The following is a 144,179-nucleotide window of genomic DNA, read 5'->3' on the forward strand; positions in this document are numbered from 1 at the left end:
GAGTTTAATTAATCTGCTGATTGAAAATGTCATCAATCTTAGTCAAGTGAATTTTAATTCAAAGATAATATCATTATGAGTATTATGCTCAAGTAATTTTATTTAATTAATCATAAAACTTGTCCTCACATATGCCTTTAGCCTCAATAAATCATAAAATAGCTGACAAATTTTCTTTCTAGGAGAAAATTTAAGACATCAGTTTGAAGCACTGTATATTATTTCTTGATGTGTTCTGAAAAGAAAATGCTGTGTTTCAAAAGATACCTTCTTGCCTTTTCTCTCTCCTTACATAATCATATAGGATGGCAATTCTTTTTTTTTAAATATTTTATTTATTTATTTGACACTGAGAGAGAGAGAGAGCACAAGCAGGGGGAATGGCAGGCAGAGGGAGAGGGAGAAGCAGGCTTCCTGCCGAGCAGGGAGAGCCCGATGCGGGGCTCCATCCCAGGACCCCGGGATCATCACCTGAGCCGAAGGCAGTCGCTTAACCAACTGAGCCACCCAGGCGCCCCAGGATGGCAATTCTTTTGTGAGCTTTCTTATATCCCTGAGTAAAATAAACGTCTCTAAGTTATTTTAAAGGAAAGGATGTGTTTTCTCAGGCTTGAGAAATATCTGAGCTTGTTTTTCTGAAAACTTGGCAGAAAAACAAGGACCAACTACTGAATAATCATTCAAATGACAAGTCTTCATTAGGTTGAATTACTGAAATGAAACTATTTCAGTAATTGTTATTCCTCCCTCATCCTATGTAGCAAGCTAAAATGAACAAAATACACTTCGGGTCTAGAAAGCAGATCCCCCAAAGCCAATTAATGCTCCCAAGCTAGTAGGATACTAATTAGCAATTATTTCTGCCCAATGATGCCCAGGCATCCTGGGTTGCTAAATGTTCCCCTTGTCCTAAACTGCCAGAGAACACTCATGGAATAGTGATAATTCTTTCTAGGGTGACTTACAGAATATCCGTCTGTACCCATACTAAATGCCCTCCTTCCTCATCCCTGAGAAAGACCAATGGGTGCAGACAAGGAAAAGCCAATACAGGTACAGGCTTAAGAGGGACATATTTGACAAAAGGAACTAAGTTGTGATTGGAGAGCCTGCGAAGGGTGACAAGTGATGAGAAGGAGGGATGCGGGTAGAAAGGAGGTGTGGTTTGGGAAGACAAGCAGGAGGAGGTGTGGGGAAGAGACAGGCAGAGAGAATGCCTCCTCCCCACCACCACTGTGAATCCAACTGCAGTTCATACAGTGGGACCTAATTAAACCAAAAGTCACTCTCCAAGAGCCCCAAAATCACTTGGTGATCCTACTGTCTTTAGTAATCACCGTGACCAGAGAGCATCAGTGGAGTGACGAAAGGTAAGCCCAATTTTGAGGAAATCCCAACGCGTTTTCAGGATACTTGGATTGTTGCCTTAACTCTATTTTCCTCCTCCAAGCACGACTTTCCTAGAATAAATAAAGAAATCTAATGATCTTTTTTTCCTCTCCAAAGGAAAAGTTTAAAATGTGAGGTGGGTTTAAAAATATCTTTTTCATTCATAGGCTACAAAGCCCTTTAACTTGGTGCATGAAAGAGCTCTAGGAGATTCACTGTTAAACAACGGTTCTCATGGCCAGCAGGTACTTCTAGAGAAAATTACATGCTTTTCACCTTTATTGAATTAAACCTAACAAATATTTATTGAGCATCCATTACATCCAAGGCAGTATGCTGTGAGTTATAAAAAAGTCACATATAAAATAGTGCCCACCTTCAAAAATTTTGCCATCAGAAGGATGAAAATGTAGAATAAAATAAGACAAGTAGACACGTTAACAAATAACTCTAAGGGAGGCAGAATAATGGACAGGCCATAAAAAGGTACAAACTGAAATGAGGTGTCAAGGAAACGTGTCTTATTCTGTTCAGTCTTCTATAACAGAATACTGTAGACAGGGTGCCTTCCAAACAAAAGACATCAATTTTCTCTCAGGTCCGGAGGAAGGAAGTCTGAGATCATGGCGCCAGCATGGTGGGGTTCTGGTGAGAGCCTTCGTCCAAGCTGCATACCAGCAGCTGCTTGTTTTATCCTCACAAGGTGGAGGAGAGCAGAGAGGGGAAGCAAGCTCTCTGGTGTCTCCTCCGACAAGGGCACAAATGCCACTCAGGAGGGCTCCACCCTCATGACTTCGTCAAATCCTACTTACCTTCCCCAGGCCCCGCCTCCTCATAGCATTACATTTGAGGGATAGAGTTCCAACCTCTGAATCTGGGGGGAAAAGCAAACATTCAGTCCATCATCAAAGGGAGAGATGATACCTGTTTTCTTTGGGGGGATTCATTCGTTCATTCAAAAAAATTGTGTCCTGTGCTCTGCCCACCACCTGCATCCTGTGCCAGGATTGGTACACAGTGAACAAAAGAAACAAAAAGGAAAAATAATAAAGCACCAGCTTGAACTTTAGGTATATTTTTCTTTCAATGGTTTATTGGGTATCTTTTTCCACATGCTCACCAATTCGTGAAAGTGTCAGACTTTATTTTTCCACATAGAAGTTAAGACATGTTGTTCCCTATTTTAATTTGCATTTTCCAAATAACTCGTAAAACGGAAAACTTTTCAAATGTTGTGTATTTACTGTTCATTCACATCTCTACTGTGACTTGCTTTTTATATCCTTTAACTTTTTTTTCTACATTCCGTTTGTCTTTTTCTTATTCATTTATAGGGATTTTTTAATTTATCCTAGACACTGATCTGTTCTCATGTACACAGAAAATATCCTCTCCTAGTCCATAGGTTGTTTTTAAACTTCATTTATGGAGCATTTTGCCTTGTGGAGTCAAATTTATCTAGCTTTTCCTTAACAGAATGTGCTTTTTGAACTTTTGAAAAAATTCCTTCTTCTCAAGTTCACATTTTTTCAATTATTTTCTGTGTTTTTTTCAACATATGTTTTTCCTGGTGGCTTCTTTTCATTTCCTAGAGTTTCATTTTTCACATTTTTTGTCTGGAATTTGTTTGGGTGTGGTGTGAAATAGTGATCGAATTCTCATTTGCTTTCCTTAAAGAAAGTCCGCTGTCTCAACATCATGTACTTTGTAAGGATAGCTTTCCCCCACTGGTGTGGATGTCCCCCCAGTAACAGATCAAGTGCTCTGCCTAAGTTATTTTCTGGGTTCTCTCTACCATGCCACTGATGTGCTTACAAATTCCTCTAGTGGGGGCACCTGGGTGGCTCAGCTGTTAAGCGTCTGCCTTCGGGTCAGGTCATGATCCCAGGGTCCTGGGATCGAGCCCCGCATCGGGCTCCCTGCTCGGCGGGAAGCCTGCTTCTCCCTCTCCCACTCCCCCTGCTTGTGTTCCCTCTCTCGCTGTGTCTCCCTCTGTCGAATAAATAAAATCTTTAAGAAAAAAAAAAAAAACAAATTCCTCTGGTGTTCTCTATTTGCTGTGTTTTCGCTTTCCTTCATGTATGCTCTTATCCTGGTTTCTGTGGATTAATCACATTTTCTTCATTTCCTTTATTTTCCTTTACTCATTTAGCATTTTAATCTGTGTTTGTTGCTTTAGTTGTTACACCTAAATTTTTCCTATATATGTATCGTTAATATATATATTTATTATATATAATATATATTTATAATATACATAAAGTTATACATATATAATTAAATTTAGTTTTTCTATTAAAGGCTAAAGTTCATACACATATCTGTCATCCTTCTAAACTAAAGTAGGACCTTGTATAATTTAACTCTTTTCAGGATCACGCCCCTGCTGTCGTGCTCTGTTTGTTTGTTTGATTTTTTGGATCATTTTGTTTTTAGCACGTATGATGAACAATGTTGTTATTATTCTCATTGATTTTAATGTCAATTCTCATTTAGATTTACCACCATAATTTATTTGTTCCCTTTGCTGCTTGCATTCTGCTTCTTCCTTCTGAACACATTTTTCTTCAAACTAAAGTCTGTCATTTAGCAATCTTTTTTAATGAGCGTGATCTATCCCGTGTTACTGGGGACAGTAACCCTTCTAAGTGCTAACAGGACTAAAATACCTTGTTCTTACTTTCACACCTCTATTTAATCTTTTAAATAGGTAAAATAAACACCTGACCCAAAACCAAAACACAGCACAAAATATCCTACTCATTATAAATTTTTAAATCCCCAATTATTTGCCTTTAGGACTTTGAAAATCTATTTCCCTGCCTATGACAGCTATCATTGCTAAGAAGTATGCTGCCCATCTTATTACTGGGGATTATGGTTTACCTTTGTCTTCTTCCCCTCCATCGGCTTTTAGGTTTTCTCATTATCCTTGATATTCTGCACTTGTACTACTGAGAGTCGAGGTGTGGAACTCATCCATCTATCCACATCTATCTGTCTGTCATTATTTTTCCTACTTCTTAGCCTCCCTGCTGGCTAATTTTACAGTTTCTCTGCTCAGGCATGGTGGGCTTGACCAGTCCCAAACCAGTGTTTAAGTGAGTTTGTGGTCTCAGAGTTCCTGTTCCACACAGGCGCCATGTCCACATGGGTGCCAGGTCCTGGCGTTGACCTGGTGAGATGGCTTCCACCCCTGGCCTGAGGCAGCAGCGTGTCTCAGGCCGCGATCCGTGTGGCGTGGGCAGTGATTATTTTTTTTTCCTTATAAGGAATTGAAGCACTTTTCCAGCCCAAAGCCTCAAATAGGGCGTTCAATTTCTGGGACCCCCAGCCCAACATGGGGTTTGTGGACTTAGCTCCATCCCCCAAGATGCTGCTCATGACATAGCCCCTCAAGTCTCCAGGTCTCCCTGAGCAACGTGGCTTTACTTCCTACTCACCACCCTGAGTTCCCTTTTTATTTTTAGCATTGGACGGCCCCATTGCTTTTAGTGTGCATTTTCACTTTTAATTTTTAAATGTTTTACCCAGCATTTTTATCAATTCAGATGGTGAAGCATATTTTATTTTAATCTGTTCTCCCATCCAGGACATTTCTTAGTACTTAATGTCATCCAGATGGGAAACCTGAAAAGCACACAGGATCCCTCCCTCTCGCTCAGTCAGTTAGTTACAAATCCCTACTGATTCTCTTCCTGAAGAGCTCTCAATGTCGTGTCCTCTTCTCTCAGTCACTTCTATTACTGCTGAAGCCACTTTCCTAGTTTAAGCTACCAGACTTCCTTACCTGGAAATTTTCTTTCTAGTAACAAACCTTGGGGGCGGGGGGTCCGAGTTATATTTTAACAACGAAGTTCTTTTTCCTTTTCATCTCCTTACTCCCTTCCAATCCAACCTGTACAAGGGCACCAAATTAATATATATATTTAAAATATTTTATTTCTGATTATAGTATTACTTTCTTATTCGATACATGGCATTAGGACATTGGTTAGCCTTCTGGAATAGAAAAAAGAAAAACCTTACATCCCAATACCATGCCATGTGCAAAAATACTGTATTATAGTCTGGAAATCATAAAAGCACCAAAAGAAAAAAGTAATTTAAAAATTAGTCTAGTGTGGAAAAATCTTTCCTAAGCAACGCACAATACCTAGAAGTCATAGAAAAATAAATGATCAGGACTTATTTCCTATAAATTTTAAATTTCCTTATATAAAAGTAAAAATAAACAAAGATAAAAGGTAAGTCCCAGATTGGAAGAAATTTTAAATATCACATATTAAAATGACAAAGGTTTAATATCCATATCACATAAAAAGATTCCACAAATTAATAAGATAAAAATGAGAGTCCCAATTTTTTAAGTGGGCAAAGGATTAAAACTATTTACAGAATAAGAAATACAAATAGAAAATGTACATATGAAAAAATCCTCAGCTTCATTAGTAATAAGAAAGACAGATATTTTTAAATGAAATTTTGGCCTCAGAAATTGGAAGAAATATAAAATATTGATAATTTCATTCACTGAAAAAAGTAGAATGAATCACTGGGGCCATTTTGGAAGTCACTTTTGACAGTATTTTTCACAATTTTAAATGCTATATACTCTTTGACCCAACAATTCTACTTATAAGAGTCTTGGGAAAACACTTGCACATGTGCACAAAAACTTATGTACAAAATACCCTTGAAGTGCTGCTTGTTATGGCAATTTCCTTCAATGAGGGAGTGGTTAACATCAATTAAATTACATCTATTCTATGCAATGCTATGAAATCATCATAAAGAATGAAATAACCCATGTGTGGAAAGAGTTGCAATGTGAAAATATAAGTGCCTGTCTTACAACTAACAAATTTGAGTCACACACATGTGTATATGAACACTTGTGTGTATGTGTGTGTGCGTACATGAGTATATTAATGTATGTGTGTACGCATGTACACATACACACAAATACATAGCAACTTAAACGAGGGACTGAAAGAATATACCAAACCTATTAGGAGAGGATATAAGTTGGTTGGGAAAGTGGTAAAAAAAGCCAGGATTCTCTCTGTATATGTCTGAGCTTCTTAATCCTTTTGATAAAAACACAGTCATGCAACACAAAAACTAAGCTGGCAGAGAATCTTGAAAATACAAAAGGACAAAGAAGAAAATTAAAATCACATATAATCCCATGGTGATCTCACTTAAATGAAAATCTGATCACTACGCATATACGTACAGATCAATGGCTTCCCCTTTCCTACGAGATCAACTGCAAATGCCTTAGTATATAACATTCTTATCCCTGTCTCCTTCCTAGCTTCACATCCTCTTCTCCCCCAACCAGTAACCTAACATCTGTCCAGGATGTCAAGTTTTCTGAATACTCCTGCTATGCCTTCTGCCTGAAATATACTCTCCCACCCTTGGCCGGCAAGTAGTTGTCGGTTCTGTATTCCCTTTGCTGCTTCAGATGATGGTACTTCCCTAAATGCTTTTCCTCTTCTAGCGTTGGTTTACCTCCTCTGCTAGACCATCAGGATTTGAGGGAAAGGATCCATCAAGGCCTGCCCCTACTCGTGTACCTACCCAGGGACTGGTATAGGCATTGGCTCCTGGTGGGCCACTCACTAGGTGATGAATGAGTGCACGCATAAACAGAGACGTGCAAGCACGGGAGAAACAAGACAAGAAAACAAGGATTACTGAGCAGAAGTGGAGACTTGGCTTGAACTGTATTACATTTTACCGCCTAGGATTCAAATCCATCATTTAACTCCGTTCCATCACTTTCTCAAGCGACACCTAACACCTGGAGAACAGAAATGGAGCAAAGGGGAGAGAGCATCAGGGAAAGTTGCTTAGAGATGCCATGACGACAAAGGAGCCGGCATCATTCTGGAGTGGTGCTGAGCACGTGGGTAAGGGACTGGCTATGGCTGGTGAGGAAGCAAGAGCTGGAGCTGAGGTGAAAGAATGGGGGTGATGTAAGTTGTGAGGTGGGGTTCAAGGCAAAGCATTCCAGAGTATTCTTTCCCAAAGTAGTGCCAAAGTATGTAAATGGTATGTAAATAAAAACTTATGCTGTGGGAAAGTCTTCCATGGCCAAGTGTTTGGGAAACACTGGATTAAGTAGAGACAATTCTCAGTAGCAGGATTTCTCAGAGACCTGACTTTAGTAAACTGCTTTACGAAACATCAACCTCAAAAGAAGGGTGCTGTACCAACGTTTACCAAATGTATTTGACATAGTGTATCAGTTTGCTAGGGCGGTTATAACAAAGCACCACAAACTGGTGGCTTCAACAACAGAAATTTATCACCTCACAGTTTTGGAAGCTGGAAGTCTGAGATCAAGGCGTGTGCGCAGGGTTGGTTCCTTGGAGTCTGTGAGGGAGAATCTGTTCCAAGACTCTTTTCTAGCCTCTATGGGTCTGCTGGCAATCTTTGACATTCCTTGGCTTGTAGAATCACCCTGACTTCTGACTTCACGTTCACGTGTCATTCTCCCTGCATGGGTGACTGCCTCCATATTTTCCTTTTCTATTAAGACGTTAGTCACATTGGATGAACGTTCCCCCTAATACGGTATGACCCCATCTTAACTTGATTAATTACATCTGCAACAACTCTATCTTCAAAGAGTCACATTCCGAGGTACTGCAGTTAAGATTTCAGCATTCAACTGAAACGACTCAACCAGTAGTGTTGCCGGGTGAACTGTGGAGTCCCCTGATCCTGAGGCCTTGACTCAGCCAGACTGGAAGGAATTGCTGAAGGTTCTCGGTCTTGTCACGAGAATGAATTTGAGGATAGACATGCAGCACAGCAGCTGAGTCACACAAGCAGGAAAATTTATTAAAAACGAAAAGTACACTCTCGAGATATGGGAAGGGTTGAGAGAGAGAGAGAGAGCTAGAGAGAGAGAGCCTGGGAGCACACACTGTATGCCCCGGGGATTAGATTTCTTATCTTTTCTTAATAGTTGTTAACAAGGGGGTGGAATATTTATTACCTGGGGCAGAAAGCAGGGTTTCCGAGGCTTTTCTTCCTAATTTAATCAGGGGTTTCCTGTCATGGCATCTGCCATCTTGGGTCAGTCTGGTTAGATCCAGCTTCTTGTGGAAAGCTGCCAGGACCAGCCTCTGATCTTCCCAATAGATGGCCATGACTTCCACGTTGCTTGCCTCCAGGTATCCTGCTTGAACCTAACTAACTGCCTACGCTAACGTTAGCATGCATTAACCTTTTGGCATGTAATGTGTAGCAAAACCACTGCCTCGCTGAACCCAGTTTTGGTAAGATCTGCTAGAATTGATTCTCTATCATAAGGTTCTTCCAAAAGAGAGCTAAAGATAGGGGCCCCCATTCACTGAGACTCTAGAATGCATCAGGCAAGCCAGGAAAGGTGATATGGCAATGACAATTTTACAAATGAGAAATTTACAAATGAGAAAACAGATTCTGATCACTAAAGATACCCACCGAAGGTGACTGAGCCGGGTTTCAAACTAAGGTCTGTCTCATTACCAGGCCACTTCTCTCTCCACTCCAGCTTGCTCTTTCCCAAATGAGTATGAGCATCATTAAAGTGAGATCCTTGCTGTGGAAATAATGGGGTTATTTTTCCACCCCCTCACTAATGCCTAATCCATACTGAAAAGTGGTTGAGATTTGAAACAAAGCAAAGGCAGTGAGGTTTCTTTCTCATCGTTGAAATAAATCTGTTTAATACGTGGGAAGCACTCCTGGTTAAATGTTTACCTTTTGAACCCTACACTGAAGGAAATGGTTTCCTGAAGCTTTGGCTAATCTTTTAGCAAACTGTCAAACTAAAAACTTGGGTGCTTCTTGATGAGGATTTTAACTGCACTATTGATTATAGTGCGGCTAGAAACCATTTTCAGACTTATCTTCATATGATTTAATTGACATTGAGAGGTATTTTAATTGAAACGTTAGACTTCCTCAGTAGTACTATCCTTTGTTTCTAGCAAGGCAATCTAGCTTTTATGCTTTTAATCGCCATCTGTTGTTCAATAAATGTCAAATCGTTCCTAATGGTCTCTCTAAGCATAGGGTTGGGTTTTTTTTTTTTTTAATTTGCTTTTGTACTCAGTGTTCGTTATGGGCAAATGAGTCCTTGCCGTAAAAAAGCACCATTTCTCATGGTGCTTCAGTCCCGTTAGAAAGAGAAAGTGATTAGAAATAAAGAGACAAGAGAAATGCTTCTTCTTCTTTTTTTTTTTTTAATTCTTCTCGGCAGTTGGGAGATTTAGAAAGTCTATAAAAATGTTTCCTCTCAGCACTGCTGGTGATTTTACTCCCATTCAAAGCATAAAAGGAACAGAGACCTCCAAAAATCTTTGAGTTGCTTAAATTGTCTGAAATGAAAGAAGCTAATATATTTAAAAAGGTGGATAAGGAAGAACATCCACTGGACTCAGCCTAAGTTCGAGATGTACCAAGGAGCTCTTGACTTCATAAGCCAATAGGGACTCTCTCTCCCTCTTTTTTTTTTTTTTTTTCTAACCTTGTAGGAATTCTGTAGAGATAAAGCAGAAGCCATACAAGGACTCCATTACCCAGGACCCCACAATGGATTCTGAACTGAACCAGCCTACTCTCCAGAGGTGGAGGAAGAGAATGGCCAGTGACTTCAAATGATGTTCAGCAATGAGAGAAGGGAAAGACCCTCCCTGGGGAGATGCAGAAAATTCTAACCAAAAAAAAAAGCAAGAATTTTTTTTTTGCTTTTCCTCGTTAGCTTCCTAACACCTGGCATCCTCCATGAAAGAGGTTTTCTTATCTTCCAAGGTTAGGAAACCAAATGACACTGGCTCTTTGGAGCGCCGGAGAGCCCTGGAGATACGCCTGCTGGGAAGGGGGAGCAGTCTTTCATTGAGACTTGTATGCACTGGGTCACAATCAGCTTGCAAACCAAGAAGTATGCTTGATTGCTTGGATAAGGGTTTGAAATATTCTCCAAGGGTTGTAAGAAGTATATTCTAAGAAGTAATTAGAATTGGTTGAAATACAGGGCTATAAATGGGGGACTGGCACAATTTTACAAGAAACAGATCATAACTCAACATTCTAATGACTTTTTCTTTGGAGAAGGTCAGCAAAGCTATTAACAAGGGAAGTGGGCATGCAGAGTTCTCCATCCCAGACTGTGACTGAGCTTTGAACAAAGTCCCTCCGTCAGGATTCTGACTCTAATTACCTGAGCCACTGCCTTTGCTCAGGAGCAAGTGCTGAGAGGGGCTAAATGGGCAGCCAGGCTTCTGACTGCCCTTCTGGGCGTCTTCTAGCCCTCTTCCCCCAAAGGGATAAGAAAAAAGATGCTGACAAGTTCATTTTTTCAGGCATTATGGCCAAAAATACCACGAATTATTACGAATATTAAAGTCCTCCAAACCCAAGTAGAATTTCCCACACATTAAAAAAAAAAAAAAAAAAAGGAGAGGAGTCTTGACAACAGTCCCTCTGTCACCCTGTCCTCTTGTCTGAGACACAGACACACATGCCAACATGGGCCATGTGGCCACAGAGGGATTTCGAAGGGGGACCCGTCCCCAGTGCTTCAGTTTGGAAACACAGCCTGGATAGTTTCAAAATGAACTCACTTGCCCCATGGTCGCTGTGTGTTGCTTACGTACACATGAACTATACTGCTCATTAGGTTTAAACTAAGGTTAGGGAATGTGTCTGTTTATTTTTGTTTCTCTGCTCCCCATCCTTCAGTACTCAAAACAGTACCTGGAATCGCAACACCTATTTATTAAATTAAAAAATAAGAATTACAAACTGGGAGTTTTCAGAGGAGCCTCAGAGCAGCTTTGAGCTCCTTCCAAATTACCCCCATCCTTCCCAGTGACCCCGGAATTTGGAGGGGGGGCAGTATTCCCTTCCTACATCCTTCCTGTAGGATGGATCTAAAAATCCAGCACCCCTCCTATTTTTTTGTTCCTCTCGGGGTTCATCACTGACTCAGGATGAACTTGACCCTAGGCCTCTCCTTTGCAAGGTCAGGACCAAATTAATCACCAGAGTCAGTGTCAGTAAAACTGTACGTCTAGCTGTAGCTCTACCCCACGTGGCCTCACTGAGTTAAAACATTTGACCACTGGACTCCAGAATCAAACTACTGTCTAGTCAAAATTGAGAGGAACAAGAGGGAAATATGTCTTCAAACGATCATACCTTCCTTGCAGATTATCTATCACTCCCTCAATCATAATGATTCCCGATGGCCTGTATTTATGTCTTATAATTGCCCTATGTATGGTTATATATGTCTTAAATTATTACATATGCCCAGAATGTCCTTTGCTTCTAACACTAGATAGTGTTACTTTTATGATCGACTTAACTCTTGTTGCTCTCAGCTTTAAAAAAATTGGAAAATTAATGGATGGCATCCTTTAACCCAGCTCCTCTAGATCTGCAGTGCTCCCAGCCATAGACTCCAGGCTCCTGGGCCTCCCCCTGTCCTTGCTTCAGCTCACCTGAAGTCTGTTCACTTTCTGACCCCTCTGTACTCTAAGCTTGGTTCTGTGGAACCAAGGTAACAATATGTTGCCTTAATTACTCTTCAAAGATGTTTATTGTGAGAGGACACCAGAACAGCTTTTCCAGCCCTCCTGCTGTTAAGAATTCTAAAGGTTAAGGCCTCCAGTAAACTGTGATTAGAAAAAAAATCAACGAGTAGCTGCATAATCACCGCTATATTTAGCAGGCTAGTGATTTTCAGAGAAACCTGGCATTTCTGCCTGCAGCCTCCTTCAACCCCTCAGGAAGTCTTCTGGGCAGAATCTGTGATGCTCTCCTGGCCCAGCACCTGGAGCAGGGCTACAGGCCTGAACTAGCTCAAAATATCTTAGCATCTCATATAATAAAAGGGAGTCCAACTCCAAAAGAAAAAGAAAGGAAAATGGCTTACCATAAAATGGTTGGGTGAGGTACTGCTGGTTAATAAAACAAAACTGTTGTGTAAAATTCTAATGAGTTTTTTGTTCCCTTAGGTTCTTATAAGGTACGGCCCCATTTCTTTCTTTTCTTTCTTCCTTCCTTCCTTTCTTTCTTTCTTTCTTTCTTTCTTCTTTCTTTCTTTCTTTCTTTTCTTTCTTTTCTTTCTTTCTTCCTTTCTTCCTTTCTTCCTTTCTTCCTTTCTTCCTTTCTTTCTTTCTTCCTTCCTTCCTTCCTTCCTTCCTTCCTTTCTTTCTTTCTTTTTTCTTTCTTTCTTTCTTTCTTTCTTTCTTTCTTTCTTTCTTTCTTTCTTTCTTTCTTTCTTTCTTTCTTTCTTTCTTCTTTCTTTCTTTCTAATCTCTACCTCCAACTTGGGGCTAGAATTCACAAAGCAGAGAACAAGAGTTGCATGCTCTACCAACTGAGCCAGCGAGGCGCCCAAACAGCCCCCTTTCTTCAATTGCTCAAGACCCCATAGTGACTGGTCCTGTATAGTTGTATTCAGGGGCTCATGTCTCCTACAGACTATGGGATTCCCTTTCTGTGGTTTTACTGCCCTCCATTAAACTTCTCTTCCTTCTGGTATTGCTCTCTGTTCTTCCTCCCCTCAAAAAAAAAAAGTCTACTTGTCCGAAAGTCTGTCATTTATACCCTAGGATATATTGGATTCACTTGTGGGAAGAGAGGAATGATTAAATAATAATGGCTAACACTTACTGAGCACTTACCATGTGCTAGGAACTGCTCTAGGTACATCATATATATTAATTCACTTAAGTCTCACAACCACCCAACAAGATAGTTTGCTATTATTTAATCCCCACCTTACAGATGAGAAAATTAAGGCACAGAGAGGTCAAGGAACTTCCCGGGTCACAGAGCTAGTAAGTAGAAGAGCTGGACTATGTACCCAGGCAGTCTGACTCCACAATCCATGTTCCCAACTTCTGAACTATTCTACCTTCCACATGCTTTTCAGCACCATCACCTCTCACCTCTCCAGTTTTTAGGGAAGAACGGAGCAGGATGAGTGTTAAGTCAGGCCCCTTAGCACTGCCCTTTGATTCTGCCTACACTCCAGCTATGCCTGTTTGTCACAGTGGCTTGCAGGCACCCAGATGATGAGACGAGTAGAGAGCAGAAGGGAGACAAGCTGGTCTTCAGAGCTATAAAAGGGAATGGAAAGCTGCTCACTGGGCCTTCAAACTGCTTTTCTCTCCCCCAGAGTGTCATCGTGGGAGAGGAGGCAGATCTCCGGGACCCCCAGCTTCCGCCAGAGCAGCTTCCCTTTCAGCTGCTCACACACAGGGATCTGGGATCTACACTAAACATAGAGATTCATGGCTCAAAAAGGTTTGGAAACCCCTGGGGATGGAGCAATCACCTAGGTGTCGGGTTCCTTAATTGCTAAGCCCTCCTCACGGCTGATTTACACAGCCCTGTACTCCCTAGAGAGGAAAGGCAGGAGGGTGTAGACCAGGGCACATGCCGGAGTCTGTCTGCCAGTAAAATCTCTGTGACTGTCTGCTGGCCTCGCCTAAAGAGCGGAGGGCATTCCTAGGGGAGGCCGACAACAAGGGAAGACTGTGACTTTATCTTCAGCCGGGATAGGCAAGCTTAAAAGAATGTTTAAGGGGAAATGGAAATAAGATGAACCTGTGAGCGCCCTCCAGCAAGCACAAAGTATTTGGAAATCCATTTCCTCCCTTGTCTTCAAAATTCCTTAATTCAGTTACGCAGTGTCCTCCTGGGGTCCTCCTCCTATTTCTCACTTGCCTGTCTATGCCCCACGAAATTCTTAAGAAGACCCACAAACAGCTGTGTGTGCACGCGTGTGTGTATGTGCATACACACACGCACACACATGCACACATGCACGCACATACACGCACACGCCTAGGGGATTGAAACCAGTCCAGCCCCAGGCCCCGGTTGGGTGACCTCCCGTGGGCATACTTCTCGTCAGGGCATCTGCAGATCAGAGAACCAGCATCCCGTTGCCAACCCATAACATAAATTTTATTCAGGGCACCCTCAGATTTCTGGCTCCAGGGAGGCCACAGAGCGCAGTGGTCAGGGGAACGCTGGAGTCAGAAGGCCAGGGCCGGGATCCCCGTTCTGTCACTCACAGGCTGTGGGATGTCAAGAGACTTCCTAACAGAGCCTCTCTGTCCCCCAGATTTATCCTCTGTAAAATGGGAATAACAATAGTGCCTGTTGGTAGGACCGTGGCTCGTGCCTGGCACGCGGCGAGTGTCGAATGGGCATCAGCTACCTATAGCTCCTGGAGCACCGAGCAGCCCCCGTGGCCGGTGCCTGTCAGCCCAGCCATTGGCCTCCGGCGCCGGCAAGGGCTGCTGGGGGCTGTTGCTGCAGAGCGCAGGTGGCCACAGCTCAACAGGAGAGGGTCAGCAGCCTTCCCTGTGGGAGACAGACAAGTGACGAGCTTCCTGGGGGAGGCTGGCACTTCGTTAGGCTGTCTTTGGAGAGAAACTTAAAAAAGCTGCCTGGAGTCTCCTGTGGTGGGAACAAATATTCTTCATTCGTCCACCACATATTTATTGAGCACATCTTTAAAACAACAGGCAGCTACATATGAACACTCCCGGTATAAATGCTGTGCTAAGGGCTTTCTCTCCACTTACAACAATGCCGGTGTAAGTGCTGTCGTTCTTTCCATTTTGTCTATGAGACTCAGAGACGTGAGGTAACTTGCCACCGGGCACACAGTATATGGCAGAACTAAAATTCCACCAGAGAGATGTAAATCAAAACCGCAAGGAGATATCAGCTCACACCTGTCAGAATGGCTAAAATCAAAAACACAGGGCTGCCTGGGTGGCTCAGTGGTTAAGCATCTGCTCAGGTCGTGATCCCAGGGTCCTGGGATCGAGCCCCGCATCAGGCTCCCTGCTCCGCGGGAAGCCTGCTTCTCCCTCTCCCACTCCCCCTGCTTGTGTTCCCTCTCTCGCTGTGTCTCTCTCTGTCAAATAAATAAATAAAATCTTTAAAAAAAAATCAAATCAAATCAAAAACACAAGAAACAACAGGTGTTGGCGAGGTTGTGGATGAAAAGGAACATTTGTGTGCTGCTGGTGGGAATGCAAACTGGTGTAGCCACTGTGGAAAACAGTATGGAGGTTCCTCAAAAAGTTAGAAATAGAACTGCCCTAGGATTCAGTAATTGCACTTTCAGTAAAGTAAAAGAACATTAATTCAAAAGAATACATGCACCCCTATGTTTATTGCAATGTTGTTTACAATAGCCAAATTATGGAAGCAGCCTGCATCTATTGATTGATGAATGGATAAAGAAATGGTGTGTATGTATATGTGTGTGTGTGTGTGTGTATAATGGAATCTTACTCAGCCATCATAAAGAACAAAATGTTGCCATTTGCAACAACATGGTTAGAGCTAGAGAGTATAATGCTAAGCGAAATAAGTCAGAGAAAGACAAATACCCTATGATCTCACTCATATGTGGAATTTAAGAAAAAAAAACAAATGAGCAAAGGGGGAAAAAAGGAGAGAGGCAAACCAACAAGCAGACTCTTAACTATGGAGAACCAACTGATGGTTACCAGAGGGGAGGTGGGAGGGGGGATGGGTGACATAGGTGATGGGGATTAAGGACGTATTACCATGATGAGCACTGAGTAACGTATGGAAGTGTTGAATCACTATATTGTACACCTGAAACTAATAAAACACTGTATGTAAACTACAATGGAATTAAAATAAAAAACTTAATAAACTTAAAAAATAAAATAAAATTCCCCCAGAGCCAGAGCCTACCTAGTTTTTGACCACTCTGCCACTTCTCTCCTGTCTGAAGAACTCAGCCCTCAAACCCACACAGACTGGCAAGGTGACTTGTCCTTTCTTCCTCCCCTTCCTCTAGCATCTGAAATGGGAAGCTGCAAATCTCAATTCCTTTCTCAAGAACTCATAGAAAAATCCTGAGGCTTCTGTCCACACGGCACACCAAAACCCGAAGAGAACAATGCTGGAGTAAGCATTGCTATTTAGTCACACAAAACCCAGGCTTCAGTTTAAACTTTTTACACAAACCCCCTCTAATCTCTCTGCCACTACATCAGACAGAAGGTGTGAAGAAAGGCTTCCTTGTTTGCAAACTATAGTAATGTCATTGTGATAAAAATTTCTTGGTATGCCAGTCTTAGCCATTAAAAAAAAAAGAAGAAGAATCCTAGTAGGTATTTTGGGCTGTTTTAAGAAGAGAATCTATAGAATTCTTTTTTTTTTCTTTTTTAGAGAAATGAAATCCTTTGTTTATGGTAATTAGCAGCAAGTATTTTGTCAACTGAACAATAACACTAGGCCCGAAGTACAGATAGTGTAATTACAGAGTATTCTAAAAGTCTCTAAAAATATTCATAGTTACATCAAGTCAAATCATGTCTACCCCTAGCCCCCCCTCCACACACACACAAAGAACTCAAGGACGCCTTGCTCCCTGATTTAGCTATACAATTTCCATTCAAAATGAAAGTCACATAGCTAAATCCATAAGGCAAATCCTGTGGTTAAGGGCATTTTTAGCCCAGAGGACCAGACAGCAGCTCCTGGAGGGGTCCCCTGGATACCATGTCATTCAGGCTCTAGGTCTTCTGTGCGCTCAGCAGTCGGGCAGAGGTTGGGGTAACCTTGGTTCACAGTAGTCCCTCTTGGCAGGAAAGATGCCCCCTTCCCCAGTGCAAAGAGCACAAGAGCATCCCTGGCCTCTGCCCTCTCCTGTCTGCTCAGACGCCAGGTTGCCACAGGAGGTGAAATTTTCTGGCCCTTTCCTGGGCAGCAATCCCTGCAGGCCTTGAGCCTTGGGGGAGCCCACGCTCCTCCAGTGTCTCCATCAGGACTGTAAGCCTCACCACACTCCGTGGCATGGCAAAGCCAAGGAGCATGCACACTGGGGACTGTTGGCGCTGGGGGCGTGGCTCTGCTTTCACCTGGATTTGAGACTTGGGGCCTGGTCCTGACCCTCTCTAAACCTCGCTTTCCTCATCAATTAGATAGTGACTAGTACTCACTTCATAGGGTAATTATGAGCTAGAAGTGTGCTCACCACAAATGATGATGATGATGATTAATAATAATAATAATAAAGGGGCAGAAGGAAACTTCGGAAGATTTTTATGGCCTTAGTAGTGGTGATAGTTTCACCGATGTATATGCATTCCCAAACTCATGAAGTTGTATATATTAAATATGTATAGCTTTTTAAATAAGTCATACTTCAATAAGGGAGTTTAAAAGAAAAAGAAATAAATAAAACATAAAAATACTTGGTAAATGCTCACTCAATTTCAGTATTCTTGGTTTCTTTCCCCTTTTATGTAGTTTTCCCTTCAATTTTCCTAATGGAATTAAGAATTGAAATGGTTGATTAACTATCTCGACTATAGTCTTTGGCAAAATCCTGGAAAAGGAAGCTAAAAGGATGGAAAGCTGCCTACAGAACATTAGGATTCTGCTGGCCTATACCTAGCAATGGAGAGGAAATCCACATGGGAGGAGGGAGGCCTGGGTCCTGAGGTTGGCCTTCTCCTTGGGGTCCTGGGGTGCTACCCACTGCCAGCCCCACTGTTCTCAGGGGCCTGTCCTTCCCCCTCGTCCTCCAGCCCAGACACTGTACCCTCCACCAGCCCCATTGTGACAAAGCAGACACCTGGCCATAGCTTTTTTTGGAAGATTACACTAATAGTGAAGGGATGAAAAAGATAAACCAACAGGGGCACCTGGGTGGCTTAGTCGGCTAAGCATCAGACTCTGGATTTCGGCTCAGGTCATGATCTCAGGGTCATGAGATCAAATCCTGAGTCAGGTTCCACACTGGGTGTGGAGCCTGCTTAGGATTCTCCCTTTCCCTCTCCCTCTGCCCCTCCCCCGTCTGCCTGCTTTTTCTCTCTCAAAAAATAAACAAACAAAAAATAACAAGGAATCAGATCATCTGGTTTACACAATGTAGTTTATCATCTTTAGTATGTAGCCTCAGTGGGAAGGCCTCCCTGCCTAGCTGCCCTCCTGCCTCCCTGTGGTGGAGGTCACATTTAGCATCTGCCATCCTAGAGGGATCCCATGAATCTCCACACCAGGAAAGGCCAGTTCACATCCTACATGCTGCATATCCTCCCTAGGCTATTCAGGACAAACATCACCAATCAATGACAGCACCCTTCCTTGCTGAGTGCAGACTTGGACTTAGCACGCTAGGTATCAACTACCAATCAGCCAAAGTTACACCAACTTGTGATCTCTGCTTTAGACCCCTTGAAGTCCTTATCAAAGAAAGCAGAGCCCTGAGAAAGCCAAAAAATTCCCCACCATGCCTGACTAAGGCCCCCTTCTAAGTTCTGGTTCCCTGTCTGAAGACTACCTAGTGTCCAAGTGAGTGATCTGCCAGGAATGACATTCGTCAGCGGAGTCCACACCTGCCCCTCTCTGCTCACCAACTCAAAACCACACATTCATATGAAAGTCATTAAGAGAAGGCTCCTCACAGGAGTCTCCTCTTATGCTTTCCACCTAACCCTCAAGCCCAGAATCAAAAACACCAGATACCACAGTATTGGCTGAAAATGGACATCTTCATCATGTTGTCATTACTCAAGCTACAGTTACCCTCACTGAGGACAGAGAAAAGTGCAAGCCACTAGCTGGTTAAAAGAATACTTGTGCCCCACGCTATGGTTTCTTCCCCGAAAGTAGGTGAATACCTACTAGGAATATGAAGATTCTTGTTCTGGGGGTGCAGTTACATCAGGGCCCAGGCAGTGTGAGGGAATGTGAAGAGCGCTCCCTCCTTTCCCTGAGCTTCCTCCTTCCCCACTTATTGGTTCTGGGGAGGACCAAAGGCACTGAGTGCCTACCAAGTACTTTACTTAGGTCATTAAATTTTCACACAAACTCTGCCAGTCATGTATTCTTGACGCCCATTTTACAGATGAGACAAATAAGGGTTAGAGGTTAAAAATATTTCCCAAGGTCACACAGCTTGAAACAGGAACTGTACAGCTTCCAATCTTTTGCTCTTCTTCTGCCGTCATGTGAAGCCCTGCAAGGCACAGTCGGAGGCCACACACAAACCCAGAATGGTCCCAACCCAGGGTCCTATCGCCATTGTCTTTGGCCTTAAAAGGTACAAGAAAAAGACTGACCCCCAAAGGAGGGCCTTGATAATATTGTTCACATAATAAAATATTGTGGGGCGGTTCCTCAGAAATAACTAGTGACGACCAAATGCTGTAATCTTTTGATGATTCAGGAATCCTAACTGCCTCTGTGGTCATCAACTTGATGCAGATAAATGAGAACAATGACTAATAACCATTCTTCCAGACCAAAGACTTTAACCAGGACCAACCCATTGCAAGTGCAGGCAGTCTTCCTCTGAAACAACCTCAAATCAGTCCACTTTTGCCTACCAGCACTCCCGCCACTCCGGTCCAAGTCGCTATCATGTCCTTGGGGAGCAAAGCAATAACTGCCCTCCCTGGGTCACTCTGTTCCAAACTCTTGTCCCCACAGCTGTCAAACTCCCTGCTTTTAGAAGCCAATAACTGCTCTTAGAATAGAATTCCGTCCCCCTATGATGGCCTCCACGCTCCTACCTTCTCTGACTCCTGCAGGCTCAACTCATTTCTTATTTATGTCCTTCGTTATCTGTCTTCCTACCCGTTTCCAGTAGAAAGTTTCTCGCGGGAAAGGAGACCTTTCTGTCTTGTTAAATATGTGAGTGAATGTTGAATATATGAATGAATGTTATCTGTGACAGGTAGAGGAATGCAAACTTGCCCCGAAAGGCTTGCTCAGTTTGTTGGTTTGAGGGACTAGAAAAGTGTAATGACCTAGAAACCAGAAGCCCTGGGTTGTCATTGCATTGTTACTTAGATTCACAGCATGAGTTTAAAAAAACCTCTTAACCCTCTTGGGCCTCAGTTTGCCTGTCTGCCTTTTGTTCACATAATAAAATATTGAACAGAACGGGATGATGCTCTTGAATCAGCGAACTTTATTGACTGACCCTTTGCAAAGCACTCTACTGGGTCCTGGCAATGCCAGGAGGAATAAGACACAGCACTAGCTAAGAAGGAACACATAGGTGACTCGGGGCCAAAGATGAGTACATAAATCATGTCTGATATCCTACTATGTGCTTTAACAGAAACCCAGTGAAGATACACTATGACACGAAAGACATCTGGTGTTGAGTGGAGACCACTCTTGAGGTGGGCTTTGATAACAGCCAGAGAATCAGAGTAGTGCACGGAGCATGTGCAGAGGCATGATGCGTCAGGCGCAGGGAACCGGAAGTGGTTCTAGATGCCCGGTTATGGAGAGTAGAGAGGAGCACAGGTGCAAAATGAGGTTGCACAGGTAAGCTGGAGCATGGAACATGGAGCTTCCATGCCAGGCTGAGGAGTTTCAATCTTACCCTGTACGCCAAATATTTTGAGCAGAGGCATGACCTAACTAAGTGTATTTTAGAAAGATTATTCTGACTGCAGCCTGGAGGGTGGATTAGGAAGGAAACACAGTGGAAGCAGGACTACGGAGAGCAAGCCGTGGTAGTAATCCAGGCAAGCAGGGCGCTGTAAGGAGTCGTGGAGAACTGGAGAAGAGGTAGCATAGGCATGAGCATTAAGAGACCCATTAACTCTCTAAAGCCTGGGAGAGTTGAAAGCTCCTAGCTTGGGTGATTTGTTGTTGCCTTTTCCCCAACAGGGCACACACGAGGAGGATCCAGTTTAGGAAGAAATGTACCAAGTCCTTTTTTGAACACATGGGTCCACTCCTACAGAAGCATATGAGCGCAGGGCGTTGTGGCCAAACTCTCGCTGTAGGGTGGCTGGAGGATCTGGGACTGTGACCCAGTCACTGCACTGTCCTCGCTTGGTCGCCCCTCTGGCAGGAGGAAGGCAAGTTATGATTGCCTCTTTCCTTATGGGGACATAGCCAGGCTTTGTTTCGCTGTTTCAGGGGCTGTGCCAGCCACTCCCTGGTGAAAGGAGCTCTGTTAGCAAGGAGCATGAGGAGACCAGGCACAAAGAAATGTCTGAAAGCCTGCCTGAAGGGTAGGAGACAGGCTTGCAGGGGGTTTGTTCTGGCTTCATAATGAGATTTAAAGATCCAGAGATGAAAATCAAAAGATACAGGCAGCAGAAGATATGGATTTGTTCTCTCTCCAGATGGACTAACATTTGGATTGTTTTTCCCAGATGTAAGTGGCCAGGATTAAAAACCTACCATGCTTCTCCCACAGGGGGACAGCGCAGGGAGGCAGACCCGGGGGGCTCCTAAAAAGACAGCTGTCAGCTCATCAGCTCAGTGTGGGGACCGCTCTGTGCAGAGCTGAGGAGGCTGGGACCAGTCAGGCTTCAGGCGTGAGATGCAGCCCTTCAGCAGCCAGGGAGCCGCCGTGGGTCCGTCTACCCTCACAAAGCCCAGATGCCTGGAGAAAATAAAAAGTTTGCTTGGTACTAAGCACCAGATGGCTCCCTTTCAGATAAGACTTTCAAAGTGTCCAGAGTATTCTTTCTTCTCAGCTCACCCCCGAAGCAGCACCTGCCCCCCATAAGCTGCTCCTCCCTGGGGCCTCTGTGAAAATGGGTCAGCTTTTGTGAGTTCTGGAAAAGCAACTTCTCCCCCCGCTTACCAGTTTCTGAGAGAAACCACATCTTCTTGCTGCAGGATTGGCTCCTTCACACTCACCCTTTCCCTCCCTCTCCCTCACTGCCGGGCCTCTAGCACTTGAGTCTTACCCATCCTTCAAGGCCCTGACAAACCACACCTCTCCCCAAAGCCTTCCTAGATTGCTTAGTAGGAGTTTCTCTCTCCTTGTTCTCCTGTTGCACTTTATTTGATATAATCCTGGGTGAAATCTACTTCCATTATACTTGCTGTGGTTTTAAGTTTCTCTCATGCTCTTGATTTTCAGCCCTTGGAGACCAGGGCTGTGTCAGGCTCACCCTCTTGGCCTCGGGGCCCGCCACATTGAAGCTGCTTAATCAATGTTTGCTGAGTTTGTTAGAATAGACGAGTAAAAGCTGCAAGTTGTACTGCTGCAGTGAGGAGAGGCAGGTGCTCCTAGAATGAGTCTGCTTGTGCTAGAGCTGCCTGGATCTCATAACCTGGCATTACTGCAGGGGCCTTAGGGATGTCTGGCAGGAGCCATGGCTATAGGTCTGGGAGCATCCACTGGTCAGGCCTGCCAGCAGTGAGGAGACACAACATCATGACCCTGGGAAGGGTCCTGGCTCAGATGCCGTGGGTTGAATCCTGGCTGCCTCTCCCAGTTTTGAGTTCTGGAATAATAGGCAAGTGTCTGCTCATGTTCAGATCCTTCATTTCTTCATCTGCAAAGTGATCAGAGTCATTCCTACCCTTGCATATAATTATAGGAAGATAACCGTAGGTGCAGGGTGCCTGGGACCTGACAGACGTGCCATGCATTCTCTGAGTCACTCATGCATTGATGGGGAATGTGAATGAAGAGGAGGCACAGCCTGGAGATGGGGAATCCACAGCCTATGAACGAGGGTGGTTCTTGGGATACAGCTTAGTGACAACGTCTAGGTGTGGATACATCTGTAATTCTGTCCTAAAAACTCTGGTCCCCACAGAATATGTCGAACAACTGAGCCTTGACCATCCTGGGTGAAAGCTGAGCTTCCCACCACCTCCAAGCGGTTACGGTAATAAATCACCCACAGGCTGCTGAGTCTTCTATGAAATGCAGACGTCTCACCCAGCCTGGCGCCCAGCCTGTAGTAAGCAAGCCATGAATAAGGGTTCCTGTTATGAAGATCTTTCTTTCCCTCTAAACTCTAAGCTCCATGGAGTCAGGAACTGTGTTTTGTTTCCCACGCTATACTCAGATCCTTCACACAGAACCTGATAGATGGGGGCGCAGGGGAGCTTAATGAATATTTACTGAAGATATGAATTAATACCCATCTGGCATTTTTTAACTCTAAAGCATGGGGGCTGTGATGATCCTTATTGTTTATTTCATTCTAAGGCATTCAATGATTTCCAGTCAGGGGGGGCGGGGGGACCACTTCCGGTCAGGAAGTATTTCAACTATTGAATCTTTGCATGATTGCATTGCTTCATGAATAAAAATAAATCAACATTTTTTCCTTTCTCAATCTAGTTATTATCTCTGTGCAATAATTGGAGATCGAAAGAAATTCTATGTTCCTTCTTTTTTCATGTTGACCAACAGACTTGTGAACTTGAATGCATGTTAGTAATTAGTATTGATTCATTTGATTTACAAGCTTGCACACAAAACTTACCCCGGAAATTCTGCAAATTTTCTTGACCACCGCCACAGATGGCCAGAGAACAATCTGAATCCAGGATCACTATGAGCTTCCTCTGGACCAAAGACCCACACTTCTGACCCTGCCCAAACTCATGGCTCCAGGAGTGGAAAGGAAGAGGGGAGCTACAGGTTTTCACGTGCCACGCTTTGTGCAAGGACTTTGCATTTCCCTAGCAGTATTTCGTGCTGGCCACCAAGAAGTATTTTAGGTCTTCTTCTGGGCACACTTCCCTTCTCCCTCGAAACTAGGTCTAGCCACATGTCCTGCTTTGGACAAAGACACGTGAGCAGAAGACATGCACATTCCTTCCGGGATGTAGTTTTAAGAGCCAGCATGCTATTCTGCACACTTGATTTCCCCCTGTCATGGCAATGTGCCACATGATGAAGCCTCCTTCAGCCTAGGACCCAGAGTGAGGATGACCTAGAAGAGAGCTCCCACTAACCCCTCTGAGTGGCATTAGCAAGAAGTACATCATTAGAAGTTTAAGACACTGAAACTTGGGAAGTCATTTGTTACTGCAACATAACCTGAACTCTCCTGACTGATATAACACGTTAGTTCATTTCATCCTCATAAAAAAGATCCGTGAGGTGGTGTTGGGAGATGATTCTTCATGGATCTCATGCATTTCTACATACATGTCTTACCAGCAAAGCTATGGATCCCTTTAGTCCAGGATATTTTCTCAAGAACACCTGTATAGGAAATGGCCTGGAAAGGTAGAGATAGTATCACCCTCCAGAGGAAAGGGCAGGCATACTTACTGCTCATTATAAATTCAGGATCCCTAAGCCTGGCGTCACTCTCCTAGGACACAGCTCACCGTGTGTGCAGGCGTCCATCTGAGCCATGTTCAAGGAGAAGTTATACAAATATGGTGCTGTTCATGCTTTGCTGTGCCATGAGTAATAAAGTCCATGTCTTCTGCCAATAAAGGGCAACAGGCTAACATGTTAGATGGAAGTAAGGCAAAATTTCAGACTTTTGACAGCAGGCGTTAACATCACCATTTTACACATGACAAAACAGGGCCTCAGAATCAGTTACTCAAAGTCATGCTACTAATCATTGGAAAATACCATTTTCCCCATTATTCTCCATTGTTTGCTATGAAAAAACAAAACTTAAGATACCATTCATTTATTCCTATATTCCTGAATTCATTCATTCACTTATTCGATTAGTGTCTATTAAACAAATGCTTAACTCTAGCATCCAAGCACTATGCTAGGATGCTATTTTCCAGAGTTCTTTAAAAATTAGCCTTGAATTATCCCGACATACCCAGTTTTGATACCTAAAGTAAGACATTTGAGACTGTCTTAATCTCGGCATACACTATACCCATTTTCAACTGCTTTCCCCCCAGCAAACAGATGACCAGGAGAGTGGAGTAAACTGTCAGATTCCCCATAATTTAATGCCAAGAGTACATTTTGCCCATTGATGCAGCGATAGGTCTGGGAGCTCTGGAGATCTCTGGAGGAAACACAGAGTTAAAGACCTTTGGGGCACCAAGGGCACTCAGACTCAAGCAGTGGCCTCACTGCACTTCCCTGCCCTCTTACAGATGCTGCAACAGGACAAAGAGGTGCCAGGGGCTCAGCACAACTAGCATAGCCAAGCTGCAGTGGAAGCATGCACATCCCCTACTGCAAAGCCCCAGGCTCCCAGATCCCAGGAAACCTGAGCCAGAGCCTCACATCCACCCTGCCCAAGTCATCCTTTCCTAGTGGGACATCACGGAAGGGACCTGGGCCCATAGATCTGGGTTCAAGTCTTAGCTCAAATTCCAATCTACTACGTCAGTGATTTGGGTGCAGGACTTTTAACCTCTCTGAGCTTCAGTTTTCTCATCATAAAGCAGGATAATAATATCTAATTTATAAGGTTTTTATGGAAATTAATGAATGAGATCCCTTAGGTAAAACCCAGGCGTCTGGCACATAGTAGTCTTTCAATAAACAGCAGCAACTCTTATTACCATCAACATTTTGCTTTGACTGAGTAGACAGAACATCCCTTCAAACAAAAAGAAAATTAGAAACTAGGTGCAGAGCCACTGGCTGAAAGCCAAAGGGGAAGATAAAGCGCTATAATTGCCTCTCCTGGGAAAAGCAATAAATCCAGGCAGCTGCGCTGCTCCCACCCTGTGGCAGCATGAGAGGGGGCTGTGTCGGAGAACTTCCGTCTCAGGACCTGAAGTGTCCACCATGTACCAGGCATTCTGTGGGGTGATGTAAGGGGTACAGAGAGGAGGTGAGCACTGTTCAGCCTCCCAGGAGTATTATCTACAGAGATTGGCACGAAGGGAGGATTCGATAAAAAGGGATCGATAATGAAGATAGGTAATCTTTATTATCTACCAAGATTTGGACAAGGGGAAGAGTAGAAAATATTGTATTACGGGGGAACTGAGAAAAGGGAAGTGATGTGCATAGGTGTTCATGGTGGGTGAGCTTTCATTCTAGTGATGGTGTGTTAAGACAGGTACTCGGGATGGGCACCAACAGATGAAATTTCAAGAGAGACATGGAACAAGGAGGGCAATTGAGCAAAAGGAAAATAATGAATCTGACAAGGATTGGGTCCTTTCAGGGAACAGAGAGTAATGACCTCGGCTGGAAAGTGTTAGGGGTAACCAGGAAACAGAGTCTACGCAACGGATGGCCTCAAGAGCACGCCTAATCTGATCCTCAGTGAAGAGCGGCAGCCTCAAAACTATGTCTAAGCAAGACTAATCTGGTGGCTCTGTGTAGGACAGACTGGAGGAGGAAGACTTTGGCAGCAGAGAGACCAAGTGGGTAAGTAAGCAGCACCCGAAGCATGAAGAATGGGAGTCCTGAACTGGGGGGAGCATCCGCAGGGAGAGAATCCAGGAAAGGTGAAGATTCTGGATTCAAGGAAGAGAAGCTTGAGGAGCCGCTTAGCACTACCTAAGCCATGTAGCAAGCATTCCCTGTGCTGGACCCAGACAGGTATCTGCAAAGCACCCCTGTGATGTGGTCACCACCCACAGACTGTGGAGAGACCTCTGCTTAATGGGACCAGACTGGTCAAGGATATAGAGGGTAAATTTAAGCAGTAACTTTCTAACATGTAAGGGGTATTATCCACACAGCAATAGACTAAGCAAAGAACCTATGGACTCAACAGTTCTGAAAGCTTTTCAAGACGGGCATGATGATGGATGCCATTCCCCTGGTCAGAAGACTGAATTAGGTCAGCTGAGCTTGCGAGGTCAGCTCAGGTTTGAGTAAGTCTCCAAACCAGAGAGAACTGAGGCTTCCCGAGGAGATTCCAAAGGACTTCAGAATCAGGGACATTTCCAATGGTCCTAATGTGCAGCCCAGGAAGAGAAGAGGACATTAACTTTCAATTGACTGAGGATGCTAAGTATTCGACTCCCCCAGCACAAAAACAGCCCGGGGGGAAATGTTGACATGTGCAGCTTTGGAGAATGAGCTTTACAAAGCAAAGCACTGCTTCTCCCTGCAAAGCAACTCGCAGTTTGAATCCAGATTCTGACATATGTTTATGTTTTGACCCAATAATTTTACTTCTAGGAATCTATCCGAAGAAAATGATCAAAAGTACAGACAAAGATTTATATGCCAAAATGTTTATAAAGGGAAAAGAAATGGGGAAAATAAACCGAATTGCAAAAATAGGGACATAGTTAAATAAATTATGGTATGTCTATTTATGAAATGCTTTGTAGACATTAAAAATCATGTGTTTGAAGAATAAGAGGAGATGTTCACAAAAGAATGCTAAATGGAAAAAGCAGCCTGCTAAATTATACACACTTTATGATACCATGATGATCCCACAGTGGGAAAGTAGCAAACTGAGGAATGAAATCGAGGCAACTTTCCTTCTTCATACATTTATGAACCTTCAGATATTTCTGTAAGTATTTATCACCAACAATAATAAGTCGCATTTGTTGAAGACTTACTGTGTGCCACATACGGTATCAGAAACTTTATACATATATCAATTCGCTTTATCCTCGTAACGACTCTACAAAATAGGCACAGTTATCAAACCCATATTATAGGTAAAGAAATAGAACCTTGGAGACGGGTTCTTCACTCAAAGTCATCCAGCCAGGACAGGGTAGAGGTGAAACGCAAAGTTAGGCCCCCATGGTCCCAATCTCCCAAACTTACTACATTAACTTGCCTCCATGATTCGTAAATATATAGGTGTGTGTAACACTCTTAATTTTAAAAATGTCCTTTTTTTTCCCCCTCCACCCTTTACTTTATAAGGGAATATAGGGTGTTTAGTGGAGGAAAGCATGGCCTTCAGGAACTGGACTCTGGTTTCATGCCAAGGTATTCACTGTTTATGCCAATGTCACCAAAACACTGATGACTGGAACTTCTTTTCTGGGGGAGGAACACGGATTATAAAAGGTCAAAGAAAATTCCTTTACATTGTTAGCAATTAAGTAAATTATGTTGAGTATTTAACACTAGAACTAGTCATTAGAGTTCACAAGTAGATTAAGAACGAATAGGAATGGGTTTTGTACTTGGGAATAAAATGAGATGGGAAAGAGATCCCCTGGGAACCCTAAGTGCATTCCTTCGCAGAAGCGCGCCTGCCCACCTGGGCCCCAGCCCCAGCCCCTTGTCAGCTGTGTGAGGACCTCGGGTGAGTCACTTACCTTTTCTGGGTCTCAATTTCCTATCTGTACGACAAAGGAGTCGGTCCAGATGATGTATTGGTTCATTTCTTGCTCTGATTGCCACTGCTTCTATTACAAAATTGTCACTGCTTCTGTGACAAATTCTATGACAGAGGATAAGCCTCTCTCTGAAAAAACTGGTAAGCTACCAGGCACAGGAATCCAGCATTTGCGTGACCTTTCTCCTCTTAGAAAGAGGACCCCTTCACTTCTCTGCAGCCCGGCAGCCCCAGCTGAGATCACAAGCCTTCATCCAAGCTTTTTGTGATAAAGCAGCCAAAGTGGGGGTGAGGCTAGGAGAAAAAGTGGGGATCAGGGAGGATGGAGAGCTTTTGGGTGCTGGAAGGATTTCTAGACCATATTCCCACCCATGCTTCCTTTCCTGGAACTGCCGAGAGAACTGCATTCTGTTTCCTTTGTTACTGTTGTTTTCTTTTTTTCCTTTTAAAGCACTATCTATGGGAATAAAGGCTCATAATCTCAGGGATCGCTGAGCTAATTTATAAAATGAGAAAAGGAAGTTATTTTCTGTGCACGTAGCATGATATTCCCCCTGACAATGCACACGCTGGGCTGCCAGGCCCTGGCTTGCTTCTCCTCCACACCACTTGATATTCTGCTCACAGCGCAGAACACAGGAGAGTCAAGGCCAAACACAGATGATGCACAATAGAAACAGGCCAAGAGCACGCTGTTTTCTGGGGACTGGATCCTGTTACCCTCTTATTGCTTGGGGACAACAGGAAAGCGAAAGAGGAGTGGGCCCTCAGCAGTGTCTGAGACAAACACCCATGCTAAATCTCTACAGCACCCACCTGCAGGAACCTCAAAGAACAAAAACCTATCTCCGAGCTGTGTGGCCCCTGGTCAGCCAGTAACAGCAACTACACCTCTAGCCAGCCAGGGGCCAGGCACCTGCAGGCCCCGTGGAGTATATGGAGTTAGGTGAGTTGAGGCAGAGCTAGACACTTCCAAGAAGGCATATGAGAACACTGAGTGAAAGATCGCCGATGGGCATGTACCGTTGCCAGGAGAGAGTACCATTTCCTCTTCTGCAAGGCTTCCCCGCTCAACTTAAAGGTTCTTAAAACTAGAGCTGGAATGAGGATGGAGAGAGACTGGTGACTACCATTTCTTGATTGATGCTTTGGGTCGGACCTGGTGCTATGGAATGGGAGGTATTTTACTAGTCAATCCTCACAGGTACTACACTTCACAGTTAAGGAGACTGAGACTCAGAAAGTTTAAGAAGCCTGACCAAGCTAGTAAATCATTGCGTGGGAGGGGACTGGAACCCAAACCAGATCTGGTCCCATGGTGGCACAGTCACCTCCCATCCGTATGTTGAGTGCCTGCTACATAGTAAACACTATGGATGTGTGTCTGTGTGTGTGTGTGTGTGAGAGAGAGAGAGAGAGACAGAGACAGAGACAGAGAGACAGAGAGATATTGCATGTTTGTGTGTTTGTATACAAATCTCCAAACACTCTGGGATCTGAACACAGGTCAGTCCAGCAGAGCAAACCACCCAAACCTCTCCTTGGCCATCTTTCCTGATTCCAAGAATCCTCGCCTGTGAAGGCAGCCAGGCCGAGTTACTAGCCTTTACTAAATAGAAGCCGGTGTCACTGTGACCTAACCCCCCCAATCCGGTGTCTCACGTGCTACCCCTACCACACAGCCACCTCTTCAGCATATGATACCCCAATGAGTTCCATTCGGGCCCCTGGGCCATCAGGGGACCAGCCTACACAGCAGCCTCGCAAAGCTTCTCCCCTGCGGCCATGGTGAGAGGGAGCGTCAAAGGCCTGAGGAGGAACCAGGGACCCCGTGTTGCACTTCGCTCTGCATTTTTCTGCAGCTTCACTTCTTTTAGGCTTGCCTTGGTTTTCCCCCAGTCAACTCCCATTTCTGGTTGTCACTAAATTGCTGTGTAAAAGTAGAAGTGATGTGTAGAACAAAGGCAGGGAGGAGATGTAGAGAAAATTAAATGTCCTAATAACCTGTGGCCCATTGACAAGTACTTGAGGCAGGCAGAGTAGGGCGTTCCTCTCCGGGAAACTCCCAACTGTCCCAATGTTTTTTTTTTGTTTGTTTCTTTGTTGTATTTTTTTTTTAAGATTTTTTTATTTACTTGACACAAAGAGAGAGACACCGAGAGAGGGAACACAAGCAGGGGGAGCGGGAGAGGGAGAAGCAGGCTTCCCGCGGAGCAGGGAGCCCGATGCGGGGCTGGATCCCAGGACCCTGGGATCATGACCTGAGCCGAAGGCAGACGCTTAAGGACTGAGCCACCCAGGCACCCCCCAACTGTCCCAATGTTAATGCTTTGCTAGAGGGAAAAACAACCTTAGCTTGACAATAGCCAGGCCTCTAGGAGCCTGTGAGTCTTCCTCAGCGTAGGAAAGTCCTTTTGGAAACTTCCCTATGTCTTTACCTCTCCCAACTCCAACGTACGTAATCAATTGCTCCTCACAACCTCTGCGCAGCTCTTCCTACCCAGGGGTCCTGTCCCCAGGCTTTAATAAAACCACCTTTCTGCACCGAAGATGGCTCAAGAATTCTTTCTTGGCCGACAGCTCTGAAACCCAACCTTCAAACCACATCAGAATCCTGTATCTCCTTGCTGCTTCCCCAAAACAAGAAAGAAAATGAAGAGATTCAACAAAAGAAATGAAACACTGGGCATCGTCCTATGATGTGCCTACAGAGAGAGGGCCTATGTCATGGGTAGCTCGAACTGGAACCTTCTGAGAGCGGAGGGGGGGCCCACTCTGAATAATTGCACCAGGACAATAAGCACACACGGGACCGGTCCAAGCCAAACCAAGATGTATGGGCGGAATGAAAGTCTCTGCAGACAGGGTCTGCATCATGGATGGCTCTTTCCTGTGCAGCCTGCAGCCTTTTCGGAGGTGGTGGTGGTGGTGGTGGTGGCTTTCAAGGGGGGTGCAGGCTGCAAAAGTAAGTAGAGTGGACTTCCCTGCCTTTGTCTCTCCCTGCAAACTAAACTGTCAGAGACATCCCTCTTTAGTGCTTGGTCCCACCTCAAAGCCTCTAAGTTCTCCGCTGTTCAAAATTCTCAGGCAACAGGGGCACCTGGGTGGCTCAGTTGGTTAAGCGACTGCCTTCGGCTCAGGTCATGATCCTGGAGTCCCCGGATCGAGTCCCACGTCGGGCTCCCTGCTCAGCAGGGAGTCTGCTTCTCCCTCTGACCCTCCCCCCTCTCATGTGCTCTCTCTCTCTCATTCTCGCTCTCTCAAATAAATAAATAAAATCTTTAAAAAAAAAAAAAATTCTCAGGCAACGTGTTAAAAAAACGAACCCTTCTGAATAAATTCTCCAGGCCAGAGATGTTTGCATTACAACTGGGAAAAAATCCCTAAGGCCAGGGAGTGGCTCTCTGCTGCCCCGACCTTAGAATCCTACAAAAGATGGAGGGGAAGCCTACTCCGCCTCCCAGCCAGGCAGGGGTTTTTTCAGAAGAAAAAACACCCCCCCCCTCCCCCTTGCTTCACTTGTCAGAGTTTAAAGGGAATAACCTGGCACTAAGGAATAGTGAATCCTTAGGATTAACTGGCTCTAAGTTTCGTCAATTCGGGGTTAATGGGAGCCAAACGCTGCGAACGCACGACGTGTCGGGCTGGCTTCCACGCAGGAGAGGACCCAGGGGAGGAGAACTTCTGAGAAGGCTCACCCGAGATGCCCCACTCCAGAATCTCCTCTCTCCCGTTGAAAATGAAGTTCCTCTCCCCGCAGACAATGAAGACAGCCCTGCAGAACAGCTCTTGACCAGCCGGCGTGCAGCCGAAGGACAGCCAAACAACACCGAGAGTTTCCGGGGTCGTCTTAATGGGGTGCGCAGCATCCAGAGTCTACTAATGTCCATTTAAAGACCAGCACCATTAGCTGTGCCACTGTGGAACTACCTACCAGATGTGTAACAACCATAGTGACTGGTCTGTGTGCAGCTGGTTGTACCTTCTCTGGGCTCACGCCCCATTTGCTCGAATGGCTGTTTCCCCATCTGCTTCAAAGAGAGCGCCCCGATGCCACCCCAGGACATGGTGTCCCCAGTGCCTGCACAGGACGCCCGGTACAGGATCAGGCACGAGAGCAGTGGAGAAGTCAAATGACTGCTAGCATCTGATTTTTATTAAAAACAACATTAAAAAAAAAAAAAAGAAAAACCACCATTCTATTGCCACCAGAGTATTTTATTTTTCTGCTGGGAGAAGAAAAGCCCTGTGAATGTTTTATTCAGCAGGAACTAGAACACTGTTATTATAAAACTTTCTTTTCCAAACTAATTCCCTGAGCTTACACTGCCAGAATTCCTCCTCTCCGGGGCAGTTCTGCCTTCACTCATTGACTTTTGAGATCCTTCTAGAAAATCTGCCACCCAGACTCCAGCAAGCTGCAGATGGTCTCCATGGAGCTGTGGAGCTCATTGTGGGGCAGCCCCGCCCAGGACGGCTCTGAGAAAACCCACAAGCTGAGTTATCGTTGGAAAGGAACACCATGCTGCTGTCCTTACCAGGATGCTCTTCAGGAGCAGATCAGCGCCTGGTGATGGCCCTCGGGGTGGAGGGAGGGGTGTCCCTATCTGCACTGTCACCTCAGGAGTTCTGGATAAAGCATCACCCCCCAAAGTCAGCCCGTTGGCCAAGGACCCCCTAAGTTCGTGGAGGGAAATATCAGCCAAGGGGAAAATGAGAAACATGGCATACCCAAATTCTGGAAGTTCCTAGATGGTTCTACAAATAGAAACAATTCTTGTTCTTATCCTCAAAAAGGAATGGAGGAGCCCGAGCCTGCCATAGGATGCTAGTGGATCCCAAAGATGGATTCAACTTAGATGCTGGTACCATTCCAATGTCCCCGATGGAGTCTGACAGAGGAACTATAAAGTTGCAAAGCCAGCTCCCCTTTGAAAGCTCATTCAGATTGACCACTGTGGGAGGAGAAACTCTCCCATGATGGCAGCATCAGGCAGAGCCACCACTGAGAGTGAGGGGGAAAAAAAAAAAAAAGAAAAAAAAGCCCCGTGATGAAGGACCAGGAGATGAAGGACATGCTAAAAGAAGCAATCACGAGAGACTAAACGGGAACAGCCCCAACAGTGAAAGCAGTAGTCACAGAATGAGGTCGCTGTTCCACAGACGGTCTCTTGGCACTGGTGTCCATTTCCAGCTCCTATCATCTTCCCTGTATCCCAGGGAAAAAGGAAGATTGAAACTGCATCTCCCAGTCTCCTGTAGAGCTATGTTTCTGGGTTTATTTAGGTCCTGTGAACAAAATCCACTTACATGAGCTCCAAAGGGTGGAAGACTTGGCAAGTGTGCTAGAGGGTAAGTGGGCTCTAGCAGAGGTGAGAGTTGGCAGCAGATGGACGCCACATTCCCATGGCTGGTACCAGTTTGGAGGGTCGTAAAGATGACACCAGTGGTAGTGGCAGATGCAGTTTCTTTGATTTCTGTGTTGTTGACGGAGGTGTGACCTCACAGCCAAAGGCTAAATGGCAGCCTCCAGGAGCCACGCCTCCAGCCTTTCCAGGGATTTTGTAAGCACTTCATTCTCTATATTAAATCCTTTTCTTCTTGCAATACCTAGAGTGGCAAACAGCCTGGCGGGCTGTTCACCAACCCATTTTCTTTTCTCCTGTGTACCCAACCAGGCTAGATGTCTCCTAGCCTCCCTTAGGGTTGGGTGTGACCCTATGTTCATGGATTGTGACCCATCACAATCCATCACAGGTGGGCACCACTTTCAGATCTGAGCTAAACAGCCAATACCTCAAAGCCTCCATGCTCTTCTCCCTTCTACCTGTCTGATGCAGACGAGCACAATGACCTTGAAGGCTACATGTGGAGATGGTGGAGCCATAGGATGGAATAGAATGAGCCTGCGTCTCTGCATCACCATTTGGAAGAGAAGCTCTTGGCCATCACGGTGGTGCACAGAAAGGTGTTAGAGATGAGGAAGGGGTTACAGACACAATGACTGAGGACAAGATGGTTGAAAGCAGTGGTCACTGAAGGTAGGGAGAAAAAACACCTGCTGTTGTGCTAAGTCACCGAGGCTGGGATGTTTATCTAATATGGCAGTTAGCAGCACTGCACTTAAAAGAAGTTGTTTCTGTCTATGCACTGAACTGACTGATAATAGCTCCCAAGGTGAAAAAGTAAATCACTAATAATACATAAAAACATTATAGGCCACAACCAAAAAGAACATGTGAGCTGGCAGAATCTACCTAAAAAGAGAAATATGGAGTCATTTTAAAGTTGCTGGGTGGAGCTTCAGGAATGAAATTCCTTCGATGTCATATAAACCCTGGTCCCTGCCCATCATTCCATCCTTATCCTCCTGCACCTGCCACACACACTGAGCTCCAGGAAAACCGCAGAGAAGCCCCCAGACACACCATAGGTTTTTTTTTTTTTTTAAAAGATTTTATTTAATTGACAGAGAGAGACACAGCGAGAGAGGGAACACAAGCAGGGGGAGTGGGAGAGGGAGAAGCAGGTTTCCCGCGGAGCAGGGAGCCCGATGCGGGGCTCAATCCCAGGACCCTGGGATCATGACCTGAGCCGAAGGCAGGTGCTTAACGACTGAGCCACCCAGGTGCCCCCACACCATAGGTTTTTCTTTCAGATTCCATAGAGGGGCTGGGGGCCTGGGAAACCAGGCTTCCAGGTTCCAGGATGTCCAGAGGTGGCACCCAAGGAGAAGCCTCCCCGCTGGACAGATGAAAGGCCATCTTTCTCCACAATGGACCTTGATTCCAAGAGCTGTTCCCTTTGAATGAACTCCAGGAGCAGATGCGGATCTCAGAGACAAGTGGGCACATCCCAAGCTACAGATGTGAGGCCTGGCAACTGAACTGACAACTCAAATAGCATCTCTGATCGATGAGCCAGGCCAGCTGGTCTGTTCCACTGGCTGGGAGCATCGTGCCTTAGAAACGGGCCTGCCTTTTATTTTCTGATGTGTCACAGTTCGCCTTTTTGTTGTTTCGGAACTTTCTGGAGCAGAAGAGGCTAATCATCCCTCATGGTGTGACATCTGTTTGAGATGATTGAGGGCTCAGGCCCAGAACCTCCCTACATCATCCTGAAGGCAGCCACACGATCACTGTTGGTCCATCCCCTGCCACTTCCCTTTCAGTGGTTCACGAATCAAGAAGAGAGGGAAAACACGTTCTTCAGGCTGGCAGTGTAAACAAACTCGGAGAGAGAAATACTCTGCACTAAAAGTAGAGTACAAAATAAATACCCATCCCTGCTCTGAGAAGATGATGTTCTTGTTGACTACAGAAAAGCAAGTAGAAGATTCCCTGCATCTATTTTGGTCCCATCCTTGATGGAAGCCAGTCTTCATTTAGGTTTTCAGTGGCTCAAAAGAAAGGGAAAGGAGTCTCAGTCTCTGCTGCTCATGTCAGTCTGTGTTTTGGTGGTTTTGGTGTCAGAACATAATAAACATCAGCTCTGAGGGCCCGTGCTGGAGCTGAGGACAAAGAGAGAGTGCTCTTGCCTTTGGAACTCTTTCATGACAAAAATGGCACCTGCTTAAAGAGTTGCTACTCGCAACAAGTCTTATAGAGGAGAAGATGTAAACTTTGATCCCAATTAGCTTTATATCTTGTCAACCCAATGACCACTCTGAACTTAAGTCTCAAAATGAGAAACCAGGATAATAGCTCTTTGTTGAGGGCAGAGCATGTGCCAAAAACTGTACTAAACACTTTCTATATTTAATATCATTTAATTCACCCAACAAGACGCGGAGGTAGGCGGTTTTATTCCATTATACAGAGAATGACATTGAGTCTTAGAAAAATTAAGGAAGCTGCCCAAAGCCATACCACTTGTCAGCAGCAGAACCAAGAGTCAAATCTGGTTTTGCTTGACCCCAAATCCTACACTCTTACCCACTGTGCATCTTTAATTAGTATCAGGACTCATCTGGGTAGAGATGCTTATGGCTCAGGGCTAGAGACTGGAGAACAGACATTGAATAAGGCTGGAGACAAGGGAAGTTTCAGGTTTGGCCAGTGCTGCCAGGTTGGTAGGCTTGACTGACACCCAGAGCTAGGCCCCTCTCATGGCAATTCCAGGCCAGAAGGGAATCTTTACAGAGTGGGAGGTCACCTCAGTTCTCCACACCTCTCCCTCTCCACCTCCCCCAAAATAATAAAAATGGAGGGAACCCTGAGAGCACCTGTTAATGCTCAGTTACCAGCTGGGGTAATTTGAATCCACAAGTTCTCTTTTTCAAGAGGAAACCTGAAGGAGCCAGACTCAAAAGGCTACGTATTGTATGATTCCTTGGAGGTAGAAAACGGATCAGTGTGGTTGGCAGGGGCTAGGAGAAGAGGGTAGGATTTGACCACAGAAGGGCACGAGAGCACTTTGGGGGGATGAGGAAATATTTTACATCCTCATTGTGGTAGCCTTTATACAACTGTATGTGTTCGCCAAAAGTCATTTAAGTGTACACTTAAAATTGGCAGATTTTATCTCATGTAAATTACATCTCAATAAAGCTGATTTATTTTTTTTTAAGATTTTTATTTATTTGTCAGAGAGAGAGAGGGAGAGCACAAGGGCGGGGAAGGGCAGAGGGAGAAGCAGGCTCCACACTGAGCAAAGAGCCCCTCAGGACCCTGGGATCATGACCTGAGCCAAAGGCAGACACTTAACGACCGAGCCACCCAGGCATCCCAATAAAGCTGATTTGATAAATATGGTACAGTAAAAAAAAAAAAAAAAGCTAATTTAGATAATACATACACAATTTTTTTTCCCCCAAAGGGCACTAGCTGATGAATCCTGAGCTAACATTTCCACCGTGTAGCTGAATCCCTCAGTCAGTTGTTGGACCTTCCCAGTAGGGAGATATCCTGCAAGCAGCCACTGCAGGCTGATAGGCCATGTCCAGTGGGTTCTGAAGGGAAATTTCAGGCAAATGCTTCTGTAGCCATTGAGATAAGAAGCTGCTTGTTAGGGTTACCTTGGCTTCCTACCGTCTTTCCCAGATCTTCAGATGTCAGACTGTGGATGTGATAGAAATATTCATCTGGAAAACTGCCAGGAGTCTGATTAATATAACATCACTGTTTTTAACTTGTATCTCACATGACTTACCCATCTTTATCTTCATATCTTGTTGCATTTTGAAGGCCATACCTGTCTCTATGCTCAGTCTGAAAAATACAGAATAATACTGCTGAAAATACTAAATACTGTAGCTACCGCCTGCCTCAAAAAGTGTGGCATGCATTAAAAATGAGCATTTCGGTAAGACTGACTACACTAGCCTAGTCTATCCTACCAGCTCTAGGTCACCTGTCCCCCTACACATTCTCTTTGGTAAAGGTATCTCCCTCCTCAGTATGGCCGGTTAGTCCCTTTGCTTTCCGTACAAGACCTTCTGTTTGGGGAAGATCTGGAGGCTTCTTATGTTAATAGCTCAATTGGAAAAGGAACATAAACCACACAAATATAGTCTAACATTGGAAATAACCAGATCAGTCACGCAAATTAATAAGTACAGAGGTCATATCCCAAGAGTGCAGTCTCATACAAAAAAAAAAAAAAAAAGAGCTGCCAGAAAGAATGGATTTTAAGGGGAAATGAAAACTAAAGAGCCAGCCCTGACTTTGGATTCCTTTAAAAGCCCCTGATGCTCTTTGCCGTTAAGGTGTACGATCTCCTGGGCATTGCTGTTCGGGACATAGCCACACTCTGTACCTCACAACAAAGTGGGGACCACCCTATTAGAGGCTTTTTTATAGTAAAAATAAGAGAGTTTAAAAACACACAAAGGACAACACTTTTATCAAAACACACTTTAATCATTTATTAAAAGGGGACAATTATAGCATTGAGGGAGCCAATCCTATAGACTGGGACTCATGAACATCAAAGGGAAGGAGACCAAGACCAGATGATAACGCCATCCAAAGCACAGAAGCACAGACACCTGGAACGTTCTCAGACTGCACTGATTTGCTAGATACTATCAGTGGTTTTTAAAATATTTCTTCCTCAAAAAACTTCATTTTCTCACAGCTTCCAGGCTTAAAGACAAAACTGCATGAAACAACTGCTGTGAATTAATACAAATGTCACATACGCTCCAAGGGCTTTATCATATAACCACATATGCTATGATTTTATCTGCCATCTGATCTTCCTATGGTCTTAGAGTCGTGGAAGTGAAATTTCATGAAGAGACAAAAAATGTGATTTTGTTTTTCTTATATCCATGCCATAAAAAAAAACAGTTAATTTTCATAAAAAACAGGAGGTAGGAAACGGGGAGAGCAGAGAATGGGGGTGGTGGGAATCGGTTTGTAAGTCTGGTTCGAATCTTCTGAGCTGCCAATGAAGTCATGAGGCCGGAGGGCTCTACTGACTCTTATATAGGTGGACAGAGGGAGCAAAGAAAAATCAAGTGCCTCACCTGTAGGTCCATTTGGGACCGATTTACAGTGGTACAATTTAATGCATAAAAGAGTCTTTCTTTAGAAAACTCTGAGCATTTTACAGATATAATAAAGCATGCTAAGTCTACTAATCTGCTACATATAAAACATTGTTCCAGGTGCTAGTAAGAAAAACAACGACGGAGATCTGATCCCTCGAGGAGCTTTGGGTATTAATCTGCCTAATTGAGCCCAGGTTTCTTTCTTGGATGAATTAGTCTGGCTACATGGGGGAGAACTGGTCACTGAGACACGTTGGTACAAAGAATCCCCCAAAACCATGCAGAGTTCTCTTCAAGTTCCTTAATTTCCAGATGCTGCCTGGACCACTGACACCTTCCTGGGACCCATAATGCCCCTAGACCTCCACAATCCCATCCACCCTGGAAGGACCTTCTTTCCAGTAGGGAAATACATTTCTGGAGGCAGACAGCTTCCAAAAGAACTCATCAAATCAGGGCAAATATCCCAAGTCTCCAGCATGATAGAACTATGCTCCCAAATATCACTACTAAGCAAACACACTTCCAAATCCCAAATCCCCCGGCAGATAGCTAAAGAAGTGGAAAAGGCCATTTTTTCAAAGAACATTCTCTGCCTCTCTCACCCTCACACATTTACTTGGGTTCCTGGTTAAAGATCAGATCATAATTCAGAAGGTAACCATCATTATAGACAAAAAGTTTTTGCTCAAAAGGGTGATAGTTAATGCTCTGCACTCTTTCCTGCATCTTATGCATTGTGATGTCTAGTCTGCCCTCTTTCCCTGAGTTTGTGTCATAGTAGTAGAAAATCTCTTCTTGTTTGGTGTTCAGAGTGCGGGTGGCATACAGAACCCCACACACCATGAAGGCATTGGACACAGACGGTTTATACTGCCTGGTGTACCAAGTGTTTAACACCACGAGTGTGGTGTCGTTGAGTTTACTAATCACCATGTTACCAGTGCTGGCTTCAGTTGAATAAATCACCCACAATCCTTTCTCATCCACAGCCAAGTCAATATCTTGCCAACCAACATTAGCATACGAAAAGCGGTTATTATACGCAGCATTAGGGAGAGTTTGAGTCACTTCAGCCCTGTTGTTACTCAGGTTAATTTTGGCAATGTTCCCGGTGTTGTACCAGTTGACATACATGTAGTTGTTATAAACTGCTGTACCACTGCCTTGGCCATAGCTGATCCGAAGATCTCGGGCATTTATGTACAATAGCAAATCATCCAGTGTATTGTGGAGTCTGTAATATTCCAGAATTCTCCCATCTGTATTCAAAGGTGCCACCCAATACAGCCCCCCTTCTGGATGCTGGGGAGAGTAATCCCGACCCCAGGCACCATATTTATAGGCAAACCCTCTCCAGTTGAGCTGAACTACAGTCGGCTTGCTGATATTCACCACACCACCATGGCCACAGCTCCCTGTACAAACAAGAACATAAAAGGGCATTCTTAGAGAAAAATGAATGACAAGACACAAATGGTTTAATACCCTAAGAACCAAAGGAATCCATAAAGATTTGTCTTGCCAAGGTTCAGTGACGACAGTGCTTCTGATGGAGAAGAGCCGAAACCTTCTCGGTGTCAGTCTCAACGCAAACCCACTGTGGGCTCTAGAGAAAACAATCTTCTGTTTCCATGAGTGGGCTTTCATTCTGGAAATGGGGATGCTAAAGCTGCCAAGAGCCACACTAAAAAGGTTTGAGGGCACAGAAAGAGGAAAGGAGGACTTGGTGGATTTGACAGATTTTCTTCTATCAGAAAGCATTTTGCAAATTTTTTTAAAATTTCATCTTTCTGACAGAGAAATCACGAAAGCAAGGTCATCCCAGACCCTATCTTTTCCCCATAAAGCCTGCTATTCCCCAGGATCAGGGACAATTGTGATGAAGGAGAAGACTGTCCTGGGCAAGTGTCCATGCCCTTCACCTTCCTGCCCCTCCCTCCCTGGAACCGCAAGTGCATATATCCACACCAGGTACCAATGCTGCCCCAAGCCAATCTCAGAAGAGGAAGTTTTAAATATGGGATTTTAAAGATACAAAAAGATGGTCCTATCATGGTGGGATTTTAGCCTTGGGAAGCCGTGGAAGTTATTTCAGGGCAATATTGCCTGCTCTGTGCCCAAAGCATAGCCCATGACTTAGAACCCTCGGTGACCAGGGGCGCCTGGGTGGCTCAGTTGGTTAAGCGACTGCCTTCGGCTCAGGTCATGATCCTGGAGTCCCAGGATCGAGTCCCACATCGGGCTCCCTGCTCAGCGGGGAGTCTGCTTCTCCCTCTGACCCTCTTCCCTCTCATGCTCTCTCTCATTCTCTCTCTCTCAAATAAATAAATAAAATCTTTAAAAAAAAAAAAAAAGAACCCTCGGTGACCATCTTGCTGTAGAGTAATAAGGTAGGTCTTGCTGTTCATACCACAATTTCTACTGGGCCATAGAATGCCAGACAAGTACTTCACCTTTCCCAATCGGACACTGCCGTTACAATGTGTACAATCAAGAGGGACCAGACTTACTGGTCCACTGAATCCACCTTCCCTGTAACACCAGTGAATGACCTAGACTGGACAACTGGCCCTTCACACTGCACTCTGAAATGCCTGCCAACCCAAACCATTTGCTACAAAAATAAAATAAAATTCCTCCAGGATTTTTATAATAACTATCCAGAGTTGAACACGCATTTTCTGGGATCTTAATAAATACCCTTTACAATCGGGTAACATTGTTTCTTGGATGACAAAGAAAATTCAACTTCAAGTACATTTGAGGTCATTTTCCCTCATCTGACTGCCTGGAGCAGAGCAGGTGAGGGAAGGAGGAACAGAACCTGAATCACTCGATCTGGCTTTGAATGCTTGGAGGGAATCAGGGAGCCGTGGAGAGCACATGATGTGAGCTGGAGCCAAAAGCAGAGCTCCAAAGAATTACCTGATTTATCATGGGGTGGTGGGGGGGGGGGGGCGGGGGCGAGGCTGGTTAAGGGGGAGCAAAGCTTTGCCTGTAAGTCTGTGCCTCTGACCGATATGGAAAGACCCATTCCTCTCCTTGCTAAATGTCCCCCGCTTCTCCCCTCCTTATTCAAGGACTGCTCAGAGGTGAAACCATTACTAGAAACCCTGCTTTTATTTTTCCAATCTGCTGGGGCTTTTTCGTCCCAGAATTACATACGTGCTCCTTAAATGCTCTCATGAATCCGCAGTTGGTGGGAAAGCCAGCCAACCATACAACAGGTAGAGAAATGAAACCATTCTGTACCCAACCTCAAATAATTTTGCATATCATTAAGCAGAACACAGTCGCATGTTTATTTTAATAATGCATGCACCATTTCATAAATAAAAAAGCAATGTGTGTTCAGCCAAGAGACTGCTCTCCACCAAGGAAATAATAAATAAAATTATAAATTATTATTCCTTCTCCTAAAAGTGATCTCTCAGATGAATGCTTGTTGGCTTTTGTTTATGAAACAATGCATGAATTATTAAAATAAAGTTAGTGGTGTGTTCAGTTTAATGATAACAAAAATTGTTTGAGTTTCCAAATGCTACAAACTGGATTTTCTAGTTAAAACATCTTCCCGAGAACTTATTTATTTTACTACATTTCACTCTGCGGAAATGAAAGAAAGTCAGATTTTTCTTGCAGGTTGGAAGACTTAGGAATTGTTTGCTTAATTGAATCTTGCTTTTCTGCAAAGAAAATATCCCCAACCAACAGCAACAAAATACTTAAGGGAAAGTTATGATGCATACACGTATCCAAGCATTATCAAGGGGTTAAAGATCATAAACTGTTCTGTGTTGGATGTGGAAATCCTTAGATATAAAGGAACCAAAATAAACTCCTCTTAAAAATGACTACTTCTACTACCATTAATAATAATAATAATGGCTCATCCCCCCTTTTCCACGCGGACCAGGAAATTAAAAATTACACCTGGTATAAACACCAAAACTGTTGAAACCACAGTCTCTGTTTCTCACTTCCCAACCGTTCCTAAACACTCTCCTGCCCTTTTTGTCATACCCCTCTTCTCCTCCGTGTCCTTTGGGCCATTTTCAGGGCCCTGGCTATGGTCAAAGGAGGTGGAAAAAGAGAAGAGAACTGAGCATCATTGGCAATACCACATATGTGGCTACAGCAATGACAGACTAGAGAAAAGGCCATGGCGGGCTTCCTCGACTCCTGGTGGCAAACTATCCTGAAAACAACACTGAAACTCTCAGCCACTGGGTGCCCACTGCTCATCCAGCCCCGCCAGAGCCCCTACCCCCCTCACCCCATCTGTGCCAAGCTTTTTCCCACCCACCCCCTTATCTCATACCCTTTTCCCACCCCTTCCTTCATTTCAAGGTCTTAGGTGTACTCCGTTCCCTTCCTCAGCCATCACAAGTTTACTCTGACACTGGGACAAACACCCATGCCCAACCATCATCCAAGAATGTAAGAGACCAATGAATCATTTTGCAATTTCTGGTAGAAAAGAACATGCCACAGAAACAAGGATAAAAGCACCCTTTCAGCTACCCCACAAGCAAGGAAGCCAAGATAGCCTGGTGTTAATCAGGTTGGTGAGTTGTTGGACCTTTCTTGTCACTCTGGGAATCACTGGTGCACCTCTCTATCAGAGCATCTATGGAAGGCAGCCTGGTACAGTGAAAATATTGGCGATAGATTCCAAGTCAAATCCTGACTCCAGTACTTACTGGCTGTGTAACCTTCTGAGCTTCACCTTCCTTACGTTAAAACAAACAAACAAAAAACTCCTAATACCTACTCCGTAGCACTGTTAAGAAGAAGAGAGAGAAGGCATGTACAATAACTCAATAAATGGTAACTATCAGCATTATAATCACATCACGTTGGAATTGAAGGTTCACCTGCCTGTCTCCCTTCCTACAGAGTGGTTTCTGGAGGTTCCTGGAGCCATCCTGGTAACCCTGGTTCCCAGAACAGGACCAGCCATGCAGTGGTACCAAATCAGGATCGTGGAATAAGGGAAGGAAAGACTGGTCAAATCTCCCAAACCCAGTTTACCCTATTTATAAAACCCTAGCCCTCTACTCTGCTACAAATCGGAGTTTTTCAAAAAGCCTAGTATCCACTCCACAGAACATAACGCAAGGAACCCTCCACACAAGGGTATCCTTGGTTGACAATCTCTTCATCACGCAATTCATTAGACATTGCCATGGTATTCCGAAAATACCCTGGGAAGCCACAAGGTAAGACTTTAACATACCCTGACTTGGCTTTTCTCAAGTCTCATGGTTGTATTTGTGTGTGTGATGTGGTAGAGAGTTTTTAATTTGCATCAACAAATGGGAATTCAAATTTGTATTGCCCAATTTTGAAGGTTGGGTAAAAAAAGTTAGAAGCTGGGTGCCAAACTCCAGAATTATAACCCAAAAAGATATTTTATTTATCTGATTAAAATTTTTACTACAAAAAAAGAAAGCCTCATGGTTAGTAGCATTTTTCTTAAGTCAAAGTCTACATGCAGAGGAAACAATCTGGGCTCTATGAGTGCAATCTCCTACCTGGACAACTGAACTTTGAGCAAAGAGGAGAATACAATTCACTTGTGAGAATTAGGCAATTAACCTGGTCATAATCACAAAATGATGAAGACCAAATTGACTCTGAATTTATTGAATATATACTACCCAACACTCTGCTTTTCCTAAGGCTTAGGATTTGGGCGGGTCACCCCATATCCTCCATCAACCATTTACCGAGCACCTACTATGCGTCAGCACAGAACACAGCATCACTGCCAAGCACAGCGGTGATCCACCCCTGAGTGAGTGCGTACATTTTGCCTATCTTCCATCATTTAGATTCAGGGGGAGATCAGACAGAGTCAGTTGTTTTCAGGAAAAAAAAAGTTAATGAGCAGAAGGCCAATTATTTTAGATTAGAAAGTTCTACGAAATGAAGCAGAAAAGGATGCCATTGCAGCATAAACCAAATATAAAGCATGTTTTATTGAACCCTAGCTACATGTGCTGGTTCAAAGACCAAGCTGACCGGAGAGGGGTAGCACGTTGCAACTGCAAGGGAGGGGCCCAGAGAACACAAAATTGCTTTAGAGCTGAGACCTGCATACAGCCTTTTGTTCTGTGCAACTCTGCAGTGAAAGCAGACAGGCCAGATTTTAAGGTCCCATAATAGTGAGTAACTTTAATTAAAGTCTCCACAGGCTCACAACTTTGTGGTGTCTGGGGAGTTTCCAATTCTGCATTATCAACCAATCAAACAGAAAGAGAGCAAGTAGAAAGAAATTGATTTAAAAACATGACAAAAAGTCAGTTTAATATAAACATCATAAATATAATATGAACAAAGCTGGAGGAGGGCCAAGTGGCTTGGCTGGGATCCAGGTACAGCCAAGGTTGTGGGAAAGTGAGAGGAAATCTGGGTCCAATTTGCTTAAACAACACAGCTGGGCTGGGATGGCTTACAAAAGTCTAAGTGTGAGGACCTAGGGGAAAGTTCTAGAAAAGGAATTCTAACAAAAACAATCCAACAGACTCATTTGTTTTCCTCCTTAGATATACCAAGCAGTGTACTTTGTCTCCCACTGCCATCCTTGAGTTACTGCCATCGGACACTCTAGGCCCACAGAGCAAGGGGCCCTGCCCGTCAGCTTCAGCTCTGCCATTAACTACCTGTGTGGCCTCAGGAAAAGCGGCATCCTCACCACCTGAGTCCCCTTCTCCTGAGACATGATGGACCTGAGCCAGATGGTTCTGAATGTCCCCTCCAGTTCTAAAATGTCCTCACTCTAAGGAATGCAGAGAAAACTGTGCTTGAAATACCTATTCCATGAGGAAAATACGCTGTGAAGAAAGAAAGAAAGAGAGAGAGAGAGAGAGGAAGGAAGGGAGGGAGGGAGGGAGCGAGGGAGTGAAGGAAGGAAAGAAGCAGGCCTTGCTCAGGCGTTATCAGGGTTTGTCGCTGCTTTGACCCCCGTCCTCACGGAGCCCCGCGTGGCCCAGCAGAACGAGCTCACGTTTTCATCGCACACCGACACTACTGATCCCAGACCGAATTTAACCTTAGCTTGTAACGGAGGACGAGGCACGGCCTTTGTCCTGAACCTCTTCTGTATGTCGTACTATGACAGATTGCCAACAAAGCAGAGGGAAGGATGAGTCTCCTAACCACCACCAAGAGGCTTAGAACGGTGGCAGTATCTAATTAAAGCCTTAAAGAAACCAGCTACATTGACAAGGATCCAGAAACACACAGCCTAAAAGGAATCAGGTTGTGGGAAGAGGAGTTAATGAGAATACCAAGAGCTGTATGATGGGATGAGAAGCCACAGGCCCTTTTCAGGTGGAGCTGCACACGAGCCACAGAGAGAGCCGCCCTGTGCCAGAGACCCGAAAGGCTGAGCAGCAGGCTTTCGTTCACCTGGAGGGGTGTGCTGAAGCACCGGAGGACCTAGCACCGCTTTTGTTCCCAGCAAGGTGTCCACTTCAGCTATCTTCATTAATAATAATAACAAATCCCAGTGCTTAAGTGCCAATCATAGAGCTCTGTGCTTCCCAAGGTTGGTTTCATTAACCCTCACGGCACCCCTGCAAGGTAGGTACTCTCTGCCCGCTTTATCACTGCCAAGATTACGGATCTTTGGCTGTGGCCACATAGCTGGGAAGCTGAGGCCTTTGGGGTCCCAGAGCCATACTCCTGACCCCTACACTCCACTGCCTCCATCCCTGGAGGTATTATGGTGCACCCCCCTCTAGGCTATACCTTGCCCCAAGGATAACCATTAGAGAGTGAGAGACCATCCCTGCCGTCCAGGAACTCCCGTCCAGGAGAGATGGCAGGCCCAAGTCCTGGGCATGTGGGGCCATCCATTAAAGCCTTCTTCAATCCCAAGACATGCTAAACAGCAGGTGCATTTAAGGAAAGCACAAAGGAAAAATACAGAGATGGAAGCAGGGAGGGAAAGAGAGGAGGAGGGAAGGAAGATTCAAGCATAACCCAGCTCATCAGCCACAGGAGCCAATCAGCCCTTGCAATCCACAGGACGGCACAGATGCCATGCAGATTCCAGAAGCTTTCACCCAGCCCCCCTTGACAACAACTCCATCACCACAGAGATGTTCTTCTTGTTAGCAAATGCAAAGGGGACATGTGTAATGTGTGGATCTTGTTTTAAGTCAACTCATCGTCGGTGCTTTTCCTCTATGTGCCCCAGAACATGCTAGCAAGTGGAGCTACTAAGGGAGAGTTCAAAGCATGGAAGAGGAAGCTCAGAGCCGCAACAATCCCATCTCCCCCCCTTCCCCACCCCACTCTCAGCTCCTGCTTGGGCCTGGCTCAAGCGATGAAAACATGACATGCTTACCAGGGGCAAGAGGAGGTGGGGTCGCAGGAACATTTTCACCTTTAGAGGCTTCGCATTCCTTTAGCCTGGTCTTAAGAGCCAGGATTTCTCGGCGAATGGCAAGGACATTGTTTTTGTCTAGCGTCTCCAGCTTCTCTACCAGGAGAGTCATATTCCTTATCTAAGGAAATAAAAATTCAGAGTGACTTTATAGTATCATGCAATTTCTTTCATAAACATTCCAGGGCTGAATTTGTCACTTAGTGAAACATTGCTAGAGAATACACCCGAGATTCTTCTGAATGGTTTCATTTGGAAGAATACATTTTATGGTTTAGTGTGAATGCCTGTCACATCTCAGGCAGATGTGTGTGACAAGAAGAAAATGGCAAAGATTTTAACAGATTTAATAACAGAGCACAGGCTCAGTCTAAGCATCCACAAAGGTCCATTAAAGTTCATTTCCAATAACCTTCCCTTATAAACTTGTGTTTACTCATGTTGTATTATAATTAAGTTTCTAATGAACGGTGAGGGCCAGAGAAAACTTAAAGTCTGACATATGTAACTAGAATTCTCAACTACAGCCCACGTCATGACCATGCTAGTAAATTCACGTAGATAGGAATTACCCAACCATAACATTAATGTGATGGTCTTTATCCATAGAGGAAAAAGGCTTCATTAAAACATACTCCCAAGAAACTCCTTTAAAGAGGGTTGCCAGTATGTGGAGAAGTGTTCCAAGAGGGATCAAGGATCACATGATCATTCAAAAGGAGAAACTGACCTAGCAAGTCCAAAATCAGGTAAATTGTGGCTTTCTAGTCCCATGAGCATAAATCCAGAACAGAGAAGGCACTTGACCTAACCTGGCCATGGAGTTGTTCAGATTCATAGCATCTCCTTCCTGGAGACGTTCAAAGGCCACTTGGTTCTGGGGCAGGACCACTGAAGGACACCTGCTCCTCAATGAACAGGTCCCCACTGCGCTGAACTTACTGGTCAAAGACAGATGTCCACGGAAAGCAGAACATGGGACATGCCATGTGGCCATGCGGCCATGCGAGAGTACAGAATTGGAAGCTGGAAGAGAGACCCGTAGCCTGGTCCTGGCACCTGCCCGCTGAGGAGAATTTCTTAGTAAAGCTCTCAGAAACGAGCTCATGCCTTACCTCCACTTCCAGCTGGTCCACAATTGTTGTGCTTCCGACGACACTGCCCTTCAGCTGTGTGATTAGTTTCTCCATCTCCTTCACTTCTATCTTGATCAGCTCAAAGTCCAGTTCAGTGTAAGAAATGGTATCCTTTTCCATGATCTCTACTCGGACGGTTAGGTTGAAGAGCTTCTTTTCATACACACTGATTAACTGAACATACTCCCTCACCTGAAAGGGAATCAAAAAGCTTAAGTCAATTCCCAAAATAATACCATGCAGTCTTCCTCCACGACCAAGCCCTTAGGGACTGTTTGATTGCTGTCAATCTTTTTTTTTTTCTTTTTTGGTAAAGAAATGGATCAAAAATATATTTGAGTAGCTTTTTTTAATCTATCTAAATGCAAACTAAAAAAAAGAAACTAAAACATTATTACAATTGGTGGGGTGGATTTGGCACTTGCCTAGACTAAAAATAATATTGCTTCAGAGTCATCATGCACAAGTATATTTTTATTTCCATTTTAATGTTTGAAGGTATTAGGTCTCCAAACTAAATTGGTTTGAACCAGGCCCACAATGCACACACCGTGTCTAAATCAGGGTTTCCCAGCCTCAGCATTATTGATATTTTAAGCTAGATCATTCTTTCTGGCGGCGGGCGGGGGAGGGGAGGTCTTATGTATTATAGGATGTTTACCAGCATCCCTGGCCTCTAGATACCAAAAGCACCCATAGACCGTTCAGCTGTGACAACCAAATATGCCCCAGGCATTGTTAATGTTCCCTGAGGGCAAAATCACCACCACCACCATCCTCCCTCCATTTAGAAACAGTGCTTTAAATCTAACTATTTTCTAGAAGAGGGAGAAATGCACTAAGGAGAATTCCTTCTCTGATTGCCACATGCACTGAGTTTTGGGCCGCTCCACCTTTCACAAAGTGGCATAAAGACCCAACTTTATTACACAGTATGTGAGTGTATATGCAACTGTCAAGTGCACATTTCATTAAGTGCACCCACATTTATTCCAAGAACTGATTATTGCAATCAGACCTTTACGCGTTTGTAGCATATATTTGAATGTCTGATCATTAAGTTAAAATACTTGCAAAAATTCCCTTGGTGGTTTAATGTATAATTGGAATTTCCAAATGGATATTTCAATAAACACATTTGGTGGTTCTTTTCTGTATCTGATCTCGAAAAGAAATGCCATGGCTTTTTTAAGGACCTGCTCATTAAAAGTTGCTAGTTTTACATTCTTTTTAAAAATTCGAACATAAGTGATACTTTTCCCCAAACCGTGCTAATGTCAAGTAGCTGATCCACGGGGCCTGGATGAATTCAGAGCCAGATGTTGGCCTATAATCCTCCTAATACCAAAGGCAGCCCTAACTTCTGTCATTTTAGCCCTTTCACTTAACCCCACTGTGCAAATTAGAGCAGACTCATAGGCCGCAGACCTCAAGGGCTAGGGCTTCAGGCAAAGAGGATTTTAATGAAAGTTGAAAATGCAGCCCTTGGCACTGCGAGTGTATCTCCTCGGGCAACTGATGCTCACTGCCATCAGCTGTGCCATCACTCGGAGGCTGATAAAGCTGGTGACATTTTGGTGGATAAGGAGGTTAGAAAAATATACATAGATGACCTAACGAGTCCTCCTCTCAAAAGTATAAACACAAATATAAGGTAGCCAGGTTTTAATCTCTATAAAAATCAAGCATAAAAACAAGCCTGTGGTAAAAATAATAATAATAATAATAATAATAATAATAAAGTGCCAATCATTGCAGAAATGGAAGTTTGCGAAATGAGTATTCTTGTTGGCATTTGGCCTTGCCAGCTCTTGGAACACATGAAACACCCTCTGCTTTCCTGGAACATGTTGGTGGCACATCGCAGCTGTTATTCTACAGAAATGAGTGATCCAACTGTCATCTCCGCTAAATAAAATGTGGTTCTCCCAGATTCTCACTGAAAACCAAGGCATAACGTAGAGTCTGCCACAAAATGAGGTCTCTAAAGATCTGTTTGGGATTGGGGCACCTGGGTGGCTCAGACGGTTAAGTGTCTGCCTTCGGCTCAGGTCATGGTCCCAGGGTCCTGAGATCGAGCCCCGCGTCGGGCTCCCTGCTGAGCAGGGAGCCTGCTTCTCCCTCTCCCTGCCGCTTCCCAGGCTTGTGCTCTCTCTCTCTCTCTGTCAAAAATAAAAAATAAAAATCTTAAAAAAAAAAAAAAAGATCTGTTTGGGGAAAATTTGAGGTTCTTTCAGCAGACATTTAAAGGAAAGCTCAGTGATGTTCAGGAAAACCAGAATCGTCCATGGAGTTCTAAGAAGGCAGGAGGGAGGGGCTCCTGGGTGGCTGGTTCAGTTCAGCGTCCCCTTCTTAATTTCGGCTCAGGACATGATCTCAGGGTCGTGAGATTGAGCCCCTGTGCTGGGCTCTGTGCTGAGCATGGAGCCTGAGAGCCTGCTTGAGATTCTCTCTCCTCCTCTCCTTCTGTCTGCCTCTTCCTCCCCACCTCCCTGCTCATGCATGCGCACACACTCTCTCTCTAAAAAAAAAAAAAAAAAAAAAGGCAGGAGGGAATTTGAGGACTTTACCGACTTAAGTAGATTATTCGGCTCTCTAGTGTTGAGAATGGGCAATTCTGAGAACATCCAGCTCTCCCAGAAGTGCAACGTCAGCAGAAGCAGCCTGACTTGCCCAGAGATGTGCAGCAAGAATATGGGTGTAGCCCTAAGGGGACACCTCCCTGTGTCAACATCTTTACTACAAGCTCCTCATCACTATGAGTTTGAGTTTTAAAAGACTCGTCTATGCTTGCCTTCCAACCACCAACCTAACACTCAGAATTTCCCTTTTTTTTTTTTTGTTTGTGATGCACATACTACGTCATTGGTGGGTTCTAAGAATCAAAGTTTGTTTAGGGGTTCACTTTTGGGTATTTGTCATTGTTCCGCACAGTAAATGTAGTCTCGTGATAGATAGGGGTGCAGTGCAGCCGGCTATTAGACTAAAGAATCTGTCTGGCTCATGCTTCTGCCTCAAAACCTGTGATCATTACTATGGCCAGATTATTTGAAATAAATAAATGTACTCTGCAACGTAACTGTTATTTTAATATATCTTTAACAAGATTAGTTGAGCTTGAATTGACAGTGAAGACATATGAAATACTTTGGAGTTAGATCCACCTAAACTCAAATCCGCCCTCAGTACTTAAGAGGCAAATCACTTAATTTCTCTAAGCCTTAGTCCCCTCCTATCAACTGGGGGTAATGATATCAAGCTTACAAGATTATTGGAAAGACTAGAGATAATGCATATTAAGTGCCTCATTTAGGGGCTCCTGGCTGGCTTAGTGAGTAGAGCATGCGACTTTTGATCTCGGGGTTTTAAGTTCGAGCCCCACGTTGGGTATAGAGATTACTTAAAAATAATAAAATCTAAAAAAAAAAAAGTGCCTCACTTACTGGATGTCTATAAACTGCCTGCAGTTATTAGAGAAACAGTGATTTCAGGGGTTTTTTCAATCTGACCTTTTAATTTATTCTATTTCCCTGCACAAAACATTGTTCAATCAATGTTATTTGTTTAGAAGTTGCCTGAATGTCTCGACTGCCTCAACCTTCTCGTGCATGAGGATCTATTAGCGAATGTGTCCTACTAAATAACCTGCCCCAAAGACTGCAGAAAGAAAATCCTGAGCTGCCTTTTGTGTGGTCCCCTCTTGAGTATGGTCACAAGAGGACATATCATAAACAACAGAAAAGTATAAAATGCATCTTATGCAGAGGCAGCTCCCTGTCTTCCCTGTGTACTGACAGATAATGAATCAATGCAAGAGCGGTCCAAACCCTCTCCCGGCAGCCTGTCCAATCGGGTATCCCCCCCAGGCCTCCAGATAAACAGTCATTTCCAAGACAACTTAGGGACAGCTATAATCATTCACCTGAAAATTCAAAAGCCCTCAGCTGAAGAGATAACTCTGAATTGAAGGCATGCCTGACTTCCCGCATCTCTTCTTGGAGGCTGATAACAGCATGGCCGAGAAGAAAGGAACTGGGATGACTCTGAAGACCCACATTCCTGCCCTGGCTCACCCAGCCAAGAGAGAAATGACCTGTCCACTGACGTCTCTTGACCTTTATGAACCTCCATTTTTCCATCCCTAAGATGGGAAGAACACTGGCCTATCTGCCTTAAAGACTCGCTTGAGGGTAGAACAGACCGAGAGGCATTTAGAAAAGCACAAAAGGAAGCTGTTCTTGCTGTTATTATCGTCTGTCACGCAGAATTTATGATGCAAATCTCAACAGGCAGGTCAATTCCTTTCTTTGGCCTCAATTGCAGATTTCTTGAGGAACAGCTACTCATGCTTTCAGAACTAAAAGTTCTCCCACCTACTCCACATTTCCTCCCTGCCAATTATTAGCAAGGCAGATGCCACCTGCCCTCTTTACAGGATTGGAATGAAATGTCCCGTACTCTCCACCCTGGCAAGCTGCACACTTCCCCGAAACAGCATGGGGTTTCAAACTGCCCTTCACACTCCTGCCAGCAAAGAAGGCATGCAAATCAGTTGCTTCCACTATTTCAAAGCAAATGACTCTAACTGAAAAGATCTTTACTCAGGATTTTCCTCCACTTGTTATGTTTTTATGCATAACTTCCTATCTGTACTTGATTATGCTGGAATAAGGCTATGAATATTAATGGTTGGAATTTATAATTTAGCGCTGTGCCTTTTCTGCTGATTAATTCAAGGACATTTTATTTCTTAAGAAGCTAGGTTCCTAGTGCAGTCAAACACATTTTCCTGGACATTCATTTAAACATAGAATATTTATCTACCAATTCAGGTTGAAAGCAGGGTCTCAGCCTCATCATCATTTTTGTCTTAAAGGATAACTGTGCTGGATGTTGAGGTAGCTAAGCTTAAATTTCTCAGGAAAACTTATTTGGAATCTTGTAGGAAAGCCAGAGCTCCTTGTAGATTAATGGAGTTGTAGTAAATAATGCATAATGTGATTATAGCCTAGCTTGGACTTCACCTGTGCAGAAAATGGGAGCCTTTCTAATTGATTTTTAACTTGGCTAAAAACGGAGAAGGGGTCAAAACTGGAATGCCAGGTCACATTGCTCCAGCCGGCTCAGAGAAAGGCAAACCCTGTGGGATGACTTCCTCTGGCTGGAAAAAAGCCCGAATCAGGGGGTTGGAAGCGGGGTCTTTACCAAGGCGGCGTGACCTATTAGAATTGATTCAAATTCCCAGTGAAGCCTTCCGTTTCGGTCTAATGCTAGACATGTCTAATGTAATGTTCCTGCTGAGACAATAGAGGATAATACACGAGAGGGAGAATGAGAGACACACAGAGACAGAGAGAGTTAGAGGGAGAGACAGAGGGAGGAAGGTGGGGGAGGGAGAGAAGAAAGTAAACTGGAAAGAGAAAATCAGAGGAAGAGAAAGGAAAAGAGGGAGAAAGACTGGAGGAGGGGAAGGAAGAGGCAAAGAAGGAGGTGGGGCTTTCCAAAAGTAAGGAAAGATGAAAAAAAAAACAGGAAGGAAAGGGAGAAAGATCAGAAGGGACAGACAAGGGAAGGGGGGGTGAACAGGAATAGGAAGGAAAAGTGAAGGAGAAGGAAGAGAGAACAGAGGAGAGAGGAGACGAAAGAAAAGGCAAAGCTAGAAGAAAGAGGAAGATGACCAAAAGGAGAAGAAACAACAGAATCAAAACCAAATAAAAATTGCAGGGTTGGGTTTCGCAGGGGGAAGCTCAGGGCTTCCTTCCAATCACACGTGCACAATATTGAAGTGAGTTTATCCGTGGCATGCACCATCTCCATCCCATTTTCTTCCCAAGCCCTCATTTTTCCTGCTATAAAGAGCTCCACAGGTGTACTGTAAAAACAAATGCTAATGTCCCCGCAGGATGCAAGCATCCTAGCTTTGACACAACAAAGAAGGCTGCTTATCAAGTCCTGAATAAAAAGGGTTGGTTTGTTCCTATCAAGATTTGATTGGAAGAGGAAGAAAAGCAATGCTTACTTTAGAAAGCTCTTTCTCGAACTTCTGGGAGAGAATATGAGCCGTGACTTCCAAGTGTTCCACTCTCTGCACAGGAAAGGTGGTGTCCGGGAGGGTCACAGAGCACTGGCAGGTGCCGTGGTCATCCTCAAATCCAGTGAAATTGGAAAGCGACTGAAATAAAAATAAGTTCAACATCAGTAATAAGCCGGGAAATTAGCTTTTTGGTAACTGGAGTGACAGAAATTGGCCTGTCAAGAGTGCTAAGCGCCCGCCTCTTAATTTTCGCTCAGGTCCTGATCGCAGGGTCCTGATCTCAGGGTCATGAGATTGAGCCCCGCTGGGCTCATGCTCAGGGGGGAGTCTGCTTGACATTCTCTCTCTCCCTCTCCCGTTGCCCCTCTCCCCACTCACACTCACTCTCTAAATAAATCTTGAATGAATGAATGAATGAATGAATGAATGAAGAGGATCAGAGACACAAGCTAAAACTGCCATGTTTCCCAGGCAGTGATTACACTCAGTTCAGCCACATCTCCACCAGCCAGGCCAAACCACTGTCAGACACCTTTACCTAAAGGAAGATTCTCCTTTCTTGAGGAGGCTTCAAGGAAATTATTACTGTTCCCATGTAAGGAAAGGGAAAGAAAGAAGTGATGGGCATCCTACGTTTGAATTCCAATTCTACCACTTATTGGACATGAACCCTCTGTTAAGTCTTGCTTTCCTCACCTGTCTAATAGAGAACCCACTTCAGAGGGTCATTCCCAAGAATAACTACGTAATGTAAACCAAGTTCCTGGCATGTGGTGATCAGTAGATGTCACTTTCCCTTTTCTTCCATGCACTCATTTTCTTTACCCCAACCCTAACCCAATGCCTTCCAATGAATGGAATGGGAAAACCATCATGGATATGGGTTACAGGGGAAAAACACAGTGTAAATTCACATCATCTCTTCACCCAGGAAATTGTATAATTAACATTCTTCAAAATGGAAACAAACCAGCCATTTTTAAAAGACTGAATAATGTAGGAGTTTGAAGGTTTTGTGCAAAAAAAAAATTTTTTTTTTAAGTTTTCCAGCTTACCACTTGCAGAAAAGTCATTTTAAAATACCTTATGTTTCTTTAAGATATTCAGGCTCATACTTTGGTGCCACTGCATATTTTAAATGACAGGTTTGAAAGATCCTGTTTTTCCTTTGTCCCCTTTGAACTTCCCCAAGTGGATCCCAGCACAATTAACATTTTTTTATTACTACTGTTGCCTTCCAGAGGAACTCTTGGCAGCCTACTGGCTGAGCTTTACAATGATCTCATCTGATGGTCAGCCCAAAGCTCACCTGTGGAATATCAGACTGAAATGTCTCCAAAACTACCAAGGGCTGAGCAATGGCTTGCAGAATTTGCAGAGATGCAGGCCACACCTCTCAAAGTTTAGGAGGTCAATTGGCCGCAGCTGAGATTGTGTGCTCTGTGCATTTAGTATCTATCAACCTCCATGATTTCCAAACAAGCTGGACCTAGATGCTTCTATAATCAAGATGTATTCTGTCAGTGACCTCTGGACCAATTAATTCAGGCTTTTTTGCAACTGAATTGCTTGTCAATTTAACCTAATCTTCTTTAAGATGAGCAAACACACACACACACACACACACACACACACACACACACAATGTTTATATATATATAGATGCCAAGTAAATTCTTGACATTGGTCTCAATTTTCTTTGCCAATCACATCCCACACCTGGGGAGTAAGGAAGAGAGACAAGCAGGTTTATGCTGAACACAGGGGCTGGGAAGGGGTTAAGGTAAGGGTCTTTGCCAGGGATGAAGGCCTGGACAAGCTACACCAAAAATCTGTCAGAGAGACCAGCTTCCCTTGGAACCAGGTTTATCACTCCCACTGAAGCTAGAAAGACTCCCTCCCATTCAAGCACGCCAAGGCTTGTACAGGAGGACCAATGTATCGTGGACTTTCAAAAAAAGCAGCTTATTATAACAACTGTCTACCCTCAAAAAATGTCTTGCATTGCATTTTGACAAGGGGAGGTTAATTAGCTGCATAAGACAGGGTTGAACCATTCTTAGAGTTCACTGAAAAGCTCTGTCAAATCAGAAAATTGTGGAGATCATCAAGCAGTCTCGAGACAATCAACTAGAACCACCAGCTAACAACTTTTAGTCCTGAAGTTCACCTGAAAGGCAGGCAAATAATTATGAGCCTGCTGACAGCCATTCCATTGTCTTCTACTGAACATCTCTGTCCCAGCACCGTGGACTCCCCAGCTTCCAACCTGCTTATCATCAGCCCAGCGTGCGCAGCTGACATCAAAATGGTCCATAAGTTTGATCAGTGTCTCCCATTAGAGATATTTCTGCTCCTCACATTCAAAGACAATGAAGCTAATGGTGATGGGTCTCTCTCTTTGCACTGAATGCTTAAACTCTATGTGAGTGTAACATGAGGAATGGGAGAAACAGACATGTGCTTGTCCCCTTGGCCTTTGAGAGAGACTGCAATCTCCCTTGTGGGGGACAAATAGGGTCCTCTGTACCTTACAAGACACCCCACACTGATGGGGTCTCACGCAGCGTGTGTTTAATTAACATTTACTGGTGTCTACAGCTTGCCAGGCTGCGGTGTTAGGGAGACAAGTAAGACCCAGTTCCTGCCCAGTGAATCAGGCCCATTGTCATGAGAGAGATTTTGTGTCCTTTTTTTTTCCCAACAAACCCAAGCCCCTTAGCCTGATGACAAAAGCACACGACTCCATGTTCTGACTCGGCCAATGACTGTGTAGAACAAAACATTGCGCCTTCTCTTGTCTGTGAATTGAGGACCCTGACAGCGGCTCCTTCTTTGGAGGGGGCCATCCAAGGCATGTGGAGTGCTCGGAGCGCTAGCTGAAGGTGTGACTCACATTTGTGATTTAAGGTTGCAATTGGCTCTAATTAGCAGCCAGGTCTAAGTGCCTGTAAAGATTCAAGGCATAAAATAATGGTACTCAACATTTTCAAAGTACAGAAAATGATACGTTTGGAACTTGCTCAATGACAGTTATAAAGGGGTTTTCTACCACCTTCCAAAGAGCTCATCAAGCTGACAGCCAGCCCTAGAAAATTGGGTTTATAGTAGAAGTGACACCTAGCCTGCTATAAAAAAGAAGTTCGGGTAGTGATACTGACTCACCAGAGGGAGATAAGTAAACCAGGAAGGAAATTAAAACCTCTAAGTGGAATTTAACTACCATTCCTTATCTACTTTAAAAGTTATCTTTTTATCAGACAAAAGGCATATTGGATTTCTCTGTTTCTTGACCTATACTTTATTTTCTGTTATTTTAACTGATCATCTTCCCCAAATGCTGGTTTCTGATTGATGAGGCTTCAAAATCAATTATTTATTGTTAACCTCTTTCTCCAATGTTAACCAGCTCTAATTGTCCCCAGAAGTTACTTAGTATCATGGAATAAAATAATGCATCTGATTTCTGACTACAAAGACTATCAGCATATTTATGAGTCCCAAAACCATTCTCCTCTTAAAAATAAGTTTACATCTATACTCCCCCAAAATATAGAAAGCCACCTAGGGAGAGCTGGGTAAGAGAATGGGCGGACTAAGTCTGAGCTACATAATCTACTGGCTTAGTGACTTTAAGCCAATGACGTCACCTCTCCAAGCCTCTGTTTCCACATCTCTAAAATGGGACCATTAATTTTACCAGCCTCTGAGCGTTAAATAAGATAACACATATTATGTACTTAAGTGAGCCCCGTCATTTATTAGGCACTCAATGAACATTGTTGTGGCAGTTTCTATCTGGGCCCTAACCAAACCATTCGTTAATCAACAAGTTTCCATTGCCTACATTGGCAAAATGGAAACTATAGGAAAAACCTTTTCCTCCTCTTTTCCCAATGGCCCTTCCATTCAGATGGGAGCATGTAAGCAGCAACCTGACCTGTGAATAAAGATCATAGAAGCACACAGGGACAGCCTCTGGGAGAGTTAAGACTCCTCCACCCCAAGGCACACCATAGCAAGGAAAGCCTGGGTTTTACAGAGCAGGGCTCCTACAGAGAGGCCCAGAGCCCACGAGGGCAGAGCTAGAGTGAGGAAATGCTTCCTGACCCGTAATGTCTCATCCTCCCTGCTCTTCTCAGCTCCTCAAAGGAGATACAAAGAGGACTCAGCTCCCAAGGAACAAGGCTCAGGACGCAGCCTAGTAATGCAGCCTACGAGTTCTCATCTGGGATAGAACCTGGACATCTCGATTTTTAGAGTCCCCCTCCCACCCTCACCCCCTACCCCCAAATCCAAAGTGCAGCCAAGTCTGAGAACCTCTTTCAAGTTTCAATTCTTTCCCTAAAGCCTCCAGTGAAAGAACCAAGATGTCGTCTCCCTTGCAAACAATTTAATTATTTTACCCAGGTTTTAATTCATTTCCGGGGCACCTACAGTTAACAAAGGGAGCTGTAACTCTTCTAGAGTGCTCCCCAAAAAGCGAGAGGAAGGGAATGAACAGAGCTCTCAGACTGTGGGGCCTTCTCACCTGGGTCACGGAGCCAGGGCCGGGACCAAAGCTGTTGTTGGAGCTGGAGCCAGGGATGAAGCTGGAGCTCAACACAGGGTCAGAGAAAGAGCTGGAGGTGGTTCTGGGGATCAGGGGCTCCAAATCCCCTGTGGCCTGGCCAAGGAGGAACGGAAGGGCGAGGAAGCAGAGGAGGCCTGACGTCATCTTGTGCTCTTAGCCCAAGCCACTGGCTTCTGCCCAGAGCCCAGGGGCTTCTTATAGTGCCCAGTGGGGATTTCCCCACGTCCAGTCTGTGGGAAGAGGAAGCCGTCAGGGAGCATGTGACCACCCCAGGAGGGCCAGGACACCCAGGAACCTTGTCATCGAGCCCCACTCTGCCAGCTCTTCTTTGATTGCGATATCTCCTGCCAAATATTAACTCAAAGGCGTTTTGTGACGCCCAGTATCTGGTTCCCAACTTGTTACTTCCTTGAAAGAGATGGGTTCAAAGCAATCTTTGCGGGCGAAACAGAGCTTGGAGGTCCCAGGAGGGAAAAGCAAGCCTCAGTCCCTCGCCCAGAAGCCTTTCCAGTTGTTCCCCTGGCCCCCACCCCCACCTCTCATCTTACTGAATGACGCTTTCCAGAGAAAGTTAGGGAACTTGGTTTAGAGGCTGTGGATCTCCCCAGGGGGACTCCCTCTCTAGCTGCTACTCCCCAGGTTGTCTCTGACTGCCCCCTTACAGAGTCTGCTTCTGGACAATTTTTTGCCAACAACCTCCCACTGAGAGAGAGACCAGTAGTGTTTTCACCTTGGATGCTCAGTGAGGGCTCCACACTACCGAGCACTTACCATGGTGAGCTCGATGAAGGAGAAAGAATCCAAACAGGAGGCTGCCCAGACCAGTCAAGGGGGTCCATGGTGAGCAGTTTCTCCAGAAAGCTCTATATGACTGACCTCCATTGGTCCAGACCCTCTAGTGAGCTGGTCAAGGCATGTTCATCATGAAACTGAGAAAGAGGGATGCATCTTCAGGCCCCATCTGGAAAATCTGCCTTCCACCTTGTAGAATAAAAAAGTGTGGGTCTGCAATATTAAAAACCAGCTTTCTGGGGCGCCTGGGTGGCTCAGTTCGTTAAGCGTCTGCCTTCGGCTCGGGTCATGATCCCAGGGTCCTGGGATCGAGCCCCGCATCGGGCTCCCTGATCTGCAGGAGCCCTGTTTCTCCCCCCCCTACTCCCCCTGCTTGTATTCCCTCTCTCACTGTGTCTCTCTCTGACAAATAAATGAAATCTTTAAAAATAAAATAAAATAAAAACCAGCTTTCTCACTCATTAGTTTGTGGCCTTAGGCAAATCACTTAGCCCCTCTAGTGTTGTAATAATCCCTAAATTGTTGGAATTAAATGAAATATTATATGAGAAGTTGCTTATAAGTTTTGAAACACTATACAAATGTCAGATTTTATGTTTTTTGGTTTTATCTTTAATTTCCTAAAACCTGGCTCGGTATCTAAGATTACTGGGTTCACAGCGGGGAAAGAAGGCCCCTGGCCCATTTCCTTCCCCACCCTGCCACAGGAATGCTTTAGAAAACCTGCCCTGAAGGGTTTTCACCGCATAAAGTCTCAGATGCTAATGTGAAAAACAGAGCCTTAAACCCTTGGTACACGATTCAGATACTCAGGGGAGGGGACAGGCAAGAAAAATATGAGTGACTGAACAAACAAACGAATGAACGAATGAATGAATGAATGGTGAGGGAGGGAGGATAGGAGAAAAGGGGAAATGAAGTCTCTCTCTTTGCGGTGCACCCAAGGCTACTGGGGCCACATCCCTCGTCCAGGGCCCCACACTGCCCCTTGCCTCAGGGGGCTAAGCAGATGTCCCACCTAAGTCAGTCTTAGGATCCAGCCATCCAGGCTGCCATTGCTGCCTCCCCATCGAAACCCATCACTTGAGCCACACAGGATGACTTCACAGGCCACTCTTACACCCATATTCATGTGGATGTGGTGATCAGAGGCAGTTCGAGTAGAACCAAGAAGCATAGGAACATCTTCCAAAGCTTTCTGGGAACAACGCTTCCCTGACATTATCTGCTCCAAAGGCAATCTGCGGTGGAGACTGAGGTCCTGGGCAGGGAATCCATGGCCAGCTGTTAGCGGGTAGGAGGAGTATTTTGTAACCCTGGCTTCTCATATTCTGCCCTGTACAGAGTTATCAGATTTAACAAATAAAGATACAGGATACCCAGTCCAATTTGAATTTCGGATAAATAATGAATACTTTTTAATACAAGTATATCCCATGCCATATTTGGGACATACTTATACTAAAATAACTGGATGTTGTTTACTTAACTTTCACATTGAATCGGATGTCCTATATTTTATCTGGAACCCTACTATTGAAGGCTGCTCACTCCACCTGGACAGAGCCTCCTGGGGCAGGATATGAGCTGCCAAGTCACTGGTCCCTATGGGAAGCAATTCAGCCTCAGCCTCTTTGCATGAATGTTCTAGCCATTAGCTGCCCAGTCCAAAACAGGAGAAGCGTAGGCCATGTGTGAGAATGAACACTGGCATGCCAAATGCATTATCTTGAGACTGAAGGCTATGACTATGGTTATAAGGAGGAGAGTTTTCCTCTCCCCGCCGTCACATTTCCCCTCTTCCTCCAGATCCCCACCACAGCAAAGGGCAAAATCTCTTCTCATTTGCCAGTAGCCTCTGTCTGTGGCTATAATGAGCTCTCCTTTTCCCTTTTATCAACGAGCATGTTGGTGCCCTTGCCAGGAAAAAAAAAAACAAAAAACAAACCTTCATTAACAATAATAGTCTGTAGTCATGACTACCTTTAGGCGCTTCTATGACCAATCCTTTAGGAGACCCCTTTCCAGAGGGGTTACATTCGTACAGGAATGAGGCAGCAATTCTCCCAAACACAAATGTGCCCCAGCCAGAAAAGAACCCCCTCCATCCCCCACACAGTGCTCTTAAGCTGCTTTGTTCCCCTATGCCTCCGGTTCTCAGAATAAAACTTTAATCTATTTGGTAGCCTCAAATGCACAAAAGACTTGGTGATGGCTCAATAATGAGATTATTAATAATAACAGTCTGATCAGTTCCTCTGCAAATATCTTTGTCCTAAGAAAAAAACAAGCCTCCTGGTTATTTGACAGCCTCAAAGACAGGAGAAAATTATCAGCACTGCAGAGCAAACAGTGTATTATTTATAAAAATGTGTTCTGACACTGGGTTCTCTCTAGAGTAAGAGGTCACTGAAATTCACTTGAGTAACACCGCATTCTGCACTGACAGCTTGAAGGAAAGTTACTGTTTATGCACTTCATTAGGGGAAATCCCTAAAGATGTCCTTCTTGAACAGTTGCAACACTCAGGAAAGATGTCCATATAAATATAGCCTTAATTTAATTCCCTTGTCATTAAAAACCAATGCCAAGCATAACTGTGGTACTTTCAGAAGAGAGTGTCTTTAGAGTCTCTGTCTATAAAAAGACAATAGAAGTCATGTTTAGTCCACAGACTGATTACAGAGATTGTGTTGGGGTGACCATTTTCATGTCTGTTGACTCTGTCCCCCAAAACCCTCAAACCTCTATTAGCAATGTCAGTAATCATGTGTAAAAACAATAATCAAAGGACACCACCCATGCACCCCAGAAAGAAGGTTAGCAATGTGTATTAGGCCCTCATGCACAATGTGTAGTAGGCCCACTCTGGGCCAAGAATCAGGCCCTGTGAAGAGTTATCAAGTAAGAGAAAAGCATAATTTTTTGCAAATGACAATGTCTAAGCCTCTGTGGAGGCAGGACACATCAAAGACTATTCTAGAAATAATTACAACAAATTGAACACAAAACCAATTACATCAATACTGAGGAATGACTAGATAGACTATGGTGACCGAATCCAAGTGGTGATAGGGAAAATCTTGCCAGGTGGTGAGCTTAAGGATGGAGATGAAAGCCTTGTAGGTTTTGAACCTAAAAACCTCGCCCAGTGCTTGGCACTTGGTGGTAAATAAGTATTTGCTCACTGGAAAAATATATTTAATAAATATATGAATGAATGCATGAATGAATAGGTTTATTTATTTATTTATTTTTAATAATTATGCATTTTTTAAAGATTTTATTTATTTATTTGACAGAGAGAGGGAACCCAAGCAGGGGGAGTGGGAGAAGGAGAAGCAGGCTTCCCGCAGAGCAGGGAGCCCGATGCGGGGCTCGATCCCAGGACCCTGGGATCATGACCTGAGCCGAAGGCAGACGCTTAACAACTGAGCCACCCAGGCACCCCTGAATAGGTTGATTTAAAAATAATTATGAAGGAGGGTGGCTCAGTCAGTTGAGGGTCCCACTCTTGATTTCATCTCAGGTCATGATCTCAGGGTCGTGATATCCAGCCCCACCTTGGACTCCGCGCTGTGTGTGAAGCCTGCTTAGGATTCTGTCTCTCCCTCTCCTTCTGCCCGCTCCCTCAAAAAAAAGAGTTGTGAAGGAAATTCTTAAATTACTATTGGAGAAAATAATTTTGTCAATGACTCTTAGGGAAAAGAGAATGGGTTCTCAGCAAGAGAAACTGCATGAGTGGAAGAACTCAGGCAACCTCAGTTCTCTCCAGGGTCACATTATGCCCATGCCTCTGCAATCTCATGTAACCAGCCCTAGCAATTCATCCTCAGATGAGAGTTCCTCATATTGTTCCTCAGCCTGACTCAAAACCCAAAATCAACATTCCAATTCCATAAGCACATTGTATATCAGGAACTACCTAGCTTTAGCCATCCCACAATGGTTTAGAAGATTCAAACCACAAATTATGGAATTTTCAACTAAAACTTTTTGTATTCAATCCACAGGAAAATCACCAACGTTGACAAAATGCAGAACCAAGCTAGTAAAAAAAAAAAAAAAAAAAGTAACTAATACAACCAGTGCAAGGTTCTGTGCAAATGCTGAAAAGCATCACCAACAAAAACACGTCGGGAGGTAACATATAATGTACCAACTTTTCAGTAATAAGAGAGACTTTATGCTTTTTACAAAGAAAGTTTAGACTAATGAGCCATAGGTGTGCTCAGAGTATTTCCCTCAGGGATGCTAGTGTGGAGTCAGGATATACCCACCTTCACTGGGGTGGATGGCCTCAGGCTTATCTCTGGACTGCACAGGAGAGTCTCTGCCCAAGGACCTAGGACCATTGGACAGCTCCCTAAATTCCTCTTGCCATCTCCTGACCACTGCATTAAGGCATCTCCTCACTGCATCCCCATAGCAACACCTGAGTTTGCTATTGGATATTGTAATTCACCCACCCACCATCCCTCAAAGGCCAGGTGAGTTGGTTTTCCCAACCAGAGGTGAAGATGCTTCCTCCTCTTGCTTATCTGTCCCATTGCAGAAGCTTGCCTCACATCCAAGTTATGGATGTGAGGCATGACATCAGGCTTCTCCACTAGGTCTATAGTTAGTTGTACCTGTCTAGCTTCATACATATGTCTAGCTTCATACATATGTCATTTGCACAAACTCTTTCTGCATTTGAGAAAAGCTGTCACCTGAAAATTCTATATGTGACCACGGCAACCACTACAGAATTTTCAGATTTAGTCATATCTTTTAATTTTTGTTTGTGTGTTTGTTTCTGTTACTTCCCTGGCCTGAATCTTTTCAAACCCTATAAATGCCAAGTCCAAGCTAGGAATTCTGCATTTAGGGACAAGTCAATGTGGTGAGAAGAACAAAGAGTCCAAAATACTGAGCAAAACTATTGGATCTGCCAACTTCCTAGCTGAGTGACTTTGGACACTTAAGCACAGCAGGACATGTCAAACCTGAGCTGTCCAACATGGTAGCCACTGGCCGCAGGTGTCTGTCAAGCCATTGAACTGTGGCTAGTCTGAACCAAGATGTGTTATAAGTATAAAATACATACCAGATTTCAAAGACTTAGTATGAAAGAAAAGAATGTAAAATATCTCATTAGTAATTTTTATATGGATCACATGTTGAAATGGTAATATTTTAGATATATTGAGTTAAATAAAACATTTTATAAAAATTAATTTCACCTCTTTAATTTTTTAATGTGGCTTCTAGAAAAATTTTAATTACATGTGTGGCCTACATTATACTTCTATTGCACAGTGTTACGGCAGAGTATCCAGCACTGTTAACTCTGATGGAGAAACTTCTGGAGGTTACTGACATGTCAGAAGTTGTACCAACTGGCTCTTCCCACTGACAGGAGGTGGGTTACTGTCATTGGATTTCAAATTTAACATTTTTTCATGAGTGTTATATATGTTACAAAGATTCTCTCTGAAGAGCCTCAAAATGAAATTATAGATAATTTTTTCTTTATCTTAAAAAGTTTATCATATGAAAGAAAGGAAAGATATTTCAGAGCTTTTTGGGACAAAGTAAAGGAATCATGTTAAGATTTACCTCTACGACAGCAGTCACGTGGGTTTTATTTGAGCTTAAGAGATTAAAGACCAAGATATTTCACATAAACTTCTATGTTTAGAGTTCCTTTGGGGGCAAAAGAAAGACACAGTAGTGGCAGGCCTACATCCCCCATCTCAGGGAGCTGGAGCTGGGAGGCAGTGCCCCTTTAAACCACACACCTACTCCCTAGCTGGCCATGGTCCATATCATTCACCTGGTTTCTTTCCTCTATGTGTGTGACCTAGCTAGCTTTTATAGTCCTTTTAGATATACAATTACTATTCCAAAGATTTCACATTTGAAAAACCAGCTTTTCAGAGGCCAAGAAAATTTGCTCAAAAAAACAACACAAAACAAAACCCAAGAATGTGGCAATTTGGATATTCCATTTCCCCCGTTTGATCAGAACAGCATAATGTTGAAATGTATTACCACGGTTACATGCCATATTACTAAACTTAGATTTATGAGTTTTGGAAAACAATCAGAACACAACAAGACAAATTTTGAAACTGCTATTTAAATAGAACAAAATTTAATGAATCATAAAATGAAGCAATAGCCAAACATGTGCAGAAAATTTATGCAAATATGATCACAGAACTATCAAATAACACAACCTCATCTATGATCATTTAAACATAATTGAAGTTGGCTGTTGGCTTGTCCATCCTGAGCCTCACTTGACACACCCTACCCAGCCCAGCCATGACTTGGCCCATGTGGCGCACAGGGAAAAATGAAAATGTGGGCCTCTTATTCAAAAATGATAAAGAATTTTAAGTCATAGCAAAGCACCAAAGCAAGCGTGAACGCTTCCTAAGTGTGGGGCCCTGTGGGACTGCACAGGATGCGTGCCCATGAAGCTGGCCGTGACTATGAAAAGGGGCATCTGATCAGTTCTGGGGGAGGTTAAGTCTTCCTACAGGAGGGTAAGTCCCAAGGCAATCAATACCTGAAACACTATTTTCTAATCTCTATCATCTAAAAATGGACTTGGAAGCAGCAAGATGGAAAAGATGCTCTTGGAGCTGCCACCTGTGCCTATCAAGCAGCAAATGGCAACTCCCTGCTGGAACCCAAGAGACCTAGCAATACTGTGATGAGTGGTACAGAGCCTTCTCTGATTTCATCTTACTTTTAAGAAGTAAAAACTGGGTGGCTCAGTTGGTTAAGCATCTGACTTCGGCTCAGGTCATGATCTCAGGATCATGGGATGGAGCCCCACATCAGGATCCCCACTCAGTGGAGAGTCTCCTTGTCCCTCTCCCTCTGCCCCAACCCCTGCTTGTGCTCTCTCTGTCTCTCTCAGATAAATGAATAAAATCTTAAAAAAAAAAAAAGAATTTTTCACTTCAATTGCTACATAATGACATTTTACAGTTTCAACATTCCTTATATGAAAGCTTGCTATTATACTTAGGATGATGGTGACTTTGATGTCATTGGGAAAATTAATATTTAATGGAAAGTTTTCAAGATTATTTTTTAAATAAGTAACATTCCTAAAACATTGACCTGAATTTTTTTAGTGTATTGCTTCATTACAACCCTCTTGTGACTAGACCAACTATTACCAAATACAAGTAGTCTCTGCATAAACTTGAACCAGAGTCCCCCACCATTCCCTGGATCAAGCACATTGATTATGCCCTATCTGTTCTTAGTTGAGTTTTGTTTTGTATGAGTAGGTATCTATGTATGCATATGAATGTTTGGTGTTACTGAGTTCCCAATTGTATGAATGGAGGAAAGAATAATAATAATAATGTTTACTTAATAGGACTACTCATTCATTTACAAATCTTTAATGATCATGTCCTATGTGTCAGGCACTGTTCTAGGCGCCCAGTGTTATAGTAACAAAAATAGAAGTCCTCACCTTCATGGATCGAACAGTTTAATATCAGACAGATAATAAACAATATAAATAAGTAAAATATGTATAATGTCTGATGGTGTTAAGTACTATGGAGAAAAATACATAGGAAAGAAATGGGAAAAGTTCAGGGCAGGGGTTGCATGTTTAAGTAGATTGGTCAGGGAAGGCCTTTGTGGGAAGAAGACATTTGTGTAAAGGTGTAAAGGAGGTAAGGGAGAAAGACATGAGGCTATGTGAAGGGAGAGCATTCCAGGGAAAAGCAAATGCAAAACCCCAGGGCAGGCATGTCATTGAATGCCACAGCAAGGAGGCTGTATGGCTGGCAGGGAATGATGTGGAAGTGAGTTGATTGTGTCAGAGGGAATGCCATACTGCACTGGGCCCCAAGACCCTTAGAAGGACGTTGGCTTCTACTCTGGATAAGCGGGAGCCATTTGAGTATAGGAGCACCATGGTCTAATGTATATTTTAACAGGATCACTGACTACAGTGTTGAGAACAGACTGTGCTGAGAAAGTTGTGGAGGCTTCTGAGAGAATCGTGGAGGTGATGACGTGGTTCGGACCAGAGTGATAGCAGTGGAAGCAGTAAGACATGGTGTTAGAGATGAAAATATCCACTGTGGGCTAAAAAAGAAAGATAGGAGTCAAGGCTGACTCTGAGGTCTCTGGTCCTAGTAAATGGAAGGATGAAGTTGGCATTAACTAGAAGGAGCATGTTTAGGGTAGAAGTTCAGGGACGTTTGGGAATGCAAAGTTGGAGATTTTTTTAGACCTCCAAGTTGTGATGTTGTGTAGATAATTGGATATATGGGTCTGGGAATTAAGAGGAGAAGCTCAGGTCCATGATAAATACTTAGAAATTGTTATCAATAGCAATGATACTTAAAACCATGAGACTCAGTGAATCATCAGTGGAGTGATTATAGATCACTACAGATCCGAGCTCTAGAAGGTTCTAAAGTTAAAAGTCAGGAAGCTGTGAAGGTAACAGCCAGGGAGATGGAGAAGGAGCTGCCTGTGAGGTCAGAAGGAAGCCAGGCAAGTGTGACATCTTAAAATCAAATGAAGAAAGAATTTCAAGGAAAGAGTGATCACCTATGTCAAATGACTCAAAAGGGCCAAGTAAAATGAGAAGCCTGAAAATTGACAATGGGATTTAGCAACATGTGGGTCAGGGTGACCCTTTGTGAAAGCAGTTTCAACAGAGGGTTGAGCCTGAAAGCCTGTGAGGAGGTTTATAGAGTGTGAGAAGAAAAAAATTGAAGACAGTAAGTATAGACAACTCTATCCAAGAGATTTGTTTACAAGGGGACCAAATAAATACAAGGACCAAATGAGATACTGTAGGTGCAAGCGTAGTTTGAAAACTATAAAAACACTTTGTAAATGTAGAAACCTAAACGTGCTGTGATTCGGCTCAGGTCATGATCTCAGGATCGTGGGATGGAGCCCCACATCGGGATCCCCACTCAAGGACTGTGTTCTCATTACACCTGCTCCAAGCAATCACTAAATCCTCAAAAAATCAAAATTCAAAGACTCCTGACGGTGATAAGCATGGTCCACTAAACTCACCTTTCTAACCTGGTTTTACAATCAGCTCACAAAGCACAGGATGAGGAAAAAGTCAGAGTATAGACAAAAAGGAAAGCTACAGTTACACTTGAATAAAAGGTTCTTTGTTCTTCAAGGTTGCAGAGCCTTGGAAAGTTCCCAAAATAACCAATAAATACATCCTACTTCATTACGGTATTGAGATACTATAAAACCAGAAATTTCCAGTAAGAGAAGTGTCCTCACCCTCTGCTATTGAGAATGCACACCCCTGATACAATTGAAGGGTGTTGCAATTGTTCAAAATGAGCACCTGTCCTGTTCCCAATTTGGGATTTCAAGTTAATATTTTATTCCTGGATATACGCAGAAGGTGCACAATGTGCCTATAGCAATGGGTCCACAGGCTAAGGCAGGGTGTTCACCCCAGTTTGCTCCATCCCTTGGGGACCCAGGCCCACAGACCACTTAGAGCCAGGCTGCCCAGCTCAGAGCACTGAGCATGAGAGGAGGAGGGGGTCACACTTGGAGCAAAGGCAGCACTGAGAGCAACATGAGCTGAGGCTGAGGACGGGGCACAGAAAATGTGGTAAAGACAGAGGAGCAGCCAGTGCAAAGTCCTGGCACTAAGAGAGAATATGGCATGTCTGAGGACTTCAAGTCATTTATTACTGTCAGAACTTCAGAGTCTTAGGTGACTAAGAATGAAGCCCTCAAGATAAAGAGGGAGCAGATCACAAAAGGCATTGTGAGGCATAGTGAGGAGGTTGGGCTTCCTCCTGAGGGTGATGGCAGTCCTTAAAGAATTCTGAGCGGGGGGTTCTTGGTCACCCCATTTTCTAGGTCCATCTACTTTAAGCCCCTCTTCTTCACTGTGGAATGGATAGCCCCTACAGGTGAGGTGAGCTGCTTAGAGTTCTCAGCAGGCTGCTGACAGAGTTGAGACCAGAACCCTGACTGTAACCCTGATCCCCCAAGATCCTTCCACTCTCCCACCAGGCAGGACACAGGAGTGTCTGAGCAGAACGGGAAATGCCAACAAACTGAGGGTTGCTGGAGGGGGGTAACTGGGTGATGGACATTAAGGAGGGCACATGATGTAACAAGCACTGGGTGTTATATGCAACAGATGAAACACTGAACTCTACCTCTAAAACTAATAATACACTAGATGTTAATTAATTGAATTTAAATAAAACTTAAAAAATAAAAAAGGGAAAATGCCATGGTCATTGGCACACAGCAGATGTGGTAACAGAACAGATCGCACCAGGAGGTGAGGCAAAGAGAGTCAAGAACTAACCCCCCAGGGGAGGAAAAGGAAGAAGTGTGATTGTCCAGGAGGGGAGGTGGGCAGTCAGCTCTGGTTCTGCTCTGAGCAGCATCGGAATAAAGAGAGAAGTCCCATCTGGTGAGAAGGAAAAGTGCAAATGTTAAAATAACATTGAAGATGGACACAGAGTAAGCATCACAGACTGGGCTATTCATACCCTCAGTGTGCCGGAAGTGTGGAAAGCTGCGGGAAGGCTGTGGTGTAACTTCTAGGTGTATCGCTTTTAAATGTTATTTTTAAATTAAAACGAACATAGGCACATTTCAGACTCGCTGTCTCACTTGCCGAATTTCTGGGAAGGGCCAGGCCTCATCCCCATCTCCACAGGTGGTCTCTAGTTACAGCCTGTGAAATGGGGAGAGCTTATTAATCCCTATCTCAGGCTCAGAGAGGTTAAGACGTTCCTCTAATGACACCCAGGAAGTTGGTGGAGAAGCCGAGTTTAGGACCCACGTCTCCTGGCTCCTTGATCCCCCAAAGTAGAACTGTGCTAGGGGAGTTAACGATACAATAGGAAGCTGGTTCAAGGCCACCAGCATCGTCATCTAGTTGTTCCACTATGTGGCTTAAAACCTTTGGGTGTGATGTGTTCATAGCTCTAGGGCCACCCTTATAAATGAAAACATTTCCAGAAAGGATCCAATCTTAAAATATTTTCCATTAACTAAGATTGCATGAGATCGGGAATGGGATACAGAAAGACCTGATGACCAGGGGCCAGAATGAGAGCCCAAGAGGCCACACGGGGGCTCTGCGGGGCTGTGGGAAGGCACAAAGGCAGGCTCTGCCCTCTCCACCTTCCTGGAAACAACCTGTGGCCACAGAGCAAACATTTACTGAGCACCTAATGGATATAAGGCACTAAGCCACATACCCTATGGGATACACAAAGAAGTATAAGGAAAGTCTCTGCCCTCTACAAACTTAAAATCTAGTTGGGGAGTATATAAGGTTTCTATTGCAGCTGTAAAAAAAATTGCCACAAAATGGGTGGTTTAAAACAACACAGACTGTCCTACAGTTCTAGAGCACATCGCACTGGGCTAAAATCAAAGGCATTGTCAGGACTGTGTTCCCTCCTGGGGTCTTGAGGGGGACTCCATGTCCCTATCTTCTCTGGCTTCTAGAGGTCGCTGCATTCCTTGGCTCATGGCCACTTCCTCCATCTTTCCCACTTCACATCCCTCTGACTCAGATGCTTTCCTTTGCCTCCCTCTTCTACTTTTAAGGACGCTTGTGATTCTACTGGGTCCATGTGGATAATCAGGATCATCTCCTCATCTCAAGGTCAGCTGATCTGCAACCTTAATTCCATCTGCAACCTATTCCCCCTTTGCATGTAACATACTCATTCACAGGTTGCAGGGATTAGGACACGGACATCTTTGGTGGGCAGTAGGGAACATTATTCTGTCAACCACAGGGAGGTTAAACATTCAGATATAAAATTAATTCTAACATAAGTAAGAGCCACATGGATCCTAAGTGCAGTGAAGTTCAGGAAAGGAAAGACCACTCCCTGCAGGGACATCCGGAGAGGCTCTCCAGGTCACTGGATGAGTGAGGTGCAGGCAACACCAGGACATGCCGGGAGATGAGGAGCTTCATCTCTGTGACCCCTCACAGCTGGCCAGTGCTAGAGCGCTCTGTCCTACAGAAGCAGTGGCAGCAAAATAGCAGGAGTGGGAAAGGGCGCGCTATGGCTGAGGATGCTGCAGAAACCACGGGATCTCTACCAAGACGCATTCCGCGGGTAAGAGTCATGGAGGGCGTAGATGCCCGGCCAACCAGTGTGGGGCTTTGTCCCAAAGGCACTGAACAGCAACCAAAGGCTAACTAAAAAATGCATCTGATGGTGATGTGGGGAATATGGGGATGGACAGTGATGAGGCAGGAGGGGTGGCATTTTCAACAATCCAGATGGATGGTAAAGGGAGAGAAGGAGGGCAGCGAGAGGGCTGGAAAAAAGGTACAGGCACAAGGGCTTCTTGCGGGCAAATGAGAGGATTATGGGTTGTGGAAAGTGGCAGGGGATGGGGTGGAGGGAAGGAGGCCATCTTAGGAGCAAGAGTAGGAGGCATGGGCAAGCTCCCCATCAGAAAGTGGTCTGGTTGGCAGTGGAAACACAGGCTGTGGCCTGGGGAAGTGTCAGGGGTGCTTGGAGGAGGCACGGAAGGAGCTAATGTCTGTGATCAAGAGCAATGAAATAAAGAGGGGGGCATGAGGACTTGACCTTGGGTAACATCCTATTTAGGGGTCTGGAGGAGGGAAGGAGCCACTGAGGGAGACAGAAGCAAACGAACCTTATGGGCCACCAGGCTGGAGCAGAGCTGCTCTGTGGTTTATGGCATTATTAAGACACAAACACCTTATCAGAGAAGTAATACGGTAAACTGTTAACAGCCAGGGTGCTTATCAGCAACTAGTCTATCAAAAAACCACAGAGAACCGGAAGGGTGCTAAGAGGTTAGAACAGGTGGGCTAGGAGTGAGAGAACGTCCCAGCCTGGGGCTCTGCCAGGAAGGGAGAATTCTAGAGAGCACCCCCCATGCCATGTCTCCTCAGGACAAGCCAGGAGTGTTGCCCTCACTTAGATAGGGCCTTCTGAGGGGACAGATGAGGGGCTAGAACCAGTTCTGAGGTTGCTGAGGCAGGGCCCCTTCCCGGTTTCTCCACAGAGCCTCCAGGTTGCTGTTCTGTAATGTCAACTGGGCAACCGTGCGTGTCCACAGTCTCTGGCGCAATGTGCCATGTTTGCCGGTTGCAAGGATAGAGGGAAGGAGGGGACTGGGCCACTCAGAGTATTTGCCATCATGGTATTTCTCTACACAAAACTCCACTATGGTGAAGGAAGACATACCGTATTGTTCCATTATATAAAACTCAAAATAAAAGCAAAGTTAACGTGTGGGGGCCAGAGGTCAGGATGGAGGTGACCCGTGGGGCCAGGGAGTAGTGGCAGGGTTGTGGCACAAGAAAGGCTTCTGAGGGGTGGGAATACTGTTTCTTGGTCCGGGGCTGCTTACATGAGGAGGCAGAATTGGTGAAAACTCATCTAAGGTGGAGTCTTAGGATTTGTGCATTTTTCTGTATGTATATCATATAGACATGAGATAGTTTGCTTTTTAAAAATGCTATGGAGGAAGAGGGCCCTGCACTCCTGAGTGGGAGGTCAGGAGCCCTGGGACAGGAAGAGGGAAGTGATGCCAAGGAGAGGTTCAGGAGCACAGAACGAAACCTTGGCCATCCTCCAAGGGCCACACTTAGCTTTTCTCCAAAGGAGGGAATCGGTTGATGGAGAAAACTCCCAACTGGGCAAGCTCTCCAAGGATGGTCAGGGTGAGAGGCAGCTTTGCTGTTCATTGCTTGTCACACAAAGAAGGCACCATGGACTCTGCAATCAGCAGGACACCAGTCTCTGTGAGGATCAAATTCATGTGTCAACTTGGCTGGGCTATGTTGACCTGCTGCTTGGTCAAACACTAACCTGGGTGTTACTGGGAAGGTATTTTTTTAGACGTGATTAACATTCGCAAAGGGTTGACTTTCAGGAAAGCCGATTATGCTCCATAATGCGAATGGGCCTCATCCAATCAGCTGAAGAAGGACTTAAGAGCACTTTCCCCCAAAAAGAAGGAATTCTGCCTATAGAATGCAACATAGAAATTCTACCAAACTTCAGACTCAAGACAGCAACATCAGCTCTTGAATTTCCAGCCTGCTCCACAGATTTTGGCTTAGACAGCCTCCACAATCATGAGTCAATTTATATAAATATTAGTTTTTAGAGTTCCTATTTTTATTGGTTTACCCTGTTGGTCCTTTTTCTCTGGAGAACCTTGACTGAGGCAGTTTCCAATCGGCTGTTTTCTAGAATCTCAAAGCATCTTTCTCAGGCCTCCCCAGAGAGCAGACAATGTGGAGGCAGCACTTTCATTTTGGGGCTACAGTCTATAGTCAGAGGCTCTTACATAAAGGAAAAGAAAGCTACGGTCAGTCCAAGCATCTAACTGCTGGCTTTGTCCTCTCTCAACTCAGTGAATGTCACCAGGCACATTCTAGCTAGTGCTGAAAAAAAGGAAGTGCTGGGAGAAAGAAATATTAAGAGAAACCAGCACGTTTCCAGTTTTTCTAGCTAGGGTTACTTATAAGACTTGTTCTGGGAGTCCCCAGAAACTCCAAACAAACAGCCACATTCCTAGAGGGATATCCAAACCCACCTCAACTCTGACCCAGTTAGATGCTGCAGAGGAACTGGGTGAAACAAACAGGGATGTTTGCAGGGCTTTAATCTTCTCCAAACACTGAAATATTGTTGAGATGTTTTATCTTCTATTGCACACGGAGGAGATTAAAAAGCCATGATAAATGGTGTGCTCTCCGGGAGGGAATGCCATATATAGGGCAATACATAATTTCCTGCCTCTGGTACCGTTCGGGATAATTGTCCTGGTAACGTGAAAACAAGAGGGATATTAATTTAAGATTAAAGCACAATTATAAGCCCTGTCATACCGTTAATTTCTTTTAAATGTTCCTCTGAATAATTCCACCTTGCAAGATGGAATAAGCACACAATTAAAAACTGCATTAAATAAATGACTAACTAATTAATGAATAAAAAGAACTCTGAAAATAAAATGGGCCATCCAAATTCTAAACAATAACTTTAACAGCAGGCCAGATCTTAATCCTTCAGATCTTTGGAGGAACTGCACTTGGGTGCAGATAGATAGCATCTCTCTCTCTAGATTTAGCTCCCAAATAGCTGTGTTCTTGGCTCACATGTTCCCAGCAATAGCTTTAGGTAAAGGCACTGCAGGCAATGAGGCCGCATCATTGACCAACTCAAACACTGTTCTACTCTCCAAACCTTAACACCATTGTCTTCTTCCCAGTGCCTGAAACTCTTCACCTTCCTTTGTCCTCTAGCCAGAAATTCTACCAGGGTGATTCTGCCATTGATTAGGAATTCCATTACAAAATGCAAATACTCCTGTAAAGCTTAAAGGTGGACCATTCATTAGCACATTGATATGAATCAATTTAATTAGATTGCTTTCCTCCCAACACCTAATTGAGGCCAACCTCTTAAGGGAGCGGAATGAAGGAGAGAGGAATGGTCATTTTGCAGCAAAGGGTAATAGTAGGCTGAGAAAGGTAGAAATGGTGCAGGAGCATCCTGAGAGCCCAAGGAAGGTGAGAGAGTAAGACTCCCTAAGAAGCCTCTAGGACACATCCACAAGGGAACTAAGACTTTAAAGATGAGCCATAAGGATGAGGAAGAAAGGGGGGGGGGGGGCGCTATCAATTAAGATTGCCTTCTGTGTGCCAAATGAAGGTCACTGTGATTATATACATTTTACCAACTTAGGAAACTGAGACTCCTAAAAACTTAGTAATAATGAAGACCACATAGTAAGGTGGTAAATGGGAGAGAAGAAATTAAAACCTCCATCCATCTGACTCCAAAAGCCATGCTCTTTCAACCACATCACACTTCCTCGCAGCAACTTATGAGTTAGAAATGACTGCCCCCATTTTTGAATGGGGGGAGCAAATCAAGGCTTTCAGAGGCTAGAGAAGTGGAATCATTTGATAGTTCCAGGTTTGAAAACATAAGGCATGTGCGCTAACAGCAAACACTCTGGCTCCTTGTACCAAATGCGGGAATGGCAGGAGACGAGGCTGAAATGTTTCAAGTGGGATGATGGGAACCAGGAAAAACCGCTAATGCTACCCATAAATCTATGAGTCAAGCTCAAATCTTTGCCTCCAGGCTCTAACAGGATGTTCTGACCTTGAACTAACTCAAGTTGCCAAACCTGGGAGAGAGTCCAAGTTACACCTGAAATCGTTGCTTTCAACCTCAAACCATCTTGCCCTAACAGCCACTGATAAGAGCTGCAGTTAACAGCTCTGTTATCAGGGGCGAATTACCAACATAAAAGCCTGCAGTTATTAAAAATACCATTTAATTCTGGGAGGATTGTGAGATAACCCTTTTCACCAGGTGCCGGGAAATTCTCAGAACACTGGGCTCGGAGAAAGCCTGTCACTCGTACCCAAGGAGGTATGACCACAGCATCAGAGCCCAGTGCCGCCTGCACGTCCAGCCTCTGTGACTCTCTGCTTGCCTGGTAGCATCACCTAGGAAGCCCTCTCAGGCTAGAAGACTGCTAGCAGCCCGGCCTGGGGGCTCACCTGGCGCAGCCTCCTCAGCCGGCCACCCCCAGCCCCTCTGGGTCCCCAGAACCATCCTGCCATCCACTCTGCTCCAGCTGGTTGCCCCAATTCCTGCTTTTACCAGACTCCCCCTGCTCACAGACGTCTTCCTTCCCCAGGGACCCCACCATCCCAGAAGGATCCTCTCTTTGCTCATCAACCCCCAGCCCCTGATCCCTCGGTCTGTGGCCTTCTCCCCAGTCTCCTCTCCCTTCTAGAGGTAATCTGATAAACTCACCCACAGTCCCCACTACAGGTCACTTCCTGCATCTGTCACACATCACAGAGGGTTGTGGTGATGCCTAGCTCCCATCCATTTGTTAAGTTGCCGCTATGTTCAGGGCAATGTGGGGGACCAGGTATCCAGTGGTGACCAAAAAGGCAGCACCTTGGCCAAATGCTCTGAAGACAGGGTCAGGTTGTATTCATGGATGTAATCCCAGCCCCTCTCAAGGTACCTGATACATAGTAGGTAGTCAAATTGCAATATTAAAGCTAAAGGGTATAATTACAGTTCACAGAGGTTTTTGATTACTGTCTTAAAATGCTTAAGTGTAAATGGCCAAAAGATAATCAATAGGTTTTCCATTATAGATAACATATTTATATCTTAATGAGAACCATTAATCCCCTAATTAATCATCACTGCTCCCCCCTTCACCCCTTCACCCCCCTCCCCATACACTAACGGTTAGGATTTCAGTTCCTGGAAGGCCAAAGAGGGAGCTCTTCAGAGGAGACTCCCCTCCAAACCACACTAAATTGTCAGCCTTCTTCTCTAGGCACATAAAAAACAGGTCTTGATTGTCCCATCAACTCCCCACATGACAGCTAATAGAGTGCCCTACTTAACATTTTTCAGGAATCTAAACCTTGTGGCCCAAAGCCAAATTCAGCCCACAGATGCTCTGTAATATCCACGATTGGCTCTGCATTGTTTCATAAAATTTGAATTTTACAAAATGCATGTCTCAACTATGCCACAGGCCTCACTGTTCCCTATTGTCTTACACCTGGCCCCCATTAACAGGTACATGTTACTTGCCTGGCCCCCACCCCCACCCTGAGGGGCAGTTGGATTTTTGATTCTTGTGTGATATACAACAATTTAAAATTACTTTGATGCCCATAATAAGCTTATGAGTTAACGTATTATTATCCCCATTTTGTGGTTGAAGACTCTGAAGCTCAGGGAAGAAGTAAGTGACTCCATTTTCAATCATGGTTTTTTGTGGTCTGTGTCAGCCTGCTTTGTGGGGCTTGGATAGGTTATATCGGCAGCAATGGCCAGTGACTGCCTCCAAGACAGTGGTGGCCTGTAGGGTCTAGCTTCCTTCAGAGATTCTTAACCTGGTCTCCATGCACCCCTAGAGGTTCTAGAGATGGAACTATTAAAATAAATAAATAAATAAAAATAAAATAGCACACGATTTTGGTGCATGTGCATATGCTGGGAGAAGTGTCTACAGTCCTCCATAGCTCTCACGAATGTGTAACAGCAGTGTTGAGGTGACTACCTGGTTGGCAATCATTTCCTGGAGAATATCTCCTTCCTACCCACAATATGTGAAGCCACCTGGTAGGGCCCGGGAGGGTCCCTCGGGGTTTACAGTTAACCAAGTAAAAGAACCATTATCTGTTCTTGCCAGTAGTCCCCTGGATTATCTCTGTAACTGGTGGATGACATGGGAGCAGGGTGGATGGGTCTAGCCAGGTGTCTTACCTGGAAGAAGAATGAGTGTCTTACCTGGAAGAAGACCCAAGCTCTTCTGAATTATCTGGCGCTAAGAGCAACATAAAATATTGCCCAGGAATAGATGAAGGAAGATACAGTGTCTCAGCAAAATTTATCAAAACCAATAGGACGTGAAAGCACTGAAAGCTTCCTGAAGATGGTGGGGGGAGGGGAAAACCCAGAAGGCGAAAATTGCCATGCAATACAAATTCAACAGGACTTAGCAAGACTGCCATACAAAGACCCCTCCTCCTTGCTGGCGATTCTCCCTAGACCTTGCCCCATCTCTCACACTCATAATCAAGACCTGGCCACCTTTCCTCCACCCATTGTTATATGGCACTTAAGTATTGTTCTTGTTGTTGTTTTAATGAAAAGTAAATTGCATATTTCCTATGCTTTAAACCTCTTGTTCTTACCCAAACTTTTACCAAAGCCTACAAAACCTTACATAGTCCAACTCTTGATTACTTCTCCATCTTCATCTCCCACCTACACTCGAATTCATTTCCTTCATTGTACTTACCAATGTCTGAAAAAATCTTTCTCATTTATTTATTCAGCAAATACTTATTGAGCACCCAGTAACTAGCTATCAGGACCTACTCTAAGCGCTGGCAACACAGCAATGAACGAAACAGATTTTAAAAAAACCAACAACCTGCCCTTGTAGAGCTTACGTTAAGATATAGACAAATTAGGGAGTTTGTTGACTTATTTATTGGCTTTCTCTTCTGCTAGAATGCAACCTCCTTGAGAATAAAGACTTTGATCATCCTGGTCAGCTGTACCTTTGCTATACAGGACTATGACCCATCATAGATGCAGAATAAATATGTATTAAACGAATAAATGAAATTTTCTTGATTCAAGACCTTGTCCTCCGTTCAGAACAGGTGTCTGATTGTACGTTCCTCTGCAAGTGCGGAAGACCACCTGAGAGGATCCTTCCCACACTGGGCCTCCCCAGACACTGGGACAGCGTGGGTACAACTGCTCCACCCTGGGCCGACTTCTAAGCTTGGACAGTGAAGAAGAGTTGACTTTTCCCAGCCCAGGTGTTCCAGTCTGCCCTCTGCCTTTCAGGAAGCCAGACAGAAACTCCCATTTTGGGGCTCCTGGCTGCCCCATTCTCGGTCATGATGTCCCCCCACTTTCTCACCAATCCCTAAGACAAGAAGTCTCAGAGGGGCCCTGCCTGATCTGGCCCTGGCTGCACCTGTTGTCTCTTTCAGGTGTGTTCAACTAGAGCCCTCAGGTCGTGATGAGGTCTTCTGCTTGAAGGAAGTGAACAAAATCGACCTCTGCTTCCACCATCAGACCCCCCCATGACCACCACCCCCTACTAGCCATTTTACTCTGGACAATGGGTGGCATCCACCCAGACACCAATTCATGGATGAAGATCCCTATTACACAGAATGGGTTAAAGAAGCTAGTTTTAGAAATAATGCTTAGCACCTTCTTCTGCCAGAGCTTAAAACACTTCATAGGCAGCATCTAATTAATCTTCACCAAGTCCCCAAGAGGGGAAAAAAAAAAAAAGCCTTTTATTATCCTCTTCCAGCAGCAGAGAAAACATGGAGAATCAGCATTTTCCTCCGAGGAGTGGATCTGGGCCCAAAGTACATGGGGCTGCTACCTCCACGAGCCAAATGCTGACCATCAAACCCTTCCCTGTCCTTGGAAGCTGCAGAAGAAGAAGGGACACAAAACATAAATCTGAAGGCCCCTCCAACTGTGATGGGAGAAGGTGTCAATGACATGCCATGTCACAGCAGCGCTTGTGACTCTACTTTCTCGCTCTGTCCTTGGGAAGCACCAGTGTACTCTGAGATGTAACAAGCTTTCATACTGAAAGATTCTTTTTCATCTCCCTGGGAAGTTGGGATACCTGGAGACTGTGTTTTGAAATACATATATTGACATCCAATTATACAGCTCTGCCTCCATGGTGTAACTCCCTTTGTCAGATCACTCTCCCCGCTAGGATCTGCTCAGACCCTCTTCACTTTCACCAGGATGACTCTCTCCCTCTCTGCGCTTCTCAGCCCCTGGATACCCGCAGGGAGAAGTGACTGAGCGTGGGAGGAGGCTGAAGGGGAGAGTGTCAGGCTCACCTTGGCTTCGGAGCAGAGCCAGGCAGCTGGAAGGCGGTGAGAGGGGGTATCCCAGGAGAGTGATTATGTGAAGAAAGCTGGTCTCTATAGACACCTGTTCCACTGTCTGTGTCCCTCTGTCTACTTCAAGTCACTCCTCACAAACCCCTCAGGGGACATAGCAGAATCCCCTCAGTCTGCCCTCCCAGTGATCCACATTCTAGATGTGACAGGTGGTCACAGGCGTCGTTGGCATAGGCGATGGTTCAACCAGGAAGAAGCAAAGCTCAGCCTCTGGAAACACAATACTCCCACCTGGAGATTCTTGATCTGGACTTCAGGAATTTATAAACTTCCTGAAATTATAAGCAAAACTGTATACACATGTGAATATGCCTGTTGTTCTGGAGAAAATCCACAGCTTTCATCTGATTCTCCTAAGGTTCTCTTCCTTGACGATGTTAAACTTATGTATCCAAAGGAGAAATTTTCCAACAGTCTGACCAAAAAACTGAAGGAGAGATGAGAGACAAGCAGGTCCATTCACTGTGCCCCAATACAAACAGCGGACACGTGAGAGAGGTTTCCCAGGTGCCAGGAATTGCTCTAAGCATTCTCCACTTAGAAATTCATTCCATTCTCACAGGCGTCCTACAAGGAGTTACCATCACTGACTCCATTTTACAGATGAGGAAAATGAGGCACTAAGAGTCACAGCAAGGAAGAGGCAAACCTGGATTTGAAAGCAGGCAGCATGGCGGCAAAATCTGGGCTCTGGCTGCAGCACCACCGGTGTGGCTGCCTAGCGGCCCACCCGCCCAACCCCCCTACCACTCATCCTCGCCAACCCCCTCACCAGCCTCCCCCCACCCCCCGCAGGTCCTGGGTTCCTCCTCACCCACACAACATTGAACGGATTGCCTCCAGGGCTACAGAACCAAACTCTACATACCGACTATAACGGGAGGAACAATGGCTTTGACAAATCTTTTCCCAGAGACTATATACTTGAGATGATCTATTACAAGCAAATGCTTTGTAAGCTGCACAGTGCTACACAAATGTGAATTAGGATGACAACTATAGTCTACGTTTTGCCTGAGAAAGTAACAATAAGAAAAAAAAATCATGCCAAGTGCTACAGGATATTTCCGCTTGAACCAATCGGCTTCTTCACTATTGACCACATTTTACACTTAACAGCCACTCCTCATAAAGTTAATTTAAATGCACGAAATCTGACATTCCTGTTTAGAAGTACTGGAAACATAAAACTCCCACAACTAGAACATCTGGCCTCACAGCGGCACAGATGTGTGTGCCACACATTTAATGGGGTTTTTTTTCCCACTGCTCTGCACCCAGTGGGCGCTCAAATATTTTGTCAGTGTCAATGGTGACATTACAAGAGGGTACACTTTTCCTAATGCTATTCCACTTAATTTCAAATTTCAAAATTTCTAAAATGCTCCAATAAGAAAGAATTTAACAGGAATTATTCAAATAAAAATCCTTTTCATCTAACTGAAATTCTTTTGCCCAAGATCTCAAAACTTCACAGACATAGAAAATATGGCTTGAATCCAGTTCAGTATATCTTATTTTCCAGAGTCAAAAACAAACATATAAGAAAAATCAGGCTGCAAAAATAACCAACTGTGAAAACAAAATTGAGTTGGTCGTGCTTCTCACCTCAGTATTCAATCTATTTTAGGTTGGCTTTCAGCAGACTTCCTATTCATTCATTCATTCATTCATTCATTGAACAAGCATTTATGGAGCACTTCCAATGTGCCAGGCACTGTCCTAGACTTTTGGGCTGTAGCAATTAGTAGAACAGGAAGATTACAACCCTTGCAGAGCTTACATTCAAATGAGGGAGTCAGAAATAAACAAAAACATAATAAATAAGTGAATTTGACAACATATCACAAAGTTACAGGTGCTCTGGGAAAAGCAGAGATGGATACCTGAGGGGCTTGGAGGGGTGACAGCGTTAAACGAGGCAGTCAGAGTGGACTTTAGTTGTGCAGGTGAGAGTGAGCAAAACAGTAAAATCGGTCAAGGAGCCAGCCATGTGGACATCTGGGAGAAGAGCCATGCAAGCAGAAGCACTGAGACAGGGCGCCTGGGTGGCTCAGATGGTTAGGCGTCTGCCTTCGGCTCAGGTCATGATCCCAGGGTCCTGGGATCGAGTCCCGCATCGGGCTCCCTGCTCCTTGGGAGCCTGCTTCTCCCTCTGCCTCTCTCTCTCTCTCTCTGTCTCTCATGAATAAATAAATAAAATCTTTATAAAAAAAAAAAAGAAGCACTGAGACAGAAGAAGAGAAAAAGCAAGGAGGCTAACAAGGCTGCAGCAGAAAGCTCCAGGAATGCGGTGGTAGGGGATGGGGGTCAGAAAGTGGGGGCGCTTGGAGAAAGCCTGGCTGTGGAAGGGTTTGTGAGTCATTATAATGACTTTTACTTCACTCTGTGTGAGATGGAGAGCCACCGGCAGGTTGGAGCAGAGAGGAGGCACCATCTTTTATTCTAAAAGCATCCCCCTCTCTATTAAGCCCAGATGGTAATGTGTGTGTGGAGGTTGGGAGGGAGAAATCAGGAATAGAAGCTGGAAGACCAATCAGGATGCCACTGAAGTTACCCAGGCAAAGAGAGGGGAGGTGGCTGAACTAGGGAGGCTGCAGTGGAGATGGGGAAAAGTGGCCAGATTCTAGAGCTATTTTGAAAGTAGAGCCTATAGTATTTCCTGATGGGGAAATTCCTATGGGATAAGATATGGGCTGTAAGAGAAAAAGAGTCAAGATGACTCAGGGTTTGGGCCTGCAAATTTTATTATCAAATCTCAATGAAGCAGCAGAGAGCAGTGGGAAGCAGGGATGGTCTCAGCTTATAATGGTAGATATGGACTGTCCGATGGCCAAGGGACAGCTACCAAAGATGTCCTTCTCTGCCCACGGCCCCACCCCCGAGAAGGTACCATGGACCTTTATTCTCTCCCTCCCTTCTCCTCCCATCCTCCTACATACCCGGAGCAACAACCTCTAGCCTTAAAGGGTGTCGTGCACATCCAGATTCAGCATTTCTTTTCTTTTCTGACATCATTTGTCCTAATCTTCATTCTTCAAGCTTCCAGGAGTGCTCAGAGTGCTGATCTGGTGGTAGCCATGAACAAACATACTTTCCATGGTTTTGGAGAGGCTGATTGAATTTCCCTTCCACTTTCAACTCTATAGAAGCAGAATGGGTTAAACACAAATTTCATGGATTAAGGAAATTTCATAGATTTTTCTGAACACATCTGAAAAACTGGTTTAGTACGTGGCATTTCAGTCACACCCTAACCCAAACCCAGAAGTTCATATTTGCTCTTTCTGCAGAAGGCATCTCATTAAATCACTGTCTAGTCCATAACCAGCTTTATTGGGACATAAATTCATTTCACTAAACCAATAAATGTTAATTCTTCACCCTGGAGATTCTAGTCGGTCTGGTTTTATTCTGCTCAAGCTCCTGAGGCTGCCATCAATTACTCATGTTTGGGTTTATATGTCATTATGGAATCACTTTAGCTAGAACTAACGGGAAGTGAAAGGACAATAAAGCTAAGCCTCGTTCCAAAGAGAATATACAGAAGAGGGCATTCACCTGAACCCCATTATTCTTTTCTATAAATTAAAATATCCTGGCATTCTGCACCAGCAATCCATTATATTTAGATTCTCCGCGAAAGCGAGGCGGGCAAGTGGAGGGTACTAACGGCAGCAAGCTAGAGGGCCTGGACTCGGAAGGCTCAGGCTGGAGACCCGCTTTGCGATAACGAAGTGTGTGACTTTCAGCCTGTCGCTGATGTCACAGAAGCTCGTTCTCATCTGCAAATGGAGCACAAAGCAACACCCGTCTCACAAACTAGGGAGACGTAGACGAGGCGGTGGAAGGGGGGGCGGGCGTCTGGTTCAGAGGTGCTCTCCCTCTTTCCGTTCTCCATTATTAACCCCAATTTGCCCCAGCAGCCTTCCACCGCGCTCTTAAGTGATTTAACCTCTTGCAGCTTCCATTTTCCCATTTGAAAAATGGGCCTGATCATATCTCGCCTCCATTTTCCCCTCACGGGGAACACCGATACAGATCGCCTCCGTAATGCTCTTAGCATCTGACCGGAAATGGGGTCAATTTCAGAAGAATGTAATACCACCGAAGCAGGATTCCATTTTTAAAAACAAAGGCATTATCTCTCCAACCAAATGTTCTCTCCTATGATGGAAGGTTTCTCTTTAAAGCTGTCAGCTCTTTTTTTCCCCCTCACATACAAAATGGCTTCCTCTCTCGGAACCATATATAACTTCTGAAGCAAGGGGGGAAAAGCAGAGTTGGCAAAAAGTAGAGGTGAATTGAATGCCTGTACATCCCATTCAGGATAAACTGCCCTTGGTGTAAAACAGTCAGTAACATTTCACAAGGAAAAAGTGCGGATAAATGACTGCAGTCCCAGGACAGTGCTCCTGATGGCTTTTTATAAACCACGCATGCTGCCTGGACGCCTCTGTGCCTGCTCCCTGCCTCCGCTCCGGAGAGAGATCGTGCACGGGGCTTCAAGCCAGCCATGCCATCCACACCAGCAGGCTCCGGCCAGATCGCGCTCCATCTGCACGCCAGAGAGGCTCCTGTTAGCATGGACTCCTTCCTGGGGCTGGAGCAGGTCCTACTGCCAGGCCTGGACCTAGAAAGGTGGAGAGAGCCCAGTGCTGAGCACTGAACAAAGGAGGAACCGAGCCACGGGGTGAAATGGGATAGGCATAAGTCGCCTTCGGAAGCCAGTGCTGCCAGTTACAAAGTGTGACCTTGAACCACTTCCTCCTTCTTTAAAAAAATGGAGATTTGTAAATCCTGCCATATAGGTGGTTGGCAGGATCAAGTGCTATGACAAATGCACTTAACACAGAGCTGGTATTCAATATATTATTATGCTCTTCCTTAGTTACTAGGGTTACCTCTATTAGTCCTCACCTGGGATGCTGCCAAGTAATGAGGATTTGTGAATGAAGAAAGGGAGGCACAATGTGACTTGCTCAGCAGCCACCTGTCTCCAAACCCACCCTCATGACTGCACAGAGTTCAGCCTCTTTATCCAATAAGGAAACTGAGACTCAGAGAAGTGAATGGGTTAAATGTCTTTCCCAATCTCCCTGCAGATCAAGGTCAGGACTACATGTTTCCAGTTGAATGCTCTTTGCATTAGCCTAGAATCTTAGAGATCATCTTCATTTCGCAGATAAAGAAACTAAAACCCCAAAAGACAATGACTGGCTCAAGACCAGATTCCAAATATCAACAAAGGACCTGGAGCTCTTTCAGAATACTCTAACATGTCTTTGTGCCCTATGCCTATGAACTCCCAGCCTATAGTTTCTAACATGCATTGAGAGCCTGCTATGCATCAGACACAGTCCCTGCTCTGAAGGAGTTAACAGCCAAGTAGAAGAAGTCCACAGGCAAGGACACCTGAATGGCAGGTGCTACTGCAGGGATAAGCCTGGGATGGGAGGGAGCGCACGGGAAGGATACCTAACCCAGCCTGGAGACATGGAGGTTAGCGTCCTGGAGGAAGATAGGTCTAAGCTGAAGGATGTGCAGGAGCTAGTCAAATGAAGTAGAAGGAGAAGAGTGTCCAGTGTCCAGGAAGTGGGAGGAAGGTGTCAATAGCCAGAAGTTCAGGGAGTGTGGCCCTATTAAGAGAATTAGAACAGGAGGGGAAAACAAAGACCAGGCTGGAAAGGGAAGCAAACTGGTTAAGGACGTGTGAACTGTTTCAAGAGTGTGAACTCCATGCTGTGAAAGGCAGTCGTTGCTTGTTGCACAGCGAACATGCCCATGAGTGGGTGGGAAAGACCTCTATCACCCAGAGACAGCAATGTTTGTCTGCTAAAATATACTTTCAGTCCCCCATCAATTTCCCATGAATATCAGACAAACAGGGGAAGAAATCAAACTACTGCATAATATATCTTGATTTCAGTAGTCATTCCTTCTCTGGGAACAAGATGGAGAAATACAGATGGGACAGTCGCCCTACTCGGTGAAGGAATTTTATTTTTATTCTGGACATTTTAATCCAAAGAGTTGATTAAAGGGCTGATGTCTCACTCCAGAGAAGTCTCTAGTAGCATGCCACCAAACTCTCTCCCCCTGACCCTTTTCTGGTGGGCACAGGCCAAGGCTTTGAGGAAGAAATGGAAGGCTTGTTTATCCAAAGCGAAGATGACTCCAAGATAGCAGGAGTATTCAGCAGTTCAGAAGAAACCATTTTAAAAACATCAATAAAGTCATATAAATAAAATTAAATGTAGCAGGGACAAATGTAAAATCGTGCATTTAGACTCAAAGAATTTACTGCAATAGAAGGAAGAACTTGATAGTGGTTGGTGTGAAGAAAAAAAAAAAGTATTTTCATTAACTGTGTGACACAATTGCTAAACAACACAAATGGAGAAGAGCCGTTTTTTATGGAAACAGGAAAGAAGTGAACAAATGAATAAGATCCGGCTTCTATTTTCAGGCTGCTGAGGTCCGGGACAGGATGGTCCCAGGCAGGGTTATGAAGAGTGTTTCTGTGAGTCACTCCCGCCCACCCCCACAGGAACGCCTCACATATACTCCCCTCAATACAATGCCCTTCGAAACCTCCTCTCTTGCTCCCACTAGCAGTGGCCTAACTGCTGGGAAGATGTGACATAGGACACTGCGGGGACATCTCCTGCATTTCCACATTTCACCCCATTAATAGGTTCACAAAGCAGCTTCAGCGCTCACCCTCACTGACTTGGAGAAACTAGAGGTCCGACCCTCTTCACCCCACACAGCTCTGCCGCGATGCCCAGTCCTGAGAGTCCATTACCTTGCCAAACTGGTGCTCACCACCCTTTTTTTACATTAGCGTGGGTTTCTCTCTGTGGCCCCTTGACCCCACATGTAAAGAGACCAAATGGATCTGTCTGCCCAGCCCTCTAGACATGCTGGACTGGTCCAAACGCTCCATCTTAGCAGCGTGCCCTGCACGCACAGCCTCTCTGCAGCAAGACTCTGTCCACATCTAAAGAGGACATAACCCAGCTGCAGTTCATAATGATCAACACTTATTCACTGGATGAGTGGTGAAGTTTCTAGAGATGTACGATAGAAATGGCTGAAGGGGTCGGACTATTTGTCTTGGGGAAGCATTAGTGCAGACAGGGTATCTGTCTTTGGACATCTGAATGGCCATCTCATAGGGGAAAAGTAACAAGGATACTCTGTGGAGCTCCAACACAAATAACCAGGTCTGAAATGTGTAAGATGAGATGAAACATATTTTGGCTCGTGGTAAGGCAGCACCGCCTAACAATTTAAGCCATCCATAAATGAAATGAGCTGCCCGGAAAAGTAATGATTTCTCTGGCACTAGAGGTGTTCCTAGTGTATTCCTGATGGCCAGGGGGCAGGGGCTTGCCGAAAACACTCCTGCTTTGGTAGGAAGTTGGACCAGAGGTTGGGTTCTTTCCAAATCTATGGTTCTGCATGCTGCTGGATCTTTGTTCAGACTGTGAGGCTGCTCCGTGGCTCCTGTGTAAGTGCATAGATCCCTGAATATCCAAAGACAGAGAAGAAAATGCAATGGACTTGACTTGTTATCTAGGCTCACTTTCTGATTTTATTCCTTGAAATGAATGAGACTCTGGAAATTGTGTTATTTCCCTAGATAAACTATTCTAGTTTCTATCCCCTCAGAAAGATTTCCGCTTTCTTCCTCTTAAATCTCTAGGCCTAACTCTTAAGCCCATTCCTTCTGGCTTGATGCTCAGCGAATATGAAGAACAATCAATCATAGCCCTCATTATACCAATTCATATAACTAAAAATGCATTGCGTAAGGCTTCTCTCCTGTAGGCTGAGAAATTCCAGTTCATTTCCTGCGCTTCTTAAGTGCTTTTTCTAATGATCACTTCCCCAAGTTCCTCTAAAAGTTCTCTCAAACTGAGCACAGAACTCCTAATGACTCCATTTGCTATAAGAGTGTTTCCCAAAATGTGTTCCGTGGAACATTAGTTAATAGGGGTTTTTTTGAAGTGCCTTGTGATCAAATAAATTTGGAACATTCCAGTCTAAGTGAAGTTAATCAGATTCCTCAGAGCTCTCGATGTGCATTATGAATTCTCCATGATGCGGTATGTAGCATCTCCCAAACTTATGTACCCAGAGATCTCTTTTAGGGCATCTAAAAGGGCTCATGTTCCACAGAATACAGTTTAGGCAAGTGCTCCTCTATAAAGTGATGTCCCCCCATGGAGCCCTCCATCCTGGAGCCCTTTTCTAGCCATGTGACCAGGCCTCTCTCTCCTTCCCTCAGGAACAGACTCCCCAGCCAGGTTCACCTCATGGCCCTGCCTTCCTGCCACCATTCCTGTTAGCCCTCCCCTCACCTCCTGGCCAGACCTTAGCCCAATTTCAGACCCAGCCTGAGCTGAACTGGTATAACAGAGTGATTATGAGGGTGCCCAGAATCTCAACCAGTGCTACCCCTTCAAGAGACAGATGAGGGGCGCCTGGGAGCCTTAGTTGGTTGAGCATCCAGCTCTTGATTTCCACTCTGGTCATGATCTTAGGGTCCTGGGATCGAGCCCCACATGGGGTTCCATGCTGAGCGCAGAGTCTGCTTGTCCATCTTCCTCTCCCCCGCCACACCGCCCCCCCCCCCGCTTGTGCTCTCTCTCTAAAATAAATAAAAAAAGAGAGAGAAAGAGATATATGAGAAGACCAAGAATGTCCAGGTTGGCTTTCCCACAGCAGGAGAGAGAAAGAACTGGGTGACAGCTCCCAGCTCAGTGCTCCTTATACTCACAAGGGAGCTGGTCTGCAAGCAGGGACGCACTGCAAAAACACTTTCCTGGGCCTCTCTTCATCCTTCATGAAGCAGACTCTCTTGAAAGCCTATCTTTTTTAAAAAGCTCACAAGATATCCTAGCGCTCCATCTGGTTTGGGAACCATCATATCACATAGCACCAGCTCCAAAAGCAGGGTCACATGTCAAGTCCAATCTGGGCTCTACTCTCAATTTATTTACTAGTCTGAGCAAGTCAACTTATCTGAGCCTCTGTTTCTGATTGGTAAAATGAGTCAGTTGGACCAGTTACCTGGTAAGATTCCGTCTAGTAAGAATCCTCGAGGGCGCCTGGGTGGCTCAGTCGTTAAGTGTCTGCCTTCAGCTCGGGTCATGATCCCAGGGTCCTGGGATCGAGTCCCACATCGGGCTCCCTGCTCAGCGGGAAGCCTGCTTCTCCCTCTCCCACTCCCCCTGCTTGTGTTCCTGCTCTCACTGTCTCTCTCTGTCAAATAAATAAATAAAATCTTTAAAAAAAAAAAAAAGAATCCTCGATTCTGTCATTTCTAAGTGCTACCTTAGTTATGCTCAGCCTTTACCCATCTATTCTGGCTTGCACTATTCTCTCCCAACTCTGAGGATTTGCATAACTATAACTGAATTATAATATATATGTAAAATATTCCACCTTGTAATAATATTTTTGGATTGTCTCTGACGGGACAGACACTTTACAAATTTACTAATGCTTACAATAACCTTAAAGGTATTAATATCCTGTTTTAATAAAAAGAAACCAGGTGCCTACAATATGAAATAAAATTTTCAAGGTCATGGCACTTTTAAGCTGTGGAACTGGATTTCTAAACCAGGTCTGCCTGATTCCAGATGCTGTGCTCTGTCCACAGTGCCACGCTGCTTGTAATGTGAGTCATGTTTCCTCATTAAAGGTGTAAGTTTTCTCATCATGCATCCCTTCTAGCACTAGCACCTAGCTGAGTATCAAGTAGGCACTCAATAAATATTTGTTGGCTTGATTACTGGATTAACTCTCTCCTTCTACCTGGAACACAGACCGCATCTTTTCCATGTTGTAAAAAAAAGTGCCAAACCCAGAACCCATCTGCAAGTTTTCAGTTAGCTTAGAGTGGAAAATTACATCTGTGTAGACAACACCTGTAGACAGAAGCTTAATTAATAGGCTTATCTTGGATTGAATGAGTCGAAGATACAGTACCCCATGCAAAAGGCACCGGGGAATGTGTTGACTTGGAGGGTGCATGTTTCATTTCTCTTGTTTCATACTATTAAAACCATGTTAATGAAAATGTATTATTAGTAGTAATAATAATAAAGATGAAAATCCTCCCTTTCCTGATCCCTTACAAATGTTGTTTTTCATTTTGAATCCTAAACCCTCCGGGGAGAAGAGGGAAAGAGTGTCACAGATCCAGATAATGATCTTGGGTATTACACTGTTCATTTGGAGCTCTGATTTAGCTAAGCTGACAGATGTTGGGGAAAAACATGTCTAGCCTGAAAACTCTCTGGTGGCCGCCCAGCTGTGGCTGCAAACAGGAATGAGGTTTCTCCAACAGAGCTTCACGTTCATTTAAATTCAGGATTTGACATGCAGAATCGCCCTGCTCTAAAGGTAGAAGTTGAAGCTCAGTGATGTTAGGAACTGACTCCAGCCTGACACTTTAGGGACCAACAACCGAGCCTAACCACACAGCTCACTCAAAGTCCTTGAAATTACTGTCACTGGTTATGCCCCGCTGTCTTGACAAAACTGCCTTTCTTATTACCCGGTTACCATTTACACTAGGAAAAAAAAGCATCTTTGTGTTAACCGTCATCATGTGACACTTCCTTTGTTCTCTCCCCACAGCAGTTTAGAAGAGGGTAATATTTAATTCACCTTTAAATGATACCAATTTCCCTAATGGCAGTCTGAACTCATGTCTTTTCCCAAAATAAATAGGCGAGAGGCACCCTGGGAAAAGACCCACTTCAGAGAGACAGAACAACATAAAGGGTGGCCTCTGATGTCCTTGGGCCTTAGTTTTCCCACCTGCAATTTTTTTTAAAGGCATTTTGATCTCAAAGGAAAATCTGCTTGTGAAATATAAGGCAGGAGGTCTGCTCCTTCTCATCAGTGGTGGAGGGAAGTCAGCACCTGGCCTCGGCTTCAGAGAGCAGAGGTCAGAACACTGCAGGAGGCTCTTCTCTGGGCTCTAAACCCCAAGTAAACAAATGAGCCTGGATTTCAGAAATGCTTAGCACAAAATTTACGGCTCCTAAATAGCCTGAATGTTTTCTGAGAAGCAGAAGACTTCCCGTAATCTAGAATATGTGGCTTAGAGCTTTGAGTGCTAATTTTTATTACAGTGAAGGTTGTAGGCAGGAAAAAATGAGGGAGGTACTTGTCAGCATATTTAAACTAATTCATAAAAAGAAAAAGACATCAATACTTAATTTGTCACTGTAAATGAGTTCTAACCACTGGTCCCTTAGAAATACTAGCATCCTAAACATTCTCTTAGAAATACTAGATTCATGGGGCATCTGGCTGGCTCATTCAGAAGAGCGTGTGACCCCTGATCTCAGGGTTGTAAGTTCGAGCCCCACATTGGCTGTAGAGATTAGTTAAAAATAAAATCTTTTTTAAAAAATACCAACCTTCTTACACCTAAACCCCATTCCCAAATAAATAAATGCATTTGCAAACAGGGTTTCAAAAGAGAATTTTAATGAAAGAGTCACTTAGAGGTCAACCATGCCCTGGGACTGAGGACTGTGGGGAGACCCCTGACCCCCTGCCCCCATCCCTCGGTTATTACCAAGGCCTTGAGGCTACCCTCTTGAACTTTTATTTCCTTCTCAGACTCTGGGCCCTAGTTGTATTCTGAACTACTTTAAAAGTCAGCCATCTCATTTAGATGACATTAGTAGACTCATCGTGCCAACATCAGCTCTGCTATAATCTCATCAAAATTCACTCGTGTCTTGATACAAAATGGGAGAACAAAGGTATTACTCCAGGGTCAATTGTCCATGAGAATGCCTAGAATTTGTATTGCACCTTTATTTTAAAAGGGCTCCAAAGTCATCAGAGGAAGGCATCCACATCTAATTTAGCCCCACAGAATGACAGCATAATTCCACCTCTCCTCCATCTTTATGATGGAGACAAAGACTCCTAAGCAGAGAGTTTATGTATCTTGTTCAAGGTCAGCCAGCTCATTCCTTCACTCTTTCATCCAACAAATGTTTGTGGAGCATCTTTTCTGTGCCAAGCTCTAGGAGGAAAACAATGGCTAGCACTCTGTCCCTACCCTCAGAGGGGCAACGAGGTGGGATGAAGAGATTTGTGGAAAGATTATTATAGGGAGGTAGCGAGGCTATCATTTAGATGTGTACAAGGAGCTAGTGGAGAAGAGAAGAGAAAGCTTCTATTTATCTGGAGAGGGACAAAATCCAGAGTAGAATGTGAATGTTAATTAAAAAACAAACAAACAAAAACGCCTAGTGATCTGTCTCCTAGCCCAGCAGTTCTCAGCCCTAGCAGAACATTAGAATCACCTGGGGAGCTTTGCTCTGTACCAGAGCCTAGACTCTCCGTAGATTCATTGAATCAGGGTCTCTGGTATAAGGACCTATTATGGACTGAAAGTTTATGTCCCCCTAAAATTCATATGTTAAAATCCTATCCTCAATGCAATGAGTGTTAGGAGATGGGGCCTTTGGAAGGTAATTGGGTCAGGAGGGTGGAGCCCTCATGAGTGGGATTAGTACCCTTATAGGAATAAACAGAAGATTTCTCTTGCTCTCTCTGACTCTCTCTTTCTCTCTCTCCCCCCTTCCCTCCCTTCTCTGTCATGTGAGAATACAATGGGAAGCTAGCCATCTGCAAACCAAGAAGTAGGCTCTCACAACATAGGAGAACTGCCAACACCTTGAGCATGGAATTCTCCGCCTCCAGAACTGTGAGGAATAAATGATTATTGTTTAAGCCCAGCCTATGATATTCTTGTTATAGCTGCCCCAACAGACTAAGACAGTACCTGAACATTCATCTTTTTTGAAAGCTTCTCAGATAATCCTGTGGTGCAATATCCTGTGGTGCACCATATTAAACTAAGCCAAGGCCACCTTGACAAAAGCCCATAGCTTATGTAATAAAGTAGTGTTGTTTATCTCTCTATGTGTGTGCCACATCTCACCTCTCACCTTCTAGATCATCAGCCCCTTCAGGACAGGAACTAGGCTTTTAACTCTTCCACAGCTCTATTCAATCCCAGGGGACCAAGCGCTCCATAGTTACTTGATAAATATTCAGCAAACACCTCCAGTTCAGTGAAGAAGATAACAAAATGATGCTTGAACTTGTCCATGAACGTCTTATGTTCATAACTCAAAGGCTGAGGTTGTGCCAACTTTATAATGAAGTGTAACAGGTAGGCTTATTCAGCTGGATCAGAAAGATGTGTATGATTAAAACCAAAGACAATGATTGACTTGATGACCAGCCACCATCTACTAATGAGTTTTTCCTCTGGAAAAGTGGAAAACAAAAATGTTGCCCAAGACTGCACACTGCCATTTATCAGAGGGCAAAGGACTTGAATTCCAGTGAAATGGAATTTTTTCTTTAAAAGCAAGTTGACAGCATCCAGCTCTCAGTTGGCAATCAATGGATATAGAGGGAAATGAATTCAGGCTTTTGTTGGATTAACTGCTGGCCTGTAAAACGGAAGCAACTGGGAAGTTGTGCCAACTTTGGGGTCCACTAAATCAGTCAGAAGTTTTCATCGCTAAAGTCGCCCTGACAATGGTTGTCTGGGACAGCAGGACAAATGGGGGCTTCTGGCTGAAGCCTGTCTGGTGAGATGCTGCTCAGTGAGGTGCCCATGCCAGCTCGCTCCTCCTATGCCCAAGACACAGTGGAACTTTTCTGACTGAACTAAATCCTCCAAGCCTCATTAAATCACACTTTAGTACCACATTGTTCGGCCATCGCGGCTCCCAGTGTTGTATGTCAAACCTGTACCCTCACCGTCTCGGATAATAAAATGTTTTATGGTTTTGTTGGATGATTGCTCCGCGTCCCTTTTATTTTCAAAATGGCACATAATAAATACCCCCACAGAGGAAAGACTGATTTAATGGAAAACACCGCACTGGATAGAGCCAAAAGCAATCAGGCTCACCCAGAAAAGACAGCACAGCTGGTGGGGGTTCTGGAACCATGTCACATGCCAATATTTCCTCATCCATTCATGAAAAGCACAACTAGCAGGATGTAACTCTATGCCCCCAAATAAGTGGCCTATGAACAGTCAGTCCAGCCGATTTGGTGCCCCCATATGTCAGTCCTAACCCGGCTGCAATGACCAAACCTCAATTCAGCCAAAGATACCTTGTAGAAAGATCCAATGGACACACAGATGCTGTGCCAAAGGAAAACCATCAGCTCCTGCTCACTTCAGGAGGGCCAGGGAGCACCTTGTCATTCTCAGCACATCTGTACCTTCCCTCTGAAGGCTAATCCTGTGAGGCCTATCGTTTTGTCGGCTGATAGCGTAACTGCCATTCCCTCTCAAAAAGTCCAATTTAGCTTATAAAGGAGGCACCTGTTATCTACCATCGAGAACGTATGGAGTTCTGATTCGAGTTCAGTCTGATATTTTGATATCCCAATTCAATTATTTTAATAATACATAGGCTTGAATTTCAATCCAGCCTAGTTCAGTCGACTTTTAAAAAAATGAAACTTTGATGCCTTTTTGTAAAAATTAGCATTTGACTTTGGTTTTAGGTTCCACAATTGGTGTGATATATTCCATTTTAGCTCTGAAGCTTTTGCTAAGTACTTTGTTATAGTCAGACTCATCATCTGGGATATCACCATGCTTGTGAATTGTACCCTAATAACATGATCACTGCCAGGAGATTCCTCATGTAATTTAGCCAAAAGTTAGCATTGCTCCCAATTTAAAGGTTACAAATGAATATCTCCAGATCTATTCACTAAACTCAGGTATATTTAAATAATTTCTCCTTTAATGATTATTATTTAGAACTCTGAGACCTTAAGGTAACTTGGAGACATATAGGTTAGCCAAAGAACTGTCTGTTTTGCTTCCTAACATAAAATGCAAACATCAAATATCTTTGAAGGGTGAACAGATACATTTACTAGTGGTCACTAATGGCCATCTTTAATCAATGACACCATCTTTTTAAGGAAACAAATGAGTCAAATTTGTCTTGTAAGTAGGAGATAATTCATTAGTGAAGTTATTGCTCTTCCCAGTCAGGACATTAGCCAGCAACTAGCAAAATGGACTTTCTTTGCCAAGGTCCTATCAGTCAAAAGAAAGCAAGTATTTCTCTGTCAAAAGCATTATCTCCAATTTAAAAACCTTTTTTAGAGTGAAAGAGGTTTGTCTCAAGTAAGACCAGCCAGAGCAGTGCAAGGAGGGTGGGTGGGGGCACACAGCTGCCTGAGCTGCTGGCTTTATCTAGAAAGCCAAACATCCAAGTCATCCATAGTCAGCATTGCAGGCCTGTGTGCTACTGATCCATAGGGTGATGTCCACCAACCAGCCACCGCCCTCAGTGAAGAGGTGGACATACACCTCCCTAGGAAGCTTTCAAGACTCTTTGAGGAAATTATAAATAACCAGTCATATTTGCATAATTTTCCTAGACTCTGCTCCATAAAAGGAAAGTAAGAGAAAAGCCTGGAGATCCCCAAGACAATGAAGGCCTTGCAAGGCTCCCTTCTGCTGTGGTCACCTCCCCAGGTATTGAGAAGAAGGGAATAATGACCCTAAGATGGGTTCCCCAAACTTTCTTTATTGCACACCCAGCCATAAGCATTCTGAGCACATACTCCTGGTAAGTTTACATTTATTTACTTACAAATTAAACTAAACACAACTATATTACTCTATCGTGTGCATTTTTTTTAAATTTATACATAAAACAGACATTTTATAACAATGAGATAAAACAAGTACAGGACTCCTATTTCTACACAGACTAGCTATCTCAAGCCATCTTTTTGGCAAAAACAACTAAAGATGCTAGATATATATTTTCTTAAATCTATGTAAATGTGAGGATAAACTGGCAAGAAAGTAGTAAGTTTTCAGAGGCCAAAAACTAACTGAAGATGGAGCCCAAGGAAGTCAATGGAGCATGCAGGCAGCTTCCACCTGAGGACATTTGCTTACTTTGGTGAAGTTAAGCTTCAGTTTTCACGGCCTTGAGAATCGAAAGGCACAGGAGATAAGGAACTTCAGACCTCTCCAGTTATGGGTAAGAGTCTAATGTGAGTCCCCACTTATAAAGCTGGGATCCCAAAGGGCTATAATCTCCATGTAGGGATAGATTCAAGGTAAATCACCTCCCTGCTTAAGGGTACAGCAGAGGAATTCGCCTGTTTTAAACCTTGACATGGAGAAGAAAAGTCTTGAGAATTCCTAACCAGCAACTGATCCTTACACAGCTTTTCAGTTCAAGTTCACTGAACCTTAAGCCAAGACTTTAGTTTAAAGTGGTTCTAATGTGGTTCTAAAGTGGTCCCTGATGCCTGATAAAAACAAAACAAGGATTCTCTATTTTGAAATAACCTCAACTCAGGTCTTAAAGAATTCCAACTGACAAAGTTCTAAGAAATAGGATATCATGGCAAAAAAAAAAAAATCATAAAATGCACAAGGAAATAAGGCACTCTGTGCAAAGAGCCTACAGAAACAATTAGTTGACAGAATCAGTCATGGAAAAACCTGAAATGCTAGAATAATCATATTCAAACTACAAAATAAAAATACATGTTTAAAAAAATAAAAGAGAGATTTAAAATATGTGTAAGGGAGAGGAAACTAAGTGACCAAACTTATTTGGGAAAACATGCATGTAGAAATCTTAGAAATTATATTTAAATTTTTTTAAAAGATTTATTTATTTATTGTAGAGAGAGAGGAAAGGTGGAGGGAGAGAGAGTCTTAAGCAGACTTCCCACTGAGCGCAGAGCCCTATGAGGGGCTCGATCTCATGACCCTGAGACCATGACCTGAGCCAAAACCAAGAGTCAGATGCTTAACTGCGCCACTCAGGCACCCCTAGAAGTTATATTTGAAATTAAAACTCAGTGGATAGCTTTAACAGCAGATTAGACATAGCTAATAACATAACTAATAACAAAGAAATCTTTAGAACTTATCTGAATTTCAGCCCAGAGAGACAAAAAGTTGGAAAATGCATTAAGTGACATTAAAAGCCAGAGCAGATAGAGTGAAGGGGTCTGTCATACGTCCAATCAGAGTTGCAGAAGAAACGACAGTGAATAAGGAGGAGAAAATAATGAAGAAAAAATAAGAATTTTCCAGAGTTCATGAAAGACATCAAATATTCAGGGTATCTAAGAAATCTCAAGCAGCAGGTTAAATTAAAAAAAAAATCCATACCTAGACATATCATAGTGAGCTTGCAGAACACCAAAAACAGAGATGAGCAAAGAGCCGTGTTGCCTACAAAGGAACAACTATGAGACAGAGATGCTGACTTCTCAACAGCAGCCAGAAGACAAGGGGATGATACAGCAATGCACTTAAGTGGAAATAACAAGCAACCTAGGATTGTATATCCAGCAAAAATATCATTCAAGATAAAGGTGAAATTTTCAGAGGAAAAAAAAGAAAAAAGAATGTGTCACAACAGACTCTCACTAAAACAAATCTTAAGATACTTCAGTCAGAAAAAAACATTATCTTGGATGAAATATCTTAGATGGAAGAAAAATATGATGATGAGGAGGAAAGAAAACAGTAAATATACAGTTAACTCCAAACACATGCCATATAAAATACATAAAAACAAACTACCTTGCTGCATGTGAAGGAAAAAAATAGAGTCTGGGTCCCTGGTATCTTATAACATTTCAATCTCTGAGCACCTACTTGGACTCTTCTGAAAATATTGTGAGTGAGTGGGATTAAGGTATGATTTATAGGCAATAAAATGCATGCATCTTAAACAGTTAGTGCAATAGACTGTGACAACTGTATACAACCACATAATCATCACTCAAGCAAGATACAGACTATTTTCCTCACTGGAGAAAGTTCCCTCATGCCCCTTCTCAATTTCCCTCCTCTGGAGACAACCACTCTTCTGATTCTTATAACTCTATGATTAGTTTTGCCCATTCCTGAAACTTCATATAAATGGAATTATGTGAATTATTCTTTTGTGTTTAGAGTCTTTTGCTCAACATAATGTTTTTGAAATTCATCCATGTCGTGAATCAGCAGCATGTCCTTTTTACTGCTGAGTAGTATCACATTATATAAAACTTATTTATCTGTTCTCCTATTGATGGACATTTGGGTTAATATGCTCCTGCTGATGGACATTCTAGTTTGGGATTATTGTAATAAGGCTGCTATGAACCATCTTGTATAAGACTTTTGGGAATGCATGCTTTCTTTTTGGTAAATACATAAGAATGGAATTTCTTGTGTCAAATGTAAGTGTAAGCTTATGAATGTATAACTGCCAGTTTGCCAAGGAGATTAAATCATTACAGGGCTACCAGCAATGTAGAAGAATTCCAGATGCTCCAACACTTGATATTATCAGCTTTCGAAAGAAATTTTGCCACTCTAAAGGAGGTTTTAATTTTCATTTTTTTTTCTTTTTTTTTATAATATTTTATTTATTTATTCATGAGAGTCAGAGAGAGAGGCAGAGGCAGAGGCAAAGGGAGAAGCAGGCTCCCCGCCCAGCAGGGAGCCCAATGCGGGACTCGATCCCAGGACCATGGGATCATGACCTGAGCCGAAGGCAGACGCTTAACCATCTGAGGCACCCAGGCGCCCTTAATTTTCATTTTCTTAATGACTAATGATGTCATGTGCTTATTAGCTATTAATATATCTTCTTTTGTGAAATCGCTATTTTGTCCATTTTTATTCATTTGTTTCTCTATTGTTGATTAATAGGTCTTTGTATATTGTAAATATGGGTATTTTTCCAAATATAGGCAGTCTAATGAATAGAAATTTTTAATTGTGATGAAGTCAAAATGAGTATATTTTTGTGCCCTATCCAGAATTCTTTGCCTACTCCAAGTTCACAAAGATATTTTCCTGTTTTCTTCCGGAAGCTTTATGATTCTTTAAGTATGTGATCCATCATGAATTAATTTTTATGGATCATGTGAGGAGGGGTTAAGTTTCATTTTTTTCATACAAATATCCAGTTATTCCAACATCTTTTAAAACACTTACCTTTCTCCAAATGAATTGCATCAGGGCCTTTACTAAAAATTAGTTGACCATATATATGTGGGTCTGTTTTTGGTTTCTGTTCTATTTCATTGACCTGTCTATCCTCTATCAATATAATATTATCCTTACATAAATACTAAACTTTCTTATTATACTTGTATAATGTCTTGAAATCATCTGTGTGAATCCAACTTTGTTCTATTTTCCAAGATTATTTTGCTAGATCTTTTGTATTTTCATAAAAATCACAGATTCATCTTGGCAGTTTCATCATAAGCATCTGCTGAACTATGGATTGAGAGTTCACTGAGTCAATAGGTCATTTTGAGAAAAATATCAACACTATTTATTTATCCAATCCATTAACATTCTACCTGGACTTTAAGCCATTTCTATCCATTTAAGGTTTTGTCACTCGGTCAAAACTAACTGTAATTTCTACATCAATAAAGGAATATAGGTAGAATGTCTAACTTCTAGAAAATAAAAAGAGGAAGATGAAAACATGTTTAATTACTCAATCCAAAGAGAGAAGGAAGGAAAGACGGAAGGAAGGAAAAGGAAAAGGAAAGGGGAGAGAGAAAGAATATAGAAAAAAATAATCACCATTGAAAGCATAAAAGAAAATGGTGGAAATATATCCAAATAATAGCCATTATAATAAATATGAATGGGCAGCCAGGATGTCAAACTAGAATGTGCTGCTGATCCCTCCACCAAAAACTATTGCAAAGAATCTATAGAAGCAAGAGGGGAAAGTGGATTTCAGAAACTACAGAATATGAGAAAATTCTGGAAAGATGGAAGTATGACTTGAGGCTGGTGTCAGAGGGTAGGTGGGAATGTAAGTGGTGTAGCCTGGGGCTGGGAGTAAGCAGAGATAGAAGTAAAGTATAGATCGGTAGGAAGATTTTTAAATTCTACACCTTTGTCTTCCCCACAACTGCCTTGATATATTTCTTTGCTTCTCTCTTCTCTCTAGAAATCAATGGAAATGGTCCACAGTGCAAGTTCAGTCATCCAGGAGGGAAAATAAGGGACATGTATATATGCTCCACTGAAGTGAGCAGTTGAGGAAAAGAGGCATTAACTGACCATCTACCCACAGCCTTAATTCTTCCACAACTTGCCTTCCAAAGCCCCAGAGCTGGTGGATAACAAGCTGTTACAGCTACCTTTTCCCAGGGTGGCATTTCCCTAAAGTTTTAAAGTAAAACAGTGACCACAGCTGTTGCCTGGTGCCATGACAGCAAAGCAGAGGTGGTCATTAGTGGCTTGTGGAGCTTGGACTCTCCTTACAGGCAGCCTCCCTCCGTTCTTTTTAAATGTGAAGACCTGACAGATTCGAGCCCAACCTTAGTCCCTTTTCGTTTTTTTGTCTTTATCTTTTTATTTTATTTTTTTTTAATTTTTTATTGTTAAGTTAAACACCATACATTACATCATTAGTTTTGGATGTAGTGTTCCATGATTCATTGTTTGTGCATAACACCCGGTGCTCCACACAGAATGTGCCCTCTTTAATACCCATCACCAGGCTAACCCATCCCCCACCCCCCTCCCCTCTAGAACCCTCAGTTTGTTTTTCAGAGTCCATCGTCTCTTATGGTTGGTCTCTCCCTCTGATTACCCCCCCTTCATTCTTCCCCTCCTGCTATCTTCTTCTTTTCTTTTTCTTAACATATATTGCATTATTTGTCTCAGAGGTACATATCTGTGATTCAACAGTCTTGCACAATTCACAGCACTCGCCATAGCACACACCCTCCCCAATGTCTATCACCCAGCCACCCCATCCCTCCTACCCCCCCACCACTCCAGCAACCCTCAGTTTGTTTCCTGAAATTAAGAATTCCTCATATTAGTGAGGTCATATGATACATGTCTTTCTCTGACTGACTTATTTCACTCAGCATAACACCCTCCAGTTCCATCCACGTCATTGCAAATGGCAAGATCTCATTCCTTTTGATGGCTGCATAATATTCCATTGTGTATAGATACCACCTCTTCTTTATCCATTCATCTGTCGATAGACATCTTGGCTCTTTCCACAGTTTGGCTATTGTGGACATTGCTGCTATAAACATTGGGGTGCACGTACCCCTTCGGATCCCTACATTTGTATCTTTGTGGTAAATACCCAGTAGTGCAATTGCTGGATTGTATGGTAGCTCTATTTTCAACTGTTTGAGGAACCTCCATACTGTTTTCCAGGGTGGTTACACCAACTTGCATTCCCACCAACAATATAGGAGGGTTCCCCTTTCTCCGCATTCCCGCCAACATCTGTCATTTCCTGACTTGTTAATTTTAGCCATTCTGACTGGTGTGAGGTGGTATCTCATTGAGGTTTTGATTTGGATTTCCCTGACGCCGAGCGATGTTGAGCACTTTTTCATGTGTCTGTTGGCCATTTGGATGTCTTCTTTGGAAAAATGTCTGTTCATGTCTTCTGCCCATTTCTTGATTGGATTATTTGTTCTTTGGGTGTTGAGTTTGATAAGTTCTTTATAGATTTTGGATACTAGCCCTTTATCTGATATGTCATTTGCAAATATTTTCTCCCATTCTGTCGGTTGTCTTTTGGTTTTGTGGACTGTTTCTTTTGCTGTGCAGAAGCTTTTTATCTTGATGAAATCCCAATAGTTCATTTTTGCCGTTGCTTCCCTTTCCTTTGGCGATGTTTCTAGGAAGAAGTTGCTGTGGCTGAGGTCGAAGAGGTTCCTGCCTGTGTTCTCCTTTAGGATTTTGATGGACTCCTGTCTCACGTTTAGGTCTTTCAACCATTTGGAGTCTATTTTTGTGTGTGGTGTAAGGAAATGGTCCAGTTTCATTCTTCTGCATATGGCTGTCCAATTTTCCCAACACCATTTGTTGAAGAGACTGTCTTTTTTCCATTGGACATTCTTTCCTGCTTTGTCAAAGATTAGTTGACCATAGACTTGAGGGTACATTTCTGGGCTCTCTATTCTGTTCCATTGATCTATGTGTCTGTTTTTGTGCCAGTACCATACTGTCTTGATGATGACAGCTTTGTAATAGAGCTGGAAGTCCGGAATTGTGATGCCGCCAGCTTTGCTTTTCTTTTTCAACATTCCTCTGGCTATTCGGGGTCTCTTCTGGTTCCATACAAATTTTAGGATTATTTGTTCCATTTCTTTGAAAAAAGTGGATGGTATTTTGATGGGGATTGCATTGAATGTGTACATTGCTCTAGGTAGCATTGACATCTTCACAATGTTTGTTCTTCCAATCCATGAGCATGGAACGTTTTTCCATTTCTTTGTGTCTTCCTCAATTTCTTTCATGGGTATTTTACAGTTTTCTGAGTACAGATCCTTTGCCTCTTTGGTTAGACTTATTCCTAGGTATCTTATGGTTTTGGGTGCAATTGTAAATGGGATCGACTCCTTAATTTGTCTCTCGTCTGTCTTGTTGTTGGTGTATAGGAATGCCACTGATTTCTGTGCACTGATTTTATATCCTGCCTCTTTACTGAATTCCTGTATGAGTTCTAGCAGTTTTGAGATGGAGTCTTTTGGGTTTTCCACATAAAGTATCATATCATCTGCAAAGAGTGAGAGTTTGACTTCCTCTTTGCTGATTTGGATGCCTTTGATTTCTTTTTGTTGTCTGATTGCTGTGGCTAGGACTTCTAATACTATGTTGAATAGCAGTGATGATAGTGGACATCCCTGTCGCGTTCCTGACCTTAGGGGGAAAGCTCTCAGCTTTTCCCCATTGAGAATGATATTTGCTGTAGGTTTTTCATAGATGGCTTTTATGATATTGAGGTATGTACTCTATTGTGAAGTAGTATAGGTAGTATCCCTATACTCTGAAGAGTTTTGATCAAGAAAGGATGCTGTACTTGGTCAAATGTCTATTGAGAGGATCATATGATTCTTGTTTTTTCTTTTGTTAATATATTGTATCACGTTGATTGATTTGTGGATGTTGAACCAACCTTGCAGCCCAGGGATAAATCCCACTTGGTCATGGTGAATAATCCTTTTAATGTACTGTTGAATCCTATTAGCTAGTATTTTGGTGAGAATTTTTGCATCCATGTTCATCAAGGATATTGGTCTGTAATTCTCCTTTTTGATGGGTCTTTGTCTGGTTTGGGGATCAAGGTAATGGTGGCCTCATAAAATGAGTTTGGAAGTTTCCCTTCCATTTCTATTTTTTGGAACAGTTTCAGAAGAATAGGTATTAATTCTTCTTTAAATGTTTGGTAGAATTCCCCTGGGAAGCCATCTGGCCCTGGGCTTTTGTTTGTTGGGAGATTTTTGATGACTGCTTCAATTTCCTTACTGGTTATAGGTCTGTTTAGGTTTTCTATTTCTTCCTGGTTCAATTTTGGTAGTTCATACATCTCTAGGAATGCATCCATTTCTTCCAGGTTATCTAATTTGCAGGCATATAGTTGCTCATAATATGTTCTTATAATTGTTTGTATGTCTTTGGTGTTGGTTGGGATCTCTCCTCTTTCATTCATGATTTTGTTGATTTGGGTCATTTCCCTTTTCTTTTTGATAAGTCTGGCCAGGGGTTTATCAATCTTGTTAATTCTTTCAAAGAACCAGCTCCTAGTTTCATTGATCTGTTCTACTGTTCTTTTGGTTTCTAGTTCATTGATTTCTGCTCTGATCTTTATTATTTCTCTTCTCCTGCTGGGTTTAGGCTTTATTTGCTGTTTTTTCTCTAGCTCCTTTAGGTGTAGGGTTAGGCTGTGTATTTGAGACCTTTCTTGTTTCTTGAGAAAGGCTTGTATTGCTATATACTTTCCTCTCAGGACTGCCTTTGCTGTAGCCCAAAGATTTTGAACAGTTGTGTTTTCATTTTCATTGGTTTCCATGAATTTTTTTAATTCTTCTTTAATTTCCTGGTTGACCCATTCATTCTTTAGTAGGATGCTCTTTAGCCTCCATGTATTTGAGTTCTTTCTGACTTTCCTCTTGTGATTGAGTTCTAGTTTCAAAGCACTGTGGTCTGAAAATATGCAGGGAATAATCCCAATCTTTTGGTACCAGTTGAGACCGATTTGTGACCTAGGATGTGATCTATTCTGGAGAATGTTCCATGGGCACTAGAGAAGAATGTGTATTCCGTTTCTTTGGGATGGAATGTTCTGAATATGTCTGTGAAGTCCATTTGGTCCAGTGTGTTGTTTAAAGTCTTTATTTCCTTGTTGATCTTTTGCTTAGATGGTCTGTCCATTTCAGTCAGGGGGGTGTTAAAGTTCCCCATTATTATTGTATTGTTGTCAATGTGTTTCTTTGCTTTTGTTATTAATTGCCTTATATAATTGGCTGCTCCCATGTTAGGGGCATAGATATTTACAATTGTTAGATCTTCTTGTTGGATAGACCCTTTAAGTAGGATATAGTGTCCTTCCTCATCTCTTATTACAGTCTTAGTTTTAAAATCTAATTTGTCTGATATAAGGATTGCCACCCCAGCTTTCTTTTGGTGTCCATTAGCATGGTAAATTGTTTTCCACCCCCTCACTTTCAATCTGGGGGTGTCTTTGGGTCTAAAATGAGTCTCTTGCAGACAGCATATTGATGGGTCTTGTTTTTTAATCCAGTCTGATAGCCTGTGTCTTTTGCTTGGGGCATTTAGCCCATTTACATTCAGGGTAACTATTGAAAGATATGAATTTAGTGCCATTGTATTGCCTGTAAGGTGACTGTGACTTTATATTGTCTGTGTTCCTTTCTGATCTATGCTGCTTTTAGGCTCTCTCTTTGCTTAGAGGACCCCTTTCGATATTTCTTGGAGGGCTGGTTTCGTGTTTGCAAATTCCTTTAGTTTTTGTTTGTCCTGGAAGATTTTTATCTCTCCTTCAATTTTCAATAACAGCCTAGCTGGATATAGTATTCTTGGCTGCATATTTTTCTCCTTTAGTGCTCTGAAGATCTCATGCCAGTCCTTTCTGGCCTGCCAGGTCTCTATGGATAGGTCTGTGGCCAATCTAATGTTTCTACCATTGTAGGTTACATATCTCTTCTCCCGAGCTGCTTTCAGGATTTTCTCTTTGTCTCTGAGACTCGTAAGTTTTACTCTTGGATGTCGGGGTGTTGACCTATTTTTACTGATTCTGAGAGGGGTTCTCTGTGCCTCCTGGATTTTGATGCCTGTTCCCTTTCCCACATTAGGGAAGTTCTCTGCTATAATTTGCTCCAATATACCTTCTGCCCCTCTCTCTTTCTTCTTCTTCTGGGATCCCAATTATTCTAATGTTGTTTCACCTTATCGTATTGTTTATCTCTCGAATTCTGCCCTCATGATCCAGTAGTTGTTTATCTCTCTTTTTCTCAGCTTCTTTATTTTCCATCATTTGGTCTTCTATATTGCTGATTCTCTCTTCTGCCTCATTTATCCTAGCAGTTAGTGCCCCCATTTTTGATTGCACCTCATTAATAGCCTTTTTGATTTCGATTTGGTTAGATTTTAGTTCTTTTATTTCTCCAGGAAGGGTGTCTCTAATAACTTCCATGTTTTTTTCAAGCCCAGCTAGTATGTTTAAGATCATGATTCTGAACTCTAGGTCCGACGTCGTACTAATGTCCATATTGAGTAGGTCCCTGGCAGACGGTACTACCTCTTGTTCTTTTTGCTGAGGTGATTTTTTTCGTCTTGTCATTTTGTCCAGAGGAGAATAGATGAATGAGAGAACAAAATGCTAACAGGTTAACAACGTCCCCAGCAAATATACTCTAAACAAATCAGAAAAGACCTAAAACCAGGGGAAAAGAAAGGGAAAGAAAGAGGAAAAAAAAAAGAAAAAGAAAAAGATAAAAACAAAAACATAACAAAACAAAAAAAAAAAAACCAGAATATGATCAAATATGATCATGCTAGTCCATAGATCAGTGCCACACACTAGATTTTGGGTGTATTTTGGTCTTTTAGAAGAAAGTGCCTGCTAAAATTTTAAAGAAAGGAAGACATATATGTACAAAATAAGGGTTGATACAATGAAGGGATGGAAGATGACTGTAAAGATGAAAATTATAAAAGATTTTATAAAAGGAATTGATAAGATAAGGAGTTGTTTGAATAAAGAAAGAAGATTTAAAAAAAAAAGAAAAAAAAGGGAGAGAATGTGATCAGGCAGGAGACTAGAACAAAGCCATACACTAGTGATTTAGGGTATATTTTGATCTGTTAGAAGAAACTGTATCTCAAAATTTTAAAGAGAGAACAACTTATATATATATGCCAAAAATAAGGGTATCTACTATGAAGGGATAGAATATGACTCTAAAAATGAAAAATAAAAGTGTTTTTTTCCAAAAAGGGATTGATAAGATGTTTGTTGAAAAAGGGAAAAAGAAAAATTCAAAAAAAAACCAGTTAAAAAATTAACTTTGAAAAACTAATGAATCATGGTAAAAAAGCCATGAATTCTATGTGCAGTATTCCCCTAGCGCTGGAGTTCTCCCATTCTCATTGATCGGTAAACTTGGTCTTGGCTTGCTGGCTGTTCGTGCTGATCTTCTGGGGGAGGGGCCCGTTGCCGTGGTTCCCAAATGTCTTTGTCGGAGGTGGAATTGCCCCGCCCTTGCCGGTCTGGGCTAAGCAATCTGCTCGGGTTCCCTCTCAGGAGCTTTTGTTCCCTGCAAGCTTTCCCTACGGCTTTGGAGGACGAGAGTGAAAATGGCAGCCTCCCAATCTCCGCCCGGAGGAGCCGAGAACTTGGGGAGAACCCACTCCTCAGTGCGCCTCCAGAGAAAAGCAGTCAGTCACTCCTGTGTCCCCGGTCTCTGGCCGCACTCCGTGCTCACCCGGCCTGTGACAAAGCGTTTCTATCTCTGGCACCCGACTCGGTGTGGAGTCTCCAAACCCAGCAGATCCCTGCAGTGCGCTCCCACGCCACTCCTCCTGGGGGAGGAAGGGGAGTCTCCCCGGATCTGCCGCTTGTTGGGTCCCTGCTGGAGGAGCAGTGGCCCGACTGTGCCGCAGATCACAGTTTATGACAACCCCGAGCTGAGAGCCCGCGCCTCTGCTCCATCTCTGCAGCTGGCTTCCCCGCTCCGATACCTGGGAGCTCTGCCGCACTCAGGCACCCCCGGTCTTTCTATGACCCCGAGGGTCCTGAGACCACACTGTCCCACAAGGGTTCCACCCCAAGCTTAACCAGTGGAGCGACGCCCCTCAGCGGAGCCTTCTAAAAGTTCCGATTTTGTGCTCTGCGGCTCTATTACTTGCCAGAAGCGGCCGACTGAGGCCCCCTCCCCCGCCGTCTATCCTCCCGAATATTGCCTCAGATTCACTTCTCCGCACGTCCTACCTTCCAGTAAGTGGTCGCTTTTCTGTTCAGAGAGTTGTTGCTATTCTTCTCTTCGATCTCCTGTTGAGTTCGTAGGTGTTCAGAATGGTTTGATCCCTATTCAGCTGAATTCCTGAGACGAGCCGAAATCTAGGTCTCCTACACCTCCTCCATCTTGCTCCGCCCTCCAACCTTAGTTCCTTTTCAATACACTCTCCTGGACCCTCAAAGAGTATAACTATGTCAAAAAAAAATTCAGTGAGTTGGACTATATACTGAAGCAGAATTATTAGATCTAATTTGAGAGACGTTCAATGAATATATTAAGGAGATAAAGGAAGATATTAGCCACTTGAAACAAGAATATGAATTGGCGCATTTTTTAAAAAAGAAATATTATACATAAATATATGAAAATTGTAATAACAAACAAGATAATGAAATAAAACTAGACTTTTGGAACTAAAGAAGGAATTGTGAATATGTAAACTGGAAGTTCATATTGAGGAGGCAACAGTCAAAATGCAGAGATAAAAACATAAAACAAAAACTAAGAGATACGGAGGTTAAAAGTAGAGGTACCAATATATAGGTAATAGGAATTTAAAAATGAAGACTCCAAATGAAAAAGAGAAAACATCTTGGGAATACTGGAGACAAACTTTCCCAAAATAACTCAGATTGAAAGGACTCATAGAGCCAACGATAGGATAAGAAAAAATTCACATTTTAGAGAAATCTAAGAGTATTAAAAAGAAAATCCTATAAGCTTTCGGGGGGGGGAGATCACCTCTAAAAAAAACAAGAATCAAGCACAATGAGATAGCACCTCATATGTATTACAATGGTTATCATTTAAAAAGAAATCACAAGTGTTGGGGATGACATGGAGAAAAAGGAACCCTCGTGCACTGTTGGTGGGAATGTTAATTAGTACAGGCGCTATGGAAAACAGTAAGGAGGTTCCTCAAAAAATAAAAAGTTACACTACCATTTGATCCAGCCACCCCACTCTGGGTATTTATCCAAAGGAAATAAAAGCAGGATATGGAAGATATCAGCACTCCCATGTTTATTCTAAAATTATTCCCAATAGCCAAGATACAGAAACAACCTAAGTGTCCATCAACAGATGAATAGATGAAGAAGATGTGCTATGTAATACATAATGAAATATAATTCAGCTATGAGAGAAAAGAAAATCCTGCTGTGGATTCCCTACATGGTCCCACATGGATAGATTTTGAGGGCATCATGCTAAGTTAAATAAGTCAGGCAGAGAAATACAAATAGTGTATGATATCACTTATGTATGGAATCTAAAAAGGCCAAACTCATAGAAACAGAGAGTAGAATGGTGGCTACCAATGGCTGGGGGCAGGGAGTAGGGAGTGGAGGAGGGAAATGTCAGTAAATGTTAGAAACTTCCAGTTATAAGATGAATAAGTTCTGGGGATCTAGCATCCAGCATGGTGATTACAGTAATAATATTGTATTATATACTTGAAAATTGTATTTTTTAAACCATATGGTAGAAGGGAGAATTTTTTTTTATTTAAAATCAATTAATTAACATATGGTGTATTATTAGTTTCAGAGGTAGAGTTTAGTGATTCATCAGTTGCATGTAATACCCAGTGCTCATTACATCAAGTGCCCTCCTTAATACCCATCACCCAGTTACCCCTCCAGCAACCCTGTTTGTTTCCTATAGTTAAGAGTCTCTTGAAAGGGAGAAAAATTAAGCAAAAAGAAAGCACATGTTATGGAAACATAAAATAACGTACTAGAAATTCAGTTCTAATATCACAATAATTAAAATAGACGTCACTATGTTAACTTCATTACTTAGATAACACAGACCTTTAGATTGGATTTAAAAACAAACTACAAAAAAAATTTTAAAAAACTACAATGAAATAAAATGTTAAAACATACAGCCAAAAGTGGCATCTAAAAGACTCATGGAAAGGCAGAAAATAAAGGACTGATGAGACACATATGGACTAAAACAGAGCTAAGTAGTAATCTTAGTGTCCAACAATGTACATTATAAAGCAAAAAACATATATGCCATAAATGGACAAAAAGGGGTAAAATAAACAATAGGAGAAAAAAATACATCAATCATGAACCATATTTGCAGCTGACAATACTGTCTCAAAATATATTAGGCAACAATTGATAGAACTGCAAATGAAATAAGTAAATCAACAACTGTAGTTGGAGATTTAACTTACTCTTCTCAGAAACCACAAAGTCAAGAAGTCAAGACACTGAAGATATGAACTAGGTAGCAAATAAGTTTGAACTCAGAGCATTTGCATTATTACAAGCATACATGGAACATTTACAAAATAGCTACGTATTAGGTCAGAGAGGAAAATACAAAACCTCTAATGTCAATATCTTAAAACTGGGTAAAGTAATTTTAATTTCAATGTAAAATTAAAAATTAATTGTAAAGGGTGGCTTTAAAAAAATCCCATGGGTTTGGAAACTAAATAACATTATTAACAAATAATTCTTGAGTTATAAAAAAAGCAGAAATAAGGGAAATTTTAAAATGATAATGAAAACACTACATATCAAGAATGGGGAAGAGAAGAGGTACTTAGCTTTTTTATTTTTATTTTTTTTTAAAGATTTTATTTATTTATTTGCGAGAGAGAGAATGAGAGATAGAGAGCACGAGAGGGAAGAGCGTCAGAGGGAGAAGCAGACTCCCTGCTGAGCAGGGAGCCCGATGTGGGACTCGATCCCGGGACTCCAGGATCATGACCTGAGCCGAAGGCAGTCACTTAACCAACTGAGCCACCCAGGCGCCCCAAGGTACTTAGCTTTTTAAAGCTTTCAAGTACAGGAAGTGATGGAGGTGTGGTGGTAATCATCTTGCAATCTATAAGTGTATCCTATTAACAAGTTGTACACCTTAAATTTATACAATATTATATGTCAGTTATATCTCAATAAATCTGGGGGGAAAGAAAATAAGAAAGGTTAAAAATAAACAAGTATTTGATTAAGAGAGATGGGATAAAAGTGGCATAACAAACCCAAAGAATCAAGAAGAAGGGAAATAACAAATGCAAAAATCAATGAAACAGACTGAAAAATGATAGAGATGATTAAAGCTGGTTCACTTAAAAGACTCATAATGTAGGCAAACCTCTGGTAAAACTAGAGAAAGGTTTTTTAAATATTCAAATAAAAAGATACAGACAGGAGACAAATAACCCGAGAGATTTTTAAAGTAAGAAGAGAGTATATCATAAGTAACTAATTGTTAATAAATCTGACAACTTGATAAAATGGATAAATTCCTAAAGAGTATGGAGTACACTATGTAGTACAAGGGGAAATAGATAATTTAAATGGACAATAAGTATTAAATACTTGAAGTGTTCAAAGATCTACCCTCTCAAGAAAAAATAAAAAGCCAAATGATTTTATAGGTAATTTTTACTAACTTTCAAAGAAGCACTGAATTCTAACTTATACAAGCTATTCCAAAGGAAAGGAAAGGAAAGGAAAGGAAAAGCAAGGCAAGACCAAAAAGAAAAGAAAAGAAAGGAAAAAAAAAAAAAACAGAAGCTATTCAGCTCATTTTAGGCAACTATTGAAATCTTGACTCCCAGAGCAGATGAGAATAATAAGTAAAAGATCATACAGCATTTCACTTATGAACATAAATGTAAAAAAAAATAAGCTAATTTAGCCCTACAGTGTATTACAAATAATAACACATCATTTTCAAGTATGATTTATCCAAGGGATGCAAGAATGATTGGAATCGGAAAAATTTTTCTATCGGAAAAAAATTTCTATCATTGCAATTTCAAACATTAATACACATTATCTCAAAGCAGGGAAAGCCTTTAATAAAATACAACATCTATTCATAGCTTTTAAAAATCCTGGGATAAAATGATTAAAAGGAATTTACTTTATTGGATAAAATTTATATACCAAAACCTATAGTTAATGTTATGCTTAATGGAGAAACTTTATATGCATTTCCTGTAGAGTTGAAAACAATACAAGGATTCCCAGAATCCCAACTTTTAACATAACTCTACTTTTGCCCTACACTAGAAGGGAGAAAAGGAGATATGGTTAAGAATTAGACAGGAAAAGATAAAACATCTGTCATTTGCTGATGATATGATCATCTATTTAGAAAAGCTAATAGAATCAAGTTCAACTTATGGAATGCAATAGCCAAAAATAATCCATTTGCAAATGCAACAAAAATTATAAAGTTCCTTGAATTACATTAATTGAAAATACAATATTTTGTATTTTTACAAATATTTAAAGTTCTAGAGTAAAATATTTAAAGTTCTAATAAAAGAAATAGAAGAAGATGTGCATAAATGAAAAGATGTTCCATGTTTTTGGATGAGAAAATATAATAAAGATGTCAATTTTCCTCTTCTAAATTAATCTATAAATTCAATACTATCTCAAAATTCCATTTGAATTTCCTGAGACACTCAACAAACTAAATCTAAAATTTATGTGAAAAAACAAATGCTTTATACATAGTTAAGTTGACCTTGGAGGATTGGACCATATGACCTACCATATTTAGAACACTTTTTCTTTTATTGTTATTAAGACTTTTTATTTTTTTAGAGCAGTTTTAGGTTCACAGCAAAATTGAGAGAAAGATACAGAGATTTCCTATATATCCCTGCCCCCACACATGCATAGGCTCCTCCCTTCATTATCAACAACCCCACCAGAGTGGCACATTCATGCAATTGATGAATCTATATTGACATATCACCTAAAGTTTGTAATTGACATACAGGTTCACTCTTGGCGTAGTATATTCTATGGGTTTGGATAATGTATGACAGTATCTGTCATTATGGTATCTTACAGATCAATCGCCCAGACTTGCACTGTGTAAAACTCCTCTGTGTTCCATCTATTCATTTCTCCCTTCCCCTGACAACCACTGATTTTTGTACTGTCTTCATAGTTTTGCCTTTCCCAGAATGTTATATAGTTAGAATCATACAGTATGTAGTGTTTTCAGATTGGCTTCTTTCATTTGGTAACATACATTTAAGGTTCTTCAATGTATCTTCATGAGTTGATGGTTCCTTTTAGTGCTGAATAATATTCCATTGTCTGGACATACCACAGTTTATTCACTCACTAACAGAAGAACATCTTGGTTGCCTCCAAGTTTTGGCAATTATGAATAAAGCTGCTATAAATATCTATGTGCAGATTTTTGTGTGTGGATATATATTTTCAGTTTCTTTGGGTGAATAACAAGGAGCATGACTTTTGGATCACATAACAAGAATATGTTTTAGTTTTGTAAGAAATTGCCAAACTGTTTTTCTTTTTTTTTTTTTAAGATTTTATTTATTTATTTGAGAGAGAGAATGAGAGATAGAGAGCACGAGAGGGAAGAGGGTCAGAGGGAGACAGACTCCCCGCTGAGCAGGGAGCCCGATGCGGGACTCGATCCTGAGACTCCAGGATCATGACCCGAGCCGAAGGCAGCCACCCAACCAACTGAGCCACCCAGGCAACCGCCAAACTGTTTTTCAAAGTGGCTATACCATTTTGTGCTCCCACCAGCAATGAATGAGAGTTCCTGCTGTTTCACATCCTTGCCAGCATTTGGTATTGTGAGTATTCTGGATTTTGGCTATTCTAATCAGAGTGTAGTGGCATCTCATTGTTCATAAGAAATTCTCTGTGTATTTTTTTTAAAAGATTCATTTATTTATTATTTTGAGAGAGTGAGAATGAGAGAGAGAGAGTACATGAGAGGGAGGAGGGTTGGAGGGAGAAGCAGGCTCCTCGCCGAGGAGGGAGCCCGATGCGGGACTCGATCCCAGGACTCCAGGATCATGACCTGAGCCGAAGGCAGTCGCTCAACCAACTGAGCCACCCAGGCGCCCTCTCTGTGTGTTTTCAATAATAATCATTAATCACATGTGTCTTTTGCAAATATTTTCTCACAGTCTGTAGCTTATCTCCTCATTCTGTTGACATTGTCTTTTGCAGAATAGTTTTTGATTTTAATGAAGTCCAGCTTATCAATTATTTTATTCACAGATCATGCCTTCAGTGTCGTACCTAAAAAGTCACAGCCATACCCAAGGTTATATAGGTGTTCTCTTAGGTTACCTTCTAGGAGTTTTATAGTTTTGGATTTTACATTTATGCCTGCAATCTATATTGAGTGAATTTTTTGTCTGTGTCTAGATTCATTTTTTTGCATGTAGATGTCCATTGTTCCAGTATCATTTGTTGAAAAGACTATCTTTGCTCCACTATATTGCTTTTGCTCCTCTACCAAAATCATTGACTGTATTTATGTGGATCTATTTCTGGGCTCTCTATTCTGTTCCATTGATCCATTTGTCTTTTTTTTTTTTATTGTTATGTTAATCACAATCCATTTGTCTTTCATTTCAATACCACACTGTCTTGATTACTGTACCCTTATCTTAAAGTCTCAAAGTTGAGTAGTCTCAGTCTTCCAAATTTGTTTTTCTCCTTCAATATTGTGTTGGCTATTCAGTCTTTTGCCTAGGACACTCTTCAAAGCTATAGTAATAGTAATAATAATATGGTTTTGGTTCAAGTAACTCAGAGACAGAATCATAAATATATAGGAATCTATTATGCAACAAATGTGACATCAAAAATCAACAGGGAAAGATAGATGCTTTAGTAGATGCTGTTAGGAAAATTGTCTTCTTATATGAAGGAAAACAAGATTCCTTCCTAACCCTACCTACAAAGTTGAACTCTAGATGAATTAAAGACATAAATATTAAAGGTCAAAGGATAAAGTTACTAGAAGAAAAAAATAGGTTTTCTTTGTAATCTAGTATTGGGAAGAACTTCTTAAACAAAACTTTAAATGCATACACCATTAGGGAAAAGAACTGATGAGTTTGATTACAGCAGACTTAAGGACTTCTTTCAGCAAAATTTACCATGGAAAACAATTAATAAACAGCCAACAAAACAGGAGAAATATTTGGAACTTCTAAATCTGACAAAAGACTACTATGTAAAATATCCAAAAAAATGACTTCACATCAATGAGCAAAGGACAGATACTACAAAAAACAAACAAAACAGGCAAAGTATATGAACAGGCAAGGTACAGAACACTTCAAAAAGGCAACAAGCACATAAGATGTACAAAACACTGGTAATCAGAGAATACAAATTAAAACAAAAATGCTTACCACTATATACCTATTAAAACTTAAAACTGGAAAGGTGGATGAACTCAAGCGTTAGGAGAGGATGTGGGGACATAGGAATCCCTATACACCGCCACTGAAATTATAGACCAATGAGAGAAATCAGCCCTGCCTAGTCAAACGACACATATGCATTCCCTCTGGCCCAGAAAATCTGGTCCTGAATATACATTCCAGGCAACATAGGTCCAAAAAGAGACATGTTGGGGATGCACATAGTAACACTGCTTAGGAAAATAGGGAATTGGGGCAACCTGGAATTCATCACTGGGAGAGTCAATGTAACAGAAAATATGAACAACGCCAAGAATTAGATTTTTGAAAAAAGCAAGAATATTGATAAAACACCAGCAATACTGATCAAGAAAAAAATGGCACAAACATACATTTTTAGGAATAAAAGGAAGATACAATTGCTCTATACTAGAAGGGAGAAAAGGAGGTATGGTTAAGAATTAGACAGGAAAAAAAAAATCTTGTCATTTGCTAATGATTTGATCATCTATTTAGAAAAGCTAACAGAATCATGTTCAACCTATGGAATGCAATAGCCAAAAATAATCTATTTGCAGTAGAAATTTTTTTAAAGAATAAAGATATTATGAACAATTCTATGCCAATAAATTTGAAAATTTAAATGAGATGGACAGATTCCTACAAAATACCTGGAAATAAAAAAACTTGCTTAATCTTAAGTCCCTTTTTAAAAAACTTGAATCAGCAGTTAAAAACCTTTCCATATAGAACACAAAGGGTTTTGCCAGCAAATTCTCTCAAACATTCAAGGAACAAATAATTTTAATCTTACAGAAATCTACCCAAGACAAAAGTAAAAGGGAGAATACTTACCAGCTCAATCTATGAGGCTGACAGCATAACCTCAGTTCTAAAATCTGGCCAAGACAGTTTGAGGGAAAAAAAATGACAGAGTCAATCTCGTTTATGAACACAGATGCAAAACTCCTAAATAAAATATTATTAAATCAAATTTAGCAATATGTGAAAAAAGATACTCCCAGGAACAAACTGGATATATGCCAGGATTGAAAGTTTGGTTTAACATCAGAGAATCAACTTAACATACTTCACCAAAGTAAAATATTAAAGAAGAAAAAGTACAGTCATTTCAATAATTGCAAGTAAATGCATTTGACAGAATTCCAAGTATTTTCAGAAGGAGAGTTTCTTAGCTTTTTAAAAGAGATTTCTTGAAAAGCCTAGAGGACTCATAAATCTTTGTGATCTCAGATTAGGCAAAGTCTTCTTAAATATGATACCAAAAATACACATGACAAAAAAAATGATAAAGTGAACTTCCTCAGAATTAAAAACTTTTGTGTTTCAAAGGTCACCATCAAGAAAATGAAAATACAACCCATATAGGAGAAAATATTTGCAAATCACATATCTGATAAAGGACTTGCATCTGGACTACATAAAGAACTCTCACAACTCAAAAATAAATACACACAATCTAATTTAAAAATGGGCAAAAGACCTAATAAACATTTCTCCAAAGAAGATAGATGGTTAATAAGCACTTGTAAAAACACTCAACATCATTAGCCATCAGAGAAATGCAAAACCACAATGAGATAACACTTAATGCCCTCAAGGATAGCAATGATCAAAAAGACAGACAATAACAAGTGTTGGCAAGAATGTGAAGAAATTGGAACTTTCATACCCTGCTGGAGGGAATATAAAATGATGCAGTCACTTTGAAAAAGAGTCTTTTTTTTTTCTAAGATTTTATTTATTTGACAGAGAGAGACACAGCGAGAGAGGGAACACAAGCAGGGGGAGTGGGAGAGGGAGAAGCAGGCTTCCCACGGAGCAGGGAGCCCGATGCGGGGCTCACTCCCAGGACCCTGGGACCATGACCTGAGCCAAAGGCAGACGCTTAACGACTGAGCCACCCAGGTGCCCCTGAAAAAGAGTCTTGTCAGTTCCTCAAAAGACGAAACACAGAGTTAACATATGACCCAGGAATTTCATTTCTAGACATATACACAAAAGAACAGAAAACATCTGTCCACACAAAAACTTGTACGTGAATGCTCACAGTAACATTATTCATAATAGCCAAAAAGTGGACATAACCCAAATGTCCTTCAACCAACTCAAACTGCGCTCCATAGGGTTAATGGAGTTGAAACTAGCAGAAAGTTTTTGGGTTTTGTTTTTGGGGTTTTTTTGTGCTTTGTTTTATTTTGTTTTTTGTTTTGAGAGAGAGAGAGCAGGCACCCGAGTGGGGGCAGAGAGGAAAGAGAGAATCCCAAACAGGCTCTGTGCTCAGAGTGGAGCCCTACACAGTGCTCGATCTCATAACAGCGAGATCATGACCTGAGCTGAAACCAAGAGTTGGACACTTATCCAACTGAGCCACCCAGGCACCCTAAAACTAGCAGAAAGTTTAAAGCTTGTTTTTCAGAAAACTGTTTCTCCCTCATCAGCTATTGTGTCTTTTCAGACCCCACTAACAAATCCACTAGCTGTCTCTGCAGAAGTCTGGACTCAAGGTCAACTGATAAGGTTCCATTCTATGAACATGGAAGACCCTGCATTCCTTACCCAAGATAACAAGCCCCAAATCCCATCCAGTTAATACCGGCTCTCAGAACGTGCCCATAACCTCTTCTCCTTGTCCTAAGATAACCTCCTGACATCTGGCTCAATTATATTTCATCCTGATGTTAACTGTTCACCCCAAAGTTAACATGAGATTAATGTTACATATATGTTTGCTCAATGCACATGTACCATCTTTCCTCAAATAAGTTTCCCTTCCCTTTTTATTAAAATGTTATGTAACATCAACTTCTATAAAAAACTTGTTCTCTCCCCCTTCAGGGAGGAGGATTTGAGGCTTGTCCTCTCATCTCCATTTGGCTGCCTCAAAAATAAACTCTTTGCTTGCTGCATACCTGATGTCTCAGTGATTGGCTTTGCTGCACATGAGGCAGACGAAATTAGGTTCAGTTACACAATGAATGGATATGCCATACCCATACAATGGAATATTATTTGACAATAAAAACAAATTAAGTACTGATACATGCCAAACATGGATGAAATTTAAAAACATTCTGCTAAGTGGAAGAAGCCAGCCATGAAAGGCCACATATTCCATTTACATGAAACATCCAGAATAGGCAAATCTAGAGAGACAGAAAGATCAGTGCTTGCCTAGGATTGGCTGAGTCAGGGATGGAGATGGGGCGAAGGAGTGTTAGGATGGAGAGTGAGTGGCTGCTAATAGAAACAGAGTTTCCTTGTGGGGTAATAAAAATGTTCTAAAATTAAATTGTGGTGATGGTTGCATCATTTTTTGAATATACTAAAAACCATGGCACCATACACTTTAAATGGATGAATTGTATGGTAGGTGAATTATGTCTCAATAAAAGCTGTTTTTAAAAAAGAAAACAAGATGACTATCATCTCTCCAATACTGCACTGGAGACCCTAGGCGGTGTAGTAAAACAAGAATGAAGGAAAGGAGAAAAGGAAGAGAAAGAAGAAGAGAAGGAGGGAGGAATGGAAGGAAGGTGGGGAGTATGACTGGAAAAAGAGAAACAAAACTGACAATACTAACATATGATTCCCCCAAAACTAAGCTATTAGAACTAATAATGAAGATAAACAAAGCTGCTGAATACAAAATCAGTGTTCAATATTAATCGCATTTCTATATAGCATCAATAACATTTAGAATATACAATTTTTAAAAGATATTCATTACAGTACCCCCCAAACACATGAAGTACAAGAAATAAATCTAATAAAAGATATGTAAAATATTCCAAAAAAATAGAAAACTTGGGGCACCTGGGTGGTTCAGTCATTTGAGCAACCAACTCTCAATCTCAGCTCGGGTCTTGATCTCAGCGTTGTGAATTCAAGCCCCACGTGAGGCTCTGTGCTAGGCATGGAGCCTACTTTAAAAAAAAAAAAGAGAGAGAAAACTCTATTGAAAGACATTAGTGAAGAGCTAAATAAATGGAGAGATACACCATGATCACGGGTTGAAAAACTCAATATGGCAAAGATGTCAAAGCTTCCGGATTTTACTTAGAGATGTGATGTAATTCCACTGAAAATACTGAAGTTTATTTATGAACGATGACAAGGGGATTCTAAAATGCATACAAAAAAGCAAAGGCCCGAGAATAGGTGAGGCATTCCAGAAGAACAGGAAAGGGGGGCAGGCAGAGGACTTGAGTTAATAGTATTTAAGATTGCACAAAAGGTTGGATCCAGGTTAAGTAGGGCCTAAAGTTTATGTAAATGGAATACCCTTCTAAAGAAAATAATCCAATATTATAAATATTAAATCAGGAATCCAAGCAAATGAGAGGTACTGAAATGAGGCGGTATTGATGCTCAAGCTTCTGGAGCTTCCTGGTAGATCCACATCCATCTGCATAGTAATGGTGTTGGAAGAAACAAATATACTAATGGAACAGATTTGGGAGCCCAGAAACAGACCCACCCACATATACAGATACCTGATTTAAGATGGAAGTAGAATTATAGGACAGTTGGTAAAGAATGGGCTTTTTTGATGCTAGAACAACTGTTATTTTGAAAACTTCCTTCCTCGGGTCATACTCCAAAATCAATTACAGGTGAACTAAAACCTCAAATGTGGGAGGCAAACCCATAAAATGTATAAAGGAAAATACTGAAAGATATCTTTATGACTTCAGCATGAGGAAGATTCCTTGAGACATAAAATGTACAAAGCATAGACAGGATTTTAAAATTAGTCTTAATGTAAAATATTAAATTAAGAACTAGTTTGCATTAAAAGACTGTACAAAGAAGATAGAGACAAAATATAAACCGGAGAATATAGTTGAAAATACATTTAATTGGCAAAGGATTAATATCTAGAATATATAATATTTCATCATTCTGAAATGCATATTTCTTTCATATTTTAGCATCTTTTAAATCAGACATACCTTACAATCAACAGGGTGTTGCAATTTGTTAGTATTTTTATTTCTTAGTGATAAATAAAATAGTAGCACCTCTTAAAATCACTGATCTCTTAGATTTGATGAAATACAGTAGAAAGAGCCACAGATCACACAAAACAAGGCAAACAAAACAATTAAAAATTGAGCAGAATACTTGAACAGGCACTTCATAGGAAGGAAAATCTGAATAACCTATAAATATGGAGGAAAAATGTTCAACCTCATTAGTAACTGGGGAAATGCAAATTAAAACTATAATGAATTAACACTTCACACTTACCAGTGTAGCAAAAATTAAAAGTTTGACAATACCAAGTGCTAGAGAGAATGTAGAACATCCAACACTCATAAATTCTGCCCACTGGGAGTGTATATTTGGACAATTACTTTGGAGAATATTTTGGCTTTATCTAGTTTAAAATACACATAAACCTATGACTCAGCAATTCCAACCCTAGATTTGTTCTCAAGAGAAGCTCTTGCACATGTGCACAGAGGATGGTGCAAAGCATATTCAAACACTGCTGTTTGTAATAGCAAAACCTAGATACAACCCACAAAGATGGATAAATAAATGTTGTGTCATCTCACATGGGATATCACGCATCAGTGAAAATGAACAAAGTATGGCTACACTCCCTAATAAGAAATGATCTCATGAATGGAGCAAGAAGAAATCAAGCTGCAGAGTACATATAGTATGACTCCATTTATAATCAGAAATATGCAAAATTAAATAACGTATTATTCAGGCTGCAAATATACATTTTGAAGCCATAAAAAAGCAAGATGATCATGAATACAAAATTCAGAATAGTGGTTGCATCTAAGGGTAGAAGGAAAGAGAAGGATCGAGAAAGTAACACTCCCAGGTTTTAAGGGTAATTAAAATATTCTATTTTTAAAACAGGGCTGTGGGTACACCTGTATTTCTTATATTATTATTCTTCTTATTCCGCTCATATTTTACAAGTGGTCTTTTAGCATTCACTCGATATTGGATTTCTTACATTAAAAATGTCAGTCTTGTCCACAATAGCCAAACTGTGGAAAGAGCCGAGATGCCCTTCAACAGACGAATGGATAAAGAAGATGCGGTCCATATATACAATGGAATATTACTCAGCCATCAGAAAGGATGAATACCCGACTTTTACATCAACATGGATGGGACTGGAGGAGATTATGCTAAGTGAAATAAGTCAAGCAGAGAAAGTCAATTATCATATGGTTTCACTTATTTGTGGAACATAAGGAATAGTATGGAGGACATTAGGAGAAGGAAGGGAAAAATGAGTGGGGGGGAACTGGAGGGAGAGATGAACCATGAGAGACTATGGACTCTGAGAACCAAACAGGGTTCTAGAGGGGAGGGGGGGGGGATTGGTTAGCCCGGTGATGGGTATTAAGGAGGGCACGTACTGCATGGAGCACTGGGTGTTATATGAAAACAATGGATCATGGAACACTACATCAAAAACTAATGATGTATTGTATGGTGACTAACATAACATAATAAAATTAAAAATAAATAAATAAAAGTCAGTCTTCACATCTAACCAGTTTTTCTACTAATATGTTGTTCAAACCCATTAAAATCAATAATAAGTACATTTTACTCTCCAGTGTGTCTGGCAATGAATGAGTCACCAGGAAAAAGCTTAAGACCAATGCACTCTTTCAAAGACGGCAGAAAGGTCTGTGTGTCTACTGGGAAAAACTGGTTAAAAATAGTACACATAGAAATATTATTGTGCTAAATGGAATAAGCATTAGTTAGAAAATTCACTTATGTGGAAAGACTTGAATACTTACAATCACAGATGAAGTATTAAACCACTTTTAAAATAAAATAGTTATGAATAGAAGTTCTTATATTTTCTTTCCATACCCAATAGAAAACACCTCCACTTTAGAAAACACTGCTCTAAAACTAATAATAACAACAAAATTACCTTGATTTCTTGATATCTCACTAATCCAGATTTCTTAAGCCTACTCTTATAGTCCTTCACACAGCCCAAAAGTCAACTTTTGACAATTATTTTAGAAAAGAAACTTCCAGAAGTTTAAACTCATGGAAGACTTATTTTAAAAAACTAAATCATGAGGGAACGTTTTAATGGTATAATTGAGCACCTGCCATGTGCTAAGTTCCACACAGAAAGCTAGGGATGAAACAGAAGGCAAAACAGGGTTGCACACTTAGATGCTTACAGTCTAGTTGGGGAGACAGTCATCAAAAGTCAATCAAAGAATCACTCAGGTCAAAGTTCATTTACAGTGGAGGTACGTGCTTCATGATGTGAGAGTGTCAAACAGAAAGAAATGGCCTGGCCAGTGATAATGAGCTAGGCTAAGAACAAAAAGTAGGTGAAATTTAGGCATGTGTGTTGGGGGGGTTGGGGAGTGAGAGGTGATGGAGAAAACATACCAGGCAGAGGGACCAGACAGTGCAAACCTGAAGTCACAACAGCTGAAATTGCATATATGGCTTACAGTCAATAATCACACCAAGAAGAGATGGCGGTCATAATAATAAATAGACAAACAGTAGTTTCCTTGGTGAGCAAACACTGCATTAAATTATTGAATAAATGGCATCTGTTTCATATCTAGACTTCAGTAATCATAACTCATCTTTTTATGTGATGGATAATACTTTGTTCAGGTTATGTTTGGGAACATTGAATATTTACAAGGTGAACAAAAGAGTAAAATGTAAAGACGATGAGAAAGTAAATTGGTAAAATTGAAAAATTTATCACATTTAACACCTGAAAGTCATTTCACTCAAGCCCATAAAGCCTAACTTCGTTTGTTCAACACTCTGTGGAAATACACTCATTCATTCATCAAATATGGAATGAACGCCCAGTATGTGCCAAACAATGTGACAGGTATGAAGAATATACAGACGTGAAGATATGGCACCCTCTCAAGGAGCTTGCTGTTTCATGGTGAACTAGTCACTAAAGGGAGAGTCAAAGGGGAAATTGAGGCGGAGCATGGAGGGGAGTAACTCGGGCATTGTTAGGGTTCGACATATTCTTAAAGGTTTGGAATAGGAAAGGATGTAAGAGCAATCAATACACAGAAAAAAGAAAGCCCATTGGAAACATGAAGAAAAACCAACAGCTATTGAAGAAAGAAAATATAATCATGATACTCTGCTGGACTCTGAAATGTAAAATAGTCAAGTACTCGTAATAATATAATCACTCCACTGCTACAACTAAAAAAAAATCTATTTAAAGAATGGAGGGAGGAGTGAGGAGTAGAGTATGAGAGGTACATGATTATACTAGAAAGAGAACAAATAATGTCTAAAGTTAATAAACCAATCAATAGCAATAACTATGCGAAGAAACAGCTAAAAAAGTGCAAAGCCGTTGCCTCTGTGAGGTGGGCTGAGAGATGGTTCTGAGACAGCTTCTATTCCTCTCATGATAAGCCACTTTGCAATCTTGGGGTTTTTGTTTTCATATCATATATTACTTTGACCATTTTTAAACAAATGTTGTTTTTAAAAGAGACTATTGCAAAGGAAGTCTACATAACCTTTAAGGTGCAGCAAATAAATCAGTAAATGAATAATAAAAGGTGTCCATGACACTATGAGGAAGATGCAATGGGGACTAGAGGGAAGGAAGTATGGGTCCATAAAATGCTGCTGCAAACCTACTCTAGCACCTAGTCTAAGTGGGTTCCTAACTAGAGAAACATGATGGGATCATTTCCATTTTCATTGAGAGCCATGTTTTCCTGTTTCTTTCCTATGGGGGCATTTGCATAGGCCCCAAGGCTCCGGGCGTGGCTGCTCTGTTGCATTGCCATAATTGTGTGCCAACTCTGCACATTTCCTAAACACCTCTGAGGGCATTTTTCAAACGTGAAACACAGGAACAGGCATGGCAGAGAGGCTGGCATGTGAAACCTCCTACTTACCTAATCTTGCTGCTCATCTCCTCATGAGAAATAACTTTATATTGCAGTCCTATCTCCCACATTTTGTGGAATGATAAATTCACCATAAAAAGAAAAACACAAGCTTTTTTGGGAAAGTCACTGCACATATTCACTTGTTCTAGAAAGTTCTCTTGGGGGAGATTTATTCTAAGGACATTTTCTTCTTCATGGAAAGGAAGGCAAAAGTAGGCTTATTCTCAAAATGCTGACGGCCACCTCAGCCCCCTCCAGAGAGCAATGCAATCACTCACCTGTCTTGGGGAAATATGTATATTTAGAGTGAATCTCTCTCCTGAATTCTCTATATGAAATAACCATTTACCTCTGGGTGATTCTGAAGTATCTATCACCCTACTCGCCTTCTCTCATCTGTTCTGCTTCCTCTGGGTCCAAGAGCATTAATGGAAAGCTACTGATCATGTTGAGTCAAATGCTGAATAGGTTACTGAGAGTCAAGGGGACCCTGCTATCAAAGGGCATGAAAAGCAGCCAGGCTTCCAACTCAATCAAGGATTTACCTTCAGAGAAAGGTGCCATATATAGACAAGGGCTAATTCCACTCCTCTCAAGGGAAAGGAAGGTGGTGACTGGCTCACCTCTGCCCAGTGCCAAAACTCCCCCATGAGGGGACTAATAAGAGTATGGAAACATTTTACCTCTTGCTCCGTGGCTTTTAAATGACTAGCCAATCAATGTTTTAATTTAACCCCACTGTCTTCCAGTTCAAGAGTTGGCTTTATCTTATGAAGACATGATGAGGAAGACAGAGAGGGTATAGGTAAGGCTCAGCAGGAGTGAAGGGGTGGTGGCCCTGAGCAATTCACATGGGAACAAATCTCCCTTCAAGGATGGCAGAGTTTTGCCAGGTCTGAGGATGGCAATGAAGGAAACCTGACCTATGTGTTCTTTGCAATGAACTGTCCGTTCCTCTGTAGTCAAAATGTCTACCGCCACTATCAGGGTAAGCTGCTAGAGACAGACCAGGATTTAGAGAAAGAGGGCATTAAAATACATGTATAAGAAAGCAATGATGGGGAGAAGGTAGTTAAAAAGCACAAACTTACAGCTACAGAAGGAACTAAGTCCTGCGGATGGAAGGTACAGCATGGTGACTACTGTTCACACTGTATTGCCTTTCCAGTCCCGGCCCCAGACTTAGCAGCCACCGAGATGTTGATGCCCAAGAACCATACTGCCATTTATGAAGTCCTTTTCAAGGAGGGAGTGATGGTGACCAAGAAGGATGTCCACATGCCCAGACACCCTGAGCCAGCAAACAAGAATGTGCCCGATCTTAACATCAGGAAGTCCATACAGTCTCTCAGATCATGAGGCTACGTAAAGGAACAGTTTGCCTGGAGGCACTTCTAGTGATAGCTTACCAATCAGCATATCTAGGATATCCATGATTGCTTCCAGCTGCCCCCTGAGATGGTGCCTGCCACTCTGCGCCACAGCCGTCCTGAGACTGGCGGACTACGGCCCAAAGGTCTGGAAGGAGAACGACCTGCAAGACTCACGTGAGGGGAAGCTGACAGAGACACCTACGGACAAAGCACTGTGCCCCTGGTGCTGACCAGAGAGCTGAGGCTGGGACTGGGTCAGCAACTGAATTCCAGTTTAGAGGCAGATTTGGTCGTGGACGTGGTCAGCCACCTCAGTAAAGCTGAAGGAGACTGTTGTGTGTTGAGAAAGAAAGAAAGAGAGAGAGAGAGAAAGAGAGAGAGAGAAAGAAAATAGAAAAGGAAAAAGAAAAAGAAAGAAAAAGAGGGAGGGAGGGAGGGAAAGGGAAGGGCCAAGGGAGGGGGGATTGAGGGGAAAAATGTTTCATAAAGCACAGAGATGTGCCCAAGGTGTCTTTAGCACAGAGACCTGAGCACTGGAAGACCCTCCTGGCAGAAGGGGACTTGTCTCAGGATGCCTTCTTCCACCTTCATCCTTATTCAGGGAATTAAGGTATGGCCACCAGGAATGGTATTCCTGTTTCACCTAATAATTTAAGAAGATGTTGAGGTTCCCTCACCTTCTCAAAAGCTGACCAGAATTTCATTTCGTTCAACAGTTGTTCATGGGATACCTTCTCACAGGTGCTTCCCTTTACCTAGAATCCTCTCTGCTCTCCTGCTCATCCTACAGACTCGGCTAAGGCTCAGTTTCCCTGGAGAAAGCCTGGCCTGCTCCCCACAGGTTTGAGATAAGCACCTCTTAGGTATGTGCTCCATAGCATCCCAAACTTCCCCAATTAGCAGTACTGCAATATTTGCTCTTCTCCCTGGGGAAACCATTCCTTCCAGAAGGGCAGTGATCAAGCCTCTCAGTCAAGGCCTGACTCATTGTAGGCATGTGCTAAATATTGGTGGAATGATGTATATGCACTACTGAATGGTACTATCCCTGGCACTATAGAAATAGGAAGATAAATTCTCTCTCTGAGCTCAGGGTCAAGCAGCTGGGATGAGAAAGAGTAAGCAAATACATACCGATTACTACATGCCAGGCACTGCTTGAAGTGCATTGCATGTATTAACTCATCTAATCCTCATTGCGACCTTACAGGTAGGAACTACCATTAGCTGCATTATACAGATAAGGGAATTGAGGCACAGAGTATCTTGCCTAAGTCCCACAGATAGTAGGTGGCTGACACAGGGTGTAAGCCCAGGCAGCTGGCTCCTGAGTCCAAGTCCTTCCCCACTTAGCTGCGTTGCCTTTCAGGGTCCCAAATGAAGACAATATACAGTGTGAGTCACACCTACCCTGTGTGTAAAGTGAGGTACACAGTGCTCTGGGAGACAGGAAGGAGAAAGGAAATTTCTGATGTTAGACCTTAGCAGCACCCCTTCTTCCTCCCTGACCCCAACCTAAAAGATTCTGCAAACAACCAATTCTGGAACCAAGTTCAAAGTTTCAGAACCTATCAATACCTGATCAAACTCAGTGCCCCAAATTTAAATGGGAAGTTGAGGTTCTAATTCTAATATACTTCAGCATATGGTTATAAATTGCTTTGTGAGTAGAGCTCGTAAAAAATCCTTTACCTCCCAGATGAGAGAAAATAAGCTTGTTAAATATTATATATGGCACAACCTGACATAAAATATTTTTTAAAAGAAGGCCCTCTTGTTCTGACCCCTGTATTTGTGGGCTTAAAAATTGAAAAAGTTTAAGATGAGGGTTTTTTTTAATGTTCAGCTTTCCTTTCTTTCATTGCCATGAAAATAAAGTGGCAATTCATGGCCATAATGGGTAATTCCACACTGTGCCTTCTAGAGAATAAGGAAGAAGGAGCCCTTCGTATTTGGTATTCATATGTTCCTACAGGGCCAGAGCCCGTGACCTTGTGACCTGCAGCCGCTGATGGGAAATGCCCAGAGGTTCTCATTCTTGTTCAGCAGCTCACCCAGCATTTTGAAAGGACAATGAAAACATTCCTGGGGCTTCTGGGCTTCTTAACCTCATCCCACTAACGGCTCATTCTATCTCTGAAGAGGTCAACATTTATTACTGTAATAAATATCATTTTCATACTTCTCGAGAGCAGAAGTGACTAAGGGAACCAAAGAAAGAAGATTCTGTAGAGTGGAAAAGACTCGAGAGGCCCAATTCCGTTAAGAACACTTACCATTTGGGGTATGAAATAGGGGTCTCTGAAAAAGGTAACCCAGGTGTCTTTATAAAGTAGAAATTCTTAAATTGAGGTTTTTAGACTTCAGAATTTCAAACGTTTTCTTTCCCTTCCTCATTCATTTGAACTGTAGAAAAGACGTGAAGGGTATTTATTTGTCACATCCAGAGAAAAGGCTGACATCCCCATGAGGTCACATTCGTTTCCTCGGTGGAACGAAGATAGCATTTTGAGGCACAGAAAGTCAGGATGCGAAGAGGTCTGGACAGATGGGGCGCTAGCATCTCATTCTAAAATGCCCTTCTCCTCTCTTTTCCAGGGCAAGTCTCACTCTCTGAGAATACAATTCCTGCTCTCCCAAAACCCATGCCAAGAAACCTCTCCTTTCAACTTCCCTTGAGGCCACCAAGCCTAATGCATGACTATTTTTTCAAGAATCTCTAACATCCTTCCATTGTCGACTGAGTTAATCACCTCCTTCCTGGCCACCAAATCTTTCCTCTAAAAGTTACTCTTGCCTCGGTGCTTTCATCACCATCATCATTATCATGACTCCCATTTGCAGACTGCTGTGCGGCTGGAAACATTATTTCCCACAGAAATTCGCTCCTGACAACAGCCCGGTGAGGTAGGCAGTGCCATTCCCACTTACTTAAGATCACAGGAACTTACTTAAGATCACAGCTAACAAGGAGCAGAACCAGGATTCAGACCCAAGACCACTGCTTCTGGCACCGCAGTAAAGGCCTGCAGCCGGCCCTCAGCAGCACCCAGCCCCTCACAGTGGGATGCGTAGGAGGGGAGGCTGGAGATTTAGAACCTGGGGAGAGCCAAAGTGGAGCGTAGCCTCCCTTCCACGGTAGAAGAGGAAACCAAGGCAAGTGACCCTGCACTTTTAACCAGCTCCTGGGTGCTGCCGAGATGGTTGATCTGTGCATACTTGAAGCAGCACAACATCTTGCCCAACGTATGACTCCTCTGCACAGACCCTCCCAAAGAGTGAAGAAACTTTAAGGGGAGGGGGCTGATGACCCAGAAGCTCCGAGAAACACCAGACCTCAGCTTCTGAAATGGGATGTATCCCCACACCAGTAGTTCAGTAAGTTCAAAATTCTGCACGATGAGATTTCTATGAATGAGAGTCACCTAGTTGCATCCCAGTTTATGTTCAGTCAATATCAAAATAGGGCTAGAAATAGCCCCCAAATGCATTTGGTAATGGAAATAGACACTGATCCTTAACTTGTGTTGTGACACATGAAGCTTTAATTATTTACCAGCTCTTAATACCTGATTCATAATTAATACCAGAATGCACTTCTCTCCCTAGCTGCTCCTTGATTGCTGCCATGGCTATGGATTAGCATATCAAGATCAAATTCATCTTTTCTTAGGAAACCCATGAATATGTATCTAGCTCGTTGAAGGAGAAGTTTAGAATGCAATTTGCGAAAGCATTAAGGAACTAATAGGAAAGGAAATTGATAATGGTCACCTTCTTAATTTGAATTAATTTCATTAAATTTAAATTAAAAATTAATATGACTGGAAAGTTTAAATGGGTCGGTTCCACACTGACAAAATAGCAAAATCGTCAGCAAGTTTTAAAATGTCCCTCGTGAAATGATTAGAAGTAATTCCAGGGGCGCTTGGGTGGCTCAGTTGTTAAGCGTCTGCCTTCAGCTCAGGTCATGATCCCAGGGTCCTGGGAGTGAGCCCCGCATCGGGCTCCCTGCTCCGCTGGAAGCCTGCTTCTCCCTCTCCCACTCCCCCTGCTTGTGTTCCCTCTCTCGCTGTGTTTCTCTCTGTCAAATAAATAAATAAAAATCTTTAAAAAATAAAGTAATTCCAGCTTTGACCAATAATAGCATAATTTGTTAAAACATACAGATTGTCCCTGAAATGTTACTTTGTAGAAATCCAGACTAGTGATAGCTCTGGTGGAAACTTCTCTTTCCAGGGTGGGAGTCAGCAGCCCTGGCCACCTGCCCAGCCCGCCCAGTACAATATCCTGCCTTCCTGCCTGAATCCCAGCCTGTCAACAAACTGCTTCCAGCATCAGAACTCACGGAGGAGTAAAGCAGATGTTTCAAGTATACCCATGACATTCTCACAATGATCACCTCTCCTGGAAATCTGGAGACTTTTCTCAATAACAAATAGAGGATGTAGAAAAACAAGCAACACTGATGGAGGCCTCTAGTCTGAAGTGTGAAGGCAAATTCACATTTTGCAGATCCAGGTGTGTCATGCCCACATTTTTACTGCTCCCCTTCAAAGTCAGATTGCAGAATTTTGCATCTTCTAAGATTTCATCCCAGCAGCATACGAATCCAACATTTTCAGACAGTGCGCAAACACAGAACCCAAGCATGTGCATCCAAACGCCTGCACCTGTGTGCACGCGCACGCGCACACACACACACACACAGACACACACACGGCTGGCCTCCATCGGTCCACCTGCCCACATCCATTCAATCGGATGTGGCTGCTTCCTCTCCTGTCCAGTGCTTTCATTCATGTAGGTGCCCTGGCTAGGCCACCCACCCTTTGGCTGTCAGTCCCTTCCTCTTTTCCTCACAATTCTCCTCTCTCGGGACCCAATGCAAATATCTCCTGCCCTTGTGGAACTTCCACGACCCCGCCCCCGCCCCCACAACCCTAACACCCGAGTTGGTTGCTCTGTGCCCTCCCCAGTGTGCCTTTTCTTTGCCATGGCCACCTCCATGAAGTGCCAAACTCCTCAAACACAAGTCAGGGCTAGAAATTCATGAAGAGAGGTTAAGTCAAATGAAAGAATGACGGAAAGAATAATGAAATTTTTAGACTAATTCGTGTGGTCCTTGTCTTACACCAAATGAGCTCCATGCTGGTCAAATGTCAGGACTAGACCGTGAGCCCCAGGAGCACAGAGACTACAGTGGCCTTGTATGTCCCACACCAAGCACATGCCCTCCACATCAGAAATGTTCAGTAAATATTTTCAAATGGATGGGTAAGTAATAGCCACCCTCCAGACTGGTCAGAACAACACATCACAGGGAAAAGCCCTGCCGTGGTTCTCCCCGGGCAGGTCACGCCCTGCTTGCTTCCTCTCAGGCCCCCATTGGGACCACAGCTCCCACGTTGTCAGTCCACAACTCAGGCCTCGGAGCCTCCGTCTTCTCATGCTTCTCTCGAAACCATGTCCCAACACTGAAGGCAGCCTGGAACCACGCGGCGAATCACCCCTCCTTTGGTTTCCTTCCCTATTATTTCATTTTAAATAAAGCTCTTTTAAATAAACTGGTACCCAGGGCTGCCAAACCCAATTGGTTCTCAGCAAATCCTGAAGGTGGCATTAGAAATCACCAGATGTAGCAGGCATCCAAAGGGAGAGCCACGTTCTAGTTTGCTTTGTTTGTTTTTTAATTGATGTCAATGCACGGTTTTGATCAAGCTGCTGCTGTCACTGGCCACCAGGCGTCCCAACAGAGGGATGTGCTGTGCAGTGAGCTGACGACTCCCAGAGAGGGGGGGATCTGACAGATCCCTGACAACAGGCACCCTGGGATCGAGCCTTCTGACCCTACCACATGCAGTTTGGATTCAGTCTTAAGAGCAGATTTCCCTTTCGCCTTCATCAGAGAGTACTTTTCAGCATGCCTGTGTCACTGCCAGCCAGCCTTGGAAAGTTGCTTGGCCATCCTTGCCCCGTGGGTTCCCAGCGGCCCATCAGCTAGAAGTCTCTTCTCGAGGCAGTTCTGTATGTCTGAGAAATGGGATAGAAGAATCTTCACAACACTCCACTCCCTCCCCCTGAGCTGCTGGGTCTGTGACAGCACTGCCAATGCCAATGAGTGTCAAGGAGGATATCCATGTGTGCCGCTATCTAGGACACTGGAATCAGGGCATCTCTCTGTGGGGCTTCTGGGGGCCCTTCCCTATCGGTGCCGGGCTAAAGGACCATGACTCTGACCCGAGACTTGAGAGCCAATTCCAAGGTCTCTTGCCCTGTGAAATCTTGCATGACCCCACCACCATCACCATCCCCAGCTCCCCATCACCAACCTTAAGAACAGAGCTGGTTACTCCCTGCCCTGTGCCCTCCTGGTATTCAATTCAGCTTCTCACTGGAATCACACTATTTTGTTTAGGGAGTCTCTGAGGGAGCTGAAGACTGAGCTCTGAAAGCCTGATCCCGAGAAACATTTACACAGAAAGAGCAACAGGTGGAACTTTCCATGCTTGTGTGAATTCCCCCCTGCCTGGGGCCTGCCCTTCCCATTTCATAGCCATTTTATCTTACCTTGGTCCATACAAAAATTATAGTGGAGAGAAAAAAGGAGGTGTGGGGGCAGGAGATGATTCCCTTGTCCTTGAGATTGCTCTTTAGTGAGGATCCAGACCCAGAAATCCATCGGGATAATCTTACATGTGAGACACACACTATAACTTTCTCAGCCCCTGTTCCCTACTGCAGAAAGGAGAATGAGGTTCAGCTCATCTCCTCAATGTGTCAATCAACAAACTTTTCTGGAAGCTTATTATGGATACCATTGTGCAGGCACAGGAGGGAAACGGAGAAAAAAAACACAAGGCATGGTCTGTATGCACATTAAATTATGGGACAGACTGTAGATACAGGAGACCAGGGGAGGGAGTAAACTCATAGATGGAAAAATCTTCATGAAGCAGATGGGATTTAATGAGACTTGAAGAATGAATAAAATTTAGGTAAATGGGTGCTGATGGGAGAGTGAAGGGTATTCCAAGTCGGTTGAACAGCATGCACAGAGGTGGGAATGAGTCCAACGTGTGTAAGGAACAGATCCACAGGCTTTGCCTTTATTCTCACTCCCTTGGTACATTTTTTCCAGAGCAAGGAGGAGAATGTAGGTCTCTCTTTCTTTCTCGCTCAAGGTTCAGTGAAAAATGACACAAAACAGGAGTCCCAGAAAACTGCAGTCATGCTGGTGGGCCAAGTGGGAGAAGGAAAAGGAAGCTGTTGTTCTTCGGCAGCTTTGGATGGATGAGCCTGGCCCACATGGGCAGCTGGTGCACTTCTGGGGAAACATCCTGATTCTGCTCTAGCTAGGTGTGGGAGCAGCCCTAGGTTTGTGCTCGGAGGGAAACATTCAGCACTTCATGTTTCCTTGTCCAGTACAGCCAGGTGGTGAGGTGCCAGCACATTCGCTATTTATGGCATGTATTTTTATTCTCTTTCCTGGTGGGTTTGAGGAGATAGATGAAGGTTCTGGTTGAAGCTGGGGCCTCCAGTTTTCCCAGGAGTCTTGCACTCACACTAATAGAGCAGGGTTCACCAGAGCTGTTAAAGATTTTGAACCTTCTAGCTGCATGTTAGAGAAGAATTTTTTAAAAATCTTAAGCAAACTTCTTTCCTCCAGTAAAAATGAGCAACCAAAAATGAATTCTCCCACGCAAACCATTTCTCCTGGTTGAACATTATCAGCCTTTGGACCTTGGCTGAAACCAAGTAGTTTCACCGTCAATCCGCAAAATACAATTATCCGCTGTCTGGTTTTCTGATAGCAATTCTTTTGTAGGTGAAAAATGCAACTGTTGAGTCCACTATTAAGAAAACTTGATGCCAGAAAACAGAGGAGCCAGCAGCAGGCAGCTCATCAAACTCCAAACCTATTTTTCCCAGCGCCTGGGGACTGAATTATCCATTGGGATAATCTTACATGTGAGAAATGCACTTCTGGGTGCCAACACTGGGGGGCAGGGGGAGAAAAGGAAAGAAATGTGTGTTCTGTCTCCAGCTTTTAAGCACAATTTTCTAAAACATTCTTGAGTTGCCACACAGGGGTGGGATAGGGAACCCAAGTCAGGGGTCCTGGAAAGATTTGCTGCCTTTCTCTCATCCAAAGAATATCAAAATCCATTAATTATCTCATTTCCTTGGTTTATGGGTATGTAATTCCCACCAACAGAGCTGGGAACATTGAACCCCATTCTGTTATGAGCAGAAAGGAAGAAGTACTCTCCCTGGGAACCAAGTGCTCACTTATGTGAAGTAAATTACCTCTTCTGCAGTGCAAAATGGTTGGGATCCTACCATTTGGGCCCCGGGAAACACCCCCTTGGGAGTAATCCGCTCAACCACATGTGATAAATTCCGCCTATTTTTAGACTATCCTCTGGCATGCCTGGGTGTGAGCCCAGGTGAAGAGATCTAGCCAAAGCAAGTCAATCAAGTTAACTTTTCCCTCTATTTTGTTGGCTTCTTTCTAAGTAATCCATTTGCCTTACACATGCACACACCACTACTCATCCGATTCCTTAGCCTCTCTTCCTTTCTCCCTTGATCTGTCCCTCTCCCCTTCTTACTACTGCCCTCAGACTTTCCCAAACCTCCTTCCCCTTCACTTCCCATTGGATGCCTTACCTCCCCCCATCTCTCCCTTCCCTCCCACTTGCCTCCCCTGAAAATGAGTCATGGTAAACAGAAAGCTCTGGTTTCCAGTGCAAATAAATAGGAAGAAAAATTCATCAGGAAAAAACAGGATCTCTTCTTAATGCACGGTTAAACCTTCCAAAAGCTTAATGAAATTTTGGCACACATATGGCATGTGAGGCTTGCGTCTCAGCATTATAAATCTGACATCAACTCACAGATATAGCGATTTTGGCTCTTTGCCTTTCTAAAAGAAGACAAAATGTTTGCAGTCATTATTGGCATTACTGTCTAACAAGAGAAAGGAAGACTCTAATTATGACTAGACAAATCATGAGCAAGGTTCATCTCATTGCAGTCCTGGGAAAACAGTGCATTGGGGGACATTAATGAGGACAAGGAATGGATAAAAGAGAAATGTCTTTAATTTGCTGAGTGTCCTCAGCTATTCTTCCATCCCAGCCACCATGGATTACAGGCTTCCTTGCCTGTGCTAAGGTCTCCAAACTCTCAGCCCACATGTCCCCTTATACGACCTTGAGGGCTTCCCCTGCTCACTCCGTAGAAAGGCACCTAAAAAAGAATGTTGTAAGCAAATTGAGGAACACTGAAGACACTTCTAGGAAAGTTAATGTTTTACAGGAATCTGGAAGAATCCCCTTTGTTACGGGAGTGACCATGTCCTCATTTCTTGGTTTTATAAATGCTGCTTTCCATGTATGAGGTTTTCTCAAAATAGGCTTATACTGGTCACCTCTAAAGCCACATCCACATGGACAAGTCGGCAGCCTTCCCAAAGTAGACAAGAGGAGCCTTGCTGTTCAGGATCCCAGCTGGGGTGAAGCAACAGGAGCCAGGGGAAGCTGCAAGGCAGAGGTCTTGCCATGGTCAGTAGCCACGGAAGATCACCAAGCATATGCATTTCAGGAAAGATGTGCCTGGTTTTATCCCTATATCCTGGATTTTGGGGTACCTAGAAGTGTCCCTGAAGTAAGAGGAGAAACTGAGGATGGCATCCCCAAACACGAAAAGCCCCTCATCCCTATCCCACATGAGAGCTGGTGGTAAGGGATTCCAAGCCAGGACCCCAGCGCAGTCAGAAACCCATTTCCCAGCCTTCTTTAACTCAGATCTAATTTCTGGTCTCTCAGGAGCCCCACCCTAATACCACCTGGACCCATTCCCATTCCCCACAGGACAGATCTGGAAATTTGGAGGGATTTAGGAGGAGGGGGCCATAGCAAAGACAAAAGCAACAGGCTCTATCCTGGCTTCAACCAGGGAAAGGACCAAAGGAAAGAAAGAAGGTTTAGAGAAAGCAAACATTCAGTCCAACAGCCTGCCTCATTTAAACCCTAAAAACTTTATAGTCAAGAGATGGCAAACATACAAATATACAGTCCTGCCTCTGAAGGCCTAGGAAGGCCCAGCATTCTGGGGATCTGCATGCAGCATTATAAATCTGGAAGTTTCCGGCGTGATCATGAAGATAAACATACAACTGCTACTTAATAATGTGTGGCAGACCTCTAGCTGCCTGTTCTCTTCTGAGGTACTTTGATATCCTTTATTGAAAACCCTAATGATGGGTTTTGGTAATGTCTACTACCATAGGTTTGGTTTGGTGGGGAGTGGATGGGAGGTAAAATGGTCCAAGATCACCTGTGACCTCAGATCTTCTCCCAGTTCCTTCAACCTGGCCTCACTCTGGCTAAAAGAAGCCTTTAAACTGACAATGGAGCTCATCCATCTGCATTCCAGTTGACCGTTGCCATGGATTATTAGCCATGGCTGTTTATTTACATAACTTCTATATGCCTAAGGACCCATAAGCTTCTTTATTCCAATAAGCATTCACTGTACACCTGTGCCAATGGGAGGAGAAAACACATGACTTTTTTACTGAAACAGACAGGATTTTTTTGTTAATAAACCTACATGTGACAGTAGTAAATTATAATCAATTTTGGACTTGGTGTTTCAGAACTGCCTTCTATTTGAAAAGTAAGAAATAACCATATTAATTTGAAACTCCAAGGACCAGGAAAACTTCACAGCTTAGCCCACTTTAAAGTAGCTAATATTTTTGTTCAAGGAACAGTGAGGCATGAGGCAGCTGAGGGAGAGCAGTTGCTTCCAATCAAGCATGATTTTGAATAACCAATATTGATTTAATGAGGTTTTACTCTATATCAGCACTTCAGCCAGCATATCATAGCTGCACAACCTTCCAAGGTCAAGCCCAGAGGTTTACCCCTTACCTGAGGTGGAAAATAATGAAATCCATCTTCCCTTGGGGAAAAAAATACCTATAAATCACATTTTCCATACCTCGTGTGGCTGCCTCATATGGCCCCACTGTACAACATGTCTATCTGTCACTCCTTCGGCTGCCTCAAGGAGACTCCATCGGGCTCTGGGGAGAGAGTCAGAGGGACGAAAATGACAACTTGGGCATCAGACTGACAGTTTTGAGCACGGGCTCTGCTGCAGTGAGGCTGGGAGTTTAGGGAAAGATTCTCTCTGTATCTCGGGGTGGCTTCTTCCCCCCAAAGTAAAATGAGCATGAACCGTGAAAGTCACTCAGCCTAAAAATGGGAGCAGCTTCAGAATACAAAGGTTACTGGAAAGATGACGTCTTCCACACTGTTCTTTATTTTCATAAATCAGGACTGTCAAGCTGCAATGCCACCATTTCGAACTATTATGTGTTCCCTTACATTGCAATTAATGCAAATATGTAACATATTAATACTAATTGTCAGTCTTACAACATAGATTATAAGTCATCCATAGAACTCAGGATCATGATATTAGCATTAAATTCATACAACTCCTTTATGGAACTATGGAATCTGTATGGGACACTGTGCCCTAAGAGAAGAGGGAGGAGATTTGGGGTTATTGCCAAGAATGCTCCGAAATGGATTCAGACCTTGTATGAGCCATACAGGGAACAAGAGCTGTGTTCCAGGGAAAACTAGCTGGAACAGAGTTAATGCTTTGTGATATTGCAGGGTTGCACACATTACTGCCCTATTTCAACTCTGGAAAGCTGTTCCTTTGGTAGTTGTGCAACATCCTAGTGGCCACTAGAGGGTGCAGCAAAGACCATCTGAGAGCTGCCCTCTATCGGTGGTTCTGAGACTGGAAGGGAGCTGTCCAGGGACGCGCAGAAGAGGAGCGGGCTCTAGGAGGCATGGGGTAACCGGGGCTGTGCGTAGCTGTGATGCCTGGGTATTGTCATCTTGGGTGAAGCTGAAGAAAGGTCAGCAAATCCCTGCCAGCCAATCACTAGGTCTGGAAGCCCAGAAGGTAGGCATGAGGGTTCTAGCCAGCTAAGATTGCTGGTGAAGGGATTGCTATTGTGGCTTCCAGAAAACGGCGTCCTTGCTTTTCCTCATATATTGGTGAAGATATTATCAACATGTACAACTACGTGTCCATTTTTGTGAATTATCCCAGATTATCTACTTTTATGTCATAGCTTCCACAGACGGGTAGCATTAGGGATAACAGGCATTTTGGGGCCATAAACCCAAGGATATCTCCAACACACCTCCACCAAAACTTTCATTCCCCTTCATCTCACTCTCAGCCAACACCCTTCCACTCATTAAGCACCTACTATGTGCTAGAGTTAGGATTACAGTGGTAGGAGAGAGAAAAAAGACAGTTCCTGACCACAAGGAAATTACCAAAGTCTCCTTCTCTACTTCCTTTCACTCAGCATGTGGGGAGAAGATCATGTGAAATAAAACCTGGGAAAATATTTGGGGGCCAGGTAGTGAAAAGCATTAAATGTTATGCCAAGAACTTTAAATTTCATCCCACTGGCAACGGGTAGCAACACAAGATTTTCAGCAGGAGATTTAGATCTACCTTTGAGTTTTCAAAAAATCTGGAGTCTAAAAAATGTTTTCCACTTTCTTAGTAATGCAATTAAAACACTGAAATGGCATTTTAACCTGTTGGACTGCCAAAGCTGTTTTCCAAGACAACAATCAGTTTGGGTAGGGATTCCTGAAAATTGACAGTATTATCCCTTACTGACAGGAGTTAAATTTGGCACAATCCTTGAGGTTAATTTGTCATATATATAAAACATACAAAATGTTGCATCCCCTTTGATCTAAAATTGCTACTAATTCACATGAGAAATGGCAGAAGCCTAATCTAAAGCAGAGACAGGAAGGTAGTGAGGTAAAGAAGAGAAAATTGAAAAAGGTTTATTCCAAAGACAGAAGCCATAAAGGCTGGTAACCAATTATATTGGGAATGATAAATAAGGAGGAATGTGACCCCATGGATTTCAGCCTAGGCAACTAGATCTATGTAGATGCATTATATCACACAACAATTAGAACAGAAAAAGGGATAAATTACAAGAGGGCAATTAAAAGTTAACTCTTGAACATTTAGGAGAACAGAGTGTGTAAGGGGAAATATCTGTGGGACACCCAAACGAGAAGCCTAATTGGATATGAAGATTGCAGGAGAGGGAATCTGGAAAGCATCTGTGATATTTAAGAAGAGTACTGAGTAGTCAAACCAGAAATCATATTGCAAAGACCTAACGAACGGAAAGCAAGCAAGTAAGAAAGTTGAAATAGAGAGTAGACCACAGAGTTGGGGCACTAGCTTGAAGGATAATAGAATCAAGGGAATGATTTTTTTGTGCTAAGAATTTATCAGTGGAAGTAGCTTGAGAGTTTAAAGCTGAGTGGGAACACCCAGTGGAAGGGAAGAAAGAGAAGGAGAAACAATTTTAAGAAAGTAGGGGTTGGGTTGCCTGATTTAAGCAAAGAAAACTACAGGACACTCAGTTAAACTTAAGTTTCAGAAAAATAGTGAATAGGGTTTTTTTTTAAGATTTTATTTATTTATCTGAGAGAGAGAGAAAGCACAAGAGGGGGTAGGGTCAGAGGGAGAAGCAGCCTCCCCGCCGAGCAGAGAGCCCAATGTGGGACTCGATCCCGGGACTCTGGATCATGACCTGAGCCGAAGGCAGTCGCTTAACCAACTGAGCCACCCAGGTGCCCTAGTGAATAGTTTTTTAGTGTAAGTATGCCTCACGCAATATTCGGGACATACTTGTAGTAAAAATTTTTGTTTCCCATATCTGAAATTCCAGTTTAATTGGGTGCCCTGTGATCGTCTTAGTTTTCAGGCAACTCTAGGTTGAGGGAGGACAAGAAGCCCAGGAAGAAGGACAAGTGGGAAGGGGTGCGGGCATGTCTGCTGTGACACGGTTGAGGAGATGACCAGTGAAGAGAAAGGTATTTCGGAGGAAACATGAAGCTACTTTAGGGCCCTCAGAAATCATGTTCTGTGTTTCCTCAAAGATGAAGGTCAGGTTATCTTTAGAAAGTGAGTGCGTCAGAGGACAGCATGGAGAAGTTGGGATCATTCAACTGTGGAGACTAGAAGGGACAGCCAACTAGGGAAAGGACCACCAAGAAGCATGGAGGGCCCACTGGCTCTGGAAATTGTCCATGTGTGCTGGGTAGAGTGAATAAAATGGAAGTTCAAGGAGGAGCCAGATGCGGGACCTCAAAGACCATGTGATGGAGTTTACATTTCATTCTTACCTGGTCATGGGAAGCCAAGTCAGTGAGAGGCTTTGTGTTTTTTTAAGCCCCCTCTGGCTACTTGTGGGGAAAGAATTAAAGGTAAGGAAGAATAGATGTTGGGGAAATTAGAATAATGTTCAGGAAAAAGATGGAGAGAGACAGACAGCGGCAGAGAGACAGAGAGGGCACTGAAGACAGAATAATCAAGACTTGCCAATTGACTGGATTTGGGGAAATGATTAGGAAAAAAGAGGTAAAGGAGAGATGTTCAAGAAAATTCCCTAATTTCTAACACAAATGAGTAAACAAAGAACACTGAGTTACAGAAAACAAGAGGGAAACAGGATTAGCAAAAGGGACACTACACCCAGCCTTTCTCCCTCACATCCACTAGAACCATGAGGGGAAGTAGAGATGGCCTGGACTGTGGTATCTACCTATTCTTTGAGAACTTCATTACTGAGCAATTCACATTCACATCTGAAATCTATAACAATGCCACAGGATGTTATTATCTCTGTGTGGCAGGATAATATTTGGAATTATTAATTAGTTTTCTGTTTTTCCCTGGCTAGTTCACTTTTCCCACCTCTTCACCACTCCTAATTCAAGCAGCTAGACCAGTCAATACTCACTGCATTAAGGGCAAATCATACAGGGGAGAATACAGAAAAGAAAGAACGAATATTCTAGCATTCCACTCTGAAAATTTAATGTTCTTAAAAGACTCAGGAGGACCTGGGCATAGGTTAAACATTGAGTGGAATGAAGTTTCAGAGCAGTTTGCCCTGGGGACTAGAAAGCTTTTTTTTCTGGCTAGGGAGAGGGAAGACAAAGAGAGCCATGACACCATGGATTTTTCTGGGCCCTGGAGTGGGGATCTTGCACCTACTGACCAGTAGAGCCCCCTGGAGACCATAAGGCCTTCAGAGAAGTATGTATGAGTTGGGACAAGAATACCTTAGCAGCACGCCAGAGACTTTTTTGCCCTAGTGTTGCCTGGAAGCAGCAAATTTTACAGGGGTCTCAGGTAGAACATGGAATTAAAAGAAAACCGCAGGATCTGATAAATCTACATGGAGAGGAGCAAGGGACACCCCAAGGGCAACCTGAGGTCAATGGGTGACCAAAATCCAGATGGGGCAAAGCACACTGTGTTAGGTTTCTGTGGATAGATGATAGCAAGGCCAAGATGAGCTCTCCCCAAGGTTCTGACACCGCGAGAAAGAAAGAAAAGTGAGCATGGCCCCTAATTTAGCTGTGGTCAACCTACTGCCAACGCAACGGTATGGAGTCTTCTGATACATATAAAACTGTTATTGGAAAATTTGGAAGTTACTTTTTTGTACACCTGACGTGGATGAACTGATGAACGGAGATTGATATCTCCTGCTTACATTTCATAAATGGACAAACTCGGGCTGGGGTGCTGCTGAGCCTTTCCACAAAACTGAGCAAAGGGAGGAGCAGAGTGAAACCCAGGTGCACCTCGCTCCAAAGCCCACCTGCTTCCCACCACTGTGACTCTTCACTCAAGGGAGCAGTTTTCACCCTCCCCCCCCTTTTTTTTTTCTGAAGTACTGACTTCCATTACAGATCAACCTCACGAAAAGGTGGGAGTTGTCAATGCCAACCACCAGGAGAGTGTTTCGAGATCTCAAGAGCTAAGGAGCCTTCCAAATTAGAAACGTTCTCCATAAACAGTCAGTTACCCGGATGTGGTGGCTGTCAGAATCACTAGACCAACGAATGCAGTAAAAACAACAATTTGCATTCTTAAAGCCCAGATAATGCCACCCGGAGTCAAACTGAGATTTTTATTCTACCATTAAAGCAAAGTATCAGCAATTCCTCAGGGAAAGGGGAAACCAAGAGTTCAAAGGACACATTAGCAAGTTTCTCAATTAAATGCCAAGCAGTAATACAACTTTGTTTTAACACCCTCTTACTTAGCCATTTCATTTTTCTTGAAAAAGGAAAGCAACCCTCAGGGGTGTCGAACCTAATGCCTGTCTAAGCAGACTGAGCTAATGCTTTCTCAGAGAGGCTACTGAACAATATATCTGATTACGTCTATTTCTGAACAGGAAAATTGATCAATTAAGGGAAAAGGAGGTTTGCCAAGCCAAGCACTGAGGAAAAAAAAAATTTTTTTTTTTTAAAGCTGCAGGCGATGCTCCTACTGGGAGCTAATGAAAGTTCCACATAAGAATTTAGATTCCAAATTGGAAGCCGTGAGAGTTGTGTTCACTTTAGTCAACCAGAGTGAGGGAACGTGTCAGGGAAAGATGGAACAAGAACAGTTTTTAAACTCGTTCATGGAACTGCAGAATGAGCTTACAGTGGGCCGGGAGCTCTGCTATCCCTGTAGGGAGTGTCTTTCTAAAACTGTCAGTCCTCTGAGAGCAAGGGAGGATGGGTGTGTTATCTGATCTTTGTGGGCCCTGCAGAGCACACCATGCTCCGGCAATCAGTAGGCTGTGTCGCCTAAGTAGGTATACTATATATACCCGCCGACTGCACCACTGGTGATCAGTTCCTTCAGAATGTAGGGGGAAATGCACATGTATACCACGTGCATATACCAGTATATACCCAGTATACCACAAAATATTCTGTGCTATAGAAAAAAGGGAGGCTCATACTTTGATCAAATCACAGGAAGCCAGCGTATATCACCTGAATACGAAGTCAGGGCCTCTGATCTCTTTTCATCATTGCCTTTCATCAGCACCTATTGCGTGGGGAGCACCCAATCCATACCTGGCCATGAATGAATGGCCGCAGAGACCTACCGAAGGTCAGTTACTCTAAATCCCCAAGCACTAATAAACTGGGTGGTGGCATTGCCCTCCAGATAAGCAAAAGACAAGATAATAAATATCAGCAGAGAAAGACAATTCAGCTGAAAAGGCTGGTGAGGAACCTATGTCTGTCTCTCACGGGAGATCTTTGGGAATAAGATAAAATCTTGCCTGTGAGAGTTGGCGAGCACTCTGGTCTAGGTAGGGGAGACGGGAGGAGAGGAGTGTACCTAATGGCCTGTGACATGTCCATCAGACATGTCTCTCCCAGGACATCCACACTGGCACAAGGCACACTTTCTCTCCCAGTTGTCCCTGTGGCCTTGTAAGAATGAATCGATAAAACCTAGAAATCTTCTCAAACCCCTCTACTCCTGGCCTCAAAGAGTCAAATAATCATTAGCTGTCTTTCCTCATCAGTGGTTCACACTCAAGGAAATATTTAATTTTCCACATCTGAATTTTCCATTTCTGAACCTCAGTTAACTTTTGAGAACCTGACCCTTGGTCGTCTCCCACTCTTTGAAACAAACAGAGCTGGCTCCCACTATGTTCTTATTGTTCTGGAAAGTCAAGATGTACTAAGCCTCAGAGAGTGGAAGGTGCTATCCTAAATCCCAAGTTAGGGATGGTCCCCATCTTCAGGGAACTCACACACCAAGGTCAAGTTGTAGGCCTAACATCTGCTGCCAGTGATCCACAAATTCCTTTAACTTTCCCAATGAAAACTTGAAAATTAGCACCGATTATGACATAGGACACATAGGACTTCGTAATTGCAAAAGACACAGGTTCACCCAAGGGCATTTTTCCCTCTTAAAGGAATTTGTGGGAACAGCCTCCCAGGAGTAGGGACAGGAGTCCTGTCACTGAGGCCTGGTCTGAATGTGCTGACCACCACGGGCACCCCTCCCCCACAACCTCCCCGCCACCGTCTGACTTCAGTGCAACAGTTCGGGAACCATATGGCAAAGGTTGAGGTCAGACGGATAAAAACACTTCATTATGCCGAAGAATGGTTAACAAACACTTGAATGTAAATTCTAACACATTGTGAAACTGTGGCAAACCAGGCTGAAAAGAGACTTTAGTTATGGCAGGAAATCTGTTTCTCAGCCCCACCCCACCCCTTCCAGTTCATTACAGGTATTGTGGAAAGAAAATGGGGTTTTGTGTCCTCTCTTGGCAATCTGCACCCTGCTCTTCTGCCAGATTTCTAATGACTTTTCAATGATGATTTAAGAGGTTTTGTGCCTGCAAGTTGTAAAGGACTGCAGCTCGGCGCTGCCCTCCACTTGCGCCCCTGAAACGTGTGCGCACGCAGTCGGCTCTCAGCGGGACCGGCTCCTGCCCCCGTGTCCCAGTCTCGCTTCGCCACTTGCCCTCCACGTCACAATGCTCTCTGGGGTCACTGGATCAATCCAGCGCCAAGAGAGACCCCTCCGCAGCTCAATGCTTTACACTGCAATTGGACCCATGGCGATCTGTAAACGTCGTTGGTGGCACGGCCACCCCCACCTCCAAAAATGAAACTCCCCGTAACCCCAGGCAGGAATTTGAACTGAAAACCAACTTTCTCTCTCAAGCCAGCAACTGCCACTCAAAACACATGCGCGCGAGTGCACACACAAATGTGGCAGTCCCAGTCCAAATGTCCTGAATGCCTCTGCCCTCTCCTTCGAGGCCCAGAGCACGGAAACCGCAGGGGTTTGCGGGAGCCCCAGGGGAGATGCAGGCTTGGGCAGCTGGGCCCTGGGAGGATGTGCTGGGAGCACGTGAGCTGCTGGCTCTAGAGCTCACTCGGTGACCTCTTCCTCAGCCAGACACCCACCACTGCCCTCCCTCTA

The 144,179-nt window shown here is 43.1% G+C and overlaps 1 protein-coding gene, 1 long non-coding RNA gene and 1 pseudogene across 2 annotated transcripts; 1 reads left to right on the plus strand and 2 right to left on the minus strand.

Annotated features, from left to right (window-relative positions):
- Nucleotides 1-38,235: 38,235 nt before the first annotated feature.
- On the minus strand, nt 38,236-59,227 carry OLFM4 (olfactomedin 4). The gene is made up of 5 exons (XM_027587964.2): nt 59,010-59,227; nt 54,464-54,616; nt 48,424-48,636; nt 47,270-47,429; nt 38,236-40,325 (listed from the first exon to the last, which is right to left on the minus strand). The coding sequence occupies exons 1-5, from the start codon at nt 59,193-59,195 to the stop codon at nt 39,523-39,525; spliced, it is 1,515 nt and encodes a 504-aa protein (XP_027443765.1). The 5' UTR covers nt 59,196-59,227; the 3' UTR covers nt 38,236-39,522.
- A 15,352-nt stretch (nt 59,228-74,579) lies between these two features.
- LOC113919256 lies at nt 74,580-84,055 on the minus strand. Its single transcript, XR_003518916.2, has 3 exons — nt 83,923-84,055; nt 83,304-83,504; nt 74,580-74,667 (listed from the first exon to the last, which is right to left on the minus strand). It is a non-coding gene; the product is annotated as an uncharacterized LOC113919256 (long non-coding RNA).
- Nucleotides 84,056-125,097: 41,042 nt separating this feature from the next.
- On the plus strand, nt 125,098-125,591 carry LOC113920762 (annotated as a pseudogene).
- Nucleotides 125,592-144,179: the final 18,588 nt, after the last annotated feature.

Source organism: Zalophus californianus, chromosome 3 (assembly GCF_009762305.2).
Source record: "Zalophus californianus isolate mZalCal1 chromosome 3, mZalCal1.pri.v2, whole genome shotgun sequence".
In the NCBI taxonomy this organism is placed as follows: Eukaryota; Metazoa; Chordata; class Mammalia; order Carnivora; family Otariidae; genus Zalophus; species Zalophus californianus.

What these genes read in the sequence shown, in the direction of transcription:
- OLFM4 (XM_027587964.2), bottom strand. Translation starts at nt 59,195, where the DNA reads ATGACGTCAGGCCTCCTCTGCTTCCTCGCCCTTCCGTTCCTCCTTGGC. An exon ending in GCCCTGGCTCCGTGACCCAG is followed by an intron (nt 54,617 to 59,009) that starts GTGAGAAGGCCC and finishes TTTTTATTTCAG; the next exon opens with TCGCTTTCCAATTTCACTGG. An exon ending in TCGAGAAAGAGCTTTCTAAA is followed by an intron (nt 48,637 to 54,463) that starts GTAAGCATTGCT and finishes ATTCCCTTTCAG; the next exon opens with GTGAGGGAGTATGTTCAGTT.